Source organism: Symphalangus syndactylus, chromosome 12, assembly GCF_028878055.3.
Source record: "Symphalangus syndactylus isolate Jambi chromosome 12, NHGRI_mSymSyn1-v2.1_pri, whole genome shotgun sequence".
In the NCBI taxonomy this organism is placed as follows: Eukaryota; Metazoa; Chordata; class Mammalia; order Primates; family Hylobatidae; genus Symphalangus; species Symphalangus syndactylus.
Window position 1 is genome coordinate 137,987,966 of NC_072441.2, and position 121,896 is coordinate 138,109,861.

Consider the following 121,896-nt stretch of genomic DNA (forward strand, 5'->3'; position numbering starts at 1 on the left):
AGGGATCCAGTTTCAGCTTTCTACATATGGCTAGCCAGTTTTCCCAGCACCATTTATTAAATAGGGATTCCTTTCCCCATTGCTTGTTTTTGTCAGGTTTGTCAAAGATCAGATGGTTGTAGATATAGGGCATTATTTCTGAGGCCTCTGTTCTGTTCCATTGCTCTATATCTCTGTTTTGGTACCAGTACCATGCTGTTTTGGTTACTGTAGCCTTGTAGTATAGTTTGAAGTCAGGTAGCGTGATGCCTCCAGCTTTGTTCTTTTGGCTTAGGATTGACTTGGCAACGCGGGCTGTTTTTTGGTTCCATATGAACTTTAGTTTTTACCAATTCTGTGAAGAAAGTCATTGATAGCTTGATGGGGATGACATTGAATCTATAAATTACCTTGGGCAGTATGGCCATTTTCACGATATTGATTCTTCCTACCCATGAGCATGGAATGTTCTTCCATTTGTTTGTATCCTCTTTTATTTCATTGAGCAGTGGTTTGTAGTTCTCCTTGAAGAGGTCCTTCACATTCCTTGTAAGTTGGATTCCTAGGTATTTTGTTCTCTTGGAAGCAATTGTGAATGGGAGTTCACTCATGATTTGGCTCTCTCTTTGTCTGTTATTGGTGTATAAGAATGCTTGTGATTTTCGTACGTTGATTTTGTATCCTGAGACTTTGCTGAAGTTGCTTATCAGCTTAAGGAGATTTTGGGCTGAGACAATGGGGTTTTCTAGATATACAATCATGTCATCTGCAAACAGGGACAATTTGACTTCCTCTTTTCCTAATTGAATACCCTTTAGTTCCTTCTTCTGCCTAATTGCCCTGGCCAGAACTTCCAACACTATGTTGAATAGGAGTGGTGAGAGAGGGCATCCCTGTCTTGTGTCAATTTTCAGAGGGAATGCTTCCAGTTTTTGCCCATTCAGTATGATATTGGCTGTGGGTTTGTCATAGATAGCTCTTATTATTTTGAGATATGTCCCATCAATACCTAATTTATTGAGAGTTTTTAGCATGAAGGGTTGTTGAATTTTGTCAAAGGCCTTTTCTGCATCTATTGAGATAATCATGTGGTTTTTGTCTTTGGTTCTGTTTATATGCTGGATTACATTTATTGATTTGCATATGTTGAACCAGCCTTGCATCCCAGGAATGAAGCCCACTTGATCATGGTGGATAAGCTTTTTGATGTGCTGCTGGATTCGGTTTGCCAGTATTTTATTGAGGATTTTTGCATCAATGATCATCAAGGATGTTGGCCTAAAATTTTTTGGTTGTGTCTCTGCCAGGCTTTGGTATCAGGATGATGCTGGCCTCATAAAATGAGTTAGGGAGGATTCCCTCTTTTTCTATCGATTGGAATAGTTTCAGAAGGAATGGTACCAGCTCCTCCTTGTACCTCTGGTAGAATTCGGCTGTGAATCCATCTGGTCCTGGACTCTTTTTGGTTGGTAAGCTATTGATTATTGCCACAATTTCAGAGCCTGTTATTGGTCTATTCAGAGATTCAACTCCTTCCTGGTTTAGTCTTGGGAGGGTGTATGTGTCGAGGAATTTATCCATTTCTTCTAGATTTTCTAGTTTATTTGCGTAGAGGTGTTTGTAGTGTTCTCTGATGGTAGTTTGTATTTCTGTGGGATCAGTGGTGATATCCCCTTTATCATTTTTTATTGCATCTATTTGATTCTTCTCTCTTTTCTTCTTTATTAGTCTTGCTATTGGTCTATCAATTTTGTTGATCTTTTCAAAAAACCAGCTCCTGGATTCATTAATTTTTTGAAGGTTTTTTTGTGTCTCTATTTCCTTCAGTTCTGCTCTGATTTTTGTTATTTCTTGCCTTCTGCTAGCTTTCGAATGTGTTTGCTCTTGCTTTTCTAGTTCTTTTAATTGTGATGTTAGGGTGTCAATTTTGGATCTTTCCTGCTTTCTCTTGTGGGCATTTAATGCTATAAATTTCCCTCTACACACTGCTTTGAATGTGTCCCAGAGATTCTGGTATGTTGTGTCTTTGTTCTCATTGGTTTCAAAGAACATCTTTATTTCTACCTTCATTTTGTTATGTACCCAGTAGTCATTCAGGAGCGGGTTGTTCAGTTTCCATGTAGTTGAGCGGTTTTGAGTGAGTTTCTTAATCCTGAGTTCTAGTTTGATTGCACTGTGGTCTGAGAGACAGTTTGTTATAATTTCTGTTCTTTTACATTTGCTGAGGAGTGCTTTACTTCCAACTATGTGGTCAATTTTGGAATAGGTGTGGTGTGGTGCTGAAAAACATGTATATTCTATTGATTTGGGGTGGAGAGTTCTGTAGATGTCTATTAGGTCCACTTGGTGCAGAGCTGAGTTCAATTCCTGGGTATCCTTGTTAACTTTCTGTCTCGTTGATCTGTCTAATGTTGACAGTGGGGTGTTAAAGTCTCCCATTATTATTGTGTGGGAGTCTAAGTCTCTTTGTAGGTCACTAAGGACTTGCTTTATTAATCTGGATGCTCTTGTATTGGGTGCATATATATTTAGGATAGTTAGCTCTTCTTGTTGAATTGATTGTTATGTGTTAATTTGGTCCTGTCATTATGATGTTAGCTGTTTATTTTGCTTGTTAGTTGATACAGTTTCTTCCTAGCCTTGAGGGTCTTTACATTTTGGCATGTTTTTGCAGTGGCTGGTACTGATTGTTCCGTTCCGTGTTTAGTGCTTCCTTCAGGAGCTCTTTTAGGGCAGGCCTGGTGGTGACAGAATCTCTCAGCATTTGCTTGTCTGTAAAGTATTTTATTTCTCCTTCACTTATGAAGCTTAGTTTGGCTGGATATGAAATTCTGGGTTGAAAATTCTTTAAGAATGTTGAATATTGGCCCCCACTCTCTTCTGGCTTGTAGAGTTTCTGCTTAGAGATCCGCTGTTAGTCTGATGGGCTTCCCTTTGTGGGTAACCCGACCTTTCTCTCTGGCTGCCCTTAACATTTTTTCCTTCATTTCAACTTTGGTGAATCTGACTATTATGTGTCTTGGAGTTGCTCTTCTCGAGGAGTATCTTTGTGGCATTTTCTGTATTTCCTGAATCTGAATGTTGGCCTGCCTTGCTAAATTGGGGAAGTTCTCCTGGATAATATCCTGCAGAGTGTTTTCCAACTTGGTTCCATTCTCCCCGTCACTTTCAGGTACACCAATCAGACGTAGATTTGGTCTTTTCACATAGTCCCATATTTCTTGGAGGCTTTGTTCGTTTCTTTTTATTCTTTTTTCTCTAAACTTCCCTTCTCGCTTCATTTTATTCATTTCGTCTTCCATCACTGATACCCTTTCTTCCAGTTGATCACATTGGCTCCTGAGGCTTCTGCATTCTTCACGTAGTTCTCGAGCCTTGGCTTTCAGCTCCATCAGCTCCTTTAAGGACTTCTCTGCATTGGTTATTCTAGTTATCCATTCATCTAATTTTTTTTGAAAGTTTTTAACTTCTTTGCCATTGGTTTGAATTTCCTCCTGTAGCTTGGAGTAGTTTGATCATCTGAAGCCTTCTTCTCTCAATTCGTCAAAGTCATTCTCCATCCAGCTTTGTTGCATTGCTGGTGAGGAGCTGCATTCCTTTGGAGAAGGAGAGGTGCTCTGCTTTTTAGAGTTTCCAGTTTTTCTGCTCTGTTTTTCCCCATCTTTGTGGTCTTCGATGATGGTGATGTACAGATGGGTTTTTGGTGTGGATGTCCTTTCTGTTTGTTAGTTTTCCTTCTAACAGACAGGACCCTCAGCTGCAGGCCTGTTGGAGTTTGCTAGAGGTCCACTCCAGACCGTTTGCCTGGGTATCAGCAGTGGTGGCTGCAGAACAGCGGTGGTTGTAGAACAGTGGATATTGGTGAACCACAAATGCTGCTGCCTGGTCATTCCTCTGGAAGTTTTGTCTCAGAGGAGTGCCTGGCCGTGTGAGGTGTCAGTCTGCCCCTACTGGGGGGTGCCTCCCAGTTAGGCTGCTCGGGAGTCAGGGACCCACTTGAGGAGGCAGTCTGCCTGTTCTCAGATCTCCAGCTGCATGCTGGGAGAACCACTACTCTCTTCAAAGCTGTCAGACAGGGACATTTAAGTCTGCAGAGGTTACTGCTCTCTTTTTGTTTGTCTGTGCCCTGCCCCCAGAGGTGGAGCCTACAGAGGCAGGCAGGCCTCCTTGAGCTGTGGTGGGCTCCACCCAGTTCGAGCTTCCCAGCTGCTTTGTTTGCCTAATCAAGCCTGGGCAATGGCAGGCCCCCCTCCCCCAGCCTTGCTGCCGCCTTGCAGTTTGATCTCAGACTGCTGTGCTAGCAATCAGTGAGACTCCGTGGGCATAGGACCCTCTGAGCCAGGTGTGGGATATAATCTCCTGGTATGCCGTTTTTTAAGCCCATTGGAAAAGCACAGTATTAGGGTGGGAGTGACCCGATTTTCCAGGTGCCGTCTGTTACCCCTTTCTTTGACTAGGAAAAGGAACTCCCTGACCCCTTGCACTTCCCAAGTGAGGCAATGCCTCGCCCTACTTCAGCTCATGCACGGTGCGCTGCACCCACCGTCTGGCACTCCCTAGTGAGATGAACCCGGTACCTCAGATGGAAATGCAGAAATCACCCATCTTCTGCGTCGCTCATGCTGGGAGCTGTAGATCGGAGCTGTTCCTATTCGGCCATCTTGGCTCCACTCTGCAACTTTCATTGCATACACTGTTCTAAACACTTTTTTTTGAGACGGAGTCTAGCTCTGTCACCCAGACTGGAGTGCAGTGGTGCGATCTTGGTTCACTGCAAGCTCTGCCTCCCGGGTTCACACCATTCTCCTGCCTTAGCCTCCCGAGTAGCTGGGACTACAGGCACCTGCCACCACGCCTGGCTAATTTTTTTGTATTTTTAGTAGAGACGAGGTTTCACCGTGTTAGCCAGGATGGTCTCGATCTCCTGACCTAGTGATCCGCCCACCTCGGCCTCCCAAAGTGCTGGGATTACAGGCGTGAGCCACTGCGCCCAGCTGTTCTAAACACTTTTAATGTGTCATTTCATTTTTGCAATAATTTTACAAGGTAAGTTCTAATATCCCCATATACAGATGAGACAATTGAGGCACAGATCACTTATGGTGCTAGCTGGTATATGAAGGAGCCAGAGTTTTAATCCAAATGGTCTAACTCCAGAGACTGAATTCTTAGCCACTCTGTTATACTGCTTTCCATGAGTGAATGAATTTTTTTTTCTTTTTGAGACGGAGTCTTGCTCTGTTGCCCAGGCTGGAGTGCAGTGGTGCGATCTCCACTCACTGCAAGCTCCACCTCGCAGGTTCACGCCATTCTCCTGCCTCAGCCTCATGAGTAGCTGGGACTACAGCCTCCAGCCACCACGCCCAGGCAATTTTTTGTATTTTTTAGTAGAAATGGGGTTTCACCATGTTAGCCAGGATGGTCTCGACCTCCTGACCTCATGATCCGCCCGCCTCGGCCTCCCACAGTGCTGGGATTACAGGCGTGAGCCACCCCGCCTGGCCAAATTTTTTTAAAAAGAATGAAAGAATAATAATTGATTTGTACCCACACCAGAAACCATGAGATTTGGAATCAGAAAAACCTAGGTTAACATTCCAGCTTTGCTATGTACTGGAATATATGATTTGGACAACTTTCTTTCCTTTTTTTTTCCTCTCTTTCTCTAATTTTTATTTTTTGACAAAAGGTCTTGCTTTGTTGCCCAGGATGGAATGGGAGTGCAGTGGCATGATCTCGGCTCACTGCAGCCTCCACCTCCAGGGCTCAAGAGATCCTCCTGCCTCAGCCTCCTGAATAGCTGGGACTACAGGTGTGCACCAGCAGGCCCAGCTAATTTTATTTTTTTGGAGAGATGGGGTCTCCCTATGTTGCCCAGTCTGGTCTCAAATTTCTGGGCTCAAGCAATCCTCCCACCTCGGCCTCCCAAAGTGCTAAGATTACAGGCATGAGCCACCACACCTGTCCTGGACAAGTTTCTTAGATTCTTTTTTTTTTTTTTTGAGACAGTGTCTCACTCTATGGCCCAGGCTGGAGTGCAGTGGTGCAATCTCGGCTCACTGCAACCTCCGCCTTCCGGGTTCATGCCATTCTCCTGCCTTAGCCTCTAGAGTAGCTGGGACTACAGGCGCCTGCCACCACGCCCAGTTAATTTTTTTGTGTGTTCTTAGTAGAGATGGGGTTTCACCGTGTTAGCCAGGATGATCTCGATCTCCTGACCTTATGATCCGCCCACCTCGGCCTCCCAAAGTGCTGGAAATACAGGCGTGAGCCACCGTGCCCGACCAAGTTTCTTAGATTCTTGAAGTCTGAAGTTCCTACGGACAGAGAAGGGGATGGAAAAAAAAAGACCTTTTCTTTTCTTTTTTTTTTCATTTGAGACCGAGTCTTGCTCTGCCACCCAGGCTGGAGTGAAGGGGCGTGATCTTGGCTCACTGCAACCTTTGTCTCCTGGGTTCAAAAGGTTCTTCTGTCTCCATCTCCCGAGTAGCGGCCCACCACCATGCCTGGGTAATTTTTGTATTTTTAATAGAGATGAGGTTTTGCCATGTTAGCCAGGCTAGTCTCGAACTCCTGAGCTCAGGTGATCTGCCCACCTTGGCCTCCCAAAGTGCTGGGATTACAGGCATGAGTCACCACGCCCGGGCAAAAAAAAAAATCTACCTTTTAATCCATCATAGGTTAGTTTCTTTAAAGCCCTTTTATTATACTGGATCCGGTTTTATAAGCCATTACTGCCCTCTAGTGGTCAATTGAAATAACGGCATAACTGCTGTGATAAATACAAAATCCCCAAATGGTGTCGCCCAAAGGCTAGTAGTTTCTACAGATAAAACAGCCCATCATTTTTTAGTCTCCTGGATGCTGTTAGTCTTCAAGGACTAAGATCAGGGTTTCTCCAGAGGAGCCAGGGAGGATCATCCCATGTAGGCCCTTGTAGGAAAGAATGGCTCCAGGGGAATTATCCTGATGAAAAATACGTCATCCACACTTCCACACCCAAACAACTGAGCAAAGGATAACAGGCTTGTTGGGACTTACGGCTCAGTTGTCCAGACCTTCAAAGAATATATTCTCACTATGTGATTCATTTTATGTGTCAACCTGACTGAGTCATGGGCTGCCCGGTTTATTTGGTCAAACATTCAGAGTGTATCTGTGAGGCTATTTTTGGATGGGATTAACACTTGACTGAATAAAGCAGACTGCATGCCCCCATGTGGGTGGCCCTCATCCAATCAGGCCTGAATAGAACAAAAAGGCCACCCCTCCCTCAAGTAAGAGGCAACGTCTCCTGCCTGACCATATGAGCTGGGACATGGGTCTTTTCCATTCTATAGACTTGAACTGAAACATTGGCTTTCCTTGAATCTCAAGCCAGTGGACTTTCAGACTGGAACACACATTGGCTCTCCTGGGTCTCCAGCTTGCTAACTGCAGATCTTGGGACTTCTCAACCTCTATAATGACATAAGCCAGTTTCTCAAAATAAATAAATGGGTCCTGGCCGGGTGCAGTGGCTCACCCCTGCAATCCCAGCACTTTGGGAGGCCGAGGTGGGCGGATGACAAGGTCACGAGTTCAAGACCAGCCTGGCCAATACGATGAAACCCAGTCTCTACTAAAAATACAAAAATTAGCTGGGTGTGGTGGCGGGCGCCTGTAGTCCCAGCTACTCGGGAGGCTGAGGCAGGAGAATTGCTTTAACGCAGGAGGCATAGGTTGCAGTGAGCAGATATGAGGCCACTGCACTCCAGCCTAGGCGACAAAGCTAGACTCCATCTCAAAAAAAAAAAAAAAAAAAAAAAAAAGGTCCTGTTGGTTCTGTTTCTCTGGAGAGCCCTAATACATTTTTTTTTTTTTTTCGAAACAGGGTCTTGCTCTGTCACCCAGGCTGGAGTCCAGAGGCGCTATCTCAGCTCACTGCAACCTCCGCCTCCCGGGATCAAGAGAATTTCGTGCCTCAGCCTCCAAACTAGCTGGGACTACAGGCACATGCCATCACACCTAACTAGTTTTGTATTTTTGTTAGTGATGGGGTTTCACCATGTTGGCCAGGCTGGTCTCGAATTCCTGACCTCAAATGATCTGCCCGCCTCGGCCTCCCAAAATGCTGAGATTACAGGCATAAGTCACCATGCCCAGCCCTGACTGATACATTCTGTTTTATACAAACTGTTTTTACTGGGTGGAAAAAAGGGGAAAACTGCCTAACTTGTTTTGTAATACTAGTATGCCCTTGTCTCTCAGCCCAGGCCAGGGCAATTAAGGGTAAGAACATTTTAGAACAAGCTTAGTTACGGCTATAGATACAAACATCCTAAATAATAAAACAGAATCCATATGACATCTAAATTAGAAGCAAATATGTAGTAGAGTTTAGCCAAAAATGCAAGGATAGGTTAACAACAGGGAAAGAATTCCTGTTCTGAACCTTAATACATTAAAAGATAAAAAGTAAGGCCGGGTGCGGTGGCTCACGCTTGTAATCCCAGCACTTTGGTAGGCCGAGGCGGGCGGATCACGAGGTCAGGAGATTGAGACCATGGTGAAACCCCGTCTCTACTAAAAAATACAAAAAATTAGCCGGGCGTGGTGGTGGGCGCCTGTAGTCCCAGCTACTCGGAGAGGCTGAGGCAGGAGAATGGCGTGAACCTGGGAGGTGGAGCTTGCAGCGAGCCGAGATTGCGCCACTGCACTCCAGCCTGGGCGACAGAGCGAGACTCCGTCTCAAAAAAAAAAAAAAAAAAAAAAAAAGATAAAAAGTATATAATCACTTTAATAAAAATCATTTGATGAATTCATTCATTTTTCAAATCTTAGCAAATTAGGATTAGTAGGATAATACCTTAACCCTATAAAGGATATTTGCCAAATTCCTAAACATCAAATTCAACAGTGAAACTCTAGCATTCCCATAAAAGTTAAAAATATGAATGCTCTTTATTCAAAATTTGATGGGCATTTCTAGCTAATGTAATAAATATAGAAATCAGAGGCTTAGGAAGTAGGAAGAGGTAACACCATCCTTATATGCATGATTCATTTTCTATTTGGAAAATAAAAATCTACATGCAGAGCATTAGAATTGATAAGAGTATTTGACAGGTTAGTTGAATACAAGATCATACTACACATTCTGATAGCACTCTTGTTAATTGCTTATTGGAGTAGCAACAACAAATAAGAACATATTGTGTCCAGAGTTGGTTCCTTCTGGTGGGTTCTTGGTCTGACTGACTTCAAGAATGAAGCCGCGGACCTTTGCGGTGAGTGTTACAGCTCTTAAAGGTGGCACGGGCCTAAAGAATAAGCACCAGCAAGATTTATTGTGAAAAGCGAAACAACAAAGCTTCCACAGCTTGGAAGGGGACCCAAGTGGGTTGCTGTGGCTGGTTGAGGGGGTGGCCAGCTTTTATTCCCTTATTTGTCCCCACCCATGTCCTGCTGATTGGTTCATTTTATGGAGCACTGATTGGTCCATTTTACAGTGTGCTGATTGGTGCATTTTACAAACCTCTAGCTAGCCACAGAGCGCTGATTGGTGCATTTTTCAATCCTAGCTACAGAGTGCTGATTGGTGCATTTTAGAATCTTCTTGTAAGACAGAAAAGTTCTCCAAGTCCCCACCCGACCCAGAAGTCCAGCTGGCTTCACCTCTCAATATGGCTGGGCATGGAGCCTCACACCTGTAATCCCAATACTTTGGGAGGCTGAGGTGGGTGGATCACCTGAGGCCAGGAGTTTGAGATCACCCTGGCCAATATGGTGAAACCCTGTCTACTAAAAATACAAAAGTTAGCCAGGCATGGTGGTGCATGCCTGTAATCCCAGCTACTCGGGAGGCTGAGGCAGGAGAATCACTTGAACCTGGGCAGCAGAAGTTGCAGTGAGCTGAGATGGCTCCCCTGCACTCCAGCCTGGGGGACAGAGCAAGACTATCTCAAAAAAAGAAAAAAAAAGCTGGGCGCGGTGGCTCACGCCTGTAATCCCAGCACTTTGGGAGGCAGAGGTGGGTGGATCACGAGGTCAAGAGATCAAGATCATCCTGGCCAACATGGCGAAACCCCGTTTCTACTAAAAATACAAAAATTAGGTGGGCGTTGTGGCACACACCTGTAGTCCCACCTACTCGGGAGGCTGAGGCAGGAGAATCACTTGTACCTGGAAGGCAGATGTTGCAGCGAGCCGAGATCGCACCACTGCACTCCAGCCTGGCGACAGAGTGAGACTCTGTCTCAAAAAAAAAAAAAAAAAGAAATAATGTATTATTTATAATGCATTTCCAATAACAACAAAAATTATAAGGCACCTAGGAATATACATATAACAATGATCTGCATTGATCAATATACAAAATATACATATAACAAAAGATGGCTAGATGTTTTCTCAAAAAACTATGAAACATTTTTAAATGTAAAGGAATACAAAACTAAACATACTCTTACCATACAACACAGCAGTCATGCTTTTTAATATTTAACCAAATGAGTTAAAAACATATCCACACAGAAAACCTGTGCATGGATGATTATAGCAGTTTTATTCATAATTGTCAAAACTTAGAAGCAACTAAGATGTCCTTTAGTAGGTAAATGGAGAAACTGTGGTACATCCATACAATTGAATATTAATTCAACTCTAAAAATAAATGAGCTATCAGGCCACAGAAAGAAATGGAGGAAACAAATGCATGTTACTAAGTCAAAGAAGGCAATCTGAGGCTGGGCACAGTGGCTTATGTCTGTAATCCCAGCACTTTGGGAGGCCAAGGCGGCTGCGTCATCTGAGGTCAGGCGTTCGAGACCAGCCTGGACAAGATGCTGAAACCCTGTCTTTACTAAAAATACAAAAATTAGCTGGGCGTGGTGGTGTGTGCCTGCAGCTACTTGGGAGGCTGAGGCGGGAGAATCGCTTCAACCCAGGAGTCAGAGGTCGCAGTGAGCTGAGATCGTGCCATTGCTCTCCAGCCTGGGCAACAGAGCAAGACTCCATCTTAAGTAAAAAATAAAAATAAATAAGCCAATCTGAGAAGGCTATGTACTGCATGATTCCAACTAATTGACATTCTGGAAAATGCAAAACTATGGAGACAGTAAAAAGGACTGTCCTGGTCATGGGTTGAGGGGAAGGGAGGGATGAATAGGCAGAGACAGATGTTTTTGTTGTTGTCCTTTTTTGTTTGTTTTTTGCTTTTTTTTTTTTTTTTTTTTTGAAATGGCACAATCTCTTCTCACTGTAACCTCTGCCTCCCAGGTTCAAGCCATGCTCCTGCCTCAGCCTTCTGAGTAGCTGGGACTACAGGCATGTGCCAGCACGCCTGGCTAATGTTTAAATTTTTAGTAGAGACAGGGTTTTGCCATGTAGGCCAGGCTGTTATCAAACTCCTGACTTGAGAGGTGAAGCCAGCTGGACTTGCTGGGTGGAATGGGGACTTGGAGAACTTTTCTCTCTTAAAAGAGGATTGTAAAACTCACCAATCAACACTCGCAGCTAGGATCGTAAAAAGACCAATCAGTACTCTGTAACTAGCAAGGGAATTGTAAAATGCACCAATCAGCACTCTGTAAAATCCACCAATCAGCAGGATCCTAAAAGTAGCCAGTTACAGGGAGGATTGAAAAAAGGGCATTTTGATAGGACAGAAACAGAACACGGGGGGGGACAAATAAGGGAATAAAAGCTGGCCACCCCAGCTGGCAGTGGCAACCTGCTGGCCTCCACTTCCATGCTGTGGGAGCTTTGTCCTTTTGCTTTTCACAATAAACCTTGCTACAGCTCACTCATTGGGTCGGTGCCATTTTTTTTTTTTTTTTTTTTGAGACCCAGTCTCTCTCTGTTGCCCAAGCTGGAGTGCAGTGGCGCCATCTCTGCAAGCTCTGCCTCCCGGGTTCACGGCTTTCTCCTGCCTCAGCCTCCAGAGTAGCTGGGACTGCAGGCACCCGCCACCACGTCCTGCTAATTTTTTTGTATTTTTAGTAGAGACGGGGTTTCACTGTGTTAGCCAGGATGGTCTCGATCTCCTGACCTGGTGATCCACCCGCCTCAGCCTCCCAAAGTGCTGGGATTACAGGCGTGAGCCGCTGCACCTGGCCAGGTCTGTGCCATCTTTAAGAGCTGTAATACACCCCGTGAAGGTCTGCAGCTCCATTGTTGAAGTCAGCGAGACCACGAACCCACCATCAGGAACCACCTCTGGACACGTGACCTCAGGTGATCCATCCTCCCTGGTCTCCCAAAGTGCTGGGATTACAGGCATGAGCCACGACGCCTGGCCCAGAGCACAGATTTTTAGGGCAGTGAAATCATTGTGTTATAATGGTGGATACATGTCATTTACATTTGTCAAAACCCATAAAATGTACAACACAAAGAGTGAAACCTAATGTAAACCATAAACTTTGGATGACAATGATGTGTCATTGCAGGTCCATCAATTGCAACAAATGCATCACTCTGGTCGGGAATGCACCCCTTTTATGTGGGAAATAGGGGATGTGGATATTGGGGAGGCTGTGTGTTGGTTGGTGGGGAGGCAAAGGATGTGTGGAAACTCAGATTTGCTGTGAACCCAAAACTCTAAAAAATTAAGAAAAATCTAAATAAATGGAAATATTTAATTTGTTCATGGATAGAAATATTCAATATAGTAATGTGGCAGTAAACCTATAAGTAAATCTGTAATTCCAAAGCTATTCCAACAAAACAAACTTACCAGCGTTTTTCATGGAACTAGACAAACTGACTCCAGATCCATATGGGTATAAAAAGGTCAGGCCAGACGTGGTGGCTCATGCTTGTAATCCCAGCACTTTGGGAGGCTGAGGCAGGCAGATCACGAGGTCAGGAGTTCGAGACCAGCCTGGCTAACACAGTGAAACCCCATCTCTACTAAAAATACAAAAATTAGCCGGGCGTGGTGGCAGGTGCCTGTAATTCCAGCTACTCGGGAGGCTGAGGCAGGAGAATCGCTTTAACGCGGGAGGCATAGGTTGCAGTGAGCAGATATGAGGCCACTGCACTCCAGCCTAGGCGACGGAGCTAGACTCCATCTAAAAAATAATAATAATAAAAATAAATAAAGGTCCACGAATAGGCAAGAAAGGACCAAAAGGGAGGGAAGGGAAAGAAGGAAGAAAGGAAGAAGGAAGGGAAAGAAAAGAAAAAAACTAGAAATAAAGGAAAAACAGTGCCAATTAAAACCACACAACCGGCTGAGCATGGTGGTTCACGCCTGTAATCCCAGCACGTTGAGAGACAGAGACGGGCAGATCACCTGAGGTCAGAAGTTCGAGACCAGCCTCGCCAATTTGGCGAAACCCTGTCTCTACTAAAAATACAAAATTTAGCCAGGTGTGGTGGTGGGCGCCTGTAATCTCAGCTACTGGGGAGGCTGAGGCAGGAGAATCGCTTGAACCAGAGAGACAGAGGTTGCAGTGAGCTGAGATCATGCCACTGCACTCCAGCCTGGGCAACAGAGAGAGACTCCGTCTCAAAAAACACAAAATAAAATAAAGTAAAATAAATGAACCAGTTCTATATGTAGAAATATAATGTGACAAAACAAGTTGCAGTAATGTATCTACAGAAAAATATTTTTAAATGACAGTTTGTAAAATTATTAAAATGATATAACTTCTTAGCCTTTGGGCTAAGATCAAGTGTAAAAATTATCAAAATAAAATCACTTCAGCCGGGCGCGGTGGCTCACGCTTGTAATCCCAGCACTTTGGGAGGCCAAGGCGGGCGGATCACGAGGTCAGGAGATCGAGACCACGGTGAAACCCCGTCTCTACTAAAAATATAAAAAAATTAGCCGTGCGTGGTGGCGGGCGCCTGTAGTCCTAGTTACTCGGAGAGGCTGAGGCAGGAGAATGGCGTGAACCCGGGAGGCAGAGCTTGCAGTGAGCCGAGATCGCGCCACTGCACTCCAGCCTGGGTGACAGAGCGAGACTCCATCTCAAAAAAAATAAAATAAAATCACTTCACACGCATTAAAATGGCCAGTATCACAAGAACAGGAAATCAGAACTCTTAATGAAGATGCGGAGCAATTGGAACCCTTATGCCCTGGGTTTCAATTCTCTGAACATTGGGTTGGTGGGAATGGGAAATGGTGCAGCCACTATGGAAAACGGTATGGAGGTTCCTCAAAAAATTAAAAATAGAACAACCATATGATCCAGCAAATATGATTTCTAAGTTTATGTCTGAAATAAAGCAAGATCTCAAAGAGAGAGTCGCACACCCACATTCATTACAACATTATTCACAATAGCCAAGAGGTAGAAGCAACCCAAAAACGGCCATTGATGATGCAACAATAAAGAAAATGTGGTTTATTCACACAGTGGAATATTATACGACCTTGAAAAAGAAAGGAAATCCAGTCACATGCTGCAACATGGATGAACCTCAAGAACATTATGCTAAGTAAAATAAGCCAGTCACAAAAGGACAAATACTACATGATTACACTCATGTGAACAAACTAAAGCAGTCAAAATTATAGAAGCAGAAAGTGGAAAGGTCGTTGCTGAGGGTGGAGGTGGGGGAGGGAGAATTCATGTTTAGTAGATACACAGTTTCAGTTTTGCAGCGAGAAAGAGTCCTAGATGTGTGTTTCACAAGCCTTTAAATACACTTAACGCTACTGAACCTGCACTTAAAATGGGTCAGAGGGTAAACAATGTTACGTGTTTTTTTGAGTACATAGAAGTCATCATTTTAACCATTTTAAAGTATGCAACTCAGTGGTTTTTAGTATATGCAGATGTTTTGCAACCACCACCACTGCCTAATTCTAGAACATTTTTGTCACCCAAAAAGGAGCCCAGCACCCATTAATCAGCCACTTGTGTTCTCCCCTTCCCCCTTGGCAACCACTAATCTGCTTTCTGTCTCTGGATTTGCCTATTCTGTGTAAATGTAGTCATATATAGCCTTTTGCATCTGGCTTCTGTCACTTAAGATGTCTTCAAGGTTTGATCTGGTAGGGCACGGTGGCTCATGCCTGTAATCCCAGCACTTTGGGAGGCCGAGGTGGGTGGATCATCTGAGGTCAGGAGTTCAAGACCAGCCTGGCCAACATAGTGAAACCCTGTCTCTACTAAAAATACAAAAAATTAGCTGGACATGGTGACGGGCGCCTATAGTCCTAGCTTCTTGGGAGGCTGTGGCAGGAGAATCACTTGAACCCGGGAGGTGGAGGTTGCAGTGAGCCGAGATCACATCACTGCACTCCAGCCTGGGTGACAGAGTGAGACTATGTTTAAAAAAAAAAAAAAAAAGGAAAGACAATTGAGCCATTAAAATAAATGAACCAGGCTGGGTGCAGTGGCTCATGCCTGTAATCTCAGCACTTTGGGAAGTCAAGGTGGGTGGAACACCTGAGGTCAGGAGTTCGAGACCAGCCTGGCCAACTTGGCGAAACCCCATCTCTACTAAAAATACAAAAATTAACCCGATGTGGTGGCAGGCACCTGTAATCCCAGCTACTTGGGAGGCTGAGGCAGGAGAATTGCTTGAACCCGGGAGGCAGACGTTGCAGTGAGCTGAGATCACGTCACTGCACTCCAGCCTGGGCAACAGAGTGAGACTCTGTCTAAAAAAAAAAAAAAAAAAAGACAATTGAGCCACTAAAATAAATGAACCATGCCGGGAGCAGTGACTCATGACTGTAATCCCAGCACTTTGGGAGAACGAGGCAGGTAGATCACCTGAGGTCAGCAGTTCAAGACCAGCCAGGCCAACTTGGTGAAACTCTGTCTCTACTAAAAATACAAAAATTAGCCAGGCATGGTGGCGGGTGCCTGTAATCCTAGCTATTCGGGAGGCTGAGGCAGGAGAATCCCTTGAACCTGGGAAGCGGAGGTTGCAGTGAGCCAAGATTGTGCCAGTGCACTCCAGCCTGGGTGACAGAGTGAGACTCCGTCTCAGAAAAAAAATTTAAAAATAAAAAAATAAGTAACATAAATGAACCATATCTATATGTAGAAATATAATGTGAGAAAACAAGCAGTAATATACCTACAGAAAAATATTTTTAAATCACAGTTTGTAAAATTATTAAAATGATATAACTTCTTGGCCTTTGGGCTAAGATCAGGTATAAAAATTATCAAAATAAAATCACTTCACACGCATTAAAATGGCCAGTATCACAAGAACAGGAAATAAGAACTCTTAATGAAGATGTGGAGCAATTGGAACCCTTATGCCCTGGGTTCCAATTCTCTGAACATTGGGTTGGTGGGAATGGGAAATGGTGCAGCCACTGTGGAAAACGGTATGGAGTTTCCTCAAAAAATTAAAAATAGAACAACCATATGATCCAGCAAATATGATTTCTAAGTTTATGTCTGAAATAAAGCAAGATCTCAAAGAGAGAGTTGCACACCCACATTCATTACAACATTATTCACAATAGTCAAGAGGTAGAAGCAACCCAAAAACGGCCATTGATGATGCAACAATAAAGAAAATGTGGTTTATTCACACAGTGGAATATTACACGACCTTGAAAAAAAGGAAATCCAGTCACATGCTGCAACATGGATGAACCTCAAGAACATTATGCTAAGTAAAATAAGCCAGTCACAAAAGGACAAATACTACACGATTACACTCATGTGAACAAACTAAAGCAGTCAAAATTATAGAAGCAGAAAGTGGAAAGGTCGTTGCTGAGGGTGGAGGTGGGGGAGGGAGAATTCATGTTTAGTAGATACACAGTTTCAGTTTTGCAGCGAGAAAGAGTCCTAGATGTGTGTTTCACAAGCCTTTAAATACACTTAACGCTACTGAACCTGCACTTAAAATGGGTCAGAGGGTAAACAATGTTACGTGTTTTTTTGAGTACATAGAAGTCATCATTTTAACCATTTTAAAGTATACAACTCAGTGGTTTTTAGTATATGCAGATGTTTTGCAACCACCACCACTGCCTAATTCTAGAACATTTTTGTCACCCAAAAAGGAGCCCAGCACCCATTAATCAGCCACTTGTGTTCTCCCCTACCCCCTTGGCCACCACTAATCTGCTTTCTGTCTCTGGATTTGCTTATTCTGTATAAATGTAGTCATATAATATGTAGCCTTTTGCATCTGGCTTCTGTCACTTAAGATGTCTTCAAGTTTGATCTGGTGGGGCACGGTGGCTCACACCTGTAATCCCAGCACTTTGGGAGGCTGAGGTGGGTGGATCACCTGAGGTCAGGAGTTCGAGACCAGCCTGGCCAACATAGTGGAACCCTGTCTCTACTAAAAATACAAAAAATTAGCCAGACGTAGTGGTGGGTGCCTGTAATCCCAGCTACTGGGGAGGCTGAGACAGGAGAATCGCTTGAACCCGGGAATCGCTTGAACCCAGGAGACGGAGGTTGCAGTGGGCGGAGATCATGCCATTGCACTCCAGCCTGGACAACAAGAGCAAAACTCTGTCTCAAAAAAAGAAAAAAAAAAATAAGCCAGTCACAAAAGGACAAATACTGTATGATTACACTTATGTGAAGAATCTAAAGCAGTCAAAATTACAGAAGCAGAAAGTAGAAAGGTGGTTGCTGAGGGTGGAGGTGGGGGAGGGAGAATTCATGTTTAGTAGATACACAGTTTCAGTTTTGCAGTGAGAAAAAGTCCTAGATGTCTGTTTCACAAGCCTTTAAATACACTTAACTGCTACTGAACCTGCACTTAAAATGGGTCAGAGGGTAAACAATGTTATGTGTTTGTTTAAGTACATTGAAGTCATCATTTTAACCATTTTAAAGTATACAATTCAGTGTTTTTTAGTATATGCAGATGTTTTGCAACCACCACCACTGCCTAATTCTAGAACATTTTTATCACCCCAAAAAGAAGCCCCACACCCATTAATCAGCCACTTGTATTCTGCTCTTCCCCCTTGGCAACCACTAATCTGCTTTCTGTCTCTGTGGATTTGCCTATTCTGTATAAATGTAGTCACATAATATGTAGCCTTTTGCATCTAGCTTCTGTCACTTAAAATGTGTTCAAGGTTGATCACGCAGGGTGCGGTGGCTCACGCTTGTAATCCCAGCACCTTGGGAGGCCGAAGCAGGCAGATTGCTTGAGCCTAGGAGTTCGAGACCTGCCTGGGTGACATGGCAAAACCTCATCTCTACAAAAAATACAAAAATTAGCCAGGTGTGGTGGTGCGTGCCTGTAGTCCTAGCTACTTGCAGGGCTAAGGTGGGAGGATAGCTTGAGCCCAGGAGGTAGAGGTGGTAATGAGCAGAGATCGCACCACTGCACTGCAGCCTGGGTGACAGACCCAGAGCCTGTCTCAAAAAAAAAAAAGAAGGCCAATCCATGTTAGCATGGATTGGCACTTGATCTATTTTTATTGCTTAATAATATTTCATTATATGGATAGGCCACATTTTGTTTATCCATTTATCAGTTGATGGACGTTTGGATTGTTTCCATTTTTTTGGCTATGAAGAATAATGCTTCCATTAACACACATTCTGTTTTGCTCATCAAAATAGATTGGAAGGAAACACATCAGATTAGTAGTAACAACTGCTCCTGGGAATGAAAGGAAGGGAGGAATTGGACTGGGCAGAGGAACAAAGGGAACTTCAACTCTGTCTATGATGCTCTATTTGTTTCATATGAAAAAAACTGAAGCAAAAATGTTAACAGTTGCTTATTCTGAGTGGTAAGCACATGGGTGTTAGTTAAGTTCACCTCTGAGCTTTGTATATTTTAAATGTTTAAACTAAAACAATGCATACTCTGGACCTACGCCTTCCTATAGCATCAGGGGGTTGTGGGGCCCAGGATAAGCAAACATTGAAGTGTGAGGAGAGGCCAGGAGGAAGAGGCCAAGCTATGGCTAGGGGGCGAAGGCTAGAGGCCCTTTGAGACCCAAGGCAGAAACTCAGACCCACCTGCATGGCTCTCCTGGGACCCCTCCCCCCCAGGAAGAGGGCCTAGATCTAATCTCCATGACTCCTCAAAGAAAAGCCAGGACAAGGTCCAAGTTGGGAGAGACTGTCCGTGACCCCATGTCTCCTGCCTTCTCTGCGTGCTCTGAAAGGGATCATCCACCCCACTGTCCTTACTTTCCACCTTCCTCAATCTTCTGCTCAGGACCAGCTACATCATTTGTGAGGCCAGATGCAAAATGACAGTGTGGAGCCCCTTGTTCAAAGGCTGATGCCGAGGCAATTCCTAACTCCACACGGGCAGCCACAATCTGAGTGGTGTCAACATGCCAGGGACTGAGGCAGGAGCCACCAGGGTGAGTAACTGGGTGCATGCATCTGTTCGCACATGCTCCATTCAGATGAGTGCTTGGCACGTGCCTGGCCCAGCTAGGCCCTGAGCATAGAGGGTGAGCAAGACACAGTCCAGCTTTGAGAAGCTTTCATTCTAGAGGGGGCATAGATGTAATCATAGACACACGAGATCATCACAAATGGCAGTAAGTGCTATATGAAGGAAAAGTAGAAGGACCATGAGATAACGACGGCAGGGTCCTCTGATCACGAGACTCCCAGGGAGGGAAACTGGAGCCATGATCTGAGGGCTGTTATTTTAGCAAAAGATGGTGATATAGTGCAAGGGTGAGATTGGAAAGAGCATTCCAGAACGTTCCTGGCAGATGAGCGTGTGACATCTTCAAGGACCTGCAAGGCCAGTGTAGCTACAGCCAGGGAGGGAGGGACAGACAGCCCCCGATGAAACTGAAGAGAGGTCTAATTTCCTTAGCCTTGTTCTAGTACCGTCGACGGTGTCTCCTCTTGCACTATCATTTCCTTAATATTTTTCTTTAAATTGGCTCCCTTTGTATCCTCCTAAGCAAGAATATTCATGAAATTAAAGAATGACATAACACGTCTATTTTTCTAATTCACAGGTGAAATTTTAAAATGTCCTTCCACATCCCACCTAAAATTGTCCACCTTATCACCTCAGTTTGGAAAAGACTTTTGCCAGCTCCTTTCTTAAGAGCGGTGGGAAGCCTCTAGCAGGATTTCAGCTGGGTGAGAGGCTGGCGACATGGTCTCATTTACATTTCTGGAAAAGGACTCTGTCTACCATGTGTAGAGTGGATTGCAGGGGAGACGGAGAAGGAGGCTGTTGCAGGTATCCGGGAGGAACCACTGCGGGATCAGATTTGGGTGTTCAGGAGGAGAGGGGAGCTGGTCTTTCCCACCAGTGCCCACACAAGCCCCGCTCTCCAAAACCAAAATCTTCTTTCTTTTGTGTCCTTGTGCTGACTCAAGGCCAGTTCAGTGGGTTCTCCTGTGATCCTCCTGTCTCAGTGTCAGCTCCAGGATTCAGGACGGTGTGTCCAGTGCCCCTGTGAGAGCCCAGATCCCTGGGCCAGTCAGGCTGACCACAGTCAGGACTTTGGGTCACACCCAGTCAGGCCCTGCGGTCTCCAGTACAGCAACGACAGCATCCACAGACAGGCCACTCTATGCGTGTTTCAGGAACTGAGTTAATATGATTTCTTTCTCTCTCTCTCTCTTTCTTTTTCTTTCCTTCTTTTGATATAGCCTGGCTCTGTCACCCAGACTGGGGTACAGTGGTGTGAACACAGTTCACTGCAGCCTCAAACTCCTGGGCTCAAATGATCCTCCCACCTCAGCCTCCCGAGTAGGTAGGACTACAGGCGTGTGCCAGCACACCTGGCAGATTTTTTTTTTAAGAGATAGGGTCTTACTATGTTGCCCAGGCTAGTGAATTCCTGGTTTCATGTGATCCTCCCAGCTCAGAAGTTATATGATGTCTATCACTCTATCACCTACATATTGATAACTCCTAAGTCTACATGGCCCAAAGTCCACATCCTTAACTACTGGGCCATACTGCTTTTTTTCCCTCATGACCCATCCCTCATAGCCTGCCTCACTCCCAGGCTTTCTACCTTCAGGAAGACTTGACTCCCTCTGACATTGCTTCCCTGAAGGCTTCTGTCGGCTCTCCCAGCCTCCTCTGGGAAGGGCCCTTCCCCATTGCTGCTTCTAAACCATTGCTCTCCCAGTCTCCTGCAAAACAACAAAATCTCTCCGCTTTTAAGACTCCTGCAAAACTGCCCTGTACTCCTCCAGTTCACAAGGTATATGATGAAGGATTTGGGGAAGGGGGTGCGCCAATGTGCCCACCATGAGCTAGATACCAGGGTGCAATGGTGACCAAGAGTGACACAACCTGGCACCCCCCATGCAGTGGGGAAAGGAAGCAATTCCAGGATGTCCACCCAAAGAAGGGAAGGAAGGCTTTCTAGAGCAGGCGATTTCTGAGCTGAAGATTTCAAAAAGACTGGAGCAATGCTGGAAGGTGGTAAGCACAGTCATGGATTGGATAAGGAGGGAGAGGAAAGCAGAGGCAAGGAAAGGACAGTTTTGGAAGATTTTGTTAAGACATTTAAAGTTTACTCTGGGCCTGGCACGATGGCTCACGCCTGCAATCCTAGCACTTTGGGAGGCCAAGGCGGGTGGATCACCTGAGGTCAGGAGTTCGAGACCAGCCTGACCAACATGGTGAAACCCCATCTCTAATAAAAATACAAAAATTACCCAGGTGTGGTGGTGGGCACCTGTAATCCCAGCTACTTAGGAGCCTGAGGCAGGAGAATCGCTTGAACTCTGCGGGGGGGCGGGGGCAGGGGGGGCAGAGGTTGCAGTGAGCCAAGATCACGCCACTTCCCTCCAGCCTGGGTGAAAGAATGAAACTCCATCTCAAGGAAAAAAAAAACAAAGTTTACTCTGAAGGCAATGGAGAGTTACTGAAGCAATTGAGCAGGACTGGATTTAGATTTGTTTATTTATGCATACATACATATGTATATAAACATACATACATACACACACACACACACACACATACGTATTTAGAGACGAGGTCTCACTGTGTTGCCCAGACTGGAGTGCAGTGGTGTGATCATAGCTCACTACAGCTTCTAATTCCTGGGCTCAAGCAATCCTCTCACGGGACTATAGGCAGGCGCCGTCATGCTCAGATAATTTTGTGTGTGTGTGTGTGTGTGTGTGTGTGTGGAGGCAGGGGTCTTGCTATGTTGCCCAGGCTGGTCTCAAACTCCTGGCTGCAAATGATCCTCCTGCCTTCAGCCTCGATTTGCATTTTAGAAAGATGCTGGCTGGGGGCAGTGGCTCACGCCTGTAATTCCAGCACATTGGGAGGCTGAGGCAGGTGGATCACCTGAGGTCAGGAGTTTGAGACCACCCTGACCAACGTGGAGAAACCCTGTCTCTACTAAAAATACAAAATTACCCGGGCGTAGTGGTGCATGCCTGTAATCCCAGCTACTTGGGAGGCTGAGGCAGGAGAATCGCTTGAACCCAGGAGGCAGAGGTTGCAGTGAGCCGAGACTGGGCCATTGCATTCCAGCCTGGGCAACAAGAGCGAAACTTCATCTCAAAAAAGAAAAAAGAAAAGAAAGAAAAACAAAAAGAAAGAAAGATGCCTCTGGCTGCTGTGGGAGAATGGAAGGGGGTGGGAGGAGACCCAGGCTGAGAGACTCTTTGGAGTGGAAGGGAGAACTAGGACAGGTCTAGGGATCCCACGAGGTATGAGCAGGATGTGGCTGGATGGGGGAGTAGAGTGAAAAGAGAAACAGATTTATGCCCAGGCTCTTGTGATGTGGACAGCTGGGTGAATGGGAAGGACCAATTGAGTACCTGCCCTATGCTGGGAACTGAAGATGCTGGGAACTGAAGCACAAACAAGACCTACTAGACCCCTGCCCTCATAGAGCTTACCCTTCAAATAAATGAATATGTGACAGATTTTCATACGTCCTGGGAAGGTAATAAGCAGAGCACCACGATAGAGAAACATAGAGGCACCTACTAAGGAAGGGTGGCTTCCATGAGGAGGAGATGTGTGCGCTGAGACCTGGAGGATGAGAAAGGCTCCAGCCAGAGAAAGTGAGTCCTGGAATAAAGACACAGCTAATGCAAAGACCCAAAGGGCCAGGGTAGCTGGAGGGGATGTCATACACCAGGGAGGAGTGCTTGGAGGACAGCCTGGAGACTAAAGGCCTGAGTGTCACCATCAGGGCCCAGAGGAAGTGCCTGCAGTGTTCAATACACCAGGCAGGGACAAAAGAGGAGGGGCGGGGAAAGACCCTCAGTTCAGCCTGGGGCTTCATGAATTTCAGGGGGTCCATGGTTCATCCAGGGAGCATGTTGGAGCTCGCTAGAGTGGAGCTGGGCTGTGGATGCACCTGTGGGGGTCACTGGCATGGATAGTAATCAAAGCCAGGCGATTAGAGGAAACCACCCAGGGACAGCAGCATACAAAGTCGGGTCTAAACTTGAACTTGCAGCAGAATGACCTGGAGGGATTGCTAAAGCACAGATTGCTGCCAGGTGTAGTAGTATGAGCCTGCAGTCCCAGCTACTCCAGAGGCTGAGGCAGCAGGATCGCTTAAGCCCAGGAGTTCAACACCAGCCTGGGCTACATAGTGAGACTCCCACCATCATGTATCTTAAAACAAACAAACACACATTGCTGAGCTGAGCTCCCACTCCTGAAGTTTCTGATTCAGTAAGTCTTTTTTTTTTTTTTTTTTGAGATGGGGTCTTGATCTGTTGCCCAGGCTGGAGTGCAGTGGCGCCATCTTGGCTCACTGCAAGCTCCACCTCCCGGGTTCACGCCATTCTCCTGCCTCAGCCTCCCAAGTTGCTGGGACTACAGGCGTCTACCACCACGCCCGGCTGATTTTTTGTATTTTTAGTAGAGACGGGGTTTCACCGTCTTAGCCAGAATGGTCTTGATCTCCTGACCTCATGATCCACCCACCTCAGCCTCCCACAGTGCTGGGATTACAGGCGTGAGCCACCGTGCCCGGCCCTGATTCAGCAAGTCTTGGGTATTCCCGGGTGATTGTGAGTCTGCTAGCCCAGAGGCCACACTTTAAGAACCATTGATATTACATGGGGAGAGAGGACCTAACAGTAAGAAACAGGACCATGTAAGGGATGATAGAGAAAGACCAACTTGTAAAGACACTGCTGAGAAGGGGCAACTGGAGAGGTAAAAGGAAGTTGTGTGAGTAATTGAATAATATGTCTCCCCACTAGGCCATAAGCTCTAGGAAGGCAGAAGTCAGGGCTGCTTTGGTCTCTGTTGTATCCGGAGCACCTAGCACAGAGCCTGGTCCCAGAAGGCACCAATGTTTGTGAACTGGAATTGGGGAGATGTGAGTCAACTCACAGACGCCAAGGTAGGGAAACATTTCACAGAGGAGGCAGGCAATGGTGTCAAATGCTCCAGAAAGGCAAATAAGATGTGATCTGCACCCTTTGCCCACTTCAGCATCCCTCATTCTCAGCCAATTTTTCCAGAAAACAGGTCATCCACCAGGAGCTGCCTCTCCTTTCCAGAATCCTCCTCCCATCCTTTGTTTCTTTCCTCTCCTCCTTGGGAGGAACAGTGGAGGGCAACACACTCTTCTGTCCTGGCCGAATGCCTCCCCTAGAGCCCCAGGTCCCACCCCCTCCTTATTCCCTGGGGACTTCGCCCCATGACTCTTCACTGTCTCCGGGATCTTCCATCTTCTCCCTTCAACCAGCTTATCTTCAGCAACAAACACCCTCTAGTCACTGCTATCTTGAAAAGCCTCCCTGGTTGGATTTACAGTTGGAAATCCCACCTAGCTAGCACCACTGCCACCGTTGCCACCCCTCAGGCTACTCCTCAGCCCCCTCACTGGCCCTTCAGTGCAGGCATTCCAAAGGGTTCCAGTGTTTCACCTTCTCCCCTCCGCCGACTTCTGCTATCATGCAAATGCTGATGACTCACTAGCCTATGTGGTCATTTGTTCACTCAACCAACGGTTCTGAAGCAACTACTCCATTCCAGACATTGTGTTAGACAGTAGGGACACAATGGTGGAGAAGACATTGTCACCTGACTCTGTGCGGTTTATAGTCTAGTAAGACAGGTGTGCTAGAATTGCTAGAGAACGATAGGCAGAGAAGGTAAGTAGCAAAGCAAAGTGGGGGTGGTGCTACCTTAGATGGGATTGGCATGAAAGGCCTTCGGTGGGAGGTGATATTGAAGGGGCACCTACAGAGTGAAAATGAGCCAGGCAGTAAAGAATCGGGCAAAGAGCCTTCCACGCAGAGGGAACAGCAATTTGCAAAGGCCCTGAAATGCAAAGGGTTCAAGAAGCAGAAAAAAGAGCCGTGTGGCTGGAGCATCATAAAGAAGGCATGAAGTGGAATGAAACTGGGGAGGCAAGCATCAGTTAGCACATGCAGGGCCTGCAAGCCACAGTAAAGAGTCTGGATGCTCTTTTTATTTTTATTTATTTATTTATTTATTTATTTATTTATTTATTTTTTATTTTTTGAGACGGAGTCTCGCTCTGTCGCCCAGGCTGGAGTGCAGTGGCGCGATCTCCGCTCACTGCAAGCTCCGCCTCCCGGGTTCACGCCATTCTCCTGCCTCAGCCTCCGGAGTAGCTGGGACTACAGGCGCCCGCCACCTCGCCCGGCTAATTTTTTGTATTTTTAGTAGAGACGGGGTTTCACCGTGGTCTCGATCTCCTGACCTCGTGATCCGCCCGCCTCGGCCTCCCAAAGTGCTGGGATTACAAGCGTGAGCCACCGCGCCCGGCCCTTATTTATTTATTTATTTATTTTTGAGATGGAATCTTGCTCTGTCGCCAGGCTATAGTGCAGTGGCGAGATCTTGGCTCACTGCAGCCTCAGCCACCTGGGTTCAAGCGATTCTCCTGCCTCAGCCTCCCGAGTAGCTGGGATTACAGGCACGCACCACCACGCATGGCTAATGTTTTGTATTTTAGTAGAGACAGGGTTTCACGGTGTTGGCCAGGATGGTCTTGATCTCCTGACCTTGTGATCTGCCTGCCTTGGCCTCCCAAAGTGCTGGGACTACAGGCTTGATCCACCATGCCTGGCCTATTTTTGTTTTTTTTTTATTTTATTTTGTTTTATTTATTTACTTATTTATTTTTCTGAGACGGAGTCTTTTTCTGTCACCCAGGCTGGAGTGCAGTGGCGCCATCTCGGCTCACTGCAACCTCCACCTCCTGGGTTCAAGCGATTCTCTCACCTCAGCCTCCCAAGTAGCTGGGATTACAGGTGTGCGCCACCATGCCTGGCTAATTTTTGTATTTTTTGGTAGAGATGGGGTTTCACCATGTTGGTCAGGCTGGTCTCGAATTCCTGAGCTCAAATGATCCACCCGCCTCGGCTGGGATTACAGATGTGAGCCACTACACCAGGCCATTAATTTTATTTATTTATTTATATATTTATTTATCTATTTAGAGACGGAGTCTTGCTCTGTCGCCCAGGCTGGATGGAGTGCAGTGGCGCAATCTCAGCTCACTGCAAGCTCCTCCTCCTGGGCTGACGCTGTTCTCCTGCCTCAGCCTCCCGAGTAGCTGGGACTACAGGCGCCCACCACCACGCCCAGCTAATTTTTTGTATTTTTAGTAGAGATGGGGTTTCACCGTGTTAGCCAGGATGGTCTCGATCTCCTGACCTCGTGATCTGCCTGCCTCGGCCTCCCAAAGTGTAGTCCCAGCTGTAGTCCCAACTACTCAGGAGTCCAAGGCAGGAGAATGGCGTGAACCTGGCAGGCGGAGCTTGCAGTGAGCCAAGATCGCGCCACTGCACTTCAGCCTGCGCGACAGAGCTCGACTCCGTCTCAAAAAAAAAAAAAAAAAAGCAGATTGGAAAGCAACAGGAGCTGCAGCAGGCAGCAAATTTAGGAAGCTATTGTATTGGTCCAGGTGAGAAATACAGCATGGGCAACAAGAGTGAAACTCCGTCTCAAAAAACAAACGAAAAAAGGCCAGGCGCAGTGGCTCACGCCTGTAATCCCAGCACTTTGGGAGGCTGAGGCGGGCGGATCATAAGGTCAGGAGATCGAGACCATCCTGGCTAACACGGTGAAACCCCATCTCTACTAAAAAATACAAAAAAAGAGACTTGCAACCTCTCTTCTGAGAGCTGCTTTCAGATACCCAGCTTTTCTCTGGACATCTGCCCTCCCTCCTGAGTCCCCATCTTTAACCCAGTCCACATCTTTTCACTGTCATCTACTCAATGCCCTAAACTAAAAACCTAGGAGTGTCTTTTTCTCCCCCACTCTCTGTTGCATGCGATCACTAACTCCTGTTGACTTTATTCCTAAATTTCTCTGGGATAAATCCTTTTTTGTCTGTCCCTACTGCTGTTGTCCTCATTTGAGCTCCATTAAGTTGCCTTCTCATGAGTACCCTCTTACGGGTTGAATTGAGCCCCCCCTCACCCCACCAAAAAACAAAAAGGATTTGCTTAAATCCTAATCCCCAGAACGGGACCTTGTTTGTGTAGGGGAGAAAAAGTAACGTCTTTTCCCCACCATTGCAAGGTTCATGGCTGACACCCCTATAACAAAAGACAGATGAACAAAAAGAGAAAAGCACAAAACATTTATTTCACCAAAGTTTTATATGACATGTGAGCCTTCTGAAGTGAAGACCCAAAGACCCAGGAAAAGGTAGAGTAAATTATATCAGGAAAAAGAGAATGGCCCACGTGTCTTTTCTGGAGAGAAGTTTTCTGGCTTCTTCAGTTAGTTGATTACTCTCCCCTTGGACTTACAGTGATGGAACTTATTTGTGAGATGCCTGCCTCCTGTGCTCTGTTCATCTCAACCTCCCCAGTATCCAGCATACAATCTATATCAGATAATTGCTAGATGAGTGGGTGGACGGATGGATGGATGGATGGATGGATGAGTGGATAGATGGATGAGTGGGTGGACAGATGGGTGGGTGGGTAAATGGGTAGATGGGTGGGTGGATGAATAAATAGTTAATTCTCCCTTATAACCTGCCCAACATGCTATCTGTACTTCATTCAGAGCTCACTGTTCTTTCATTTTTGGATTTTTTGTGCCTAATGCCTATGCCATTTCTTTCACTAGACTGTGAACTACTTGAGAGAAGGGTCTGTGTTTGCTCCGTGGTAGCTACTCTTTCAGAGCCAACATTTACAAAAGTGGTATTGGGGGGGTTGTTTTTTGGAGAGGGGGTCTTGCTCTGTCACTCAGGCTGGAGTGCAGTAGCACTATCACAGCTCACTGCAGCCTCAACCTCCCAGGCTCAAGTGATCTGCCCACCTTATCCTCCCAAGTAGCTGGGACCGCAAGCATGAAACATTATGCCAAGCCAATTTTTTTTTTTTTTTGAGACAGGATCTCACTATGTTGCTCAGGCTGGTCTCAAACTCCTAGACTCAAATGAGCTTCCTACCTTGGCCTCCCAAAGTGCTGGGATTACAGGCATGAATGAACCACCACGCCTAGCCTACAAATGTGGTTTTATTGAGTCCGCACAATAGTTCTTTGAGGCAGACATATATATCATTGAGATGTAATTCACATACAATTCACCTATCTGAAGTGTGCAGTTCAATTGTTTCTAGTATACTTACAGTTATACAACCATCATCATAACTGATTTTCTCTTTCTTCTTCTTTTTTTTTCTCTTCTTTTCTTTTTTTTAAAGACACAGGGTCTAGCTCTGTGACCCAGGCTGGAGTGCAGTGGCATAATCATAGCTTGCTGAAGCCTTGAACTCCTGGGCTCAAAGCAATCTTCCTGCCTCAGCCTCCTAAATAGCTGGGACTACAGGCATGTACCACAATGCCTGGCTATCATAATCAATTTCAGAACATTTTCATCATGCCCAAATGAACCCCCCCATCCATTAGCGGTCATTTCCCATTTCCTTCTGAATCTCCCCAAACCCAGCCCTAGGAACCATCAGTCTCCTTCCTGTCTCTAAGGGTTTGCTTCTTCTAGACATTTCATAGAAATGGAATAATACAATATACAGTCTTTTATGACTGGCTTCTTTCATCTGGCATGGTGTTTTCATGGTTTCTTCATATTGTAGCATGTACCAATACTTTATTATTTATTGCTGAATAATCTTGCATTGTACAGATATCATAATTCCCTGGGGCTAGAGTGGGGCACAGTGGGTGGTGGCAGGACATAATAGAGTGAGGCTTCTCAAACTATTTGGGATTGTGTGTGTGTGTGTGTGCGTGTGTGATAGAGTCTTGCTCTGTTGCCCAGGCAGGAGTGCAGTGGCGTGATCAGGGTTCACTGCAGCCTGGACCTCCAGGATCAAGTTATCTTCCTACCTCACCACCCCACCTCATCCCCCAGTGGCTGGGACCACAGGCGTGCGCCACCACACCCAAATAATTTTTCATGTTTTTTGTAGAGATGAGGTTTCACCATGTTGCTGGAGCTGGTCTCAAACTGCTGGGCTCAAGTGATCCACACACCTCGGCCTCCTAAAGTGCTGGGATTTAGAGGCCTGAGTCACTCGTGCCTGGCTGTATTTGGGATCTTGATAAAATGCATATTCGAATTCCGAAAGTCCTGAGATTGTGCATTTCTCTCACTTTTTTCTCCTCGTCTCTTCTCTTCTCTTCTCTTCTCTTCTCTTCTCTTCTCTTCTCTTCTCTTCTCTTTCGAGGTGGAGTCTCGCTGTGTCGCCAGGTTGGAGTGCAGCGGTGAGATCTCGGCTCACTGCAACCTCTGCCTCCCAGGTTCAACCAATTCTCCTGCCTCAGCTTCTTGAGTAGCTGGGACTACAGGCCACGCCTAGCTAATTTTTGTATATTTAGTAGAGATGGGGTTTCACCATGTTGGCCAGGATGGTCTCAATCTCTTGACATCATGATCTGCCCACCTCGGCCTCCCCAAGTGCTGGGATTACAGGCGTGAACTACCGCGCTCAGCCCGAGATTCTGCATTTCTAAGAAGCTCCCAGGTGATGTTGAAGATGCAGAGGATTTCTACCAGAAGGGCAGGGGATTTGAGGCTCTTTCTTTTTTTGAGACGGCGTCTTGCTCTGTCACCCAGGCTGGAGTGCAGTGGCATGATCTCGACTCATTGCAACCTCTGCCTCCCGGGTTCAAGTGATTTTCCCGCCCCAGCCTCCTGAGTAGCTGGGATTACAGGTGTGCGCCACCATGCCTGGCTAATTTTTTTTTTTTTTTTTTTTTTTGAGACGGAGTCTCGCTCTGTCGCCCAGGCTGGAGTGCAGTGGCGGAATCTCGGCTCACTGCAAGCTCCGCCTCCCAGGTTCACGCCATTCTCCTGCCTCAGCCCCTCCGAGTAGCTGGGACTACAGGCGCCCACCACCACGCCCAGCTAATTTTTTTTGTATTTTTAATAGAGACGGGGTTTCACCGTGGTCTCGATCTCCTGACCTCGTGATCCGCCCGCCTCGGCCTCCCAAAGTGCTGGGATTACAAGCGTGAGCCACCGCGCCCAGGCTTTTTTTTTTTTTTTTGTATTTTTAGTAGAGATGGGGTTTCACCGTGTTGGCCAGGCTAGTCTTGAACTCCTGACCTCAGGTGATCCACCCGCCTCAGCCTCCCAAAGTGCTGGGATTAGAGGCGTGAGCCACCGTGCCCAGCCAAGGCTCTTTCTTGTAGAAGGCATCCTTATGGTTTTAATCACACTGGTTGCCAAGGTCACTTCCTTCTGGGTGGGTCAGTTCTTTCCGGACATCAAATTGCAAATGAGAAGTCAACATGGTAAGTAGGAATTAGAGCAAGAGTAGCTGGTGATCTTTTTTTTTTTTTTTTTTTTTTTTTTTGATACGGAGTCTCGCTCTGTTGCCCGGCTGGAGTGCAGTGGCGCGATCTCTGCTTGCTGCAACCTCCAACTCCCCGGTTCAAGTGATTCTCCTGACTCAGCCTCCCAAGTAGCTGGGATTACAGGAACGCACCACCACGCTCAGCTAATTTTTGTATTTTTAGTAGAGACAGGGTTTCACCATGTTGGCCAGGCTGATCTTGATCTCCTGACCTCGTGATCCACCTACCTCGGCCTCCCAAAGTGCTGGGATTACAGGCGTGAGCCACCATGCCCGGCCAGCTGGCTACTTTTAAGGGATGATTTGGTACAGCTGTAAATGGAGCCTGCTGAGGCATCCTTCTTTTCTCTAGATCTGTTTCTGGGTCAGAGCTAGATCATGGGTCAGGAAGCTGAGCCACTTGCCTGCAGAGCTATCCTGGGCAGCATGCACGTCCCCTTCTCTCCTGAGCATCCGTCTTCCTGCTTTTGGTCACCAGACTTTCATGACAGGCTCCTGGTCCCAGGTGCTCAGGGACTGGGTTGCTGGACATGCTTCCTGTTGACATGCAATGAATTTGTGGGTATGAACTGCTTTGCTAGCAGGGCACTGTGGCTCATGCCTGTAATCCCAACATTTTGGGAGGCTGAGGCAGAAGGATTGCTTGAGCCCAGGAGTTCAAGACCAAGCTTGGCAATATAGGCAATATAGTGAGACCACATCTCTAAAAAAAAAAAAAAAGTTATTATTTTTTTGAGATGGCATGTCATTCTGTCACCCAGGCTGGAATGCAGTGGTGCAATCTTGGCTCACTGCAACCTCTGCCTCCTGGGTTCAAGCAATTTGCCTGCCTCAGCCTCTCGAGTAGCTGTGGCTACAGGTGCATGCCACCACGCCTGGCTAGTTTTTGTATTTTTAGTAGAGATGGGGTTTCACCATGTTGGCCAGGCTGGTCTTGAACTCCTGACTTCGGGTGATCCACCCGCCTCGGCCTCCCAAACTGCTGGGATTACAGTAGTGAGCCACCATACCAGGCCCCCCCAAAATTTTTTTAATTAGCTGGGCATGATGGCACACACCTGTAGTCCCAGCTACTCAAGAGGCTGAGGTGGGAGGGTCGCTTGAGCCCACGAGGTCGAGGCTGCAGTGAGCTGTGATTGTGCCACTGCACTCCAGCTTGGGCAACAGAGTGAGACCCCATAAAAAAAAATGAAGACCTGCGTGGAGGCTCAGGCCTGTAATCCCAGCACGGGGGCCGAGGCAGGCGGATCATGAGGTCAAGAGATCGAGACCATCCTGGCCAACATGGTGAAACCCTGTCTCTACTAAAAATACAAAAATTAGCTGGGCATGGTGGCGCACGCCTGTAATCCCAGCTACTCAGGAGTCAGAGGTAGGAGAATCACTTGAACCCGGGAGGTGGAGGTTGTAGTGAGCCGAGATCTCACCGCTGCACTCCAGTCTGGCAACAGAGCAAGACTCTGTCTCAAAAAAAAAAAAAAAAAAAAAAGAAATGCTTTGTCAACCTTAAGGGCCATCCACAAGAGGCACAATCGTTGAGAGTCTGTGTTAGTTTGGGTCCTCAGAAACAGACACCAAAATGGGGTAGGATGTGCGAGAAATTTATCTGGGAAATTCCTGTAAGGAAAAAGGGAGGGGAAGGGAGTAGAAGTAGTTGGGGCAAGGCTTCATACCATGATGCAGGTCTGATAGTTGTGTTAAAGAACAAAATTGTTCAAGGATACTTGTTAAAACATGGTAAGGACGCTGGTAATCCCAGCACTTTGGGAGGCCGAGGCGGGCGGATCACAAGGTCAGGAGATTGAGACCACGGTGAAACCCCGTCTCTACTAAAAAATACAAAAAATTAGCCGGGCGCGGTGGCGGGCGCCTGTAGTCCCAGCTACTCGGAGAGGCTGAGGCAGGAGAATGGCGTGAACCCGGGAGGCGGAGCTTGCAGTGAGCCGAGATTGCGCCACTGCACTCCAGCCTGGGCGACAGAGCGAGACTCCATTTCAAAAAAAAAAAAAAAAAAAAACATGGTAAGGAAACTTTACTCAGGACCATCTTGCAGTGGGGGAGATCGGGCTCCACTCTGAATACAGCATAGACAAGAGAGAATTTACTGCCAAGGAGCAGGGTGGGGGTCAGTGGATGGAAAATTTCTAAGAGGAAGTATCAGAAGTGAGGAGAATTCTGGCTAAACAGACCTAACAGGATTCTTGCTGAACGCAGGCCTGGGTGATCAGACATCACCTCGGGGATGGTGGAAGATGAGGAATCTGATATTACGGATTGGGGTCGGGGTGTCTGGCTAAACTGACTCAGCAGTGGCTCACGCCTGTAATCCTAGCACTTTGGGAGGCCGAGGCGGGCGGATTGCTTGAGGTCAGGAGTTCAAGACCAGCCTGGCCAACATGGCGAAACCCCGTCTCTACCAAAAAACACAAAAATTAGCCTGGCATGGTGACATGCGCCTGTAATCCAGCTACCTGGGAGGCTGAGGCACGAGAATTGCTTGAACCCGGGAAGCAGAGGTTGCAGTGAGCTGAGATCACGCCACTGCACTCCAGCCTGGATGACAGAGCGAGACTCCACCTCAAATAAAACAAACAAACAAAAAACCTAACTAAAGTTTGGCCAAGCAAAGAATCTTTGTCAGCTTTGTGAAAAAGTGGAAGAGAAGGTTGGGTACAAAGAGCTTCACACTGTGGCACAGTTTTGAGAAAATCTTGGCCTGGTAGATGAGGAGTTCTCAAGCAATGGATATGTATTAGAAGAGTCCCGTGCCAGGCAGGAATAGGCTGGCATTTATGCTTCCACTATGCTCACCGTTGGCTGGAGTGGCCTGGTGGAAGCATAGCCCCTACGTGAACGTGACAGGGGATCCAAAGGAACAATAGCTATCAATCAAGTACACACCCCACGGCAGCGTCTCTTGAAGGAGTTAATTTTGGCTAATTTTGTTTTTTTGGTAGAGATGGAGTTTCTCCATGTCGGTCAGTCTGGTATAAAACTCCTGATCTCAGGTGATCTGCCTGCCTCAGCCTCCCAAAGTGCTGGGATTACAGGCGTGAGCCACCGAGCCCGGCCTCCCCCTCCTTTCTTAGTACAAATGTAGCTTGATAGTAATAGCTATTAACATTCATCCAAGGCTGGGCACATGGTGGCTTACACCTGTAATCCCAACACTTTGGGAGACTGAGGGTGGGCGGATTGCCTGAGCTCAGGAGTTCGCAACCAGCCTGGGTAACATGGTGAAAACCCGTCTCCACTAAAATACAAAAAATTAGCCCAGTGTGGCGGTGTGCGCCTGTAGTCCCAGCTACTAGGGAGGCTGAGGCAGGAGAATCGCTTCAACCTGAGAGGCAGAGGTTGCAGTGAGCTGAGATTGCGCCACTGCATTCCAGCCTGGGCAACAAAGTGAGACATCTCAAAAAAAAAAAATTAATCCAAACAATTTATGTGTATTTATATGTATTCGTTTATTCTCACAATAACCCTTTTAAGTGTTAATAAGGTTTATTAATATAGTTCAGATGAGAAATTTGAGGGTCAGAGATGTGAACTAGCTTGCCCAAGGTAATATAGGTAATAAGCTCCCCCACTAGACAATAAGCTTCAGGAGGTCAGAGCTTGTGTGGGTTTTGCTCATCTGTGCCTAGTATTCATTTGTTTATTTAACAAATATTTAGGCCAGGTGCAGTGGCTTATGCCTGTAATCCCAACACTTTAAGAGGCCAAAGTGGATCGCTTGAGGTCAGGAGTTTGAGGCTGCAGTGAGCTATGATCATGCCACTGCACTCCAGCCTGGGCAACACAGTGAGACTTTGTTGCTTAAAAAAAAAATACATGCGGTGGCTCATGCCTGTAATCCCAGCACTTTGGGAGGCCAAGGCGGGTGGATCACGAGATCAGGAGATCAAGACTATCCTGGCTAGCACGGTGAAACCCCATCTCTACTAAAAAATAGAAAAAATTAGCCAGGTGTGGTAGCAGGCGCCTGTGGTCCCAGCTACTCGGGAGGCTGAGGCAGGAGAATGGTGTGAACCTGGGAGGCAGAGCTTGCAGCGAGCCAAGATCGCACCACTGCACTCCAGCCTGGGCAACAGAGCGAGACTCCGTCTCAAAAAAAAACAAACAAAAAAACAAAAAAAACCCACACCGGCCGGGTGCGTGGCTCACGCCTGTAATCCCAGCACTTACGGAAGCCGAGACGAATACATCACCTGAGGTCAGCAGTTGGAGACCAGCCTGGGCAACATGGTGAAATCCCATCTCTACTAAAAATACAAAAAGTAGACAGGCATAGTGGTGGGTGCCTGTAATTCCAGCTACCTGGGAGGCTGAGGAAGGAGAATCACTTGAATCCGGGAGGTGGCGGTTGCAGTGAGCCGAGATCACGCCACTGCACTCCAGCCTGGGTGACAGAGCAAGTCTGTGTGTCAAAAAAAAAAAAAAAAAAAGGCCAGGCATGGTGGCTCAGCACTTTGGGAGGCCGAGGCGGGCAGATCACGAGGTCAAGAGATCGAGACCATCCTGGCCAACATGGTGAAACCCCATCTCTACTAAAAATACAAAAATTAGCCAGGTGTGGTGGCACGCCTGTAATCCCAGCTACTAGGGAGGCTGAGGCAGGAGAATTGCTTGAATCCGGGAGGCGGAGGTTGCAGTGAGCCGAGATCGCACCACTGCACTCCAGCCTGCCAATAGAGCGAGAGTCCATTTCAAAAAAAAAAAAAAATAGCCAGGTGTGGTGGCGCATGCCTGCAATCCCAGCTACTTGGGAGGCTGAGGCATAAGAATTGCTTGAACCTGGGCGGCAGAGGGCGCAGTGAGCCAGGATTGTGCCACTGCACTCCAGCCTAGGTGACAGAGGAAGATTTCATCCCCTGCCAAAAAAACAAGAAAACACACACACACACACACACACACACACACAAATATATATTGAATATTTATTTATCTATTTATTTTTTAGTAACAGAGTCTCACTCTCTTGTTCAGGCTGGAGTGCAGCGACACTACAGCCTTCAACTCCTGGCCTCAAGTGATCCTCCTACCTCAGACTCCCAAGTAGCTGAGACCACAGGCATGTGTCCCCACACCCAGCTAATTAAAAGAAATTGTTTTTGTAGAGATGGGGTCTCACTCTGTTGCCCAGGCTGGTTTCAAATGTCTGAGATCAATCAATCCTCCTGCTTCAGCCTCCCAAAGCACTGGGAGTATAGGCATGAGCCACTGGCCTGGCCAGTTACTGAACATTTAGTACATGCTATGTTAAGCACTATTCTAGATCCCTGTCCTCATGAAGCTTATATAACCAATGTGGAAAAGATAGATACTAAACAGGTAAACAGATACAGATAGGAACAACATAATTTTGGGTAGGAATAACAGGCTTGAAGACAAGAAGACAAGTTGGTGTGATAGTGATTAACAATGTTGACGGCTAGTTTAGACCACAGGGGGTCTAGGAGGATTTTCCTGAGGAGGGAATCTATAGAAGGAGCACTCCCATAAATGTTCCTCTTTTTTTTTTTTGAGACAGAGTCTCGCTCTGTCACCCAGGCTGGAGTGCAGTGGCATGATCTCAGCTCACTGCAACCGCTGCCTCCTGGGTTCCGGCGATTCTCCTGCCTCAGCCTTCCAAGTAGCTGGGACTATGGGCGTGTGCCACCATGCCCGGCTAATTTTGTATTTTTAGTAGAGATGAGGTTTCACCATGTTGGCTATGCTGGTCTCGAACTCCTGATCTCAGGTGATCTGCTCACCTCAGCCTCCCAAAGTGCTGGGATTACAGGCATGAGCCACCGCGCCCAGCCAATGTTTCTTGATTTAATATACCTACTAGAATATAAACTCCATGAGAGAGGGAGTGACTTCTGGTCCACCATGGTATCTCCAGCCCCTGTATTGACATTGGCATAGAGTAGGCTCAGATTAACCATTTATTTGAATTAATTAATATATAAATACACATATTTCTTCAGTCATTTACTTAAATCAGTGCTTTTGAAGGGGGATGTCTGTGTGTCTTTTGGCAATTTCTGTTTTTGGTTTTCACAGTGATGGCAAAGGTGGTTCCTGGCACTTATGGAAGAAGGGATGCTATATATCTTGCAATGCATGTGGACAGTCCCATATAACTTAGTCCCATAAAGTGATATGACTTTTTTTTTTCTTTGAGATGGAGTTGCCCTCTTGTTGCCCAAGCTAGAGTGCAATGGCACGATCTCAGGTCACCACAACCTCTGCCTGCTGGGTTCAAGTGATTCTCCTGCCTCAGCCTCCTGAGTAGCTGGGATTACAAGCATGCACCGCCACGCCTGGCTACTTTTTGTATTTTTAGCAGAGACGGGGGTTTCTTCACGTTGGTCAGGCTGGTCTCGAACTCTCGACCTCAGTGATCCGCCCGCCTCGGCCTCCCAAAGTGCTGGGATTACAGGCGTGAGCCACCACGCCTGGCCTGTGATACAACTTTCAAATGACCTGCCAGACCCTCATGCAGATGAAAAGTCTTTTTATAATTATCCAAGCCTAGAAGAAACTTTAAACATAGGAACAGAAAGTATTTCTGTGCCCTTAAATACAAACTAAATGTCCGGGAATGCCACCAGCATGTCAACAGAGGGGATGCTTGTGTTTGGTTTCATTGAAGCTTTACCAAAATGTGCTCATCTTTTCAGAAAATCCCATCACCCATGGATACTGCTTGCATTTCTAGTTCATGATGATTCTACCTCTAGGTCAAGAGTATCCTGAAAACTTCTCAAATCTTTATTGTATTTGGACCCAGACATTTACCTATTGGACCACCTATTATTTTATTTTAACTTATTTTATGTCACCTTCATTTCACAATTTGGCATACCATTTAATTTTTTTTTTTTGAGAGGGAGTCTCACTCTGTTGCCCAGGCTGGAGTGCAGTGGCGCGATCTTGACACACTGCAACCTCCGCCTCCCGGTTTCAAGCTATTTTCCTGCCTCAGTCTCCCGAGCAGCTGGGACTACAGGCGCATGCCACCACGCCCGGCTAATGTTTTGTATTTTTAGTAGAGACGGGGTTTCACCGTATTAGCCAGGATGGTCTCGATCTCCTGACCTCATGATCCATCCGCCTCGGCCTCCCAAAGTGCTGGGATTACAGGCGTGAGCCACCGCGCCCGGCCCCATACCATTTAATTTTAAACCTCATGCGTGTGCGGGTTAAATGGCTTCTAGGTTCCATTCTCGGGTGATGGGTGGGAGGGTGTTAAGATTTATTTGTTATAGAAAGGGGCCCTGGGGTCTCCCGCAGCCGCGAGCTGGGCGGTCCTCCTCGCGCCAGGGGTCGCTGTGGCGCCGCGCGGCCGCGCCGGGTCGCTCTCGCGTGGCCGCCCCGCCTCGGGCCCCCGGGCCGAGTGGGCGGGCACGACTGCGCCCAGGTCGCGAGGCGCCCTTCGACCAGCAGCGCCCGGGGCGGGCGGGTATAAATGGAGCGGTGGCTCCCTCGGCCGCCTCTCTCCGCCCCGGGTCGCTGCCGCCTCCTCCGCTTTCGGGCTTCGCAGCCTGAGGAAAAAAAGAGAAAAAGATAAAAAAAAATCCGAAAACGCTTCAAAATCCTGAAAAAAAAAAAAAGGAAAAGAAAAAGCGAATCCTCCTCGGAGAACCCGCGGGGAAGTCACTTTCGCACGCTTCCGGCCTGCCCCGCGCCCGCCGCCGCCGCGCTTGGCGTCCGTCGGTCTCCGTCCGTCGGCCTGGGGGTGAGCCGCCCGGCCCGCCGTGCCCTCCCCCCGCGCCCCGCGCCTGCCCCGGCGCACCACGTGTCCGCGCTGCCCTTCGCCGCCCGCCCGGGGCTCGCCGAGTCGGCGCCCACAAAGATTTGGTTTCCCTCTGCCCCGGCGGTTGTAATCTTAAACCGCCGGAGCCCGAGGCCTATATTTATAGAGAAACGCGTGTCCCCGAGGCCGCCGTGGGCAGCGTCCGGTCGCCTCTTAAAGGATTTTTAACCCTTCGGAAGGGGATTCCCCGTTTAATTATTTCCTACTTTGATTTTTTGAAATTTGGAGCTTCGCACCAGGACCGCGGAGAAGTGCAAAGTCGCGGGGAGGGCCGTATTGTGCGGAGAGCCTTTTGTCTGCGGTGCTGCGGCCGTGGGAGCCGGCCCCCGCCTCCCGTTTCCGTCCCGTCTCCGAGCCCGCCGACTCCCGCTCGTCCTCGCCGCGCCGGTGCCACCTGTGAGCCGCGGCGCGGGCCCGGGCTCCGAGGGCGCCCCTTTTGTCCTGCGGCGGGCCCGATAAGAAGTCCTCCTGGCGGGGCTCGGGGTGGTGGGGGGCGGGGAGATGAACGCTGCGGCCAGCAGCTACCCCATGGCCTCCCTGTACGTGGGCGATCTGCATTCGGACGTCACCGAGGCCATGCTGTACGAAAAGTTCAGCCCCGCGGGGCCTGTGCTGTCCATCCGGGTCTGCCGCGATATGATCACCCGCCGCTCCCTGGGCTATGCCTACGTCAACTTCCAGCAGCCGGCCGACGGTGAGTAGAAGCTGTGCCCACACGTGCGTGGGAGCCCGGCGGACCCCGGGAGTCGTCTTCTGGCAGGGCCCTCCTGCCGAGGAGGGCGGCATCACGACAGCATGTTGCCACCGAAGCTGGGAGCAGGGTGCAGAGATTGAGAACGTGGACCCGGCATCAGATGACTCGAGTTTCAATCTTGTTTCTACCACTTGCTAACTGGGTGACCTTGGGCTACTTATTGGTGTTGCTGGTAGTGGGGTGGAAACCAAGGAGACTGTAAAACAGGATTAGAGTGAAGCCATTGGCATTCCACTGTGTGTGGTCCTTGTCAGTGGGGCTGGGCTGTTAGAGACCCTTGCTTGTGCCCCTCACAGGCTGGCCAAAAAGGCGGGACGTTTGAAACACAATTCCCCTCAAAAGTTGTATATTGTAAAGCTCCTGCCCGCTCCGCCACCTTTACTAACCTTGACTACCTGATGTTGTGCTGATAAAAGATCGGTCAGGGCAGGCAGGAGGCAGAGGGAAGGTTTCTGTGCGTTAAACTCTCGCAGAGACTTAGGTTAGTGCCACAAAAGCTGCGTGTGCCAGGCCAGGTCCTTGGTCTGTGTGTTTGCCACTGGAGTGGAGAAGTGCTTTACTCTGGACAAGTGGTATCCAGGCTGTGTGCTGTAGAGAGTGTCGTGGAGGTAGTTTGGGGAAGCGTCACTTGAAAATCTGGTGGCATTTGTCACCTCAGCTGTAACAGTGCTTTGCACTCGTCAGAGCCCTTTTACTTCATCTAATTTGAAGAAAATGGGACTCCTGAGAAGGAAAAGGAATGCAAAAAGTTGGAAGCCAAGTTGGGACTCCCAGCACAGTGCTCTGCCACCTCAGATTGTGGCCTTAGCATGGAGCATGGAGAGAGGTATGCTGCAGGCGTGGCAGGAGTGAGGCCAGAGGAAACCTGATCAGAGGCTGCACGTGACTCCAGATTAAAAGGGAACAACTGCAGAGATCATTACTGGGAGAAACAAGCCATTCTATGGCAGAGGATCTCCAGGTCCCTAGTTTTGGGGTCCCCACTTTGTTTTCTGTCTGAGGCCCAGAGTTACTACTTGCCCAGGTTGCAGCTGAGACCAGAGAATTGGACATGTTGAGAGGGACTAGGTATTGCTACTGTCAATCCAGTGTGCTCCAAGCTGAGTTCTGTCCATGGCCATAGGAGCGCAAAGGTAGCTGAGTGTGGTCTTTTTAGGGGATAATGTACCACATTAGCTGTTGTCTGCCTTCTTGACTTTTGAACAAAAGTCGTGTCACTTAGAGATAGCAGAAGCCATTGGTCAGTGTGTCTGCCAACACATACTTCTGCAGGACTTCTCCCTGCTATAAATAAGTGCAGCCAGATTTGTCAGACTAAGCCGGCTTGCCTTGTGCAGTGCTGTCTGGAAATAGATGAGGAGCTGTGTTGAAATGGGCTCCTTTACTGCTAATTAATGAAATAGTTTGCCATCCCAGCTATCTATCTCTGATAGCCATCACAAGCAAACTCCTTTTCCTGGCCTGTTCCGGACTTGGATCTGTCTTGTCATCTCCCCTTTTCCCAACTACCTGCCACACAGATGAGCCCACCTTCTGAAGGGGGTGGGGAAAGTTGTTGGAAATAATGAGTGAAAATAAATTCTCCTGCCGGGCGCGGTGGCTCAAGCCTGTAATCCCAGCACTTTGGGAGGCCGAGGCGGGCGGATCACGAGGTCAGGAGATCGAGACCATCCTGGCTAACACGGTGAAACCCCGTCTCTACTAAAAATACAAAAAAAAAAAAAAAGTAGCTGGGTGAGTTGGTGGGCGCCTGTAGTCCCAGCTACTCGGGAGGCTGAGGCAGGAGAATGGCGTGAACCCGGGAGGTGGAGGTTGCAGTGAGCCGAGATCGCGCCACTGCACTCCAGCCTGGGGGACAGAGCAAGACTCCCGTCTCAAAAAAAAAAAAAAAAAAAAAAAAAAAATAAATTCTCCTGGCTAATGAAACAGTTGAGCTTGTGGAGCGGCAGAGTTGGGGAATTTTGTCCCTCCCTTAAGTGAGATGTTGCCTTAAGGCAAGGAGCAGGTTCCACTGCTCTGATCCTGTGTAAATCCTCTCATGGAGGAGGTTCTGGGTGATGTCACCATTAGGAGATGCCATCATAGCCTTAAGGAAAAGTGGCCACCAGATCTGGGCATTCTTGTTGCGATTAGTGATGAGAAGTGTTTTGGCTGGCAGGTGGTGTTATATTTTAGCTTTTGGTTCTTTTTGTTGTTGTTTGTTTTGAGACGCTGTTTCACTCTTGTTGCCCAGGCTGGAGTGCAATGGCGCGATCTCAGCTCACTGCAACCTCTGACTCCTGGGTTCAAACGATTTTCCGGCCTTAGCCTCCTGAGTAGCTGGGATTACAGGCGCCCGCCACCACGCCCAGCTAATTTTGTATTTTTAGTAGAGATGGGGTTTCACCATGTTGGTCAGGCTGGTCTCGAACTCCTGACCTCAGGTGATCCACCCGCCTTGGCCTCCCAAAGTGCTGGGATTACAGGAGTGAGCCACCGTACCGTACCCGGCCCAGCTTTTGGTTCTTTAAATTGTCTCTGGTGTACACATGGACTTGGTTGGGAAGCTAAGGAAGCATTCCAAGGCGCTGGATGGGGAAGTTGGTTGAGCACCCAGGGTAGCTGAAGTCCTAGAATTCTACAGAACTTCCGTTAAGGCTTCAAAAGGTGGGTGCAGGGCCTACCATCTGTGCACTGTCTGCTTAGGCGGAAGGTATGGCGGTTTAATCCTTGTGATAGTACAGATAACTTTTCCATGTGTGATCAGTTGTATCCATTTTGATGATTGACGCTTTTTTGTTTAAATCAATGTCTGTTTTCAGAAATTGAAAATAAAAGAAACTGAACTGAATTCTGAATTCAGGGATAGCACCTTTTTTTTCCCCAGATCATTTGCTTATAGGTTTTGTCACTTGTCTCCATAGGTGGATTGCAGACTAAATGACTTGGTAACTTTGATGCAATACCTCACTGAAAAATAAATCAGATAACCTAGTATTAGTTTCGTAATCACTAGCTAGCTGCACAGCTTAGTTACCCTAAACGTAAGTTTGTTCATTTTGTAAAATGTGTAATTTCAGCTGTCCCACCTGAGTCATGGTGGGTGGTAGTCTGCAAAGTCTCTTCTAAATGGTAAAGCTTAGTCAAATGTGAGGTATTATCATTGGATCTTGGTGTCATTAAGGCCATTTAGATTATCTTTACTTATGGCCCCTTTATCCAACAAGGGCACAGACCCAGAAGGGTGTTTAGACTTCCGTCATGAAGTAGAGTCATTAGCTGGAACTTACACTACCCTTACTAACAGTGCAGGCTGGAGAAATCTGATGCCCTTTTATTTTAATAGAGTTGCCTTTTATCAAGAATGATTACCTTGAAAAGTCCTGGAGTAATCTGTTCTTAGGCTGTTGGCCTGTGGGAGCTGATGTTTTCTCTCCTTATTGAAATGTGTTTCTCTCTTACAGCTGAGCGGGCTTTGGACACCATGAACTTTGATGTGATTAAGGGAAAGCCAATCCGCATCATGTGGTCTCAGAGGGATCCCTCTTTGAGAAAATCTGGTGTGGGAAACGTCTTCATCAAGAACCTGGACAAATCTATAGATAACAAGGCACTTTATGATACTTTTTCTGCTTTTGGAAACATACTATCCTGCAAGGTAAACATTGATTAAATGATTTCAGCAGAATAATTAATTGATTCTTGAAAACAAGATAAATACCAAACGGAGAACTATCTTGGAATTGGGCATCAGGGTATGGGAATTTTCAAAATGCTGGACATGGAATCCTAAAAGTTGCCATAGGTAATCTCGGGGCCACACCCAGCGTAACCAGCACACGCTTTCATACCCTTGTTCTTTCCTCTGCCTGAAATATTCTTCCTGTTCTTTACCTTTGGAAAGCCCACGTTTTTCTTTTGGGATAGGGGAAAGGAGAGGACCAGAGAAGTGTCTCTGGTCTTCAGGAAACTTAATCACTGTAGAAGCATAAATTCACTCTATTCCTTCTACGTATCTGTTTTATGCTGAGCACTTTAAAACTTAAACGGTACTACTTAAAAACATAGGGTAGTGTGTTTAATGCCATACTACACTGAAAATCTGTTGTGGCCTTGGAAAATGTTTTGTTTTCTGCAGCACTGTGGTTTGCACCTAGATCTCTTAAAATGTGTTGTTGTGTTTTAAAGAGACAAGTCTTGCTCTGTCTGTCACCCAGGGTGGAGTGCAGTGGTCTAGTAACAGCTCATTGTAGCCTCGACCTCCTGGGCTCAAGCCATCCTCCCACCTCAGCCTCCCAAGTAGCTGGAACTACAGGCACGTGCCACCACACTCAGTTAATTTTTTTCTTTTTTGTAGAGACAGGGTCTCTCTCCATTGTCAGGCTGGTCTCCAGCTTCTGGCTCCAACGATCCTCCTGCTTTGGCCTCCCAAAGCATTGGGATTACAGGCGTGAGTCACAGCACCCAATTTTAAGTATTTTTTGTTTGTTTGTTTGTTTTTGATAAAAGTGAAGAAAACATTTGGAATAGAAGCATCTTAGTAGTGGCTACCTTTGTAAATGGAACACTTACCTAGGTACCTGGTGCTGTGCTAGCTGTTAGAAAAATTATACTGGTGTACTTGGCCACCTTTGGCCATGGATGGGCTAGAGTCTTCTCAGGCACAAGATACCCTGAGGTTCTCGTGTCTCAGAAGCTGGCCAGTGGTGCTAAAGTGGTCCACCTTGTCTTTGACAGGTGGTGTGTGATGAGAACGGCTCTAAGGGTTATGCCTTTGTCCACTTCGAGACCCAAGAGGCTGCCGACAAGGCCATCGAGAAGATGAATGGCATGCTCCTCAATGACCGCAAAGTGTGAGTGTCCCAGTCCGGAGCAACAACCATCGCATGAGCCAGCCGTGGCCCCACCTCGGTATTAACTGGCACACACAAGGCGGCTACTGGTTCTCGGCCCAAGTGTGGCCTGCTCCTACCTCTCCACTCCAGGGCTGGTGAGTCTCCCTGCCTGAGCCGTGGCAGCCCTTTTGACTCGCCAAGGTGGGCTTCCTGCCCAAGCCATGGCCTGCCTGCCGCCTCTCCCTTAAAGGCATCTGTCTGTGGGTTTTGTGAGCATCAACAACTGGGGCTGCCTGGAAAGCAGCTCTAAGCTCACTCTGAGTCGGGGTCTTGGCCAGCGGCAGAGTGGAGAGGGCCCTGGACTGACCAGGAGCTGTATACTAGCAGTGTGACCTTGGCTTTCCTGTGATTCAGGTCTGTCCATGGGTCCCTCGCTAGTGGTTGATGCCAAATTGTCCCTGCGGTTCTCCATTTTCTAACTTATGACTCAGTGACCTAATACAAAGCTGGCTCCATAGTAATACTTGGTGACAATGAAAAATCCCATCCCTTTGCAGAAAAACTTCACAACAGACCTTGTTGCTTTGGTGTGGTTGTTACTGTAGAATGCAGAGAGGGGGAACTTACCAAAGCCATATGGGGAGAAGAAGGGACAATAAAGTCTTGGCTATTACAAGCCAAAATAATTTTTGTCCTTTGTGTCATTCAACATACCAGAGGAGGGGTTATGTTTATAATCTCTGTGTGTCCAGTGGTTGATCTACAGATATCACTAAAAAGAAATATAAAAATGTCAGTGTATGGATAAATTTTAAGTATAACAGTACCAAAATAAATTTAAAAAGTAAAGGGTGCCCCTTCACTCCAACAATCTCATACCTAGGATTAACCACTGTTAACAGTTTGGTTTGTATCCTTCCAGACCTTTTCTATGCATTTACGTAGTTGCACAGAAATGAACGTTTTAAAAACATGGCCATCAGGTTTCTTCATGAAGGCAGTGTGATGTGGTAGGAGTAGCCCTGGTCTAAGCCAGGAGCCCTGGGGCTGGTCCTCACAGGATAGTCCTGCCTTTTTCTCTTTCTGCTGGGGACTCGGGGTATCTCTGAGACTCCTTGGTGTGGTGGATGGGGATCTCGTGTTTTAACCTCTCCTGTCATTAACCTGTATTCCTGTGGGTCCCTGGACATCATGTTTTATTCCTCTGGGTAATTACTGTTCTTCATGGTTTCATTTTAGATTTGTGGGCAGATTCAAGTCTCGCAAAGAGCGGGAAGCTGAGCTTGGAGCCAAAGCCAAGGAATTCACCAATGTTTATATCAAAAACTTTGGGGAAGAGGTGGATGATGAGAGTCTGAAAGAGCTATTCAGTCAGTTTGGTAAGTTGGGGGTCGTTGTCCCCTTTCACAGTCTACCAGACCCAGCTGTTCTTTCTTAAGAGATGAGGGCACTGCTCCAGAGATTTGCTTCAAGTGAGTTTCCAGAGGGAAGCCTTCTCTCCTTGAGCTGTGCTCAAGATGTTGTTACTAATGGTTCTGTCCTTTGGTAATAGGTAAGACCCTAAGTGTCAAGGTGATGAGAGATCCCAGTGGGAAATCCAAAGGCTTTGGCTTTGTGAGTTACGAAAAACACGAGGATGCCAATAAGGTGAGTGTACCACAAAGATTCGGAAAAGCTTGTAAGAGGTTGCCCCAGAGTATGGGCAGGGTCTTGCTAGCACCTACCTAGAGCTGGGATGGTCTGAGTATCTGGTAGTAGATGTAACATTACTATACTCTGGGATCATCTTCCTGGGTTCCACATGTTAACTTCATGTAGGTGTTTACAAAGCACTTGGCACATACCTGTCACCTCGGCTATCAGTTGTTGAAAGAATAGGACAGACGTTTGTTCTGCTGCAAAGGTGAGAGAACTAAAGCCCAGTGAGTGCTGATTTGATAACAGCACAGCAGCTACTTGTGGGCAAAGCATTGTGCCAGACCCTCAACATGTATCACTTAAATACCCACAAAAGCACCTGCAGAATTTACTGGCGCCGGAATATTATATCGCCCTAGGCTCATGTCAGCACACTTGTGTTTATACACCTGTACTATTTCTATATTATCTGGATCAATAACCCATTTAAATATTAACCTCACTTTACAGATGAGGAAGTTTGGATTTGTGTAAGGTGGAATGAATTTAGTTTTTAGTCCCATAGTAGAAAGAATATCTGGGACTTAGACTTCCAGAATAAGACCCCATTGCTGCAACTTTATTTTAAAGACATATTTTTCCTCTCTAGGCTGTGGAAGAGATGAATGGAAAAGAAATAAGTGGTAAAATCATATTTGTAGGCCGTGCACAAAAGAAAGTAGAACGGCAGGCAGAGTTAAAACGGAAATTTGAACAGTTGAAACAGGAGAGAATTAGTCGATATCAGGTAAGGTGGTCTTGGCCCAGCCTAGCAATGGGATTTGCTGTGAAATATTTGCAGAACCACCCTTATGTTTAGGGGGTTTTCTTTTTGGGGACTTGGAGTGTGTTCTTCTTCCCATTTTCCCCAAGAAGATCAGGTTTAAAAGGATATATACCTACTACATATGACTGATTATTATAGAACCAGAAACGAGATGAGTTTATTCATCAAGATGCTCTCTATTTTGGAAGCCTCAGCCTGTTGCTGAGGTTAGCCATGTAGGTTCCTTTTACTTAAATGAGACTCCTCTGTTTGGCATAGCTTCAAGAAGACCCCTGCTGGGGTGGGTGAGTGGTCACCAGAGCAGCTGTGGGGAGAGGTGACAAAAGGTGACTGCACTGATGATCCTGTTTCAGGGCAGTAGTTTCACAACTTTGGGCTTGCATCAGATTCATCAGCAGAGCTTGTTAAAACAGATAGCTGGGCTCCAGCCCCGGAGTTTTTCAGATTCATTGGGTTTGGGGTCTGGCCTGAGAATTTCATTTCTTTTTTTTTTTTTTTTTCTTGAGATGGAGTCTCGCTCTGTCGCCCAGGCTGGAGTGCAGTGGCACAGTCTCAGCTCACTGCAAGCTGCGCCTCCCGGGTTCACGCCATTCTCCTGCCTCAGCCTCCTGAGTAGCTGGGACTACAGGCGCCCGCCACCATGCCCGGCTAATTTTTTGTATTTTTAGTAGAGACGGGGTTTCACCGTGTTAGCCAGGATGGTCTCGATCTCCTGACCTTGTGATTCGCCTGTCTTGTCCTCCCAAAGTGCTGGGATTACAGGCGTGAGCCACCGCTTCAGGCCGAGAATCTTATTTCTAACAAGTTCCCAAAGATGCTAGTGCTCCTGGTCTGGGGGGCCACCCTTTGGGAACCACTTTTTTTTTTTTTGAGACGGAGTCTCGCTTTCTCACCCAGGCTGGAGTGCAGTGTCGCGATCTCGGCTCACTGCAAGCTCCGCCTCCCGGGTTCACGCCATTCTCCCGCCTCAGCCTCTCTGAGTAGCTGGGACTACAGGCGCCCGCCACCACGCCCGGCTAATTTTTTGTATTTTTAGTAGAGATGGGGTTTCACCGTGGTCTCGATCTCCTGACCTCGTGATCCACCCACCTCGGCCTCCCAAAGTGCTGGGATTACAAGCGTGAGCCACCGCGCCCGGCCGGGAACCACTTTCTTAGGGAATATTTGTGGTATAGAAGTGCAGTTAACAGTGATCTTTTTCCTTCAGGGGGTGAATCTCTACATTAAGAACTTGGATGACACTATTGATGATGAGAAATTAAGGAAAGAATTTTCTCCTTTTGGATCAATTACCAGTGCTAAGGTATTATACTGAGATCTGGGGATTGAAAGCAGTAGTATTCCATTATAGGCTTATTGGCATTTGTTCCATTGAAGGAATAGCATTTAAATTATGTTCATTTCTGAAAGTAGCTACTGCGTTTTTCTAGCAAAATTTCTGGATGCATTCTGGAGAATGACATTTCATTAGGTTAACATTACACTGTTTCCCAAGCACTGGAGTCTGGAGAGGAATTTGACCCAGCCCCTTCTTGCCAACCCAGAGCACCTGAATCTTTCCCATTCCTTGCTGCCTCGTGCTGGTGTGGGGACAGATGGTGCTACAGAATGAGCAGAGGAAATCCAGACAGGTTGTTTTCCATTTGTCTTGGGGCCTGTCTCTACAGCTCTGCCACATTTTCTCCTTGAGAATGAAGGTATTTTGAAGATTTTGGAGGTGGGCTTGGGAACTTCCACCCTGGTCTTAAAAAGAGAGGAAAGGGGAGTGGAAGGTTTTTCCATGTTTCGTAGTGTGCATCATTTGCTTGATTTTCTTTAATAATCATATCAACTGAGTTAGGGTAAGTAGGAACCTCATTTTAGAGATAAGGAATTTTAGTCCTTGAACAAGAGAATGCTGACTACATGGGGATGGTGTCCTGCTTGTCCTTGGCACTTCGGGAGCAGGATGGAAACTGGTGTCATCTGAACATTTTGAGTTATGGCCGGATGCAGACTCCGCTCTTGCTAAACAGAGGTGTACCAGATGCCACAAAGTCCTTTAGTTGATGAGAAGGGAAGCCATGTGGGCTGGTAAGGGCTTAGTGGCCCTGCCCTGGCTCTTAGTGGACTTTGCTCCCAACCTGGGAATGTGGAAAGCAATGTTATCAGTTGTAGTAGGGAGTTGGCCAGAGGCCAACTGTGGGTTTGCCCAGTTCTTAACCCTTTCATTTTTGCTGTGACCCCCTTGACTGGCCCTCATCAGTGTAAGGAGTGATTTTCTATCCTTGCTTATCTGCCTAGTAGTCAAGTTGGCATTTGTTAAGAGAGCAAAAGAGCCATACCTTGAATTATCACCATTTTCATGATGATGGTGTGGCATTTTTTTCCACATACCTTACTGGCCCACCTCATTGGTAGAGAGTTATGGGGTGATGCACTGTTTTTTTTTTTTTTTTTTTTTTTTTTTGAGATGGAGTCTCGCTCTCTCACCCAGGCTGGAGTGCGGCGCCGCGATCTCGGCTCACTGCAAGCTCCGCCTCCCGGGTTCCCGCCATTCTCCTGCCTCAGCCTCTCTGAGTAGCTGGGACTACAGGCGCCCGCCACCACGCCCAGCTAATTTTTTGTATTTTTAGTAGAGACGGGGTTTCACCGTGGTCTTGATCTCCTGACCTTGTGATCCGCCCGCCTCGGCTTCCCAAAGTGCTGGGATTACAGGCGTGAGCCACCGCGCCCGGCCAATGCACTTCTTTACTTCCCTATCCTCTGCTTCAGGAGGCTCTCTGGGCCATTAACTAAGACATAAAACAATGACAATCACACCAGAAAAGACAGTGAATAACCTTTTCTATTAGGAAAAATGCCATTTATGAATGATGAACTTAATGTGGAAAAAGACTGCCTGAACCAGTACACCTGTGGTTTTGTAGCTGTTTGGAGTATTTCATGGAAATGGAGCCTCAAGAAGGCAAGTAAGATTAGAATCTAGGCTGCCTATCTCTGAGCTGGTCATCTCATTGAATTAATGGTGGCAGTCATTGGTTACCTGAACATTTTATGACTCCTGTCCACATGTGGTATTCCAAAAGTGTTATCCTGACGTTGCTAAGAGCTTGTTAGAGTTTCGTCCACTGAGGTCTTGAAGCATATGAGATCTGAAAATAAATTGCTCAATACTACTGTCAGGGTGTTTTGTGGTTACCCGGGGTAGCTATCCACCAGGTATCAGGAAATATCTTTGAGTTCCTGGTTTTATCATTAGCCATATCGTAGTGATTCAGAACTTTAGCATCACCTGGGGACTCAAAGAAAACGCCTAGATGCCTTAGAGGTTGTGACTTAGTTGGTCTGGGGTAAATCCTATGCCAGAACCCTGACCTCGACTCAGTGATTGCAGCAGAACCCAGGCTTTCTGTTTCTTCTGAATAGTTCTGTGCCCACCCAGGGACATCATTTTTTTTTCCTATTTGTAGGTTTGTTTTGTTTTTTTTTTTTTGGTTGGTTGGTTGGTTGGTGTTTTTGTTTTGTTTTGTTTTGGAGATGGAGTCTCACTCTGTCGCCCAGGCTGGAGTGCAGTGGCGCGATCTCGGCTCACTGCAACCTCTACCTCCCAGGTTCAAGTGGTTCTCCTGCCTCAGCCTCCTGAGTAGCTAGGATTACAGGTGTGTGTCACCACGCCCAGCTAATTTTTGTATTTTTAGTAGAGATGGGGTTTCACCATGTTGGTCAGGATGGTCTTGAACTCCTGACCTCGTGATCCACCCACTTCGGCCTCCCAGAGTGCTGGGATTACAGGCATGAGCCACTGCGCCTGGCCCTTTGTGTTTCTGAGATGAGGTCTCACTACATTGCTCAAGCTGGTCTCAACCTCCTGAGCTCAAGCAGCCCTCCCACCTCAGCCTTCCAAAGTGCTGAGATTACAGGCACGAGCCACTACACCCAGCCAGGGACACCTCATTTCTTAAGTAGCTGGTCTCATTTTGTAGGTAATGCTGGAGGATGGAAGAAGCAAAGGGTTTGGCTTCGTCTGCTTCTCATCTCCTGAAGAAGCAACCAAAGCAGTCACTGAGATGAATGGACGCATTGTGGGCTCCAAGCCACTATATGTTGCCCTGGCCCAGAGGAAGGAAGAGAGAAAGGCTCACCTGACCAACCAGTATATGCAACGAGTGGCTGGAATGAGAGCACTTCCTGCCAATGCCATCTTAAATCAGTTCCAGCCTGCAGCGGGTGGCTACTTTGTGCCAGCAGTCCCACAGGTGGGTGTGCTGTTTGGTCACAGCTGTTGGGAACCTGCCTCCTGGCAGTATTCTGCAGTGGTTGGGGAGAGGGATTTTTCGTTATTAGAGTTCTAGAATGTCACAATAAGGACCCTTCAAGTAAAATGAAGGACTTAGCCATGGTCACACACACACACCCACAGTGGCAGTGGTATCACAAAACAGTCCCCATTAGCTGACCCCTCAGCTTTTGAATAGAAAGAACATTTAAATAATTAGCTTAGGTCCTGGTTAGTGAGATGAGATACTTCTCTAGGATGGGTTCAGTCCTTAAGAGGGCGTTTGGGTATTCTTCTGTCTTACAGGCTCAGGGAAGGCCTCCATATTATACACCTAACCAGTTAGCACAGATGAGGCCTAATCCACGCTGGCAGCAAGGTAGGAGACCTCAAGGTAGGTGGTGGGGAACAGTAATTTGACGGCCCAGGATATACCTGTCCTGGTCTCCCCTGCCTTTCCTGCTTCCCTGCTCTGAGGCACAGCCTAGGTTCTGGTCCACATCACTTCTCAGTGATGTGCAATTTTTCTCTTCACCAGGCTTCCAAGGAATGCCAAGTGCTATACGCCAGTCTGGGCCTCGTCCAACTCTTCGCCATCTGGCTCCAACTGGTAATGCTCCGGCCTCTCGTGGCCTCCCTACTACCACTCAGAGAGTCGGTGAGCAAACTGGCCTTTAGAAGTGTGGCCTGGGGAGGAGGGAGTCAGGATGACTAGGCTCTGCCCTGGGTTGGTCAGTTTGTTGGGCTCGAATTTATCGAGTCCTGGTTCTGTAATCTTAGCTGTGTGCTTAGGTGGCCACTTCAGGAGCAGAGAAACAGTATGAGTTCTAGGTGTGTCAGTTGCTTTTAACATTCTTTGCTCATCGGTGAGTCACGTGAAAAAGGTTAGTTGTAGAAGTTTGCTAACTGGATGACCACAGAGGCAGCCTGTTCATTTGGGTGGGGTGAGGAATACAAGGAAACAGTGTGTACAGAATATGTCCTGTATTCCAAGATGTGGAAAGAGTTGTATGTTATCCTTTGGCTCATCCTCGAAAGTAGTAGTGGCCCCCTGTGCAATGTGTTGTGTAAACGTGCTTTGAAATTTCTCCTTCCGTGGGACGTGGCCAGTTGGACATCTGCCAACACTGATGTGCATTTGCTGGTCTGTTGTAGGGTCTGAGTGCCCGGACCGCTTGGCTATGGACTTTGGTGGGGCTGGTGCCGCCCAGCAAGGGCTGACTGACAGCTGCCAGTCTGGAGGTGGTATTGGATGCACACAGAAGGGGGAAAGATGGGATTTGACGGGTCTTTGCCCAGACAGATGGGCTTTAATCATATTTGTTCTTTCCCTAAGGCGTTCCCACAGCTGTGCAGAACTTAGCGCCGCGCGCTGCTGTTGCCGCTGCTGCTCCCCGGGCTGTTGCCCCCTACAAATACGCCTCCAGTGTCCGCAGCCCTCATCCTGCCATACAGCCTCTGCAGGTGAGGTCCACCAGACAGAATGCTTAAAAGGATTTCCCCCATTTCCACTTGATGTAAAAGAAGCTTTACTTTGATTCCTTCAACAGGTATTAAATGCCTGCTCTGTGTTATGATGCTATGTTCTGATTCACTGTCCCTGCCCTTCAGGGGCTCACTAGTGGGAGAGAAGGGGCTTAAACGTGCTCTGCCTGATGCCAGTTCACTCAGAAATGCCTCAGAGCAGGCAGCCAGTGCTGCTTGCTCTCTTTGTACGAAATAATGTGCTCACTCAGCTCTTTGAGCCTCCAGGTCACTTCCACATCCAGTGACCTAATTGGATCCTTGGCTGCTCTGCAAGATGATTGGTACATTAATGCAGGAAATAACTTCAACTTACAGATCGGATGTTCAGCTTCAAAGATGTAATGTGTGTGTAGGAGGGGAAAGTGTTGAACCTAGAGCTTAGATTTTCTAAGCTGTAACTTGCTGTCTCTAGACCTGTGCTCTAGATGCAACTAGTTTGTTTCAGAGCTTAATAGCAATTTGCTGTGGAGGTGTCACCCTAAGCCTTCAGGCCCATAAGCTGCTTAGTAGATTACTCTTTAACTGCCCTGTCTCATACTCTCTAAGTTGGGGATTTCTTAGAACTTGATGCTGTGTAAAATACCTTTTCTTTGCAAGGCTTTGACTAGCATTGACATTGCATGTTGACAGTTTTTAAGCATTTGATACAAAAACATTTGGTACAATTAAGGTGATGTGGAATGTAATTATAAATGTGTTGATATTTACTCCCTTTGATCCGATCCGCACTGAGATTTACCCTAAAGGAAAACTGTAATTTTCAGGAAAAGGTTGTATACAAGTGTTTACCCTTATTTATATAACAAGGCTTTTCATTCTTGAGTAACTTTGGGTGTATTAAGGAAATGTCAGAAAATGCTTGCCTAGCACTATAGGTTTGTTTTATTATTTATGTTTCACTTCGCTTTCTGATAACATGCCATTTTCATTGTAATTGGTTGTGTTTACGTCCATACCACTCTGTTCCTCACCACACCCCTCAATCATTCAAGGACTGAAATTAGTTCCTTTAGAGCAAGGACAGCCGCCTCCTCTCCTCTTTCACATAGTCAGATGTTCAGATATTGAACAGGCGCTCAACCACCATCAGGTGTTGTCCTTTCCTCGGTGCTAACCCACTGCGTCTCCTGGTTCCCAGGCATCCCAGCCTGCGGTCCATGTGCAGGGGCAGGAGCCACTGACTGCCTCCATGCTGGCTGCAGCACCCCCCCAGGAACAGAAGCAGATGCTGGGTGAGTGACCCACTTGCTTGCAGAAGAAGAGGGGCCCAGAGCCTGATGCCAGCTAGGACACCAGTGTCCATTGTTTATTGGGATTTGATTTGTTTTTTTATTAACGACCCTCCCCGTAGGAGAACGCTTGTTCCCACTCATCCAAACAATGCATTCAAACCTGGCTGGGAAGATCACGGGAATGTTGCTGGAGATAGACAACTCTGAGCTGCTGCACATGTTAGAGTCCCCCGAGTCTCTCCGCTCCAAGGTGAGCTGGGGCTTAGACCCTGCAGCTTCAGTTCTCAGCTTGGGAAGATTGGGGGCAAACTTGGATGCCCAGGTGCAGCAGAAAGTGGGATCTGCTGCCCCCAGGACCCCTCTCGTCATGCCTTGACTGTGACTGGAGGCTGCCGTGGGTATTTGGGAAAGTAGTTAGCACCAGAAGCCTAGGGATCATCTGTACAGTTGGCTTTGGTCCACCACTAGGTCTGGGCACTGGGGAGGAGTGGAGTAGCTCTCCTAGATTCACTGACCACCTGAAGATTTCTCACAGGTGGATGAAGCTGTAGCAGTTCTACAGGCTCATCATGCCAAGAAAGAAGCTGCCCAGAAGGTGGGCGCTGTTGCTGCTGCTACCTCTTAGACAAGGAAAAACCGTATGTGTGGCTATTTTCATTTTTGTTCCTATGAGCATTGTTCCTATGAGCATTGTCTTCGTGGTGTGACCTGAGGTTGTATATATGCTCACTGCTTAGCTCTGGGAATACAATAAGTACAGTTAGTTACATGGAGTGTGTTGCAGGTGACTTCTTATCATGAGGACTGTGGACTTTGTCTGCAGGAGCTTGAGTGAATGATAAAACTAGTACTGGTTGATGGTGGTAGGTGTCTCCAGATAGGGAAAGGAGACAGTAAAATAAGCTAAGGAAAAAGCATGTGGTAAGGACCAGAGCTGGTGTGTTGGGAGGGTTGACTTGGCGTAGTCATGACCCTCTTGTCAAGGGCCTCAGGAGCCTTGTCATCTAGTGGTAAAGACCAGAGATGCTGCTAAACGTCGTACAGTACACAAGAGGACAGACCCAACAGAATGCCCAAAGTGTCAATAGTGCTGAGGTTGAGAAACCTCTTCTAGAATACCTTCCTTTATCCACTAGATGTTAATGAATCTAAATTATTTGATTATGCATTTATTTGTGTTGGTGCTTTTCTTTACAGGATTCAAAAGCCAAATAACCCCTTATGGAATTCAACTCAAGGTTTGAAGACTTCCTAGCTTGTCCTATGGACCTCAACACCAAGGATTACAAATTGCAAATTTAATAGGTCATTTTGTATCAAAAGGTCAATTATGAAGCACCTAGAATTTTTCAATTATACGAATATGTTCTTTGGGTTCTGCTGTGGCCCAGTGTTAACTTTTTTTTTTTTATTGTGGGTTTTGATTTTTTCCCCCAGAAATTGGTTTTATTTGATGTACCCAAGTCTTACGTTTCCCAATAAAGAAAAAAAATCTCCATAAAACTGCCTCTGTCTCTGACCACAGTTTTACGAGTTCCAGTTTTCACTGGAAGTAAGTTTAGGATGTGAATTGGTTCCAGTGATAGGTTATTCTTTCTTGACTTGAAGCTGACAAAGATTAGCAAGATACACAGAACTGTTAAATATGATCCTGTCCCACAGCGTTCTGTTATAGTATGATTAGCCCCATTTAACTTAGGAACGGAGATCTGATGTGGTCAGAGCAGACCGTGGGTCTGGCCCAGGAAAATCTGGGGCAGAGTGGGGTTGGCACACAGCCCAAGGACATAGGGTGAGATCTGCAGATCCCAGCTGGTTAGTTGAGCCCCGTCCTTCCCTTCCTGAACTCTGTTGGGGTTTGTCCTGTCCCCTCTTACCTCCTGCAGTCAGTTTATGCTGCATTCGAGTTAGCGGATCCAGTTCCCCAGATTCTGCAACCAAGGTTTCCCCCTAGTGGGGAAAATGGGAGGTCTGTGACTAGCAAATGGTGCTGAAGTCCTCAGTGCTTGTGGTTTCTTTGATGTTCAAAGTGACAGTAAAGTGACATCCTAAAGGCCAAGATGACATCCCTTTGCAACCTACTTTCCCTGTGTCTCCAGCCTTGCTTGCTTTCCCTCCTGGGGCTTGCTTGGTGCTTCCTTAGTGCCCCATCCAGGCAGTCCTTAGAATGCTCATCCCTCTTGGCAGGCTCTTTTTCCTTAAGATCTGGTGTCACCTTGGTGGGGCACGGTGGCTCACGCCTGTAATCCCAGCACTTTGGGATGCCGAGGCGGGTGGATCACGAGGTCAGGAGATAGAGACCATCCTGGCTAACACGGTGAAATCCCGTCTCTACTAAAAATACAAAAAAAATTAGCCGGGCGTGGTGGCGGGCGACTGTAGTTACAGCTACTCGGGAGGCTAAGGCAGGAGAATGGCGTGAACCCGGGAGGTGGAGCTTGCAGTGAGCCAAGATTGCGCCACTGCACTCCAGCCTGGGCGACAGAGCGAGACTCCGTCTCAAAAAAAAAAAGATCTGGTGTCACCTTAACAGATCTAAAGGAGATGTCCTTGTTTCCTGACGGCCCCTTCTTTCCTTAATCCGGTGCCGGATGGGGCTGGGCATGGTGCGGGCTTCCGGCGGAAGCGCTGGAAGCAAGATGGCGGCCGCCGAGAGGTTCACAAAGGGTACGGTGGTGTGGAGCGAGGCAGGGTCCTCGGGGGCAGTGCCAAGACTGAGCTGGGGGTGGGCAGAGTGGGCGGGGTACGGACCCATGGCCCTACGCATCCTGGGCCAGGTCTCCTGTGGTGCTTCACGCTCTCGACCTGTGAGTGGTGCCTGCTAGCGCTGCCCAGATCCCTTTTCCCTACCCCTTCTGACCCTGGACCCAGAGTGGTGGTTGCGATCTGCTACCGTGACGTCAGCCCTCATTCCATTCGTTCCACAAACCCCACAGCTCTGGCCCATTAGGGGAAGGAGGTCCCAGAATAGCTGGGAAATTACGAGAACGGCCTCACAGCATGAGTTGGTTGAATGCTGTGATGCGATTGTATGATGGACGGTGATGTTGAGACCAGACTGGGGAATGACCGCCCCATCCGGAGAGGGGAGGGTAAACTTTCGGGATGCTCTGAGTCCAGAGATGGGTTTGAAAGATGCAAAGTTAACCAAGCAGCCAAGGTGGGAGCCAGGCTGTTGCCAGAATGGAGACAAGCAGCAAGAGTCAAAACCCAGAGTTTGGCCATACTTAGTATATGCCATACTAAGAAATGTGGATTTTTCTCCGTTGGCCATTGGACTGCTTTTGAAGAATACCAACCAGAAGAGTAATATAATCGTATTTGTATTTTCTTGGGATAACGGAGGAGAGAAAAAGAAGGCGATCCCATTCAGGAAATTGTCACCATAAACCGGGGCAAAAATGTAGGTCAGAAGAGGGATAGGGAGAGGAGTGTACCTCACAAGTGGTTTTGTTATACCCAGAAGAGTATTGGGACCCCTCCCTTCCTCTCCTCCCTGTGCTCATGTTAACAAGGTGTTGGAGCAACTGCACCAGAAGTGTAGAGACATTGATTCAGAATGCTGTTGGTGTCTGCAGAGGGGGTGGAGGACAGTTCTTTGTGCTACTTTTATTCCTTTTGGAAACATTACAGATATTCTGATTCTGCTGTATTATGAAACAGGTGACACTGAAAAGTCCCTCTTAAGTCAGATTCCTGATGCCAGGAAAGTAACTTAGGAAAAAATTTTAAGTCGTGAGCATTCTGTGTATGGCTGGTATATAATGAATTTCAGGGGGATGTCTCTAGGTCAGCATGGCGGTGATCTTGGAAATGGAAAAGGAAGGTTCTGAGGACAACAGGGCTAGGATGATGGTGTGGCTATGGGTTGAAATTTACAAAAATTAACAATCTGTTGGATTTGAGGGTAGACTTTAAGTTGGAACCATTTGGGGGCTTTGGTTTCTCATCATTTAATATAAAAAGTGTATAGTAAAAAGGCCGGGCGCGGTGGCTCACGCCTGCAATCCCAGCACTTTGGGAGGCCGAGGCGGGCAGATCACAAGGTCAGGAGATTGAGACCATCCCGGCTGAGACGGTGAAACCCCGTCTCTACTAAAAATCCAAAAAATCAGCCGGGCGTGGTGGCAGGCTCCTGTAGTCCCAGCTACTCGGGAGGCTGAGGCAGGAGAATGGTGTGAACCCGGGAGGCGGAGCTTGCAGTGAGCCAAGATAGCGTCACTGCACTCCAGCTTGGGTGACAGAACGAGACTCCGTCTCCAAAAAAAAAACAAACAAACAACAACAAAAAAAACAAAGTGTATAGTAAGAATCAGGAGGATAATCTTAGAAAATTTTTTTTTTTTTTTTTTTTTTTGAGACGGAGTCTCGTTCTGTCACCCAGGCTGGAGTGCAGTGGCTCGATCTCTGCTCACTGCAAGCTCCGCCTCCCGGGTTCACGCCATTCTCCTGCCTCAGCCTCCTGAGTAGCTGGGACTACAGGAGCCTGCCACCACGCCCAGCTAATTTTTTGGATTTTTAGTAGAGACGGGGTTTCACCGTCTTAGCCGGGATGGTCTCGATCTCCTGACCTCGTGATCCACCTGCCTTGGCCTCCCAAAGTGCTGGGATTGCAGGCGTGAGCCACCGCGCCTAGCTCTTAGAAAAAAATTTTTAACGTTTGGTTCTTGTTTCACATCACCTGCTGGGTAGGTGTACTCTACCTTATCTGTGCACCCGAACTCCCTTCTTGGCGGCTGTGCTCTTAAGTAGCAGAGTGTAGCAGGGAAGCTCAGCCTCAGCAGTGAAGCCTTGGCCTCTGCTTACCTGGTTAAGTTTTTCTTCAATTGGTATCACAATTACAGTGCAAGTTTCTATTTGATCTTTTGGTTTTTATTTTCTAGGTTAAGAATTTTAGACCCAGTTCTGCTACTAACTTTCTGTGTGGACACAAACTCACTGAGCCTTCAGTTCTTCAAATCATTTTTTCTTTTTCTTTTTTTTTTGAGATGGAGTCTCACTCTGTCACCCAGGCTGGAGTGCAGTGGAGTGATCTTGGCTCACTGCAACCTCTGCCTCCTGGATTCAAGCGATTCTCCTGCCTCAGCCTCCCAAGTAGCTGGGATTACAGGCCCCTGCCACCACCCCCGACTAATTTTTTTTGTATTTTTAGTAGAGACAGGTTTCACTATGTTGGCTGGTGAAACCAGGCTGGTCTTTAGTAGTCACCTGACCCAATGGTAAGGTCAGTGCTCTATACACAGTTAAAGCTTGGTAGGAATTAATGATTGTTAAACAACTTTTTCTATTTCTGTAAGTTTTATAAACAAAGGTCATCAAAATGCTTGGAAAGCAACTTCAGGTTTACATTCTATACTGGTACAACTGTATTTTATTTTAATTAGTTAATTAATTAATTTATTTTTGAGATGGAGTCTTGCTTTGTCACCCAGGCTGGAGTGCAAAGGCGCAATTGAGGCTCACTGCGGCCTCCACCTCCTGGGTTCAAGCGAGTCTCCTGTCTCAGCATTTCAAGTAGCTAGGCTACAGGTGTGTGCCACTGCGCCCAGCTAATTTTTGTATTTGTAGTAGAGACAGGGTCTTACCATGTTGGCCAGGCTGATCTCAAACTCCTGACCTCAGGTGATCTGCCTGCCTCAGCCTCCCAAAGTGCTGGGATTACAGATGTGAGCCACTGCAGTGAGCCTGAATTGTATAAAGTTTAAAGTTAGTTGATTGTTTATGTATATTTATTTAAAGTGAAATGACTAATATTTCTGGATGCATTGCTGAATAAACCAAGAAAAATCTAAAAATTTGATTTTCATTTTGTAAATGACATCTGGATATGGCATGTTTCCTCCTATTGCTCACATATTAACAACCCATTTCTGCTTTTGCAGAAAAGCACCAAGGATTCTCTTTTGTTGAATTTGAGTTGGCAGAGGTAAGTTTTCCTTTTAATGTTTGACTAGTGTCGCTCTTGTCATTGATTACCAAAGATGTCAGTCTGTTTGGATGGATGTGGTAGTTTCCTTGGGCTGTTGTAACAAATTACCATACATTTGGGTGGCTTAAAACAACAGAAATTTATTATCTCACAATTCTGGAGACTAGAAGTCCAAAATCAAGGTGTTGGCAGGGCCATGCTCCCTCTGAAGGCTCTCAGGAAGGCTCTTTACTTGCCTTCCTGGCATCTAGTGGCTCCTCACAATTCCTTGGCTTGTAGTATCACTCCAGTCTCTGCTTGTCTTCACATGGCTTTCTTCCTTGTATGTGTTTCTGTCTTCTCTTATAAAGATACCAGTCATTCAGTCATTGGATTTAGGGTCCATAACAATTCAGTATGACCTTTTCTTAAGTAATTACATCTGCGAAGGCCCTACTTTTTTTTTTTTTTTTTTGAGACAAGGTCTCACTCTATCACCCAAGCTGGAGTGCAGTGGTGTGATTATAGCTCACTGCTGCCTGAAACTCCTGGGCTCAAATGATCCTGCTACCTCAGCCTCCCAAGTAGCTAGGACTATAGGTGCACATCACCATGCCTGCCTAATTTAAAAATTTTTTTTTTTTTTTTTTTTTTTTTTTTTTTTTTGAGACGGAGTCTCGCTCTGTCGCCCAGGCTGGAGTGCAGTGGTGCAATCTCGGCTCACTGCAAGCTCCGCCTCCCAGGTTCACGCCATTCTCCTGCCTCAGCCTCTCCGAGTAGCTGGGACTACAGGTGCCCGCCACCCCGCTCGGCTAATTTTTTTGTATTTTTAGTAGAGACGGAGTTTCACCGTGGTCTCGATCTCCTGACTTCGTGATCCGCCCGCCTCAGCCTCCCAAAGTGCTGGGATTACAAGCATGAGCCACCGCGCCTGGCCCTAATTTTTAAAATTTTTATAGAGATGGGGTCTCACTATATTGCTCAGGCTCATCTTCAACTCCTAGCCTCAAGTCATCCTCCCACCTCAGTTCCCCAAAGCACTGAAATTACGTGTGAGCTACTGCACCCAGCCCACCACCCCAAAGACCCTATTTCTAAATAAGGTCCGATTCTGAGATTTAGGCAGACATGAATTTTGGGTGACACTATTCAACCCACTATAGTGGCTTGGTAGTGGCTTTTGCAGAGAAACAGGAAGTTCTGGCTGAAGGATGGCCCACCAGTTCCCCTCCTGTATTCAGAGTATAGAAGACAGGTCTTGGAGAGGCCTGAGCCCTCTGGCCTGGCATTGCTGATTCCTGTTTTACTGTGTGTATTCTCTCTCACTATCAACTGGGCACCCAGCTGTACACCACCAGCTCTAACAGGCAGTACACACTCTTAGTAAAATACAGTCTAGGCAAGTAGGAGGGGAGATTGTGTCTTTTTTCGTGTGCTTGTGCTACTGAGTTTTTATTTGAACACTGTAAGAAGAGTTGAACTATGGGCATGAACTTTTTCCTTGTTTACTTTTGGTAGGATGTTGCAGCAGCTGTCAACAACATGGTATGGCTGAGCATCTTTGTTTTTTACTGAAGCTATTATTTGGTGCTACTTTTTGGTATAGGGAACGCCCATGTACCTATTGTGTTTCCAATTTCCATAGTTTCAAAGTTCTGTAGCAAGCACAGGTCATCATTATTTGAAATAATTCACCATGAACTGGCTACCAATAAAATTAATTCTTTTTTTTTTTTTTCTGAGACCGAGTCTGCTTTATCACCCAGGCTGGAGTGCAGTGGTGCAATCTCAGTTCACTGCAACCTCTGCCTCCCCGGTTCGCATGATACTCCTACCTCAGCCTCCTGAATAGCTGGGATTACAGGCATCTGCCACCACACCCAGCTAATTTTTGTATTTTTAGTAGAGATGGGGTTTCACCATGGTCTCGATCTCCTGACCTCGTGATCCGCCCGCCTCGGCCTACCAAAGTGCTGGGATTACAAGCTTGAGCCACCGCGCCCGGCCATCACGTTTGTTAAATACCAACCACTTTTGTTGGCCAATCTCTTGACCATTTTGCAGGGGCCAGCAAACTACAGCCTGTGGGCCAAATCATCCCACGGTCTGGTTTTTGTCTTTTTTTTTTTTTTTTTTTGAGATACAGTCTCGCTGTATTACCCAGGCTGGAGTGGAATGCACGATCTCGACTCACTACAACCTCCACCTCCTGGGCTCAAGCAATCCTCCCACCTCTGCCTCCCAAGTAGCTGGGACTACAGGTGTGTGCTACCATGCCCAGCTAATTTTAGTATTTTTTTGTAGAGACGAGGTTTTGCCGTGTTGCCCAGGCTGGTCTTGAACTCCTGAGCTCAAGCGATCTACCACCTTAGGCTCCCAAATTGCCACAGTCTGTTTTTTGTGTCCTTTGAGCTAAATAATTGTTATCTTTTAAAGGGTGTGGGGGAAAAAAACCCAATATGCAGGAGAGGCTGTATGTGGCCTACAAAACCAAAAATATTTACTATCTAGCCTTTTTCAGAAAATTTGCTAATCCCTAGGCTAGGACAGTGTACCGCAAATAAAATGTAACCTGATTGCAAAGTTTGTTTGTTTGTTTATTTATTTTTGACAGTCTCACTCTGTTGCCCAGGCTGGAGTGCATTGGCGCAATCTTGGCTCACTGCAGCCTCTGCCTTCTGGGTTCAAGCGATTTTCCTGCCTCAGCCACCCAAGTAGCTTGGATTACAGGCGCACACCACTATGCCCAGCTAATTTTTGTCTTTTTAGTAGAGACAGGGTTTCACCATGTTGGCCAGGCTGGTCTTGAACTCTTGATTTCAAGTGATCTGCCCGCCTCAGCCTCCAAAAGTGCCGAGATTACAGGCATGAGCCACCACACCCAGCCTGCAGGGTCAATTTGTGAATCTTATGTAAGAGCAGTGTTTCATGTAGTATATGAAAGTGATTATGGAGAACTGCTGTGATTAGCTGTAGTCAAAAACAGCCATTGAAGAGTTAGGCTCTCTTAAACCAATTAACACCTGAAGAAGAGAAAATCAGCAAAGATTATGACAAATTGAGTGCTTCAAAAGAAAATGATTTGAGGCTGAGTGTGGTGGCTCACATTTATAATCCCAGCACTTTGGGAGGTGGAGGCAGGAGGATCACTTGAGGCCAGGAGTTCAAGACCCAACCTGGGCAATAGTGAGGCCCTGTTTCTACAAAATAATAATTTTTTTATTTTTATTTATTTATTTTTTTGAGACAGAGTCTTGCTCTGTCGCCCAGGCTGGAGTGCAGTGGCACAATCTCGGCTTGCTGCAGCCTCTGTCTCCTGGGTTCCAGTGATTCCCCTGCCTCAACCTCCTGGGTAGCTGGGATTACAGGCACATGCCACCATACCTGGCTGATTTTTGTATTTTTAGTAGAGATGGGGTTTTGCCATGTTGGCCAGGCTGCTCTCAAACTCCTGACCTCAGGTGATCCGCCAGCCTCAGCCTCCCAAAGTGCTGGGATTATAGGTGTGAGTCACTGCGCCTGGCCAAATAATAATAATTTTTTAAAAAGAAAATGACTTGGCTGGGCACGGTGGCTCACGCCTGTAATCCCAGCACTTTGGGAGGCCGAGGCGGGTGGATCACGAGGTCAGGAGATCAAGACCATCTTGGCTAACACGGTGAAACCCCGTGTCTACTAAAAAAATACAAAAAATTACCCGGGCGCAGTGGCGGGTGCCTGTAGTCCCAGCTACTTGGGAGGCTGAGGCAGGAGAATGGCGTCAACCCGGGAGGCAGAGCTTGCAGTGAGCCGGGATCGTGCCACTGCAGTCTGGCCTGGGCGACAGAGCAAGACTCCGTCTCAAAAAAAAAAAAAAAAAGAGAATGATTTTAATTCTTACTGCCACTGTAACAAATTACTACAAATTTAGTGGCTTAAAACAACACAAATTTATCTTACACTTTTAGAGGTCAGAAACCTAAAAGGGGTCTCACTGGACTAAAATCAAGTTGTTGCCAGGGCTCTGTTGCTTCTGGGGGCTCCAAGGAGAATCTGTTATTTGCCTTTCCCAGCTTCTAGAGGCTACCCACATTTTTTGGCTCTTGGCCCCTTCCACTTCAAAACCAGCAATGGCCTCTTAAATCTTTCTCACACTGCATCACTTTGAAACTCTCTACTTCTCTTTTCCGTATTTAGATGACTCTTGTGATTACATTGGGTCCATCTGAATAATCCCGGATAATAATTTTATTTTAAGGTTAGCTAGCAACCTTAATTATATCTGCAACCTTAATTCTTTCCTGTCATGTAACATAGCCACAGGTTCTGAGAAATAGGCTGTGGACATATTTGGAGAGCCATTCTGCCTACCACAAAACCCTTAAATGCCCCCTGCCCCCTGCTTTTTATTTTTGTGATTGATATTCATGACTATGAAACAAGGATGTCATTTAATGCTAGCATTCCATTTTTTAAAATTACTGGGAATAAAATTAGTACCTGATCCATCTTTTTTCTAAGAATAAAGGACATATCTGTAATTATAACCTCAGTCTTACTAAATTAGGGAATCTTTTTTTCATATAACTTTTAGTTCTCATGAAAAGGCCCAAAACAAACTTCTTTCGAAGTATCAGTTGTTCTTGGCTAATGAAATATTCCTACACCTCATTCCATGTTCTTTGTTACGCCTTCATCAAACATGCCCCTCAACAGTCAACAATACCATTTTTCCTCCAGTTCAAAGCTGATCTTGACTTTCTAAGGTGGACTCAAGCACTTGGTAACTGCATTTACCCTCATAGTTTCAGAGTCCTGAGCCCAAATCCAAAGATCCTGCCAGCACAGACCTTCCTGTTTGTTGGTATTAAAGAAAGGAAGTGCATGGTGGCTCAAGGGCATTCTAGTGGTTGGTTTTGTGCTTAGCCTGCTTATGGGCTGCAGGCTCCCAGGCTTGGAATCACAAGCAGGTCTCAGCCTCCTGGGAAGTAAATGGAAGACTGTCAGGTATTCTTTTAACCCAACAGGTTTAAGCAGCTGAGTTGTATTTCAGTCTTTCCAGAATGAATCTGAGCTCATTTGGCCAAACCAATGAGAGTTAAGGAAGGCTCTTCCAGACCAGGTGAGTGGGAGCAACTCACAGATTCCCTGTCATGTCCATAACTCCACAACTTTGGCCTTGTGGCCTTGGCTGCTTTTTTTTGAGATAGAGTCTCATTCTGTCGCACAGGCTGGAGTGCAGTGGCGCGATCACAGCTCACTGCCGTCTCTGCCTTCCAGGTTCAAGCGAGTCTTATGCCTCAGCCTCCCAAGTAGCTGGGATTACAGGCATGTGCCATCATGCCTAGCTAATTTTTGTATTTTTAGTAGAGATGGGGTTTCACTATGTTGGCCAGACTGTCTCGAATACTGGCCTCAAATGACCCACCCACCTTGACCTCCCGAAGTGTTGAGGTTATAGGCGTAAGCCACTGCGCTTGGCCCTTGGCTGCATTTTTATCCCAGCCTTACTTCTCTTGTAGTGATGGTATAAACACAAGTAGAGTGGTTTATAGGGCAGAAGAGAATGTAGCACCTCCATGGAAATAACCAGTTTGAGATTCTCAGCAAAGCTGGAGGCACTGCCCCATGTAAAAAAGTCTAGCTTTTGGACATAGACTTAGACTATGCCATATCAGCCTTGGCACAGGCTGAGACATTCCTTTTGGCTTGACTTAGTTCTCCCTCCTTATTCTCATTCACTTCTGTTAAGAGCTGGACTTAGGGCCTGACACTTACCAGTGACAACTTTTCTTGTCTTGGAGAGTTCCTAAGAGGGAACTTCTGACTGTGAAACCCTACATATTGAGTCCACTTTGCTGACCAAAGCAGTGAAGAACTGGACATAGCTAATTAGCTATTGGCTCATGGCTTGAATTTCTTAACATTCATTTGATTCCTTCCTTTCAGTTTGGTCAGATGAAGACTGGGTGGAGAAGTTTGCTGGGAAGAGGATAAAGAAGAAGGTGGTTGAGACTTCCCAAAGCAGAAAGCCAGGAGGTGAGAATGAAAGTTCATGCTTCCAGAAGAGAGGCTGCTGCTTTCCACATAGGGAATTTCTGAGGTGAGTGGTGGTGGGTGAATTTAAAGGAGAAGTTTTGGGTTTCTTATCTAGGTGAGAAACATCTTATGTGGGTTCAGGTATTTGTGATTGCTGCTGAGCAAGGCGGATATCTGAGGTGAGAAAGGATGGTGAGTACTCTGCATCACGAGCATCCGCTATCCTCCTAGTCTTTGGCAGCAGGCTCACTGTCTTCCTGCTCTTGCCCTGATTCCAAGGGGGCAGAATCATGTAGAGGCCCCTTCCCCTCAGTCAGTACACAGGCACAAGGCTCTCCCTGCCCGCTCCACTTGCTCCTGCTTCTCTGTCAGGCCATCCTGACTGTTGCTTCCCAGGATAATTTAGGGGCTCCTCCTCCTCTGTCCACCCTTTGAGCAGTGACATTTCCCTGAATTCCTTCCTTAGCCCTCAGCTCCTCTCTCCACATTATCCTTATGCCATGTCAGCCACTTCTATCTCCTAAGGTTATAACGATCTTTCATTGTCGGAATGATACTCTGATCTCTGTCCCTAGCCCTGACCTTTCACATATTTCTGTCTGGGTGTCTTGTAGGCACCATAAATAAAGCATATCCCAAATGGGTTTCATCACCTTTCTGGTCTTCTTTTATGCCCAATCTTAGTTCACTTTGCCATCTTCAACATAGTCACACCCAAACCAGATTCCTTGGTGCCAGTTTAGATCCCTCACTATATTTCATACCTAATGCATTGCCATACCCTGCTAATTTTATCTTTTAAATCTTGCATTTCTCCTCTCCAGTTTTCTTCTGCCACTGTTGCCTTGGCTGAGGCCTTATCGTCTCTCCTGTGAATAGTTGGAGTAGCTTCCTAACTGGTCTCCCTGCCCCAGGCCTGCTTTCCTCCTATCCTTAGCAGCCAGAGGGAGCTTTCTAAAGGGCAGACCTGACTATCTCACTCTCCTCAAACATTCTAGGGACTCCCTTGACTTACAGGATTGAGTCCAGCCTGCATCAAAAGGGACAGAAGGCCTCTCTGTGTTCTGATTCCTGCTTATGTCTCCATATTTTATCCCCATTTTATATTCTAGGAAACAACAGTTTCTAAATACCTGTAAATCTCTATGTTTTGGTATAAGTCATTCCTCTGCCTGTAGTGTCCTTTCCAACTTATTTTATGTGGCTAATGCCTGCTCATTTCTCATAGTGCAGCCCATTTACTGCCTTCTCCAGGAAGCTTTTCTGAATCCTCCAGTGAGTGAGGCAAGTATCACTCTGGGCTCCCATGGCCTCTGGGTTCCTGTGGCACCCTCTGTCCTGGCATTATATTGAAATGTGATTATGTAGAAATGTGACTGCATTATATTGAAATTACTTATTTAACAAATGTCTAAATATTGCTTACTCTATGCTAGGCACTGTTCTAAGTGCTCTACTAGTATTTAACCCTAATAACAATTACTTGAGATAAGTACTATTATTATCCCCAGTTCTAGGTGAGGAAGCTGGGGCACAGTGAGGTCAGCACCTTGTTCAGTGTTACACAGTTCATAATGGTGGAGCTGAGGTCTGAACTAAGGCTGTAGAGCTCCAGGATCTGTGTGCCTCTTACACTGTGGGTATCTCTCCCCTGCTGGCTAGCCAGTTCCTCAAGGGCAGGGGCCATATCTATCTAACTGCCTATCTATTTATTTTTTACTTTTTGAGTCAGGGTCTTGCTCTGTTGCCCAGGCTGGAGTGCAGTGGTACCATCTCAGCTCACTGCAGCCTTGACCTTCCAGGCTCAAGTGGTCTTCCTTCCCCAGCCTCCAAAGTAGCTGGAACTACAGGCACACAACCATACCCAGCTAAATTTTTCATTTTGTATTTTGTAGAGACAGGGTCGTACTGTGTTGCCCAGATTGATCTCAGAACTCCTGGGCTCAAGCAGTCCTCTTGCCTTGGCCTCCCAAAGTGCTGGGATTACAGAGTGAGACACCACATCCAACTATATCTGTTTATTTAAGAATCCCAGTACTTGGCCTGATAGCTCAATACCTGTATGTTGAACTATTAATCCAAAAAAGCAATAGAGTTGGCTGGGCGTGGTGGCTCACGCCCGTAATCCCAGCATTTTGTGAGGCCAAGGCGGGCAGATCACGAGGTTAGGAGTTCGAGACCAGCCTGCCCAACATGGTGAAACCTGTCTCTACTAAAAATACAAAAATTAGCCGAGCATGGTGGCATGTGCCTTTAATCCCAGCTACTCAGGAAGCCGAGGCAGGAGAATTGCTTGAACCCAGGAGGCGGAGGTTGCAGTGAGCTGAGATCGCGCCACTGCACTCCAGTCTGGGCGACAGAGCAAGACTCCATTTTAAAAAACAAACAAACGAAAAAATAGAGTTTTCTCTATCACACAAATGGGAAGGTTTGTATTGAATGTTATATTTATCCTCTATCCCGTCTTGTCTTGGAGCACAAAGCAAAAAGGCCCAGCATCCTCCACTATCTTCTGAAAACTTAGGCCTGAGCAAGAGGGCTGCCCGCTTGCTTCCAGGTAGCCAGCCAGCGTATGTGCAGGGCCAAGTATAGAGGGAGGAGGGAGTGGCACATGGATGGTTTTGTTTAATTGGAAGACAGTAGGTAGATTGGAGCTGGCATTTGAAGGTGTTGAAAGTTGTGGATCATGGGCAAGAAAAGCGCTGTTCTGTGACTGCGGGGCAGGAGAAGGAAACTGATGCTTCTGAGGGTGAGCCTGATGAGATAACACGCCCGTGTGTGGGCCTCAGGTTAGACAGTGCTAAGGTCTCCTGTCACTGGGCGTCCAGCTGGGTGCTACGGCCGTGGCTCCTGCCTCCTGCAGCCCTGTCAGGGCCCAAGGCCTTCCCCATCAGCACTTGCTCCAGCCTACTCACTGGAGTTGTGTTCTGGGTGGGTGTGTAGAATACTCGCACTCCTACTTAGGGCATCAGGGAGTTTTCTAGCAGTGTCTTCTGCACCTAGGGAGAGCCCACTGCTAAAAAAGGCCTGGTCAAATCCTCAGGTGTACATGGACATCAAGATTGGGAACAAGCTGGCTGGCTGCATCCAAACCCTCCTGCGTTCCGACATCGTGCCTATGACAGCAGGTGAGCAGGACACCATGGTCAGGATGGCGGGACATTGGTGGCTGAACAAGATGGGGAGGAAGCTACCTGGAGTCCTGGGCCCTTAACACTATTTCCATCTGAGGCGTCTCAGATCCCAGCATCTAGTAACAAATGAGGCACAGCAGGCATTTTTAAAGCTCTATAAAGGCTTAGAGCCATTAGAAAGAGTAGGCAACTAAAAGTTCTAAACAGTTTTAATTATCCTCTGGTTTGGTTTTATTGTTGGGTTTTTTTTTTCGTAATTTTATTTGGATATATTTTCAGACTTACAGATATATAGAATAAGAATTCTGTAAGAATATTTCAAGGGGCCAGGTGCAGTGGCTCACACCTGTAATCTCAGCACTTTGGGAGGCCACGGTGGGAGGATCACTTGAGTCCAGGAGTTTGAGATCAGCCTGGGCAACACAGCAAAAGACTCCATCTCTACAAAAAATACAAAATTAGACGGGTATAGTGCGATGTGCCTATAGTTCCAGCTATTTGGGAGGCTGAGACAGGAGGATTGCTTGAGCCCAGGAGGTTGAGGCTGCAGTGAGCCATAATTGTACCACCACACTCCAGTCTGGGCAACAGAGCAAGGCCTTGTCTTAAAAAAAAAAAAAAAGAAAAAAGAAAAAAAAGCAGTTAGAGGAACTCTCATATATTCTTTACCTTCTCATTAATTTCCTTTTTTTGCCCTGTATGCTTTATCATTTTCTTTACATACATTACACACAGATGCATATGTGTATTTTTCCCATTCCAGTTGAGAAGTTGAAGACCATGCACCTTTACTCCTAAATACTTCAGTATATATTTCCTAAGAACCAGAATATTCCCTTGCATAATCAGAGTACAACTATCAAAATTATAAAATGTAACATTGAGTGATCAGCCATATTCAAATTTTATCACTTGTCCCAATATTATCCTTTATAGTAATTTTTAGCAATTTTTCTTCCCTGACAAGGATTCCCACGTTGATTTAGTTGTCAAGTCTCTTTAGTCTCCTTTTATTTGAAACCATTTCTTAATTTTTCATTGTGTTTTTTGATCTTGACATCTTTGAAGAGAATAGGCCAGTTGTGTTTAAGAGTGCTTCTCAGTTTGTATTTGCCTAGTACTTCCTCATGATTAGATTTAGGTTTTGTGTTTTGGCATCAATAGCACAGAAGCAGTGTTGTTAGTGCATCGTATGAGGAAGTACATGATGTCAGTTCAGATGTTTGCAATGTTAATTTTGTTGACTTGGTTAAGGAGTTATTTGCCCAGTGTCTTCACTGGAAAAAATGCTTTTTTTTTTTCTTTGAGACAGGATCTAGTTCTGTTGCCCAGGCTGGAGTGCGGTGGTGTGATCATGGCTCACTGGAGCTTCCACCTTCCAGGCTCAAGTGATCCTCCCAGCTCAGCTTCCCAAGTAGCTGGGACCACAGGCATGCACCATCATGCCCAGCCAATTTTTTATTGTTTTTTGTACAGATGGAGGTTTCACTATGTTTCCCAGCTAATTTTTTTTTTTTTTGAGACGGAGTCTTGCTCTGTTGCCCAGGCTGGAGTGCAGGGGTGCAGTCTTGGCTCACTGCAAGCTCCACCTCCTGGGTTCACACCATTCTCCTGCCTCAGCCTCCCGACTAGCTGGGACTACAGGTGCCCACCACCATGTCCAGTTAATTTTTTTGTATTTTTAGTAGAGACAGGGTTTCACCGTGTTAGCCAGGATGATCTCGATCTCCTGATCTTGTGATCCGCCTGTCTCAGCCTCCCAAAGTGCAGGGATTACAGGCATGAGCCACTGCACCTGGCCCTTTTGTATTTTTTTTTGTAGAGATGGTGAGTTTTGCCATGTTGTCCAGTCTGGTCTTGGACTGGACTCAAGTGATCCTCTCACCTTGGCCTCCCAAAATGCTGGGATTACAGACATGAGCGACCGCACCCAGCCAGAAAAGTACTATTTTTAAGGGTATTAATCAGAAACTAAAACTTTCTCTCCTTACTATTCAGCCCATCTCCCAGAGGTAGCTACAATTGACAGTTGTGTTTTCCTTTTTTTCTTAAATATTCATGATGACCTTTTTTTACCCATAATCTTTTTTGTCTTAATCTAGCTTTTAAAAATGTTTCTCAAAGTCATAATTGCACATAGTTTAAAGAAAATCAGCCGGGTGCGGTGGCTCACGCTTGTAATCCCAGCACTTTGGGAGGCCGAGGCGGGCGGATCACGAGGTCAGGAGATCAAGACCATGGTGAAACTCCGTCTCTACTAAAAATACAAAAAAAAATTAGCCGGGCGTGGTGGCAGGCGCCTGTAGTCCCAGCTACTCGGAGAGGCTGAGGCAGGAGAATGGCGTGAACCTGGGAGGCGGAGCTTGCAGTGGGCCGAGATCACGCCACTGCACTCCAGCCTGGGTGACAGAGCCAGACTCCGTCTCAAAAAAAAAAGAAAAAGAAAAAAAAAGAAAATCATTCTATAATAAAACATTCTTCTGCTCCCCCAACATCATTTTTCTGCCCTGCCAGAGGCAACATTCATTTCTTTCTTCTTTTTTTTTTTTTTTTTGAGACGAAGTCTCGCTCTGTCACCCAGGCTGGAGTGCAGTGGCGCTATCTCGGCTCACTGCAAGCTCCGCCTCCCGGGTTCACGCCATTCTCCTGCCTCAGCCTCTCCAAGTAGCTGGGACTACAGGCGCCCGCCACCACGCCCGGCTAATTTTTTTTTTTGTATTTTTAGTAGAGACGGGGTTTCGCCGTGGTCTCGATCTCCTGACCTCGTGATCCGCCCGCCTCAGCCTCCCAAAGTGCTGGGATTACAAGCGTGAGCCACCGCGCCCGGCCTAACATTCATTTCTTTTTTTTTTTTTTTTTTTTTTTTTTTTTGAGACAGAGTCTCGCTCTGTCGCCCAGGCTGGAGTGCAGTGGCACAATCTCGGCTCACTGCAAGCTCCACCTCCCGGGTTCACGCCATTCTCCTGCCTCAGCCTCTCTGAGTAGCTGGTACTACAGGCGCCCGCCACCATGCTGGGCTAATTTTTTGTATTTTTTAGTAGAGACGGGGTTTCACCGTGGTCTCGATCTCCTGACCTCATGATCCGCCCGCCTCGGCCTCCCAAAGTGCTGGGATTACAAGTGTGAGCCACTGCGCCCAGCCACATTCATTTCTTTTAACTATTTTAATTATTTGGCCTTTTATTGCTATGTCTCTGAAAAATATACTCATATTACTATTGGTAATCCTAGACTGGAGTGCAATGGCATGATCTCGGCTCACTGCAACCTCCGCCTCCCGGGTTCAAGTGATTCTCCTGCTTCAGCCTCCCGAGTAGCTGGGATTACAGGCGCCCGCCACCACGCCCAGCTGGTTTTTGTATTTTTAGTAGAGACAGGGCTTCACCATGTTGGCCAAGCTGGTCTTGAACTCCTGACCTCAGGTGATCCACCCACCTCTGCCTCCCAAAACGCTGGGATTACAGGTGTGAGCCACGGCACCTGGCCTCCCTCCCCTACTATCCATTTTAGATACCTCTCATCCTCACCTCAGCTGGCTCCTCTGTTAATCTAAATGGCTTGTCTGGTGGGGTGACCTAGACCTTTGTCTGTGGGGATTTGAGCTCCTGGTCATTATATACCTTCTCGGGTCATGGCTGCCTAGCATAATTGGGTAGGGGAGTCCAAATGTTTTTTCAGTTGTCCTAAGACCAGTTTATAGGAAGTCCATTTTTGCCCCAGTGATTTAAGATGCCAAGCTTTATGAAATACTTAATTCCTTTATATATATTATATAAAGTGATTCTCCTGCCTCAGCCTCCCGAGTAGCTGGGATTACAGGTGCACGCCACCACGCCGAGCTAATTTTCTGTATTTTTATTAGAGATAGAATTTTACCATGTTGGTCAGGCTGGTCTTGAACTCTGACCTCAGGTGGTCCACCCATCTTGGCCTCCCAAAGTGCTGGGATTACAGACCTGAGCCACCACACCCAGCCTATGTATATATTTTAATAGAGATGAGGTCTTGCCGTGTTGCCCAGGCTGGTCTCCAACTCCTCTGCTCAGGCAATCCTCCTGCCTTGGCCTCCCCAAGTACTGAGATTACAGATGTGAGCCACCATGCCCAGCTGAAATCCTGAATTTTCATACGTATCTGGGTCTATTCTGGACTTTCTCTTCTTTTCACCTAGTCTGTTCAATCTATTTGTGTGCCACTTCCACACTTAAGCATTTAGTTTAAATAAAGGTACTATGTACGTTTTTAGATTTGGAGAGCTGGAGTTTGGGGGGGTGTGTGTATTTTATTTTAGAGACAGGGTCTCACTTTGTCACCTAGGAGTGTGCCACCATGCCTAACTAGTTTCTGTATTTTTAGTAGAGATGGGGTTTTGCCATGTTAGTCAGGCTGGTCTCGAACTCCTGACCGCAGGTGATCCACCCACCTCAGCCTCCCAAAGTGCTGGGATTACAGGCATGAGCCACCGTGGCTGGGACCCAACTGATTATTTTTATTTTTGTAGAGATGGCATGTTACAGAGAGCTGGAGTTTTAATTATCTAGTTAGGTATTCTTACCTCAGCACTTTTCCCTTTCTCAATCCCAGAGAATTTTCGCTACCTGTGCACCCATTTAAAGGACTCGGCTTCAAGGGAAGCAGCTTCCACCGCATTATCCCCCAGTTCATGTGCCAGGGCAGTGATTTCACAAACCATGACAGCACCAGGGGCAAGTGCATCTACAAGAAGAAATTTGATGATGAAAACTTTATCTTCAAACACACAGGACCAGGTAGGAACCACTCATCGTGTGGTGACAAGGGAGGCTGGGCGAGGGCAGCTGGCTGTGCAGGATGGAAGGATGAGCCGTGGTTCTGGCTGAGAAACAGGGAATCTGGAGGAGACCCAGCTACCAGACACAGGAGGACCGTTGAGCCTTGCTAGGGTGGAGTTAGCTTTGGGCTTTGAAAAGCTTTTTTGTTGTTTATTTTGGCTTATTTCGGTTCCCATTTGCCTCCTTTCATTAAAAGAGGAAGAAGCATAGACGCCTGGGTCTGCTCCTACCGTGGTGTCTTGTTTTTGTAACTTTTTATTTTATGTAATGTCAAGCTCACGGAAGAGTTACAAGAATAGTGCGATGAACCCCATACACCTTTGCTGGCATTTACTCAAGTTCACCAGTTGTTTATATTGGTGAACATCATTTCCTATTTATTTTCCTTCTGTGTATTTTTATAGACAGTGCGTATTTTTTTAGAGCCATCTGAAAGTAAGTTGGAGAGTTCATGTTCCTCTACCACTAAATACTTCAGCATGTATTTCATGAGAAACAGGGTATTTTTAATATTACCAGGACATAGTTCTCAAAATCAGAAAACAAACACTGCTACAATACTATTCTCTCAACTGCAGTGCATATTCAGATTTCCTCATGTGACAGCACGTCATCCTTTTGGGGGTTTTCATGGTTGGCACGTGTCCTAGACTCATAGATGTGCTGCCCATCCACCCGCGCCACACTGCCCTGTTGCCTCACTCACATCTCACGCGCCATCGCTGGATGCACTCTCCTTCCTCTTGCCAGGGAGCCCGCTGCCTCTCTCGTGCTCCTTCTTACTTAGTGCAGAACTCTGTGTGCTGGAGAAAAGCACAGCCCTGAGCTATCTGGTCCCTCTTGAGTTGAGGAGCTCAGGTCTTAAGGGCACCTTGAGCAATGCCCAGTGGTCCTCCCAGATTGCTGGAGGTATTTGTCATCCATGGTCTGACTGGAAAACACACCTTTTCTTCACTCCTCAGCCCTCCAGCATTGCTTCATACACTCTCCCTCTCAGCTGATGGTGTCGCTTATTTATAGAAACAATCAGAAGAGAACTGTTTAGTCTTCCTGCAGCCAGATCTACTCCCCTGCCTGCATCATTCTCTCCTGCCTGGCCTGCTTGCCTTCCTGTGACAATGGTGGCCTCCCTCTTCTCCTACCTTTTGCCCCATGGTGTCTTCCCTCAGTCTCTTCCCTTGTCTCTTCCTCCTCCTGGTCTCTAAACGTTTGGAGGGACCCAGTACTCACCATGGCCTTTCTTTATCTGTATTCACTCTTTACCTTAATAGTTCTCACCCTTCTACCCTAGCACCTGCCTCTTACAACTCATGCTCTACTGTGCTGAGACGGCAGTCACAGCTCTGCACCCTTCCAGTGAATGCCTAATTAAAAACACAGTATTGGCTGGGTGCAGTGGCTCACGCCTATAATCCCAGCACTTTGGGAGGCCAAGGTGGGAGGATTGCTTGAGCCCAGGAGTTTGAGACCAGCCTGGGCAACATGGCGAGACCCCATCTCTGCAAAAAATACAAAAATCAGCCAGGCATCGTGGCGAACACCTGTAGTCCCAGCTTTTCAGGAGGCTGAGGTGGGAGGATGGCTTGAGCTGGGGAGGCAGAGGTTGCAATGAGCCAAGATTGCACCATTTGGACTCCAGCCTGGGTAACAAAGTGAGACTCTGCCTCAAACAAAAAACAAAACTATTTCATAGTTGTAATATAAAGGGAAATTAAAAGAAAACAGTTTGTAATAACATATTATGCATTTCAGTATTCAAATGCTTGGAAACAACTACGTGTATGAAGTCCTTGAACATGTGTACTTCTGCCTAGAGCTGCACTTAGTAGTGTGGACTGATTCAGGTGTGTTGTTTTGGCAGAATCAAAGTTAACGTGATGTTTTGAAATAGTAAAAATCTCTTGGTAAAATTCTGAGCAAAAAGAAATGAAATGTGACAGGATGGGTTGATTTCTGGAAAAATTTGATACAAAAAATAATTCTTTGGATTTATATGGAACATGGAGTTAGGGTGTAGGCTCAGATCATTATAAATAGATTTTTCTTATCTACATGAATGTTATTCAGGGCTTTTGAAAGTCCAGGATTTAGAATAACTCTCCATTACGTAGGAGACTGCAGGACATCTAGAGTCCCTCCCTGATCCCTTCCTTCTAATGCCAGTAGCACCCTATTACTGACCACCAAAAATAGACTGCAGTTTCTGGTAGCCCCTAGGGGGCAGTATGATATCACTGAGAACCCATGCCCTGGGCAGTCAGGCCGCCCAGTCCCAGGACTTTCAGTGAAATCACTGAGTTAAGCTTGTCCACATGGGTCTCCATGCTGATGGCTCCCTGAGCTCCAGACTCCTGTCCAACCACCTACCTGTCACCTTTGCTGGATATCCCACGAGCATCTCACACTTCACATGTCCAAAATGTGGCCTTGGCCTTCTCCCCCACACCCTTCCTCCCCCTTTTCCCTGTTTCAGTAAATGGCTCCACCATCCACTTAGCTGCTTGGTCAGAAACTTAGGCGTCGTTGTGGACTCCTGCGTCACCTGCAGGTCACATCTATCTGACTTCAGGTCATCTCCTGGCCCAGCCACTCTTCACGCTTCCCCCACGACCACCAAGTCCTGTTTCCAGCCTGGCTTCTTCACCCTTATAGTCTGATCTTTACCTGGCAGTCAGAGCGATTGTTTTTAATCATAAATCTGATCACATCATCCTCCTGCTGACCCATCCTGCGCTGTGCGTGGGGACCCTGTCCTACAGGGTTAACCCAACTTGAGTCCTGGCACCTCTCTGTGCCCCTAGGATGTGCTGCCCTTCGCCCTCTGCATCCATAGGCAGTCTTGCTGTTCCTCAGACGTGCTGAGCTCAGTCCTGCCTCAGGGCCTTTGCGCATGCCCTTTTCTCTCATGGAGTGTTCTTCCTCCACTGTCCAGATGGTTCACACCCACTTCCTTCAGATGCCACACATGTGTCCCCTCGGCTGAGAGGCCTACCCTGACCTCTCCCTAAAATAGGCTTTCCTGCCATCTCACTCTTCTTTTTAATCAGCTTCAGTTTTCTTCTTACGCTTATTACCTGAAATTGTGTTATACATTTATTATTTTACTTATTTATTTTCTGTCTCCCTTTCTCCCGTGTCAGCCTCGTGAGGGCAGGACTTAGGCTTTCTTGTTCACCATTATATTCTGGAACAGTGTCTGGCACACAGCAAGCATGCAATAAATATTTGAATATTTATTTTAAAAAGCTATTCGTTGTGCGTGGTGGCTCATGCCTATTATCCCAGCACTTTGGGAGGCCGAGGCCAGCAGATCACCTGAGGTCAGGAGTTAGAAACCAGCCTGGCCAACATGGTGAAACCCCGTCTCTGCTAAAAATACAAAAAAATTAGCCAGGCGTGGTGGCAGGTGCCTGTAGTCTCAGCTACTTGGGAGGCTGAGGCAGGAGAATTACTTGAACCCAGGAGGCAGAGGTTACAGTGAGCCAAGATTGCGCCACTGCACTCCAGCCTGGGTGACAGAGCAAGACTCCATCTCAAAAAAAAAAAGCTATTGACAGGCTGCTTTTTTATGTGCCAGGCTCCCTGAATGACTCTGGGAATCGAGTGGAATGGGGCCAGGTGCGGTGGCTCGTGCCCGCAATCCCAGCACTTTAGGCCTAGGCAGGCAGATTGCTTGAGCCCTGGAGTTTGACACCAGCCTGGGCAACATGGCAAAACCCTGTCTCTACAAAAAATACAAATTAGCTGGGCATGGTGGTGTGTGCCTGGTCACAGCTACTCGAGAGGCTGAGGTGGGAGAATCGCTTGAGCCTGGGAGGTTGAGGCTGCAGTGAGCTATGATTGGGCCACAGCACTCCAGCCTGGATGACAGAGTGAGATCATGTCTCAAAAAGCGAACAAAAAGAGTAGAATGGGACATGGTCCCCATATGAATGGCGTACCCAGTCTAGAGGCCCAGCCATGAAGAGGGGGTTTCTTATTGCCACAACGAGATGTAGCTCCTTATCCTACGCCCCCTAGTCCCCTGGCAAACCCAGGCTTTTTGTTTGTTTTGTTGTTGTTGAGGCAGAGTCTTGCTGTGTCTCCCAAGCTGGAGTGCTGTGGCATGATCTTGGCTCACTTGCAGCCTCAACCTCCTGGGCTCAAGCGATCCTCCTGCCTCAGCCTCCCAAGTAGCTGGGACTAATAGGTACATGCCACCACACCTGGCTAGTTTTACATTTTTTGTAGAGATGGGATTTTTCTCTGTTGCCCAGGCTGGTCTTGTATTCCTGGACTCAAGCGATCCTCCTGCCTTGGCCTGCCAAAGTGGTGGGATTACAGGCGTGAGCCACGGGGCCTGGCCCCAGGCCTTTTAGACTGAACTCAGACATCACCTCCTTCAGAAAACCTTCATGATGAGTGTTTGTGTGAGTATCTCTTTCTCTTTTTCTTTTCTTTTTTTTTTTTTTGAGACAGAGTCTCGCTGTCGCCCAGGCTGGAGTGCAGTGGCATGATTTCGGCTCACTGCAGGCTCCGCCCCCCGGGGTTCACGCCATTCTCCTGCCTCAGCCTCCCGAGTAGCTGGGACTACAGGCGCCCGCCACCTCGCCCGGCTAATTTTTTTGTATTCTTAGTAGAGACGGGGTTTCACTGTGTTAGCCAGGATGGTCTCAATCTCCTGACCTCATGATCCGCCCGCCTCGGCCTCCCAAAGTGCTGGGATTACAGGCGTGAGCCACCGCGCCCGGCCCTCTTTCTCTTTTTCACAAACACTTAGGTGACTCTAGTGCTCCCATTCTATGCACACATGTCTCTGTCACTGGGCTTTGCCATTTTGTAGTGTAATTATCTTTTTTTTAAACAGCTTTAGTAGGATATTATTTACATACCATCCAGTTTGCCCATTTAAAGTACACATTTTAATGGTTTTTAATGTATTCACAGAGTTGTGCAACCATCACCACAAATAATTTTAGAACATTTTATCACCCAAAAGGAAACTTCATACCCTTTAGCAGTTGCTACCTATCCTGTTGGTCCCCTGCCCGAATTTACTTTCTGTCTTTATGGATTTTCCCATTCTAGGCATTTAATATAAGTGGAATCATACAATATGTAGGCTTTTGTGAGTGTCTTCTTTCACTTAGCATAATATTTTCAAGGTTCATCCATGATGTAGCATGTATCAGTACATCATTCCTTGTTTTTCTTTTTGTTTTATTTTTTGTTTTTGTTTTTGTTTTTTGAGACGGAGTCTCCCTCTGTCGCCCAGGCTGGAGTGCAGTGGTGCAGTCTTGGCTCACTGCAAGCTCCGCCTCCTGGGTTCACACCATTCTCCTGCCTCAGCCTCCCAGCTGGGACTACAGGTGCCCGCCACCACGCCTGGCTAATTTTTTGTATTTTTAGTAGAGACTGGGTTTCACCGTGTTAGCCAGGATGGTCTCGATCTCCTGACCTCGTGACCTGCCCACCTTGGCCTCCCAAAATGCTGGGATTACAGGTGTGAGCCACCGCGCCTGGCCCCATCATTCCTTTTTATTGCCAATTAATACCCACTGTCTGCACCCCACATTTGTTTATCCATTCATAAGTTGATAGATTGTTTCAACTTTCTGGTTATTACAAATAATGCCACTGTGAACATTCACATACAAATTTTTGTGTAGACAAATGTTTTCATTTCTCTTAGATATAGCCATAGAATTGGAAATGCTGGGTTATGTAAGTATTTAATTTTTTTTGAGACAGAGTTTCACTCTAGAGTGCAGTGGCACAATCTTGGCTCACTGCAACCTCCACCTCCCCGGTTCAAGAGATTCTCCTGCCTCAGCCTCCCCTAGCTAGGATTACAGGCATGCACCTCCATACTTGGCTAATTTTTGTATTTTTAGTAGAGACGGAGCTTTGCCATGATGGCCAGCTGGTCTCAAATTCCTGGCCTCAAGTGATCTGCCCAAAGTGCTGGGATTACAGGTGTGAGCCACTGTGCCCGGCCTTTTCTCTCATTCTGTGGGTTGTCTTTTCACTTTTTTGATGGTGTCGTTTGAAGCCCAAAATATTTTAATTTTGATAGTCTAATTTATCTTTTTTTGTCACTTGTACTTTTGGTGTAGTGATTATGAAGATTTATTCCTACACTTTCTATTAAGTATTTTATGGTTTTCTCTCTTACACTGAAGTCTTTGCTCCATTTGGAGTTAATTTTTGGGTATAGTGTGAGGAAAGTGGTCCATGTGGATTTTCAGTTGTCCTAGCACCATCTGTTGAAAAGGCTAGTTTTTTTCCTGTTTAATTGTCTCGGTATCCTTGGTGAATATAGTTGACCATAAATGTAAGGGTTTCTTCTGGATTCTAAATTATATTTTGTTGATCTGTATGTCTGTCATTAGGCCATTACTACTGTGTCTTAAATTCCATAGCTTTGTAGTAAATTTTTAATTCTGGAAATGCGAGTCCTCCAACTTTGTTTTTCCTTTCAAGATTGTGTTGGTTATCCTGAGTCTCTTAACATTTCTTAAGAATTTTGGGATAAGCTTGTCAACTCGTATGAAAAAAGCCTGCTAGGATTTTAATACAGATTGCACTGAATGTGAAGAATTTAGGAGTAACATCATCTTAACAATATTAAGTCTTCTAATCCATGAACACAGGATATCTTTTCATTTGTTTAGGTCTTCTTCAGTGTTTTTCAGTAATGTTCTTTGGTTTTCTTTTTTTTTTTTTTTTTTAATTGGGATGGGGTCTTGCTATGTTATCTAGGCTGGTCTCCAACTCTGGGGCTCAAGCAATCCTCCCACCTTGTCCTCCCAAAATGCTGGGATTATAGGTGTAAGCCACCATGCCTAGCGAGTCAGAATTCTTTAAATATTCTAGATACAGGTCTTTTATATGTATAATTTGCAAATAGTTTCTTTCTTTTTTTTTAGACAGGGTCTCGCTGTATTGCCCAGGCTGGAGTGCAGTGATGCAATCACAGCTCCCCACAGTCTCGGAACTCCTGTACTCAAGTGGTCCTTATGTTTCAGCTTTACAACTAGCTGGAACTGCTGGGCGCGGTGGCTCACGCTTGTAATCCCAGCACTTTGGGAGGCCGAGGCGGGCGGATCACGAGGTCAGGAGATCGAGACCACGGTGAAACCCTGTCTCTACTAAAAATACAAAAAAAAATTAGCCAGGCGTGGTGGCGGGCGCCTGTAGTCCCAGCTACTCAGAGAGGCTGAGGCAGGAGAATGGCGTGAACCCGGGAGGCAGAGCTTGCAGTGAGCCGAGATCGCGCCACTGCACTCCAGCCTGGGTGACAGAGCAAGACTCCGTCTCAAAAAAAAAAAAAAAAACTAGCTGGAACTATAGGCACACACCACCACACCTGGCTAATTTTTAAAAATTTTTCTGTAGACAGCTGTGACTGCACCATCGCACTCCAGCCTGGACAACAGAGCAAGACTCTTCTAAAAAAAAAAAAAATATATATATATATATATATATATATATATAGCAATTATATTTCTTTTCTTTTTTTTTTTTTTTTTTTGAGACAGAGTCTCGCCATGTCACCCAGGCTGGAGTGCAGTGGCATCATCGCGGCTCACTGCAAGCTCTGTCTCCCGGGTTCACTCCATTCTCCTGCCTCAGCCTCCTGAGTAGGTGGGACTACAGGTGCCTGCCACCACGCCCAGCTAATTTTTTGTATTTTTAGTAGAGATAGGGTTTCACCATGTTAGCCAGGATGGTCTCTATCTTCTGACCTCATGATCTGCCCACCTCGGCCTCCCAAGGTGTTGGGATTATGGGTGTGAGCCACCGTGCCTGGCCGTAGATACAGCAATTGTATTTCTACACATTAGCAATGAACAACCTGAAAACAGAATAAAAAGAAAAACAATTATACTTACAATAGCATAAAAAAGAATAAAATATTTAGGAATAAGTTTAAAAGATGTATACAGCTTATACTTTGAAAACCACAAAACAGGCCAGGCATGGCGGTTCACACTCGTAATCCCAGCATGTTGGGAGACTGAGGTGGGAAAATCACTTGAGTCCAGGAGTCTGAGACCAGTCTGAGGCAACATAATGAGACCTCATCTCTACAAAAATATATATAATCAATTGTATATTGATCTTATATTCTGCAACATTGCTAAATTTATTAGTTTTTTTTTTTTTTTCCTTGTTTTGAGATGGAGTCTCACTCTGTCGCCCAGGCTGGAGTGTGGTGGCACGATCTCAGCTCACTGCAACCTCTGCCTCCCAGGTTCACGCCATTTTCCTGCCTCAGCCTCCTGAGTAGCTGGGACTATAGGCGCCCGCCACCACGCCTGGCTAATTTTTTGTATTTTTAGTAGAGACGGGGTTTCACCGTGTTAGCCAGGATGGTCTCAATTTCCTGACCTTGTGATCCACCCACGTTGGCCTCCCAAAGTGCTGGGGTTACAGGTGTGAGCCACCGTGCCTGGCCTGTTTATTAGTTCTAATAGATTTTTTTGTGGATTTTTTAGGATTTTCTATATGCAAGAGCATGTCATCTGCAAATAGAAATCGCTTTACATTTTCCTTGCCGATTGGATGCCTTTCATTTCATTTTTTTTCACCTAATTACCCTGGCTAGAACCTTCAGTACAATGTTGAATAGAAATGTCAAGGGCAGATATCCTCGTCTTGTTCCTGAACTTAGGGGGAAAGCATCTTGTTTTTCACATGTAGTTTTCTGTTGATACCTTTTATCTGATTGAGAAAGTTCCCCCTTCCACTCCTAGTTTATTGAGTTTTCATTATGAAAAGGTGTTGGATTTTGTCTACTGCTTTTTCTGTATCTGAGATGATTATGTGGTTTTTGTCCTTTATACTATTGATAATTGTCTATTACATTGATTGATTTTTAGATGTTAAGCCAACTTTGCATTCCTGAGATGAATCCACATCTTTTTTGGGTGGCTCTATTTCACTAGACTGTGAGCTCCACCACTGTTAGGGCCAGTGTCCCCAGGGGGCAGGTAGGGGTGGATGTCCCTAAAGTCTGTCTTTATTCTGCCCCTTCACTCCCGTGAGTGTCCCCTCTTCTATTCTGTCTGCAAAGGCAAGGATGGGAAGCCAAGGCAGAAGGTGATCATTGGCAACTGTGGGGAGTATGTGTGAGGCGGCACTCTCTCTGCTTTCCACTCTGCTCTTGCCCCTGCACATCCAGGAAGGAGCTGCCGGCCTCAGAGGAGGCAGCACCGAGGGTGCCCTGTCTGAAGCAAGCAGGATTTGTGGCATGAGGCCTGCCTTAGGGTCAGCTTGGAGCACCTTTGTAGGCACAGCCTGGACTGTTCCCAAGTGCAGCTGTGGGCCCACGAACCAGCACAGGTGCTCCTTCACCACCCACCACTTTTCCCGGCATTTGCTGCTGGGTCTGCTGTGGGCCCACCAGTGTGGCTCCTGGATGTTTTGTTCTGTTTGGTTTGCTAAAATAAATCCTAGTTCTTATACTGCTGCCTGCTAGCCAGGTCCTAGGTGTTTTCAGAGGTTGCTGCTGGGACAGGCCATAGCATCTCTGCTGCTGCAGGCTCTTCTCTCTTAGGCCAAGTCCCTTAGGAGATGCCCTCCTCAGCCCATTGTGGGGCAGTAGAAGTCAAAGCCATGTAAAAGTGCCTCTGTCTTCTCTTTTTGGTTGGTTACCATTCCTGCTCTCACACCATCTGGTCTTGTGCCTGATGGACATTTGTAATCAGTCTCACTGACCTGGCACTCATTATGCACTTCCTAACCAACAGAACTATATTACCGAGGAGCACCCAGGGTGCTTCTTTAGTCAGCGGATGTGCTTGGTGCTGGGGAGAAACAAGCCAGGGGTGGCTCCTACTTCCTCCTCCCCAACCCCAGGCCTACTGGAAACTGCAGTGTGGTGTCATGGTGCGCAGCCTGTGCTAGGATGGCCTCTCACCCTGCACCGGTTTTGGGCCAGCCAGGCCACCTCATGGCCTCTTTCAGTTGTTGAAGCTGAGCCCTATCAGTCTCCAGAAACCTCCCCCAGGGCTGCCCACTGGCTCCCATGACCTGTCCTAGGAGCTCTGTCTGAATCAAGTCTTTTTTTTTTTTTTTTTTTGAGATGGAGTTTCGCTTTTGTCACTCAGGCTGGAGTGCAATGGCATGATCTCAGCTCACTACAACCTCTGCCTCCGAGGTTCAAGCAATTCTGCCTCAGCCTCCCAAGTAGCTGGGATTACAGGCACCCGCTACCATGCCCAGCTAATTTTTGTATTTTCAGTAGAGACAGGGGTTTCGCCATATTGGCCAGGCTGGTCTTAAACTCCTGACCTCAGGTGATCCACCTGCCTCGGCCTCCCAGAGTGCTGACTGAATCAAGTCTTGATGTTGAGTATCCACCAGGGTGAGGGTGGTGGGGAAAGAAGAAGCCTATTGCCCTGGCCCCAGTGACCCCAAGCCAGCTCCACCTCTGGCACCCTGGGTGGGGCTCCTCCCCCTTGATCAGCTTGGGCCTGCAGCTTTCCCAGCAGGCACTCTCACTCCTCAATGTCGATGTCATTACTGGTGGTCAGTCATGGCCGTCAGGACAGGCAGGATTGAGGCCAGGATAAGGCAGCTACTCAGGGCTGCCATGAAGCCCAGGAGAGAAGAGGATATGTGTGAAGTGGTCAACACTGTGGGTTCTGGGGGTGACAGGCAGGCTGGCCCGAGGCCCTGGGAGGGAGAACTGGTCCCACAACCCTGTGAAACAAGGGAGGACCTTAGTGCTGTGCTTGCCTGATTACCCTGGGTAGGAGGGACCAAGGGACCAGCCAGAGGCCAGTGGGAGAGGAACCATCAGGGTTTCCTGGGAAGAAGTTATCCCAGTGGGTCCAGCTGTGACCCTTGTACTGTGAGGTCACCTAAGCCTCAGAGGTGAGGCACCTGCCCCTGCTTGTGCCAATTGCTGCACAGAGGAGGAGTGGAGGTTCTTGGCCCGGGGATTCCAGACCTGTGGCCAGCCTCATGGCCATGCGATCTCAGCACTGGGCTGCCTGCCACCCTGGTCACAGGAGCCCCACCCCGGCCTCTGAGGAAGGGAACGCAAGACCAGACATACAAGGGAGAAGCTAAAGCAGAACTGAAGGGATGGAAGGCTGCTAACAAACAGTTATGTTTTCAAAGAACATTTAATCACAGAAACTTTCAAAATGTTTCATACATTGAATAGATCCGATCACCAAGCAGTGCATATAGTAGGTCCTAACTTTGTAAAATATCCATATGTCATATATAAAGACAAATGTGTATGTGCCAAGAAAAAAGACTGGAAGGAATTATGAACAGTGGTTATCTCTGTGATTGATTATGGGTGTTTGTATTCTGGTTTTTGTTATTTTCAAAATTTTCCCCAGCACACAGATAACATTTTCTTTCGTGAGAAAAAAAATTTTTTAAAAAGCAGGAGGTGGAGAGCGGCAACTGTTTGCTCAAGACTTTTCAGTAAGGAAAGGAACCTGGGGTAGAAAGCTCCCCCTTCAGCTGCCCATGAGGGCACAGGTGGGCCCCACACTCACTACAGGGCCAGGGCAGGGCCGCACACCTGCCACTTCCTTAGCAGAGACCCTAGCGTGGGGGTCACTGCTGGCCCAGACTCCTTCCACGAGCAGGCGAGGGTGCAGGGCCACACCTCATCCAAGAGATGATCACGTTTAGGTTTTTGAGGAAAAGCACAGCTCTCAGGTAAATACAGCAGCACCTCCAAGCATATTCTGGGGGGAGTGGGTTTTATGAGTAAGGCACGCAAGGAAGGCCCAAATTTGCAAGTCCCTTTAAAATGAGCCTGCTCAGAATTGCTGTTTATTCCACAGGTCTGCGCAGGCATGGCACTAAGTGTCCCATGGCACATTTGGCCCTCATGGAGGCCTCAAAAGGGCAGGACCAGCACCCTCTTCTACAGAGGAACAGGCGCAGCAGGTACATGATGTGGTCAAATTAATAAGAGGCAGAGGCCGGGTAAGTGACTCACGCCTGTAATCCTAGCACTTTGGGAGGCTGAGGCAGGAGGATTGCTTGAGCTCAGGAGTTCGAGACTGGCCTGGGCAGAGTTTAAGACCGGCCTGGGCAACATAGTGAGACCTGGTTTCTATAAAAAATATAAGAATTAGCGGGGTATGGTGGCGTGTGCCTGTCATCCCAGCAACTCAGGCTGAGGTGGGAGGATTGCTTGAGCCCAGCAGGTTGAGGCTGCAGTGAGCCATGACACTGCCACTGCACTCCAGCCTGGGCGACAAAGCAAGACCATGTCTTAAAAAAAAAAAAAAAGGCAGCCAGGACCTGATGCCAGGTCGACTTGGCTCCAAAACCTGCCCTCTCCTTTTCACAGCCTCCTTTCCTGTGAAATAATAGGGAGTTTCTCTAAAGCACATCGCCCGGTCCCTATGCAAAGACAAAGAAACAGGACTTTGCACACTCATCTGGCATTAGGGCCAGCACTGTGCTGCAGTTGTGAAGATGGCCACTGGGTTGGGGGGTTGTTCTGCACCGAATGGCCCCAGACTCCCTGTCAGTGGCTACTTGTTGCAGCCAGTGGGCCTGAATTGACCACCCTTATTTATGCTCCTGATGTGCAGCCTTGAATGCATCCTGGGCTGTGGGAGGCAACCAGGCCAGAAGATGACCTTGATAGCTGAGTACTGACCCCTCATCAGCTGTGTGTCCATACGACCTGCCTTTCTGAGGCCTTCTCTATGTGATGTCATTTGGTGGGTGGCTAAAGTGGCTAGAAGTAAGTCTGGCCAGCAGGAAGGCCACGACTGTCACACTTTGTGCTTTGCTGCATAAAAAGGGAGTCTCATCATGATCTTCAGGCCTGCTGTGCATACCTGATGGGCGCAGCAGCGTTTGCATCTTGAAAACATTAATTTCACAAACTCCTAGCACACCCAAACCATGCCAGGTTATACGCTGGGCACTGAAGAGACCACACATTTGTCAGTTTCCAAAACTCTACTGCCCAGTATTGGAAGAAGAGAGCTGTTCAATCAGGTCCTGCAATGGCAGATAGGCCCCAAGTCCTATGGCAGCCGGGGGCTCAGGCCATGTCTCAAGCTCTGGGAGAAGGTCATGGGGGCAGACGGGTTCTCTGGGTTAGAAGAGCCTTTGGAATTAAAGAGTCCTATGTATGTCCTCAAGTCACAGATGAGAAACTGAAGCGTGAATAAGAAAAGGGACTTGTCCTGACACCAAGTCAGTGGCTGGGTTGGAACCAGAATACCTGTCTCCTAACACTCAGGCCATTGCCTCTTCCAGTCCCTGCTAGCTGAGCTTGGAGCCTTAGACTAGTGGGCAACTCACCATCTTCCAGACAGCCTGGGGCCACCCTTTGTGTACATGAGAGGGTCTCTTCCTCTGCGCTTGCACACAGAGGCCCTCCCTGGTCCAGGTGGAGGGGCTGCTGTCCTGCAGCGTGGCCCCAGCCTCCATCCCTGCTGCCAGACCAGCTCTCCCCAGGCCCCTCCCTGGGGGTGCAGCACGTGAACTCCAGAGAGGCGCATCCTCGGGCCCATAGGGAGGTGGAACCACCCTGCCAGGGTGTGCCTGTGGATGGGGCGGGCCCAGGATCTGCTTTTAATGACACGGTTTGGGCAGCTGGATTCTGTCTGTTCCAGCAGGTAAATTACAGGCTTAGCAAGTCAGAAATCAAATAAACACTCCAACTTCCAGTGGCTGCTCCAGGGAGAACAGCGGTTTCCGGGAACAGTGGAGGCTGAGACAAACCTCCCCACCCAACTCAGCCTAATTACTACTTGTCACTCCCTGAAAAGGACCTTTTCTTTGACTCACAGACCCAAGACACAGGACAGCGCTGGTAGGCACCCAGGGTGACGCTGATTTTGGTGGCCAGCTTGTTCATAACTCCTAGACACAAGCAAACACTGGCAGTCCCCACCCTTGCCCCAGGCCTGGCCGGAGACCGCCAGTCACCCTGCTTTAGATGGAATGGATTGCCCCACAGTGGGGCAGGAGGGGGAACTGAGGTCTTATTGACAATGCCTGGTGGTGGCTGTCTGCAGTTCTATGCTGAGGCCCGGAGGCCCTGTCCCAGTTCAGTGGGAAAGGCACGTAGGTTGATTACTGACATGAGCCATGGGCAAGGGGAGTAGGCTGCGGGGGCATTTGCTTTGTGCCAGCCTACACGTGTTGGAGCTGCTGGTCTTGCCTCTGTCTCAGTGCTGAGCCCCAAATGGGTCAGCATGGTAGAGATGGTGGAGGGAACTGGAAGCCCCCAGGATTCTTTGCTCCTCTGGGAGTCATACCTCCTTCCCAGGCAGAAGGGGCAGGCCCAGGGCAAGGGAATGAATACACATGACATAAAATATCCCCAGTGGCCAGGCATGGTGGCTAACGCCTGTAATCCCAACACTTTTTGGAAGGCCGGGCGAGTGGATCACCTGAGGTCAGGAGTTCGAGACCAGCCTGGCCAATATGGTGAAACCCCATCTCTACTAAAAATACAAAAATGAGCCGAGCGTGGTGGTGGGCCCCTGTAATCCCAGCTACTCAGGAGGCTAAGGCACGAGAATTGCTTGAACCTGGGAGGCGGAGGTTGCAGTGAGCCAGGATTGCACCACTGTACTCTAGCCTGGGCAACAGAGTGAGACTCCGTCTAAAAAAAAAAAAAAAAAAAAAAAAAAATACAAATCCCCAGTGGCTTCATGGGGATGTCCAGCTTATCCTTTTTCTAATATGCTAACTGCACCCCGGACCAAATGAGAAGAATCCCAGAACACACTGTGCTGAGAACATGAGCGTGTCCAATTATGCCCAGAAATGGCCAGTGTTGTACCTGGGAAGAGGCAGAGCCCTTCTCCCCACACCTAAACTCTCTGGTGAATGGAGAAAAGCTTGGGTCAGCCAACCTCAGACCATCCAGGGCCAGCCAGTCTGACAGGTCCTAAGATAGGACTTCTGTGCAGACTCCAGACAGTGCAGTCAGCACAGGCTCTGAGGCAGCTGTGTGCCTTAGGCCACCAAAGTGTCGGGCAGGGTGACAGCTACCAACCCCAGGGGAGGGGCACAGAGGGACCTAGAAAGGACCAGAAGGCTGACAGGAAGTAGGCACAGAGTGAGGGCCCCTGATACTCCTGCTTGAGCTGTGACAGCATTTAAGGGTTTTCTGCCTCTGTGGGGCCCAATCCAGATGAGAAGGGCAGCTGCAGCTGGGCCGGGCGGGCGGACTCAGTGGCAGCCACAGGCCTTGACCACCATGTTGCGATGCTTGCGCAGGATGACGTTGTTGCTGCTGTCATAGTAGAGCACAGAGGTGGCGCTCAGCTTGGTGGGTGCACAGCACGCCTTGGGGACTGCGTCTGGCTTCATCAGGTGCACCTGGCCAGGAAGGGGGCACAGGCAGGGGCATGAGCCCAGTGGCCTCCTCTGAGGACCCACCCAGCCCTGCCCCAGCTTCACCTGCTCCCCGCCCTGGCCATCTCCAAGCCACATGGGAGCAGCACAATAATAATAATTATTAACAGGAATAAGAGCAGCCCTGATTGCTCTGGGAGCAGGAGCCATGGTGACCCACAGTGCCCAGGGAGGGACAAATGACAGCCCCAGGGCAGGTGGATAGGGCACTAATGAGGGGCCTCCAGTCCCAGGCCAAGGGCTCAGACTTCCTCCTGGGGATAATGGGAAGGAGAACCCCATGGCCAGATTTGTGCCCTTAGTGAGGTCCCTGAGGGGGAGCCTGGAAGGACCACTTTCTTCTTTTGGCCCTTCGGACCCCTAGAGGCCCTGCCTCCCCACACCCTGGCTTCCGTCCCCAGGCTCTGGGAGGCCAGGCCTCGGCCCCTCTCTTGTGCTGCTCCTTCTCCCAAAGGACTGCATCTGCCCTCAGCACTTCAAGGCCCTGCACGTGCCCGTGCCTCTCCACTCCCCAGGCTCAGCTTGGATCTCTCTTCTGAACTCCAGACTTGCAGATCCTGCTCCCCTCCCCACTTCTGCACTTGGGGTCTAATGAGGCCTTAGTGGAACATAGAATTCTTCCCGCCCTGACATCATAGCTCCCGCCTGGGAGGCCTCCTGGATGACTCCTCTCGCCTCCTCCCTTCCCTGAGAGCAGCCCCTGGCTCAACTTCCACCTCTGTGCTGCCTCGGACCACCTGCCCAGTCGAGCTGCCGTCACCTGCCAGGTGACCACAGCAGCCCTCTCATCCCCTGCTCCTCTGCCTTCCACTCCCCCCACCATCAGCCTCCCCAAGCCAGAAAGGTCCTTCTAGAGGGTGACACAGACCAGGACACTGCTTTGCTAAAGACCTCTGACAGCCTCTCGGGTTGCTTGGAATAAAATCCACCCTCCTTCCCAGGGAACCCCAGACCCTAGGGGAACCAGCCCTGCTCACCCTGGCGTCACCTCCCTCCACTCGCCTCCCCTTCACTGCACCCAGCCCCTCCTCCCTGCTGGCCTTGAACTTAGGGCCAGCTTGCTCCTGTCTTAGGGCCTTGCACTTGCTCCTTCTGCTGAAACATTCCTCCTCCAGCTGCTGACGTGCCCCTCCTTCTGTGGAGAGTTCAGGCCCAGTCTCACTCCACTGACTGCGCGGCTGCTCTGCTCTTCCTCACAGGAGGCGTCAGCTCCACGGTTGGTTTGCTTCCGTGCCCACCGACAGCCTCCCCTAGAGCACAGCGCCTGTCTGTTTGCTGCCCTGCAGGCTGTGAGCGCTCACTTTAGTTGAGCCCCTGAGGGGCAGGGGCAGAGGGGATGGAGTCCGGGAGCTACAGGTGCAGTCACCTTCCCGCGTGCCTCCCACACATGCAGCCGTGAGAACCACACGGCATAAAGGGTGGCTGGGCCAGGCCACCCCACGCGTCCTCATCATCCCTGGGCCTTTCCAAGGAGGCGGCTCCAGGTGTCCAGCAAACGCCACTTGACTGCCCAGAAAGGAAGCATTATCATAGGCTCAGAGCAGCTTTTGGTAATTTCTTTCCTCTCACACCAAGGCATTGTGTGCGCACGTGTGTGTGTGTGTGTGTGTGTGTGTGTGTGTGTGTGTTTATTTTAGAGACAGGGTTTTGCTGTGTTGCCCAGGCTTGTCTTGAACTTCTGGGCTCGTGTGCTGCGATTACAGGGTGAGCCACCACGCCTGATCAAGGCATCACCGTTGAACCTCCTAAGAAGAAAACATAAGGCTGTGCGATACCAGGAACTGGGATTCTAGGTAAAAAGTTCTAGAAGGAAGCCTCGGTGCCAGAATCCGCAAACACACAGAGCACTCAGCGGTGAGCAGCACCAGTGATCCCATCAGAAGCCTGTTTTCGTCATTTAAGGTTGCCCCAGACACCGAGGCATCAAAAGCCAGGGGATCCAGAGAAACCACAGACGGCCAAGAGAGAAACTGGGGGAAAAGCCAAAAGGTTGAGAGCCACACCATCTAGAAGCTTCCTGCCTGCGGTGCGGCACAGGTGGGTGAGTGCACACGCACATCCCGCACACTGTGCACGCATATCATGGGTGGCCGGACTTGCCAGCGTACTCGGGGGCCCGTGTGTTAAGATCGCACAGCCCCACACAGTGTACACATCTATTTCATGTGCTGTGCCTCTGAGCGCCGCACGCAGGTGCGTAAGTGTCCCACAGGAGTTTGTTCGGTGCATAGAACAGGCACATATACACGACTGTTCACGTGTGTCCGTGTTTGGGTGGGAGTCTACGTGTAGTAGTGTGGCTGTATGAGGACCAGCTCCTGCAGAGCTGTGGGAAGTTAGCGACGTTACTGACTCTGTGCAAAGCCCCCTGAGACGCGGAGCAGGTGGCCTCACTGCCCCTCCGGCCGGCTGGACCAGACCCCTCTCCGCAGGGCCCCCCACCCCAGGGGGCTGGGCAGGATGGGCACGGTACTGACCAGGGACTGCAGGATGGCGTGGTTGGTGGCGTTCATGCAGGAGTCCAGCGGGAAGGAGCACTCCCCCTCACAGTAATAGGCCGAGTAGCCTTGGGGGGCGATGACCCAGTCCTGGGGGGCAAGGGAGAAGGTGAGTCCCATCCATGTGCCCGTCCCTGAGCCTCAGGGCCCAAACCCATCCTCCACCCCTGCAGGGCCGTCTCCCCCAGGAGGCTTGAATCCACCCAGGAACCCCCAGCAGACAAGGCTGGGCAGGAGCTCAGGCCCAACATCCCCCATCTTCACTTTGCGTCCCCTCCCCAGCTGGCCCTCCCCTGCCCACGCCTCCCAGAGCTGCAGTCACAGCCGATGCAGGGAGGTCTCAGTTACCCTGCAGCAATAATGGCAGCTTAGTTGGTTGATTCAGTCTTCATTTTCATGGTTTAAAAAAAAACAACAAAACAAAAACAAAAAAAAAAACCCTTTCTCACCATATTCTCACTTTAGAAAACTTGGAAAACACAAGAAAAAAATACATAAGAAAATTGAAGTCACCCATGATTCTATGTCCTCCCTTCAGATTCACTTCTGACCTACAGGTGGTGATTGTCATTTCAGAAACAAGGAGAGTCAGCAATTACCAGCCAGCCGAGGTCCTGGAAGCTGACGTAGAGCTCGTGCCGCCGGCAGACCTGCCGGCCGTGGGAGCCATGGATGTCATCTGCAGGGACAGAAGAGGGGCAAGGTCTTTTCTGGGGTTCCTGCTCTGTGCGGCTACTACAGGGTACCAGGGTGGGGGATGCCCCGATGAGCACATTTGTCAAATAAATGAATGACAGGAAACCATTTGGTCTCATAAAGCCCATCCCTGGAACTCTGCTTGTGCCATGACCCAGCTCAAGAGCCTGCCATGGCTCCCAGTGGCTAGAGTGACACTGTGCCCAGTCCTCCCCTGTCCTTCAGCCTATGAGCGTCTTTATGCTCCAGTAAACAGCCCAGCAGGACCCTCAGCCATCCTGTGCCTCCTCCTCTCTGGAGACCCCTGTGACTCCAGCCCACCCTCTCCTGCCACACCCATTCCCAAGGTTCAAGTGGCGCACGACCAGGCCAGTCAAGGGCCGACTCCCTGGGAAGGAGGGTATGGGGTTGGGTCAGGCCTGTCCCTGATCCTGAAGGGCTTGGCCCAGTTGGGGAGAAAACTTCGCATAAGCAACCGAGGATCCTGCAGGGTGCCCAGGCACAACCACAGGTCATGAGGGGCTGCGGCTCCCAGGGAAGGGGCAGCTGATTCTGATGGAGGCTCCTGAGAAAGACCTGGAGGAGCCAGGGGGAGAGAGGGGGCCTTCTGGGCAGCAGGGACAGCCAGGACAGGCCTCTGGAGTGCCGGTCACCAGGGTGCATCAGGGCAAAGATGGTGTCAGGAAAGGTGGCTGGAGAGTGGCCGTCAGCTTGAACCGACCTGAGCCTGAGGGCTCTGGGCCACCACTTGCTTCTCGCCCTGCCTCTCAGCCAGAAGCCCGCAGGGCCTCTGCCCCAGCCTGCCCGACCCTCACCAAAGATCCCTGGGAGTCGGTTGGCCTGCGGCAGCTCGTTGGTTTTCTTCGGCTGCCTCCTCCTCAGTGGCCTCACTGCCCGAGGGGTGCGGATGGGACTCAGGCTGGCCCTGAAGAAAGTGACCACGAAAGGCTGTTGGGAGCGCGGGGCCCGTTGACCCAGCAGGCCGGCCAGGCCAGGATCCACGCTGTGCCCTGAGACAGAAAGGAAAGAAGGGTCACTCACGGGCAGTGGCCCTGCAGCAGACACAGCAGGGGTCTCTGCCGGGGCCTGGGCAGGTCCAGGAGCATGGAGGCTGAGTACCCAAGGGGTCCTGCTGAGACTCAGTTTCCACATCTGAAGCCTGGAGTCCTTGGTCCAGCCCCAGCCAGTCCACATCTCTCCTGGGGGCAGATTTGGAGGAGGTGGGGGGGTGGAGGGCCTCAGTGAGCTGCAGGTGGTGTTATTAGTGACAGCTGTGTCACAGGCATTTGTGAAGTGTTTTACAAGTTGGAAGATTTTTCCCATGGATCACCTCATTGGGTCTTTACAGTTAACCCTGCAGCTGCTACTTCACAGGAGACCCAGAGTCCTACTGCCAGTGACTCTGAGAACCAGTGCTCCCACTTCGGTCCAAGGACCCCGAGGCCTGTGTTCTGTCTTCTGTCCTGCACTTTCTGGGGTGTGAATGTCAAATTTATCACCGAGACAGCTCATGGCAGCATCTGCCAGGTTTAGCGAGTGCTTGTTCTGCTGGGCACAGCCCAAGACCAGGGCACTAACTGTCCCCCTGATGCCCACAAGGGAGATGCCAGGCAGAGCAGAGACATTGGAACCAAGTCCCAGAGCCCAGGTTTCAGCCTGCGGCAGTCTCATTCCAGAGCCCAAGTTCTTATGCACGAGCTGGGTTTATGGACAGAAAAGAAAAAAAGCGCTGGTTCTCAGAGTCACTGGCAGTAGGACTCTGGGTCTCCTGTGAAGTAGGAGCTGCAGGGTTACTGTAAAGACCCAATGAGGTGATCCGTGGGAAAAATCTTCCAACTTGTAAAACACCTCACAAATGCCTGTGACACAGCTGTCACTAATAACACCACCTGCGGCTCACCGAGGCCCTCCACCCCCCCCCCCACCTCCTCCAGGAAGAGTGGCGCCTGTAAACGGGATTGTCCCCCACAGCCACTTCCAGACTGAGAATGCCACTGAAAACATGATAACTAACCCTGGAGATGCCAAGCCTCACCAATAAAACTGTGTATCCTGTACTTGTTTGGATTTCAATAACCTTTCCATTGTAAAAGCATTTAACCATGATAAAGTTTTGAGAAAAAAATACCATATTAATGCCTCTCCAACTTCCATACATTTTCATTTTTCTGGGCTATTCTGTCCATTTAAGTTTTACACAGTTGTCAGCTCAGCAAAGAAGTCCTCGTTTTTTTTTTTTTTTTTTCAACTTTCAAGTAGCCAGGTATGGTGGCTTGCACCTGTAATCCCAGCACTTTGGGAAGGTGAGGCTGGAGGATGGCTTCAGCCCTGGAGTTCAAGACTAGCTTGGGAAACATAGTGAGACTCCATCTCTACTAAAAATAAAAAAATTAGCTGGGTGTGGTGGCACATGCCTGTGGTCTCAGCTACTTGGGAGGCTGAGGCAGGAGGATTGTTTGGGCCTGGGAGGCTGAAGTGAGCCATGTTTGTACCACTGCACTCCAGCTTGGGTGACAGAGCATGATCCTGTTTCAAATAAAAAAATAGAAATGTCTGCTGTTTAAAAAAGTCTCGGCGCCGTGGCTCACGCCTGTAATCCCAGCACTTTGGGAGCCCGAGGTGGGCAGATCACTTGAGGTCAGGAGTTCAAGCAGGAGTTTGAGACCAGCCTGACCAACATGGTACAGAAATTAGCCAGGCGTGGTGGCGTGTGCTTGTAATTCCAGCTACTCGGGAGGCTGAGGCAAGAGAATCGCTTGAACCCAGGAGGCAGAGGTTGCAGTGAGCTGAGATTGCACCACTGCACTCCAGCCTTGGGGACAAGAGCGAAACTCCATCTCAAAAAAAAAAAAAATAGTCTCTAAAATAAACATTTCAAATGTATAAAATCCCTTGGAGCAGTACACCATAATTTACTTGATATTGGCTCATCATCAGACACGTAGGTTACTTCCTGGTTTTCACGACAAAGATGGGGGTGCAACAGAGCCTCTTCACTCTGTGCATGGGTGAAATTTCCTGATACTGAATTGCAGAAGCATGATTACCAGCTCACTGTCTTGTCTCTTTAAACAGTGCCAGTTGTTCAGTTTACACGAAAGTACATTTCACCTCCACTTTACAAGCACAGACGTACACACGTATGTACACATGCATATATGTAGGTCTGTATAAACAGATGCACATACTCTTAGACACACATTATACATACAGATGTATTTACTCCTATGCAGTTCTCCAGTACACCCTACAGGTCAAGGACACTGCCTGCCCCACCCTCAGTCCCAATCAAAGGTCAGCCCTTAAGCAGCTGTGCCTCAGTCCCGGTGTCCGCTGGCCACTTGACTGAACAACCAGTGAATCCAGAGACGAAACTTTGACCAGTGACATCACCTGCCACAAAGGAGCATGGACAAGAGCTGCTGAGACAGGGAGGCTGTGAGCTGCAGGCGCTGACAGGAAGGAAGCCCAGAGAGAAGCCACTGGGCAGAGCTTGGTTCACGGTGAGTCAAGGTTATGGGGAAGCAACAGAAATACAAGGAAGAGAGCCGGGGTGTAGAGGAAAAGGCAAGTGAGGTCACAACGGGGAGAGAACAGAGCAGCCTGTGTGGGGTGATGATGGTCACCAACCCGGGCACTGGAGTGGCACTCTATGGACTGGCTGACACATGGGGACGGCCTGGGGTCCAGGGCAGCCCTCCAGTCTGCATGTGCGACTCTGTCCTGTGATTCTCTGGCGAGCCCTGGAAGCCTTGGGGCCAGAAGGGCCATCAGTCCTGCAGGCTTTGCTCACTATTCTGTGCAGATGTGTTCAAGCGTATTATGGGGGGTCTCCCAGACACAGGATAGAATGTCGCATTAGTTACACCACAGACCCTCACAGAGCCCCTCTGAGCCAGGCCTGCCTTGGGTGCTGGGAACCCCTCAGTAGGTCTCAGAGGCCAGGCGAGTCTGACTGGGGAAAGCAGCTAATCCTGGGTTCCCATTTTACAGAAGCAGAAACTAAGACCCAGAGAGAGCAGCAACTGTCCAGGATCCCAGAGCAAGGTGGGTCAGGGCCAGGATTGTCATATACTTTCCAGCAAATTGCAGGGGCCTGGCTGGGTATGGCTGGGGGAGATGGGGGTGGTGAAAGAGGACTAACAGCCAGTCTGGGTTCAGAGCCCTGCATCTGGCAGGCCTGAAGAAGCTCCCCCACCCTACTCCTCTCCTTCCTTGCAGTGCTCAAGGAACACAGAAAGGAGCTGATCTGTTTTCCTTTTGTTTTTAATTAAAGTCGCAGCTCTCTAGAGGAGCACAGTCCACCTAGTCCACCTAGGGAGGAAAGTCGGAGGCCAGCAGCAAACCCCTCCCAGCGCTGGGGAAATGTATTCCCGCGGTAACCAACGTCCCCTGGGGAACCCGGTGGGATCCCCTGAGGAGCGCACCTCCCCGCCTAGATCCGGGTCCCGTCAGGGTGCTACCTGCTGCATGGGCCTGAGGTTCGGGGACACAGCAAAGGCACATCCCGTGCTCTTTCTGACGTCGTCCACCGTCAGGCCTTCCCAGAGCTCCGTCAGCGTCAGCCCTCTCTTCCTGTGCACGTCGAACACGGCCTTCTCGGTGATGATGCGGTCCACGCACCCCTTCCCGGTCAGCGGCATGCTGCATTTCTCCAGGATCTTGGGGGTGTTGTCGTTTGTGCAGTGCTGCATGGTGACCACCACTCTGGTCTTCTGACTGGACACCAAGTCCATGGCACCGCCCATGCCTTTCACCTTCTTGCCAGGGATCATCCAGTTCGCCAGGTCGCCGTATTTGGAAACCTCCATGGCTCCGAGCATGGTTAGTTGGATGTGTCCCCCTCGGATCACGGCGAAGGAGTCGTCGCTGGCGAAGCAGCAGCCCCCAGGAAGCACCGTGACCGTCTGCTTGCCTGCATTGATGAGGTCGGCATCCACCTCATCTTCCGTGGGAAACGGGCCCAGGCCCAGGATCCCTTTCTCACTGTGAAGATGGACGGTCATGCTGGGGTTGATGAAGTTGCTGGCCAGCAGGGGGATGCCTATGCCCAGATTGGCGTACATGCCGTCCTCAAATTCCAGAGCTGCGCGTCTGACGATGCGCGTCCTGGGGTCCTTTCTTTTCGGCGTCTTCATCTTCCTCTTTCCGGATCCTTAAGCGCTCGATTAGTTTCTCGTATTTCTGCCCCTTTATCACGCGATCTACGTAAATGTTAGGAACGTGGATATCTTCTGGGGGGAAAGCCCCCACGTCCACGATCTCTTCCACCTCCACCGCCGTGACGTCTGCAGCTTTGCACATGGGCACGTTGAAATTGCGGGCGCTTCTCCTGAAGACCACGTTTCCTGCCCGGTCGGCCTTCCACCCTTTCACCAGGGCGAAGTCCGCCCGGATGGCGCGCTCCAAAAGGAAGTGGTCGCCGTTGAACTCCCTCACCTCCTGGGGCTGGCTCATGAGCGCCAGGTGGCCGTCCGGGGTGTAGCGGATGGGGGCGCCCCCTTCCTGGACCAGGGTCCCGTAGCCCGTGGGGGTGTAGAAGGCGGGCACCCCGGCGCCCCCCGCGCAGATGCGCTCGGCCAGGGTGCCCTGGGGCGTGAGCTCCAGCTCCAGCTCTCCTGCCAGGTACTGGCTCTCGCACAGCGTGTTCTCGCCCACGTAGGAACAGACGATGCGGCGGACCTGCCTGGCGGCCAGCAGGAGGCCCAGGCCGAAGTCCTCCACGCCCAAGTTGCTGCTGACCACCTGCAGGTCTTTCACGCGGGTCCTGAGCAGCGCGGCGATCAGGTTCTCGGGGATCCCGCAGAGCCCGAAGCCCCCGACCATGACGGTCGCCCCGTCAGAGATGTCCTTCACCATCTCCACCGGGTCCGTGTAGAACTTGGCGCGGGGCCGGGGGCTGGTGGCAAAGCAGCGGGCGCAGCCCTGGGACAGCGCGAGCCCTGAGCCGCCGGCGGGGACCCCGCGCCCGAGCGCCGATGCCAGGAGCCGCAGCGCCGCCATAGTCGGCCCGGGTCGGAGGCCAGGACAGGCGGTGTGAGCCCCGCGTGCGCCTCGGGCCGCGCGTCACAGAGCAGGGAGGACGCCCGCGCGCTAACGCGCTCCCTCCCAGCAGGTCTCCCCGGCCAGGCGCAGGCTCTAAGCCAAGCCTGCGACCCGCGACAGGGAGGGGCTGTTCCCCTGCTCCGCCCCGGGCTGGGGGCCCCCGAGTCAGTCCTCCGTGTCCAGCGCACAGGCCCCGGGCGCAGGACAGAGCTGAGGTCAGGCTCCGCGTGAAGGGCACAGGCCAGATCCCCTTGCCCCAGTGGAGCCTCAGACACAAACTCCAACCGCCCCGCCCAAGCTTCCCCGCAGCTTCCCCAGCTCATTAGAGACACCAAGTGTCTAATGAGCAGGCGCCGCTGAGTGACACCGACGCTCATGAACACCTTCACTGGGCATCACTCTGTGCCAAGCACCCTCCTTTAATCCTGTGACAACCCAGAGAGTCAGTGCCTGCCCCACTACAGCCCCCCAGAGCTCAGGTTCACCCCTCACTGCAACAGTGGGGACACTATCCCTCACCTCCATCAGGAAGGGTCCCTGCTCTGAAGAGGCCCCTGCCTGGTCCTCTGCATCCCCCCGCCCTCTCCACCTCCCCCACTCCAGCTCCCTGCTCCAACTCGTGCGGAATTTTGCAGTTTTCTTCCCTCTGCACAGAATCACTCCATCACCACAGCAGTGTGCAGGCATCTCCTCACCTGTAAAGGACCTGCCTTGTCCCGGGTTCTCTCCAGCCCCAGCCCATGTCTCTGCTCCCCTTCCCCAGCAAGGTTCTGGAAAGAGCTGTCTCCTGCCTCCACTGCCTGTCTCCCTCCACCTCCTCAGTCAGACCCACACTCCACGGATATCTGGGCCATCAACAACCTCTGTGATGGCAAAACCTTTGGTCACTTCTCTGTTCTTGCCTTCAGCGCCCACAGCAGGACACAAATGACAAACCCTTGCTTCTGGAAACACTTTACTCTGGCGTCTGGGTCACCTCATCCTCCAGGTGTCCTGCTCCCTCCCTGGCTGGTCTCTGTGGGCTCTCTGTGGCCCCTACTTGTGAGGTCTCTGGATGTTGGAGGTCCCAGGGCTCTGGGCCAGGACCTCTTTCTTCTCCATCACTACCCTCCTTCCCCAGATGACCTGGTCCCATCCCATGCTTTAAACCCACTTACATGCCAGCACTTCTCTCGCCTGGGTCTTCACGCTCACCTGTCCCTGGAATGGCATTTCCATGAGGACCAGTAATCTCAGTAACATCCCAGGGGCTCAGTAATATTCCAGCCAAAAGAGAACCCTTGGCCACCCACCTCAAACCTGCCCTTAATCTATCTTTCCCCAACTCAGGCCAAAAGAAAGATCTATTGAAAAAAATCCACTGGTTCCATCCACACATCATTCAGGCTTCCTCCCATTCCCTCACCTCCTCACCAGCTATAAGTGTGTCCTGACACTGAAATCGACTCATCTTTCTCCCTCTCCACTGCTACCAACAAGCCACTCACAGCACCCACCTGGACCACTGTGGGGCCCCCACACGTCTCTCTGACTTCACTCTTGTCCATCTCAGTCTGCTCTCTCCACTGAAGTCAGGGGGTTCTTTACTTTATGCATATATTAAGTTTTAATTTTACAACAGTTGATAGTTACATAAAACTTTGCAAAGACGGTACAGAGGCTAAGGTGGGAGGATCGCTCGAGCCCAGGAGTTGGAGGTTACCGTGAGCTGTGATTGCGCCACTGCACTCCATCCAGCCTGAGCAACAGAGTGAAACCCTGTCTCAAAAAAAAAAAAAAAAAAAATACTACACAAGGAGTTCCCATACACCTGGACCCAGTTTCCTCTGGGAAATGTTAATATTTTACACTAGTAGGGTACCTTTCTCATAACTAATGAACCAGTACTGATATCTTATTATTAAGTAAACATCATGATTGATCTGGATTTCATAACTTTTCCCTAATGCTCTTTTGCTGGTCCAGGACTCCACCCAGGACCCCACATGCACTGAGCTGGTCTCCGTAGGTGCCTCTGGGCTCCTCCAATTTCCCAACCTTCCCTTTTTTTGATGAGTTTGGCGGTTTTGAGAAGCGCTTGTCAGGTATTCTGCGGAAAGCACTTCTCTTTGGGTTTGACGGTTTTCTCATGGCTGGACTGGGGTTTCGGGTTCACGGAGGGGGCCCTCTGAGGCTCAGTGGCCTTCTCCTTCCCTTACACCCTGGGCACATGCTGGCGCCGTGCCTGTCACTGCAGTGAGCCTTCCTCACCTGGCTGAGGCGCTGCGCGTCAGGTCCCCCACGCCCTGTCCACACCGCACTTTCGGGAAGCAAGTCATTGGGTACAACCCACGGAAGGGGTGGGGAGCTCTGCTCCACCCCGAGAAGGGGTATCTCAGAGGGTTCTCTTTTAAAACCTGAATCAGATCCTGTCATCCTCCACTGCTATTAAATAAAATAAACGACACTAAGAACCCCAGCACCTGGCCCTGGTTTACTCTGACTCAGAATGGCCCCTGGGACCCCCGCCCTCACCACTGCTCCATGGCGCCCCCTTGCCGGGCCTCAAACACACCCATCTCGTGCCCACTTTGGCCTTTGTATTCCTCCTGCCTGGCATAAAAGAGGCTCTCCCCAGTGTCACCTGTGGAATGAACAAGGGCGTGAATCCCCATCCTGCGGAAGAGAAGACGGGGTCTGGAAAGGTAAGTCCCAGCCAAGGTCACTGAGGCAGGGCACTGCCGAGCTGGGCCTCAAACCCAGCCTCCCGGCCTCAGTGCCTGAGGGTACAGCCACTTCCCCTCCTTCCCTTCCCAGGACAGAAACTCCCAAGGTGGAGGCTGCTCCGTGGGAAGAACTGCCTGCTTCCTGGGAAGCAGATGGAGAGGAGGGAGCACCCCCACTGGGCCAGACCTTGTGCCCTGGACCTCAGTGACCCTTGCAGTGGACACAGCTGGTGAGGCCGGGCACCCAGAGCCACAGGAAGCCATGACCACTGCCTGTGCTGGCACAGAGAAGCCCCAGGGGCTGCTCCCACAGAGCCCCCAGCCTCACCATCCTCAGTCTCCACATAGAGGCGGAGTCCCAGGTCCTTGTGACGCTTCAGCAGCCAGCGGTCACTGGCTGCTGTGACATCCAGCACCAGCCAGCCCTCGTCTCCAGCTCGGAGCGTCTGAAGATCCAAAAAGAACAAGTCAGACTCCCTGTGGACATGAAAGAACAATTAACTGGCGGCCGGCACCGCTGCCTCCGTGTCTCCAGGGCCCACTGGGGGCTTCACTGGAGTGTCTCCTACCTGACTCTGGCTGCACCCCTTCTGAGCCTCATCTCATTGCCTCAGCCCACAGAGGTGTACACATGGGGAAACTGAGGCTCAGTGGCTCAGTGACTCATCCAAGTCCCCACAGCCAGGATGGCAGAGCAGGGACTTGAAGGCAGGACTGTCGCTGGGGCTCTTCCCGCAGTGCAGGAGGCTCGGGCCAAGCATCTTTCCCGTCTTTGAGGTCTCTTTCGGGTCCTCTGGGAAGTGCTCCACCCACCCCCCACTCCCTGCTGGGCTGTCTTGACCATGAGACTGTGAGGCGGGCAGGGGCAGGGGGCACCTGGGCCAAGGGGAAGGTACCTGTTGGACTGCTCCTGGACCACCTGGAACATGCTGACGTGGAGGGTCCTGTTGAGCAGGTGGATGCTGGGCACCTTGTAAACCCGGAACTCTGCAGCTGTGACCGCCTCCCCAGCCGGGATCTGGGTCAGGTCAAAGCGGAACTCCTTCCAATGGGGCTCCTGGTGGCCCAGGGCATGGTCTCGCTCCACTAGAAGACAAAGCGGAGCTGGGCTGGCACTTGGAATGGCCACTCTGGAGTGGGCAGAGCTGGTGTGAGCCACCGCCCCCAGCCACCCACCACTCAAGGTGGAGGGGACCCAGGGAGGCCTGGGTGGGGCCGGCTTCCTTTTGTGCAAACGTTTGTTCCAGGCTTGGTCCCGGGGTGTAGACAGGGCCAAGAGGCCCTGCAGCCAGGCTCACCCTGAGCCCTGCATCTGGCTGGTGCTCAGCAGGCCCCAGGCTCCAAACCCCGAACTCCCGTTGCACCCCTTCTCAGCCCGGCTGGTCCTGGGACTCATAGATGAGACAGAGGAGGGAGCCTCCTCTGGGAACTTCCAGGCTAAAGGGAAGATGGACATTGGACCCAAGGCAGAAAAGGGCCCCGGCCCTGCAGGGAAACCTGGTAGACAGGGAGATAACCGACATAACCGATGGCATCTCAGGGGACACAAGCCATCCAGAGCCTGCCCACTGCCTGGATGGGAGGTGCGGCAGGGGAGGGCTCAGGGCTGACAGCTGAGCTGGGCTGAGGCATGAGTGCAAATGTGCCATGGTGTCAGGAAGATGGGCCCTGCAGGGGCCGGCCAGCCAGGGCAGAGGGCCAGAGCAGAGGGGCCTGAGGGCAGGGCAGGGAAAGCAAGCACCAGGAAACAGCAGAGGGCAGGAGACCCACATTTCCTTTCTGGAACAAGGTGGAAGAGGAAGGAGAGAAACATGGAAAGGAAGAAAAAAACCAGGGCAGGAGTGACAACTCCTGGAGAGGCCAGTCAGGTGCTGGGGAAGTCGGAGGGTCTCACTGAGTGGTGGGATCTGAGCAGGTGGCATCTGAACTGGCTTTGAAGGGTGGGAGGTGGAGAAGGTGGCAGGGAGGGTGCTCTAAGTAGAGAGGACCTCGCATGCGCAGGGTGGAGGTGCCCACAGGTCAGCGATGTTGGAGACGGTACATGAGCTCTGCTGCGGCCTGCCTGCTGAGGGTGCGAATCCCGGGCCAGGAGCCTGGGCTGCGCCTCTGGCCAGTGGGAAGCACAGGGGACGGGGGCAGCAGGGAGGCGGCGTGGGTGGAGGGGAATTAGAAGACACGGTGGAGGCGAGGGTAGAGGCCGGGCTGGAAGTGAGATGGGCAGCAGGGCCCCGTGGCGGGGGCTGGGCTGCCAATCAAACAAAGGCTGCAGTTGCGGAATAAAGCCCACATCTCCCCAGGTGTCCGGAAATATCCAGAAATACCCAGGACGCTATATTTAGGGCAGTCTCACTTTAGCCTCCCGTCCCTTTCAAACTCTAGAAATCTGTGTTTCCGGAAAGCAGGGGTGGGAGCCGCCCAGTGCCTTCCCCAAAACCCAACACTGAGATTTCAATGATATGTTTGTGAGTCTTTTTAAAAATTCTCTCTGGTTACTGGGCTCAGTGACCACAGTCAGGTTTGGAAAAGCACCAGGCTGTGCGGGCCGAGGCGGATGTGGGGAGCACTTCCTGTCCTCGCGGTGGGGACCTGGTCCAGCCACGGGCAGGCGAACAGCTGTGCGGGGCAGGGGACAGGGCCAGACGTGTGTGGGCAGGAGGAGGTGGCCGCTCATCCCAGCCCAGGGCGGAGAAGAAATGAACTTGCCTTGTCCCACAGCACCCGAGGGTGCTGGGCACGCAGCAAAAGCTCGCCTGAGAGCTGGGCTGCTCAGATGCCGTGACGCAGGCGACGATCTCTTCCCATAGGCAGAGATCACTGATGGCAGAGCTCTGGACCTCCTCCCATGAATATCTACACACGTGTGCTCTCTTCCCTAACACACTCACACAACACGACTTGGGTGACGATTTCAGTGGGTTCAGGAACTGCAGACGCCCCTGTGTTACATGGCTGTGTAAGAATCCCCCATTTGCAAGATGAAATCAGTTCATGCTGTTGGCTGTCACAGGGCATGCGACAGTGATGGAGCAGCTCAGTCCCGGCTTCTCCTGTCCGCTTTCAAAGCGTGGCTCTATGTGCTTGTGCCCCAGGGCACAGCAGGGCTGCTGGGTAGGTCCTGGGGCTCAGTGGTATCCCTGTCGGCAGACCACATGCTGACTTCATGTGGGATCCGAGGACTGAGGGAACAGCCCACAAACCCATCAGCTCTGTGGGGACGCCCATGCTCTGTGGCCTCCCTCCCCGCCTGACCTGGGGGTCTACCCAGGCTGACTCAACAGTTTTGCTCAACTGAACTGACCTGAGTTCCAAACTTCCCCGCTGTGGGCTTGTGAAATCGATAAACCACCCAGGAATTCCAGCACAGGAAGCTGCCTCCCCTAGCTGTTCCAGGCAAGCCTGGAAGTTGGGAATTTTTTAGGAAAATGATGATTTTTATCAGAAACTGATAAAACTTCCTGGGGTGTGGCACTGAAATAGGCATTACTGTGACTGGGCGAAGGGAGTGCCCTTTCTTTGCTGGAGCCGTGTGGGCCTGGAGCTGGCCAGTGGTTGTGCCTTTGGATAGAAAAGATATTTCTCAAAAGCTGGGGCTGAGGAAGAGCATTTGTTGGGACCCAGATTTTACCCTGTGAAGGTTCGTGGGCAGACAGCCCCTGCTTTAGCCGCTAAGAGAGCATTGAAAAGGGTAGATTCTCTGGCCAGTAGCTGGGCTCCTGGTCCCAGCCCTGACCCTGTGAGCAACCTGTGTGACATCGGTCTCCTTGTCTGCGAAGTGGGGATTCTGTCCTTCCCACCCAGGGCTGTGAAAGGGCAGGGGCCATGGGATAGGAGTGGCAGCCATGGCTCTGGAGGTTAACAGCTGCTTTTCCAACTTAAAGTATCAAAGTGACAATATCCAGCCAGGACCATCAGGAGGCCACGTCTGAAACTCAGCAGCCATGGTGGGGAAAGGGAGACGTTCAGTTTTCTTTTTTTTTTTCTTTTTCTTTTCCTTTTTTTTTGAGACGGAGTCTTGCTCTGTCTCCCAGGCTGCAGTGCAGTGTCACAATTTCAGCTCACTGCAAGCTCCGCCTCCCCGGTTCACACCATTCTCCTGCCTCAGCCTCCCCAGGAGCTGGGACTACAGGCACCAGCAACCACGCCTGGCTAATTTTTTGTATTTTTAGTAGAGACGGGGTTTCACCGTGTTAGCCAGGATGGTCTCGATCTCCTGATCTTGTGATCTGCCCGCCTCAGCCTCCCAAAGTGCTGGGATTACAGGCGTGAGCCACTGCACCTGGCCAGTTTTCTTTTTTTCTAAATAAAAGTATAGAATGAGAGAAAATACACCATGGAAATCTATCAGTTCAACTTCTGCGTGCCTCCTTTTCACCTGCCTGATCTTTGTCAAGGCACTTAACCTTCTGGGCTCAGTGTCCACGCCTGCAAAATAACATTTTGAAACAGGGTCAAATTAAACCTGTGAAGAGCCAGGTTTGTTGACGGTAATCAGTACTTGGTTACGGTCCAGCGAATGCTTCTCCCACCCTATTCGGGAGCATTTCCTTGTCAGTGAATGCCCAGCCCCCACCTTCCCATAGAACCAAGGTCTGGAATCTCCCAAAGATGCCTGGCTGAGCGGCAGCACCTCAGCAATGCCACTGGGACGGTCCCCCAGTTCTGGCTCAGACAGAAAGTACCAAATACAATCTCCTCCCATGTTCCCACATGTGGAAACAGAACCCTGACTCCTCGCTGGGCTTCTTCTGCTACCGTGGACCTCCGTCTGATGCTGGGAAATGGGGCATAAAAACCAGGCTGGAACTGGCCAAAAGCGCTCGAGGCCTCTAGATAGGTCCTCAATACACAGCATGCGATGCCTGCTGCTGCCTCCCAGTGGCTGCTGATTTGAGGGTCCATGGAGGGAATTCATGGGAAAGGCCTAGGTTTGCACAACGTGATTTCTTGGGTTTTCCCAGTAAAATTCTGCTGCCAGTTGTAAGGTTGGGAAGTTCATTCCAGGGCTCCCTGTCAGATTCAGATAGGCTGGGGGGCCCATGCAGGAGATATTCTCTGTCCGGCCAATGTCCTGATCCCAATCATCTGAGATACATCCTGCCAGGAATCCTCTCTCTATGATGGCCCTGGAAGGAGCCATTGATGTTTGGAGCAAGGTTTCTGGGCAGTACATTTATTTCCCTCATCTGCAAAATCTGGGACAGTGATCCTATTTTTGAGGGTCCCATAATTTTACTTTTGGGCATGAAGGAGGAGGTTCCTGACTCTGTTACCTTCTCATGATCTGAAGGCTTTATAAGAATATTGACTTTTCCTCATTCATTTTTCCTGGTCACAGCCAGGAATATGAATTAATTCATTATTCAGTACATTTTAAAGCAGTACTAATGGTGCACAAGTCATTATTTAGGTGCAGGAAACACTGAGGTAAGCAAGATGGGGCAGCTCCTGACCCCATGGGGTTTACAGGCTTGCAGGGAAGTCAGATAACAAACATGAAAGTTAACAAACAAGATTAGCCTATGTGCTAAGTGCTAGGAAGTACACAAAGACAGGGGGACTGGGAATAATGCAGGGAGTGTGGGGGCTGCCTTATTTATGTTTTTAACTTGATTTTGAAATACTTTAGGATTATTTAGATCTAAAGACAAGTGGCATGAACAGTGCAGAGACTTCCCATACATTCTTTCCCTGATAGCTTCCCCTAATGACAGCTACTTACATAACCAATCTGTAGTATAAGAAAACCAGGAAATTGGGGGGGCGTGGTGGCTCATGCCTGTAATCCCAGCACTTTGGGAGGCTGAGGCGGGTGGATCATGAGGTCAGGAGTTCAAGACCAGCCCGGCCAAGATGGTGAAACGCTGTCTCTACTAAAAATACAAAAATTAGCTGGGCGTGGTAGTAGGTGCCTGTAATCCCAGATACTCGGGAGGCTGAGGCACAGAACTGCTTGAACCTGGGAGGCGGAGGTTGCAGTGAGCCAAGATTGTGCCACTGCACACTAGCCTGGGTGACAGAGTGAGACTCCGTCTCAAAAAACAAAAACAAAAACAAAAACAAAAAAACAGGAAATCGATACTGTTAACTAAATCCAGACTTTTCTCTAATTTTACTAACTGTCCTACTAATATCCTTTTTCTGTCAAGGATTCAATCTAGGACCCCATGTTATTAAAACATGAATACATTTAGTGTCATTTCCCTTGGGGCCCCACTGATCTGACTATTCCTCAGTCTTTCCTTCCCTTTCAACCTTGACACTTTTTTTTTTTGAGACAGGGTCTTGCCTTGTCACCCAGGCTGGAGTGCAGTGGCACAGTCACAGCTCACTGCAGCCTCAACCACTTGGGCTCAGGTGATCCTCCCACTTCAGCCTCTGGGGTAGCAGGGACCACAGGTATACCCCACCATGCCCAGCTAATTTTTAAAAAAATTGTTTATTGAGACAAGGGCTCATTATGTTGTCTAGGCTGGTCTTGAACTCCTGGGCTCAAGCAGTCCTCTTGCCTTGGCCTTCCAGAGTGCTGGGATTACAGGCATGAGCCACCATGCCTGGCCTTGATACTTTTGAAGAGTGCTGGTCAGTTATTTGTAACATGCCCCTCAATTTGAGTTTGTCTCATGTTTTCTCACATTTTAAATTGAAGTTATGGATTTTGGAGAATACCACAGAAGTGTGTGGGGGAAAGAGAAATCAGACTGTTACTGTGTCTCTGTAGAAAAAGGAAGACATAAGAGACTCCATTTTGATCTGTACTAAGAAAAATTCTTCTGCTTTGAGATGCTGTTAATCTGTAACCCTAGCCCCAACCCTGTGCTCGCAGAAATATGTACCGTATTGACTCAAGGCTTAATGGATTTAGGGCTGTGCAGGATGTGTTTTGTTAAAAATGTGTTTGTAGGCAGTATGTTTGGTAAAAGTCATCGCCATTCTCCAGTCTTGAGTACCCAGGGACAAAAGGCACTGTGGAAAGCTGCAGGGACCTCTGTCCAAGAAAGCCTGGGTATTGTCCAAGGTTTCCCCCCACTCAGACAGCCTGAGATATGGCCTCATGGAAAGGGAAAGACCTGACCAACCCCCAGTCCGATACCCGTAAAGCATCTGTGCTGAGGAGGATTAGTGAAAGAGGAAGGCCTCTTTGCAGTTGAGATAAGAGGAAGACATCTGTCTCCTGCTCATCCCTGGGATTGGAATGTCGTGGTGTAAAACCCGACTGTACATTCTATTTACTGAGATAGGAGAAAACCGCCTTATGGCTGGAGGTGAGACATGCTGGTGGCAATACTGCTCTTTACTGCACTGATATGTTTGTGTAAAGTCAAACAAATCTGGCCTACGTGCACATCGAGGCACAGCAACTTTCCTTAAACTTATTTATGACACAGAGTCCTTTGCTCACATGTTTTCCTGCTGACCCTCTCCCCACCATTACCCTATAGTCCTGCCACATCCCTCTCACCGAGATGGTAGACAGTGATCAATAAATACTGAGGGAACTCAGAGACCAGTACTGGTGCGGGTCCTCCGTATGCTGAGTGCTGGTCCCCTGGGCCGACTTTTCTTCCTCTATACTTTGTCTCTGTGTCTTATTTCTTTTCTCAGTCTCTCGTCTCCACCTTTCGAGAAATACCCACAGGTGTGGAGAGGCAGGCCCCCCTTCATCTGGCGCCCAACGTGGGGCTTGAACCCATGAATCTGAGATTAAGAGTCTCATACTATACTGACTGAGCATGCTGGTGGCAATACTGCTGTTTACTGCATTGAGATGTTTGTGTAAAGTCAAACATAAATCTGGCCTACATGCACATCGAGACACAGCACCTTTCTTTAAACTTATTTATGACACAGAGTCCTTTACTCACATGTTTTCCTGCTGACCCTCTCCCCACCATTACCCTATAGTCCTGCCACATCCCCCTCGCTGAGATGGTAGATAGTGATCAATAAATACTGAGGGAACTCAGAGACCAGTGCCGGTGCAGGTCCTCCATATGCTGAGCGCCGGTCCCCTGGGCCCACTTTTCTTCCTCTATACTTTGTCTCTCTGTGTCTTATTTCTTTTCTCAGTCTCTCATCTCCACCTTTTGAGAAATACCCACAGGTGTGGAGGGGCAGGCCCCCTTCAAAGTGATATGCCCTTCTCAGAGCATCAAATGGGACAATATGATACTATCTTATTACTAGTGGCGTGAACTTTGATTCCCTGGTTACGGTGGTGTCTGCCAGGTTTCTCCACTGTAATGTCACGATTTTTCATTTTATAAATAATAAATATTGTGAGGAAAATACTTTTTTTGTTTTGTTTTGTTTTTTGAGACAGGGTCTCACTCTGCTGCCCAGACTGGAGTCCAGTGGTGTGATTATAGCTTACTGCAGCCACAACCTCCTAAACTTAAGTGATCCTCCCACCTCAGCCTCCTGAGCAGTTAAGACTATAAATAGGCCAGGCGCAATGGCTCCTGCCTATAATCCCAGCACTTTGAGTGGCCGAGGTGAGTGGATCACAAGGTCAGGAGATCGAGACCATCCTGGCCAACATGATGAAACCTCATCTCTACTAAAAAACAAAAAATTAGTCAGGCATAGTGGCGTGTGCCTGTAGTCTCAGCTACTCGGGAGACTGAGGCAGGGGAATCACTTGAACCTGGGAGGTAGAGGTTGCAGTGACCCAAGATTGCACCACTGCACTCCAGCCTGGGAGAGAGAGCAAGACCCCATCTCAAAAAAAAAAAAAAAAAAAAAAAAAAAGACTGTAAGCATAGTGCCACTAAGCCTGGCTAATTTATTTTTTGTAGAGATGAAATCTCACTATGTTGGCCATGCTGGTCTTGAACTCTTGGCTCACCTTGCTGGGATCATAGACATGAGCCAATAGTGATTTTCTTTTTCATTTTTTGAGACAGGGTCTCACTTGGTCACCTAGGCTGCAGTGCAGTGACGCAACCTCAACCTCCCAGGGCTCAAGGGATCCTCCCACCTCAGCCTGTCAAGTAGCTGGGACTACAGTCATGTACAGTCATGTACCACCACACCTGGCTATTTTTTTTTGTATTTTTTTGTAGAGATGGGGTCTTGCCATCTTGTCCAGGCTGGAATAGTGATTTTCTATTTCCTTCTTTCTTTCTACATTTATTAACTGGAATTCTTTTGAAAGAAGACTTGTCCTTTCTTCTACAGTTATTTATTTATTTAAATATTTATTTTAAGACAGAGTCTTGCTCTGTTGCCCAGGCTGGAGTGCAATGGCATGATCTTGGCTCACTGCAACCTCTGCTTCCTGGGTTCAAGTTATTCTCCTGCCTCAGCCTCCTGAGTAGTTGGGACTACAGGTGTGTACCACTACGCATGGCTAATTTTGTATTTTTTTTCAGTAGACACAAGGTTTCACCATATTGGTCAGGCTGGTCTCAAACTCCTGACCTCAGATGATCTGCCTGCCTTGGCCTCCCAAAGTGCTGGGATTACAGGCGTGAGCCACTGTGCCCAGCCTAATTATTTATTTATATCATATGGATTCAAGGGTATTTATCTTATTCTATGGGCTATATCCAATACTATTGTTATTTATTTCATTGCTCAAATTGTTCCAGTTTTGGCCACTGGCAGCTCCTTCAGGTTGGCTCCTGTGTCCTTCTGACCACCCCCATCATCCTTTTCTGAGCACTTCTAACTGGCACCGCAAGATGCTCTAGGTGCATCCTGGGAGTTTCCATCCCCACCCCTGGAATCAGCCATTTCTGCAAGGAGTTCTGTTTTGTTTTGTTTTGCTTTTTGGAGAGATATTTAGAAACCAAGATTTGGGCACTGTGTTGCTCACTGTCCTGGAGTGTCAATACTTTTAGGCCCTTTCAGTGGACAGAGCTAGGAAATATATGTGTGTACATTAATGTGTGCAAAAACACACATCTGTATGTATTGGTATATATATATATATATACATATATATATATATATATATATATATATTTTATTTTAAATATCTGAGGTCATATTGGCACCTCCAATTCCAGTCCAGTGTGGGGTTTTCTTTTCTTTTTTTTTTTTGAGACAGTCTCACTCTGTCAGCCAGGCTAGAGTGCAGTGGCATGATCTCAGCTCACTGCAACCTCTGCTGCCTGGGTTCAAGCAATTCTCCTGCCTCAGCCTCCCAAGTAACTGGGATTACAAGTGCCTGCCACTGAGCCCAGCTAACTTTTGTATTTTCAGTAGAGACAGGGTTTCACCATCTTGGCCAGGCTGGTCTTGAACTCCTGACCTCATGATCCACCCGCCTCGGCCTCCTAAAGTGCTGGGATTATAGGTATGAGCCATCGCGCCCGGCCCAGTGTGGGGTTTCTTTAGGTGTGATGTTTGAGAAGGCCTCGTGAGTAAGATACTCTAAGATCAGACCTGAACACTTTTGGGCATTGCTGGCAGGAATGCAAAATGGCACAATCCCTAGGGTAGGAAATCTGGCAGTAATCTAGCAAAATGATACATGCTGTGACTCAGAAACTGTACTTCCAAGAAAATGTCCCAGCTGGCTGTGATGGCTCACATCTGTAACCCCATCACTTTGGGAGGCCAAGGCAGGAGGACCACTTGAGGCCATGAGTTCAAGATCAGCCTGGGCAACATAGGGAGGCTCTGTCTCTAGAAAAATTTTTTAAATTAGCCAGGCATCAGAGGTTGTAGTGAGGTGAGATCACATCACTGCACTTTAGCTCTTTGTTTTGAGGCAGAGTGAGACCCTGTCTCACAACAAAACAAACAAACAAACAAACAAAATTAGCCAGACACGATGGCACTTTGCTTATAGTCTATTCAGGAGGCTGAGGTAGGATGGCTTGAGCCTGGGGGGTAGAGACTGCAGTGAGCTGTCATTGTGCCATGGCACTCCAGGGTGAGACTCTGACTCAAAAAAAGAAAAAGAAAAAAGCAAGGTGAACAGTACAGATAATATACCCCTTGCTACAGTTTGGATGTGTTTTAACCCTGACAAAACTCAGGTTGAAATTTGATCCCCAATGTGGCTGTGATGGGAGGTGGGACCTAGTGGGAGGTGTCTGGGTCATGGGGATGAACCCCTCATAGACTAATGCCATGGAGGAGGGGGCCAGTGGGTGGGTTTCCCTCTCAGGGGAATGGATTAGTTCCCTAGACGGGGGAGGCTGTTAAAAAGTCTGGCTTGCTCTCTTACTTCCTCTCACCACATGCTCTCTTTGCACTGTCCTTCCACTTTCTGCCATGAGTTGAAGTAACCTGAGGCTCTCACCAGATGCAGCTGCCCAGCCTTGAGCCTTTCAGCCACTAGAATTGCATGCCAAATAAACCTGTTTTCGGCTGGGCGCGGTGACTTACACCTGTAATCTCAGCACTTTGGGAGGCTGAGGTGGGTGGATCACCTGAGGTCAGGAGGTTGAGACCAGCCTGGCCAACATGGTGAAACCCCGTCTCTACTAAAAATACAAAAAATTAGCCAGGTGTGGTGGCGGGTGCCTGTAGTCTCAGCTACTTGGGAGGCTGAGGCAGGAGAATCTCTTGAACCCAGGATGTAGAGGTTGCAGTGAGCTGAAACTGTACCATTGCACCCCAGCCAGGGTGACAGAGCAAGACTCTGTCTCAAAAATAAAATAAAATAAAATAAACCTCTTTTTTTTTTTGGTAAATTACTCAGCCTTAGGGAGTCTGTTACAGCAACACAAGACAGAGTAAGACAACCTTGTATCTAATAAAGGGTGAGCCCATCATCATCCTCACCATCAAACACGGGTCACCTTGAACAGGTTTCTCAATTGTGGCACCACTGACATTTTGGCCAGATAATTCTTTGTTGTAGGGGCTGTTCTGTGTACTGCAGGATGTTGAGCAGCATCCCCGGCCTCTGCCCCTTAGCCGACAGCAGCACTCCCTTCCCCTCCCCATTTGCAACAACCAAAAAGGGCTCCAGATATTGCCAAATGTTTCCTGGGAGGCAAGATTGTCAGTAGTGGAGAAACACTGCCTTTCAAAAATGCTAGGGATCCATTCATTAGTCTAAAACATGGGAAGTAAGGGGAAAAAATACCCTCGACTGTAGGAGAAGGAACCAGTTTTGTGAAGATGTGGACAGCCTTCTAGGCAGAGGGAACAGTGGATACAAAGGCTCTGCATGTTTGAGAAACATCAAGGAGGCTGGTGTGGTTGGAATCTAGTGGTCAGGGGGCCGAGGTGTATGAGGAGGTTAGAGTGACAGGCAAGGCCAGTTCATCTCCAAGAAATCCTGTTTCTCAGCCTCCAAGAACTCAGCACAGTGATTCAAAGAAGCCCTGTGACTTGGGAAGAACTTTAAAACTTCAATTGTTGCCAACCAATATTGTGACAGTCCATGACCTTGGGAGGTGAGAAGTCACTTGGGCCACAGTGCGCCTGTAGAGCTTTCTGCAGCCAACAGGGACTGGTGACAGCCAGTTCCACTGAGACACACCAGCTGGGGGCTTGGCTCAGAATGCAGGACAGACAATGCCACCCACGCAGAGCTGCACATGGGAGGCAGAAAAGGTTACTTTCTGAACCACCTCACTGTGGCTCTGGGAAAATAAACAATCAGAGAGCCCTCAGCCTCCTCCTCCAGCCTCGGATAAAGCAATCTCCGGACCCTGCTCTTCCAGGAAAGGCCACTGTGGGCAGGAGGTGGCCTTCACCGGGCATGGCCACCAGCTAGGCCTCCAGATGCCAAACCCTGCGACCCTCAGCCCGACATCAACAAGGGCTCTGGCTATTTTTGTGCCCTGGGCAATTTAGTCTCACCCAGACAACCTAAATCTGTCTTATTTCTGACCAAAAAATGAGACTTCAAAAGACACCCTCATCTTCCAGCTCAGAACAGAATCCTGTGGCCTGTGACCCGTCCCACCTCCCCTCAGACCCTCCCCAGCCCCGAAGGGCCCACAGGAAGAGCGTCCCAGGGCCCTCCCTGCGCTGGCCCTGCCATCTGTCCCTCGGGCCTCTGTGCCTTCTGCCTGCAGACGCCTCCGCCAGAGTCCCTCCTGGAAGCTGCTCTCCCTGGGTGGCCCCGTCCCTCTCAGTCCGGCTGAGAAGCCTCCCAGTCCTCAGACCCCAGGCAGGTCAGGCTTTCAGCCTCTCCCGGCCCCCATGCCAGGGCTTGCTGTCTCTGGTTCGGCTGTTCCTCTGGACAGCGAGCCCTTGGAGGGCCAGGACGGAGCCACGTGGGTGGACACGGGAGGCTCGCATGTCGGCTCATCGGCCGCCGTGTTCCAGGGCCCCAGAGCGGGGGTGCCCCGGCCCCTTCTTCCCAAGGGCCTCTTGTCCCCAGGACAGCGGCTCAGTGTCCGGCACTCAGAGCCCTTTGGGCTGCGTATCACTGCCAGTCTGGGTGTGGCTACCATGTCCCCGTGTGACTCCATCAGAAGCCACCGACATTCCCATTGCTGTGGACCTGCCTCCTCTCCCGGCCTGGCCCCTGAGGGTGGACAGCGGCTCCCCCAGAGCTGGGGGCGCATGGGCCGGGCCTGCCTGGCTGGTTCCACAGGCAGCAACGGCAGGGGGCAGGGGCACTTCAGACCCAAAAGAAGGCTTGGGCCCCACAGCCTCTGCAGGCCAAGGGAGGGCGGGACTCATGACCTGTTGGTTCTGCATCCTGAAGGGGCTCCTCCCACCCAGAAATCTCAGCACCGCCTCGAGGCGGGCCCAGGGCTCCATGCTGAGGTATTTCCAGCCGGGCCTCACCACTGGCTTGCTTCAAGGGCTGTTTCCATAAATGGTGCTGCTCTCATAATTACCGGCCCAGGCCTCAGACAGCTCTGGACCCCAAATTAAAAGGGAACACCCACACACGCCACCACATCAAGCCTGCCAAGGCCAAGAATAGATCCCAGGAGATGTGAGCAAGAAAGACGCAATTCCTCCAGTGAAATCCCGGGAAGGAACTGAACTGTGGGAATTTTCCAGAAACAAGTGGTCACGGTGACACATCCTCTCTTGCCTGTGGGAAAGAGGTTCCGGGAGGAGGGGGGCTGGGTGCACCTCCCCACCCTGTGCCTCAGCCCGGAGGAGCCCCCATCAGCAGGCAGGGGGTGGGCACATTCTTTGGTCAGAGCTGGAAAGGCCTTCAGGCAACCCTGCAGAGATGGGGAAACTGAGGCCAAGGAGGGGCAGAGGGTTTCCAGGGTTAGATTAGAGGCCCGTGTCAGATTAGAGGCCTGTGATGTGGATGTTCACACTTGGGGCCAGTGTGAAATGAGTGGCCCTGGAGTTCAATGGGACATATTGGGATGGGGGTCACCCGTCAACAAGGCCCTCCTATCAACAGACGCCCGAGAATGCCAGTGAAGCCACCTTCCTCCAGGCAGGGCTCTGGGGGACGTGGGGTCCCAGGGGAGGGCCCAGGGAGCCGTGGCACCCATTGTCGGCCCACACACAGACAGGGAGGGCTGGCCCCAGTCTGTTCCACCTGACCAGACCCAGGCTCCTCCTGGCTTCCCCTGCCTCCTGCTGGGCTCCTCTTTCCCTCAACTTCCTGCCACGGGGTAGGGGGCAGGGGCGGGGAAGAGTCAGAATTGGTCCTGTTCTCAGGTTGTTCAGGGGTTGCTGGGGAGTAGGAGAAAGAGGCGCTAGGTGAGCCCCTGCATCACACAGGCAGAAAGCGACTGGAATCCTAAGAGAAGTGCACGCAATGCAGGTGGGGCTTCTGCCTGGAAAGAGCCTGTCCCTGTGGAATTGTGGGGTAGGGGCAGAGAGATTTATGGAAACCCTGACCCACCTTCATTTAAAAGTGGGTGGAGTTTTCACAAGCAAAAATGGAGGTAAGTGTATTCTATGAAGGAGCTACCCAACGAGCAATGGCAGAGAAGTGGGGCACAATCGATCAGCCCCCATCTGTAAAGTTCCTACTGTGTGTCGGCCTCCAGCTGGCCACACTGCATGCAACCCCGGGAGGCTGGCTCACTGAATTAGTCTCAAAGGTGTGGAAACTGAGTTTCAGGACTTTCAGCAAGCTGCTCAACATCACACAGCTCCCAAATGGCACACGCAAGATTAAAACCCCTGCTTTAATACATCCACAGAGGGATGTGGATAAAAGTGTTCGGAACAACACGAATGTCCGTAACAATGGATGGACTGTGGTATGTATATTCATGCAATGGAATACAACTCAGTTACGAAAAAAAGAACTACAGATACAACAACATGGAGGAAAATGGAAAAAGAAGTATGCTGGGCCAAAGACTAGACTCAAGAGTATGCACTGTAAGATTCCATTTATGTGAAGTTCAAAGAACAGGCCATGGCAATGACAATCAGAAAGTAGTTGCTGGAGGGATTGTCTGGTAGGAATGGGGCTCCCTGGGGGCACCCAAGTTACATGCTTCTGCAGAATCTGAATTTTGTAGAATGAGCATGTATTATTTTTATAAATCCCCCCCAAATAAAAATACTTTGACAACAGGCTTCTCAGCTTACAATACACATTCACATTTAGTTCAATTCGACAGCACTTACTGCATCTAATGATAGGCGGGGACCTGGCCTGGGGTGGAGGCAGCTGCTGTGTCTGACATGGAGGCAGGGAGACAACCTGCTGTGTGGCCTTGGGGAAACCACCTAACTGCTCTGAGCCTCATTCTCCTCTCTTTTAAACACAGATGTGACAGCAATTGTGAGATACCAATGAAGGAAGAGATGCGGAGGTTCTGGGCACGTGGGCATCACTGGGTATCATCTCACACAAGCCCGCAACAGCCCCATAAGATGAGTATCTCCATTTTACAGAGGAGGAAACTGAGGCTTGGGGAGGGTGACTGGAAAGCCCAGATCACACTGAGATCAGGTGTCAGTGTCAGGATGCAAATTCCGTGTGTGTGGGTCTCAGGTTAGAAACCCCCAATCTAGCCCTGTCTGTCCTGCCATTGTTCAGCCCCTCCTGTTTCCAGATGGGGCGTTGCTGTCTAGCACACCCGACAGTTACCTTTAGGGCTCATGTATGTATTATGTGTCTCTCACACTAGAAAGTCATCTCCCTGAGGGCAGGGACTTTACTTTTCTCATTGTTATATCCCCAGCAACTAAAACTGTGCCTGGTCTGTGGTAGGTGATTCATAACTATTTGCTGAATGAATGAATGGGAAAATGAAAGAGGTCCCTAGAAAAGAACCAAAGGAAGTGGCCCTGGGGCCCACGGAGATGGTGCCACCCTTCCAGGTCACACGGCTGGCAAGGGCAGAGCAGGACCCGGGCCAGGTCCTGAATTCCCACTCAGTCCTGCTTCTCCCAAATCCAGACGGCTCTGTTCATCAACACCCCTGTCCATGGCCACCGGAGACCACAGGAGCAAATCTGTCTGATTCAGGAAGGGATCAGGACAAAAACGAAGCTGCCTGCATTCTGATCCTGGCTGGACTTCTGCCTGCTAGTCCTGCTTATGCCTCAGTTTCTCAATCTGGAACATGGGCACCTGCCTCTCTGCTGACGTGGGTGGAGAAGGATTCAGAAGGAGTGTGCAGAGGTGGTCCTTCCTGCCATCCTTCCTCCCTCAGGAGGGGCCGGGCCGGCCTGAGGCACTGGGGCCAAGGCATGGCAGTGTTATGAGAAGGCGCCTCTGCCACAGAGCCACAGGGTCAGGGCTGGGAGGCACCTTGCTTTTCTGATGCCATCACCGTAGAATGGACGAGAAAGCAGAGGCCCAGGGAAGGGAAGGGCCGTGGCTCAGGACATGCAGGAGTTAATGGTGGACCCAGGCAGCACAAGAACCTGGGTCCTGCCTCCCAGCTCAGGGCTCTCCCCTCCCTGAGCACAGAGAGACCAGGGACAGAATCCAGCCGCTCCATCACTGTCCTGCCCAAGAGAACCCAGGTCTACAGGCTGATATGGATGACAGGCCAGGCAGGGCCCCGGCTCTGACCCCAGCCCTGGCCTCCCAGTGCAGGCTCTGAACATCACGACACAGGCTTGGCTTCCTAAAGCACCTGCTCTGCACAGAGGCCTGAGCCATGGTGGGAGGCCTGTGACAGCCCCACCCTCTGGGTCCTACAGGCTGCCATCAAGAGTTGGGCCCTAGGGGCACGAGGCCTGGCTTTTCAGGAGTCAGATGAAGCTGATAGGAGAGGTGGAGCTGGCGGGAGCAGGTGTGGGAGCCTGGGTGTGGGCGGTGACACCACAGCGACCCTGCTATTAGATCCCTTGGTGGCCTCTGCCCGCATGCCTATAATCTCAGCTACTCGGGAGGCTGAGGCAGGAGAAGGGCCACCAACCTCCAGGGGCCTCCAAACATGGAGAGCATCCTGGTATGTGTCTATCCACTCCCCATCCACCCCGCCCCACCCAGCCTCAGTAATTACCAGTTAAAGCTACTCTGAGAGAGTTCTACTAGTGCAGTTAGCACAGCAGGATAAAGAAGGCCTTTCTGACAGCTGGCTGCGCCCACCCACAGCCTGGGCTTCCACTAACAACGATCTGCTTGTTAATCCCACAGCGCTGGACGCCCCGAGTCTTCATGAAGTGCTCAGAGCTGGTGCGGGAAGAAGCTGGGATTTGGAATCCACAGCCGTGGATGCCACCTTGGATGTGCTGTGTGGCCCTGGGCTGGCCATTTAATCTCTCTGAGCGCATGAAACGGGGCTGGCAAAACAGTCTCACATGAATTAAATGAGGAATTGTAAGGCTGTGAAAGTTCACATGTGGCCAGGCATGGTGGTTCATGCCTGTAATCCCAGCACTTTGGGAGGCTGAGGTGGGAGGATCGCTTGAGTTCAGGAGTTCAAGACCAGCCTGGGCAATATAGTGAGACTCTCCGTCTCTACAAGAAATATTTAAAAATTCTCTGGGTGTGGTGGTGTGCAACTGTAGCCCTAGCTACTGGGGAGGCTGAGGGAGGAAGATTGCTGGAGGCCGGGAATTAGAGGTTGCAGTGAGCTATAATCGCACCACTACACTCCAGCCTGAGGAATGCAGTGAAATCCTGCCTCTTAAAAAAAAAAAAAAAGAAAGAAAGAAAAGAAAAGAAAAAGTTCACACGCTACTTTTCATTTTAAAAATGAGTACAAACACCTTTGATTGGCTTTTAGAATTCATTTCTGGGTTTCATGTGTATAAGACATGTGGAGATGTTCCTGTCACCTCCACACTAAGGCTGGGCCACAGCTGGGAGGCCAACAGTGCCCAGGTCCAGGTTCACCGTCTGAGGGGCGCAGCACAGGCTTTCTACTCCTGCCCCTCTACCAATCACACAACAACCCTGAGGACAGATCACCAGGCGCCTCATTTTACAAGGAGCAACCAAGGCTGAGAGGGTGAGGAACTTCCCTAAGGTCACACAGAGGGGTAGGCCCTGCCCAATTCACAGCAACAGCGCTACCAGGCTGTGCATGCCTTGACCCAGGGGATGCCAGGGGAGGTAGGATGTGGGCTGGGTGGTGGTGACTCATTCTGATGGGCGGCTCCCCCGGGGACATTCTTGGACAACTCTTCTTGGTCCTGAGCCCAGTGTCAGCCTGTCCTGATGACAGAGCCCCAGCCCCAGCTTCACGGATGGTCTCCTCTGTCCCACATCCCCACCCTGTCCTCTACCTACAAAAGCAGCATCCAGATCCCACCGGCCAGAGTCCTGTGCCTGACACTGGGCGTTCAGCGATGGTGAACGGCTGCCTCCTGCTGCTCACCCCCACCACCAGCTCTGGGTTGCGGGAGGCAGAGGCTTGGCCATGCCCTCTTCTGCCCTAGTGTAGGAAGCAAATGGCTGATGGCCCCACAAAACCTGCTGCGGCTCAGTCCCCTGTGTTCCTCAGCCCAGACTCCTCAGAAAGCTCTCTGCACCCTGAAAGCCTGACCTGACAACAGAAATGTCATCTCATGGAGCCCTGGATGGACAGTCAGGCTTCCTGGGCCTGTCCTGGCTCAGCGGCGTAGAGGCTGCGCTGTCCTAGGCATGGCGCTGCCTCTCTGAGCCTCACTGTCCTCATCTGGGAGATAGGGATGAAGACCGTGGCTGTTATCAGGGTTGTCGCGAGGATGAAGAATTAATGATGCTGTCTGTGGAGGGAGGCTAGCGGCTGGGGCAGGTACCCTCTCCCTACTCTCAGCTCCACAGCTCCCCCACTTCGGGCTGAGCTATGGTCCTTGGTTCCCCAGACCCCGGCCCGGCACTAGCCACAGACAGGAGGCAAAGCAGATGGGGGACCTGACCAACAGTAACTACACGACCATAGACCAAAGAGTTTAGTACTGGAAAAAAAAAAAAAATCTGAGATCTTAAGGAATAAATAGCTCCAGGGTTTGATACAAGACGTTTGCAGACAGGAAAAGCCGGGCTTTGCCTGGGAGAACACAGTGGGTCCACCTGCCCACTGGGCCATTCCACAGGACCGGACACTCACCCTATACCAGGCCACATGCCAGGTGCAGGGCCCAGGGTGACAAGGCCACAGTCCCTGCCCCAGCGAGCTGAGTTTGCTTCTTCCCCAGCCGCTCCCCTGACAGCCGCACCCCACCCAGGCTCCGCACAGGGAAGAGCCTGCTGTGGACTCAGGGCACGCGACTCAGCTCTGGTCACTCTGATGATGTGACCACAGGTTTCCACGCTGAACTTTGTCCCTCTCCTCAGTACTGCCCTTATCACAGTGACAGCATCCTGGCCTCTGTTTACTCACCTGTCTCCCCAGGACCAGGATGTCTTCCCCAGGCAGCCCAGGTGGGCAAAGACATCACTTGATTCTTACTCCTGGGTGTATTTGGGGCAGGGTGAAGGCAGCGCCTGGGAGTCCACAGTCTCCCACACCCTGCTCCTGACCACCCCGCAGCCCAGGGGGCCCCATGACCCTTAGACCTTCCCTAACCACGGCGGTCCCACTCCCCTGTGGTTCGCATCCACCGTCTGTAATTTCCCGTTCGGCCAGGGCCCGGCACCGCCCGCGGATGCGCGCCCCTCCCCTGCAGCCAGTTTACTCCGAGGGTCTCCGCGCTGGCGGCCGCACTCACCCATGTTGACGAAGCTCATGACCAGGTCGGCGCGGCCCAGGCGCCGCTCCGCGAGCGCGCCGTCCTCGTCGTCGTCGCCAGCCATGGCGTGGTACAGGTCCAGCATGAAGAGCGGCGCGGACGCGGGCAGCCGGGAGGCGGCGGGTGGCGCGCGGGGCCGGGGCCGCCCAGGCAGCCCGAGCACCGCCAGGATCTCTCGCTGCACGTCCCGGCGCTCGCGCGCGCCCAGACGTCGCTGGGGACAGCCGGGCGGGGGTCGCGGGCCGGGGCCGCCCCCGCCCAGCGCGCACAACGCCAGGCCCAGGAGCCAGAGCGGGCCCGGGAGCGCGGCCATGGCGGGCCGGGGGCGCTCAGCGGGCGCGCATCAGCTCCGGGGCCGCCCCTGGGCCCGGGGACGCCCCGACGGCGAACAGGGAGCTGAGTTCGGCGAGCAGGGGGCGGGGCTCGGCGGGCGGCGTCTGCGGCCTCAGCGCTGGCCCTGGGGCGCCCTCCGCGCGGCACCTGCCCAGGCTCCGGGACAAGCGGACGCTGACGCGGACGCGGACGCCGACGCTTCGAGGCTGCTCTGACGCCTGGGACTGTCAGTCAATCCGTCTGTCGCCGCCGTTCCCACCAGTCCGGCTGTGGCTGCGGTCTGCGCAGAGCAGGGGCGACGGGCGAGCTCCCAGCGACCCGGGCGGCGCGATTCCCGCGAGTCCCTGCTCCCGCTCAGCCGTCGGTGCCGCCCGCCCACCCCCAGGACTGACCAATGGGGGCGCGGGGGCGGAGCCTGGGCGCGAGGCCACGAGGCCGCGCCCGCGAGGGGCGCGGGGCGGCGGCAGGTGTTGCGGGTGAGGCGACCCCGAGGTGCGACCTCGGCGTGGCTGGCGGGTGGTCCGGGCGAGGAGCCTGTAGCCTGGGCGTCAGCGTGGTCAGGGCCGTCGTGGCTCCCGCCGTGGGCCTCGGCGCAGAGATCCTAAGGCCGCGGCGCCGTCCCGGTCCCGCCAGTGGTGCCACTCGGCCGCCCCGCCGTGGTGTGCCGGGGTCGCCACCGGGCCCGACACGCGTCCGTAGCCCCGTCTGGAGAGCCAGGCGGTACCAGCCAAGCCCCGCGGGTGGGGCACGTTCCTCTGCCCGCAGCAGCCGGCCCGGGTTCTGGCCACCGCGGCCCTTCACCGCCTCCTGGCGCCTTCCCCGTGGACCCTGCATGCGCTTCTGCGGGCGCCTCCTTCCCGGCACCTGCTCGGCTGCTTCTCCCTGCGTCCCCCACCTGGCTCCCGCGTGAGCCCGGGCAGCGCCCCAGTCGGGCCGCACCC

At 49.4% G+C, this 121,896-nt stretch overlaps 3 protein-coding genes, 1 non-coding gene and 1 pseudogene across 21 annotated transcripts; 3 read left to right on the top strand and 2 right to left on the bottom strand.

Annotated features, from left to right (window-relative positions):
- Window positions 1–38,000: 38,000 nt before the first annotated feature.
- PABPC4 (poly(A) binding protein cytoplasmic 4) lies at window positions 38,001–54,985 on the top strand. 17 transcript variants are annotated; one of them, XM_063627782.1, is made up of 16 exons: window positions 38,001–39,127; window positions 42,631–42,824; window positions 43,904–44,019; window positions 45,241–45,380; window positions 45,554–45,648; window positions 46,289–46,426; window positions 47,673–47,768; window positions 50,431–50,703; window positions 51,030–51,102; window positions 51,262–51,381; window positions 51,879–51,965; window positions 52,060–52,187; window positions 53,389–53,482; window positions 53,602–53,732; window positions 54,018–54,077; window positions 54,680–54,985. In XM_063627782.1, the coding sequence occupies exons 1-16, from the start codon at window positions 38,935–38,937 to the stop codon at window positions 54,695–54,697; spliced, it is 1,956 nt and encodes a 651-aa protein (XP_063483852.1). In that variant the 5' UTR covers window positions 38,001–38,934; the 3' UTR covers window positions 54,698–54,985. The 17 variants fall into 17 exon arrangements, with proteins under 17 accessions (XP_063483852.1, XP_063483851.1, XP_063483856.1 ...); XM_063627786.1 differs by having other exon boundaries at window positions 38,012–39,127; window positions 51,262–51,333; XM_055255187.2 differs by having other exon boundaries at window positions 38,029–39,127; window positions 51,030–51,117.
- Window positions 48,011–48,145, top strand: LOC129469307 (small nucleolar RNA SNORA55). Its single transcript, XR_008652996.1, has one exon. It is a non-coding gene; the product is annotated as a small nucleolar RNA SNORA55 (small nucleolar RNA).
- A 2,866-nt stretch (window positions 54,986–57,851) lies between the features above and the next one.
- LOC129469053 (peptidyl-prolyl cis-trans isomerase E-like) lies at window positions 57,852–92,009 on the top strand (annotated as a pseudogene).
- On the bottom strand, window positions 87,415–121,314 carry LOC129469045 (bone morphogenetic protein 8B). Of its 2 annotated transcripts, none has more exons than XM_055255201.2 (7): window positions 120,602–121,314; window positions 101,548–101,737; window positions 100,980–101,128; window positions 92,717–92,911; window positions 91,805–91,884; window positions 91,185–91,295; window positions 87,415–88,671 (listed from the first exon to the last, which is right to left on the bottom strand). In XM_055255201.2, the coding sequence occupies exons 1-7, from the start codon at window positions 120,933–120,935 to the stop codon at window positions 88,522–88,524; spliced, it is 1,209 nt and encodes a 402-aa protein (XP_055111176.1). In that variant the 5' UTR covers window positions 120,936–121,314; the 3' UTR covers window positions 87,415–88,521. The 2 variants fall into 2 exon arrangements, with proteins under 2 accessions (XP_055111176.1, XP_055111177.1); XM_055255202.2 differs by lacking the exon at window positions 120,602–121,314 and adding an exon at window positions 103,537–103,815 and having other exon boundaries at window positions 88,399–88,671.
- On the bottom strand, window positions 96,319–98,364 carry LOC129469041 (succinyl-CoA:3-ketoacid coenzyme A transferase 2, mitochondrial-like). Its single transcript, XM_055255194.2, is given in 2 exon segments — window positions 96,319–97,013; window positions 97,015–98,364. Coding segments are annotated over 2 exon segments (1,551 nt in total). The 5' UTR covers window positions 97,905–98,364; the 3' UTR covers window positions 96,319–96,352.
- Window positions 121,315–121,896: the final 582 nt, after the last annotated feature.

What these genes read in the sequence shown, in the direction of transcription:
- PABPC4 (XM_063627780.1), top strand. Translation starts at nt 38,935, where the DNA reads ATGAACGCTGCGGCCAGCAGCTACCCCATGGCCTCCCTGTACGTGGGC. An exon ending in GATCAATTACCAGTGCTAAG is followed by an intron (nt 47,769 to 50,430) that starts GTATTATACTGA and finishes CTCATTTTGTAG; the next exon opens with GTAATGCTGGAGGATGGAAG. An exon ending in GGAACAGAAGCAGATGCTGG is followed by an intron (nt 53,483 to 53,601) that starts GTGAGTGACCCA and finishes CCCTCCCCGTAG; the next exon opens with GAGAACGCTTGTTCCCACTC.
- LOC129469045 (XM_055255201.2), bottom strand. Translation starts at nt 120,935, where the DNA reads ATGGCCGCGCTCCCGGGCCCGCTCTGGCTCCTGGGCCTGGCGTTGTGC. An exon ending in GTCCAGGAGCAGTCCAACAG is followed by an intron (nt 101,129 to 101,547) that starts GTACCTTCCCCT and finishes TCATGTCCACAG; the next exon opens with GGAGTCTGACTTGTTCTTTT. An exon ending in TCCAGGACCTCGGCTGGCTG is followed by an intron (nt 91,296 to 91,804) that starts GTAATTGCTGAC and finishes CTTGCCCCCCAG; the next exon opens with GACTGGGTCATCGCCCCCCA.